This window comes from Podarcis muralis, chromosome 7, assembly GCF_964188315.1.
Source record: "Podarcis muralis chromosome 7, rPodMur119.hap1.1, whole genome shotgun sequence".
Lineage (NCBI taxonomy): Eukaryota > Metazoa > Chordata > Lepidosauria > Squamata > Lacertidae > Podarcis > Podarcis muralis.
The window spans coordinates 72,301,434-72,419,389 of record NC_135661.1 but is presented as its reverse complement, the minus strand read 5'-3'; the positions used below and the strand labels follow the sequence as shown (position 1 = coordinate 72,419,389).

Here is a 117,956-nt window from a genome sequence, read left to right as displayed (position 1 = left end):
AGCCAACTAAGATGCCAGAATGCACTGCACCACTTGGGCTGCAAGTCAGGCTGCTCTTTAAAAATTGCTATTTTGTTTAAAAACAAAACATGACGTACAAGTGATTCTTTAAGGGGGGGACCATGGCAAAAGCTTCTAGCACACCTTGCTCCCTGATATGCTATGATACCAGGTAAAAAGGTAAAGGTAAAGGTACCCCTGCCCGTACAGGCCAGTCTTGACAGACTCTGGGGTTGTGCGCCCATCTCACTCAAGAGGCCGGGGGCCAGCGCTGTCCAGAGACACTTCCGGGTCACGTGGCCAGCGTGACGAAGCTGCATCTGGCGAGCCAGCGCAGCACACGGAAACGCCGTTTACCTTCCCGCTAGTAAGCGGTCCCTATTTATCTACTTGCACCCGGGGGTGCTTTCGAACTGCTAGGTTGGCAGGCGCTGGGACCGAGCAACGGGAGCGCACCCCGCCGCGGGGATTCGAACCGCCGACCTTTCGATCGGCAAGCCCTAGGCGCTGAGGCTTTTACCCACAGCGCCACCCGCGTCCCCCATGATACCAGGTATAGGGTGCTTAAAAACACAAAACCCAAGGAAGCATTACAAAACAAAAACCAGCCACCACCAGCCGTCTGAAGTCATACATTTCTTTCTGACACCCTAGGATGCTAACACATATTCTCCATCTCCACCAGCTGTCTGCGTAAACCAGATCCAGTGGTACAACCCTAGAGGATTACTCCCAGGCAAGCTTGTATATGGGATTGCAGCCCCAACTAGGGTTGTGTGCCTAACATACATTTAAAACACATGACCTCCCCCCCCCCACAAAAAAGTAATAATCCTGAGAACTGTAGATTTCCCCTCACAGAGCTACCATTCCCAGCACCCTTAATAAACTACAGTTCCTAGGATACTTTGGTGGAAGGCATGTGCTTTAAGTATATGAAGCAGATGCAGACTAGCTAGTTTACGGTTTCAGCAGAATCACAGAATCAGACTGCACAGTTACCAGTCCAACACACTGTCAAACTGAAGGAGGGCAGGTAGCATTTAAGTGTTTTGTTAATTTTTCTACCTGAGCAGAAAGTCTCCCACAATGTTTAAGGACATGTTTGCCAGAATTTGTTTGGCTTCCTTTGTGTCATCTTTCTTTCTTTTTTTAACCTGGCTTTTTCTGATAGACCCAAGGTTGCTACATAATGTGCCAGTTACATTTTAATCCTCCTCTTGGAAATCACATTGTTACTCCTAAGTCTTAATAGACACATAGAATTACTCTTTGAACTTCCCCTCCAAAACACCTTATTTTGTTTCTTATTTAAAATACTAATCAGTCTTTAGTTCTTTTCTAAATGGGATCAGAGCAGCTATCGGTCCATTACAATGCCGCTAAGCAAAACACTTGTTGTTGTTGTTTAGTCGTGTCCGACTCTTCGTGACCCCATGGCCCAGAGCACGCCAGGCACTCCTGTCTTCCACTGCCTCCCACAGTTTGGTCAAACTCATGCTGGTAGCTTCGAGAACACTGTCCAGCCATCTCGTCCTCTGTCGCCCTCTTCTCCTTGTGCCCTCCATCTTTCCCAACATCAGGGTCTTTTCCAGGGAGTCTTCTCTTCTCATGAGGTGGCCAAAGTACTGGAGTCTCAGCTTCAGGATCTGTCCTTCCAGTGAGCACTCAGGGCTGATTTCCTTCAGAATGGAGAGGTTTGATCTTCTTCCAGGCCATGGGACTCTCAAGAGTCTCCTCCAGCACCATAATTCAAAAGCATCAATTCTTCGGCCATCAGCCTTCTTTATGGTCCAGCTCTCACTTCCATACATCACTAAAGCAAAACACTACAAGTAATAAACAGATGCAACAATTTGGAAGTAAGAGAGATAAAAACCCACAAATCTTTTCCCACCAGGGGGAAGAAAGACATTCCTTTAAAATACTGATACTGTATTCTGCTTTTTCATCTCAAGGCAACTCCTTGATGGGGGTTGCAGTCCAAAACATCTGAAGGAAACTACATCAGTTTCCCCAGCTTAGTAAACATCTAGACTACCTTTTAGCATGAGACTTTGTGGGAGTTGCACACACTAAAAACAACAGACAGTAAAAACACTATAAATTGTTGAGGAGGCTCTCTCAATTAACTGGAGAAGTTCACACAGGAGAAGGCAGTTTGTAACACTGTATACTGCTTCTCGACCATCATGGTTCTCAAAGTAGTTTGCAAGAAGGAAAATGAAATATAGTAACTACTGAAACAATATAAAGCTTTGATAGGCATGAAACCAGCAAGCAAAGCAAGCAAAAAGAAAACAAAGCCTGTGTCTGGAAATGGTGCAATGAAATAAATGTATTTAATTGCCTACAAAAGGATGGTTGGGGTTTATTAATAGGTATCAAGGAGGGGAATGTCAGAGATGAATGGTGTTCTTGAACTGCTACGTTCACCTGGTTGTAGCCTACTGGGTGACAGTGACATCCATTGCCCCGCCCACTCTTGCATCTGGCCACATCCTCCACTGGCATGTGGCCCCCAGAGGGTTACCCATGAGGCAATGTGGCCCTTGGGCTGGGGGGGGGAAAATCCCAGCACTGTGTGAGTCAGAGGACAGAGAGGAAAGACAGAGATTGTGGTATAAGTCACCTTATACAATCTAATCTAAATATTTGCAAAATGTCTTTCCTTGGAAGTCAATGCCACTGAGTTCAATGGGAGCCATTCTGATTGTGTAAGGCCATTCTTCAGATTCGTTTTCCTTCCCCTTTCTTGTTGTTAAAAGACGCCTTATTGTAAACTGTTCAAAGAGCTTTATTGTAGAACAGTACATAAATGTAGTAACTGAAGAAAAATAAGTGTGGATCTCTAAAGGAGAGGTGTCAGGGCTTATTATGTGTCTGCAAACCACCATCAAACCAATGTGAGCGTGTGCATATGTGGGATGGGGCAGAGTAGCTGTGGTCACTCTTCTGCGAGGGAAGACCACTCTGCACATGCCCATGGACACTTTGAAATCACTCCACATGTTTTGAGGAAGACCCCTGGATTTTTATTTTTTACAAAATTTTTAATTTTTAAAATCTTTATTTATACAATAACAAAAACACACACAAAAAACACAAATACAAAATTACACACAAATTACAAAAATAACCATAGACACATAATTTTCTTGGCAAACAATAAAACATCTATTGGTCTTAACACTAAAGACCCAACTTCCCGTCTATTCCATATTTCAAATTCATATTACTTATTGCCAATACACATTTTCATAATTAAACTTATTCTCAATAAATCTAATTTCTTCAATCTACCTAGCAACTATTACTGAAGTTCCTCGAATGCTGCAACAGAATTTAAACTACTATATTTATTTTTCAGATATTCTTTAAAAACCTCCCATTTAGAAACAAATTCCTGTTTTGATTTATTCTTTATCTTTTCTGATAAGCCATCTAATTCGGCATATTCTGTCAGCTTTTGGATCCAATCTTGTATAGAGGGGATTTCATTACTCTTCCATTTTGCTGCGATCAAAACTCTTGCTGCCGCCGTCGCATATAAAAAGATACCCTTCCTCTTTTGTGGAATATCCAAATCTGTTATTCCCAGGAGGTAGGCCTCTGGTTTTTTATTGAAAGAGATCTTTAGCATTTTTTGCAGTTCTGCATGTATACTCTCCCAGAAGACCCCTGGATTAAGAAGAAGGTTCAGGGCTGAGCTCAGATATAGGCCCCTATCTGCACTGTACAGCGAAAGTGGTATCAGACCACTTTTAAGTGGTTGTGGCTTCCCCCAAATATTCCTGGGAAATGTAAAGGGTGATGAGAGTTGTTAGGAGACCCCTTTCCCCCCAGAGCTACACTTAGCATAATTCCCTTGGAAGAGGAATTGACTGTTAAACTACTCTGAGCATTGTAGTTCTGTGAGGAGTTGATAAACAACAACAACAGGGGTCTAGTAACAACTTTTAGCACCCTTAATGTTACGGCTAAATCTGGGTGCGGGGCTACTCTGCCACCCAGCTCGTCGGACTAAGTAAGTCCGCGGGTCCCTGCGGAAGAAAATGAGCTCAGCCAGACAGGAGCAAACTGCAGAAGATCCAAGTTTATTGCGCAACAGGTTCAAGACCAGATTGAACAGCGAAAAAGGGGTGACATGAACTTTTGAAACTCTCTCCATGTCCCAGAATACAGTGCAAAATACATCCCAGTTACATCATGAATACATTAAGGAAAGGTTGGGTTACACAGATTACATCATGAATACATTAAGGAGAGGTTGGGTTACACTGGATTAACATATGGAGGAGGGAGGGGGGAATATGCAGAGAGCTGGAGATATGGAGGAGGGAGGGGGGAATATGCAGAGCTGGAGATATGCGCGGATAAGCACATCCTGAGAAGACAATGGTCCATGTATGCGTAGTCTGTCACCTGGCATTGCCAGGAGGAAAGGTTTGGCAGAGTGATTTTGACAGGATTAGGGTCTTGACACCTTACTTGAGAGATTATGGAGGACAGGGGAGGGGTGATGGAGTCCTAGAGAAATTGAGCAGGGGTGATGGAGTCCTAGAGAAATTGAGCAAATATTTGTAGTGAAGAAGACATGCCCCCCCCCTTCCGTAACACTTAACAATCTACAGTTCTCTGGATTCTTTGCGGAGGGAGCCACGACTGTTTACAGTTTGATACTGTTTTAAATGGATGGTGTCGACGAGGCCAAATATTGGGCCCGAGTGTGGGAGAAGAACCATGTTTAGGACCTGGTAGGTGTTGCATCCTGCAGAGCTGGAGAGTTCACAGGAGTTCGGATTTTGCAGAAGAACCCAGGAATAAGTTTGAAACACCAGAGTGATCCGTTCTAGTGCTTCATTAAAGAGAAAGAAAGAATTGACCCTTATAACCAGCACCTGTGGGATGGACTCCACAGCAAGGAGATGACTTGTCTGATGATGGACTGTTCGCATCCAAACAAAGATACTCCCGTTCTTTGTCCAATAGAACAGCATATACTTCACATGGGAAAACAGGTGGCCGATACCTCAAACATTACCGATGTTTCCCTTTTCTGGGCTCTGCGCCCAATTTCTGAGGCCCACAGATAAGGGTGCCATCCCAACAGGCCAATTAGTGGATATCAAAGCAAGATGTGTATGAGCTCAGTGTTACAGCCACTACCAATTAAGGATGGGGTCATTTTGACTATCAACACGGCAGAAGCAGAGCTTCCGGAACAGTCCACCTTTGGGTGAACACAGTAGGCCTCAGTGCATAGGAGCCAACTCCAAGGGGCCAAAGTCCCTTTGCCCCCCCCTTAAATATTTGAGAGGGCCACCCCCACCACAAGGTTGATGGGCATTGCCATTCAAATGGTGTCCATGCACAGTGTCATGTGATGGATTATGCGGGGTAGTGCTTTCTCTCTCCCCCCCCAATAATTTATTCAAGTTTACACCCTTGCATCAGCTTAGAAAGGAGATCCTATATCAATTGCTCAGTGACAAGGGCACAAGATTTCCATACAGAAGATGCCAAATTTGATTGCAGGCATCTCCAGAAGGAAGGAATTAATAAGAAAGACTTCAGAGGAGATGTTGAAGTCAGGATGCTTGGCTTGATGGATAAATAGCCTGACTGGAGCCAAGGCACCTTCCTATGTTCCTGTAGCAGGGATGGACGCCATTGGATTACAGCCCCCATCATGCCTGACCATTGGCAACAATGGGTGGGGCTGATGAGAGTTGGAGTCCAGCAACATGTGGAGGTTCGCAACTATCCCGTACCCCTGGCCCTGAATTGTAGACCATCGAGGAGATGCCTCTTTCATTTTTGGGCAGGAATGCACCTTCGGAAAGGCAGAAATCCCACAGGTAGCAAAGCTTGCTGCACCTGTTGGATTTCTTTCCTTTCTTTGGAAAATGATTTTTATTTGATTTTACAAATTAATTCACACACAAAATTACAAATACAGTGGTACCTCGGGTTAAGTACTTAATTCATTCCAGAGGTCCGTTCTTAACCTGAAACTGTTCTTAACCTGAAGCACCGCTTTAGCTAATGGGGCCTCCTGCTGCTGCCGCTCCACCAGAGCACGATTTGTGTTCTCATCCTGAAGCAAAGTTCTTAACCTGAAGCACTATTTATGGGTTAGCAGAGTCTGTAACCTGAAGCGTATGTAACCCGAGGTACCACTGTAATAAAAATTACACAAGATTCTTTCAAATCTTCAGACTTCCCTCCTGCCCTTCAACTGCATACTATAAGTCCTCCTAATTTTTCAGTCCTCCGTTATATCCAAAGTCTATGTACCATAACAAGTTATTTAAGACCTGCCAAAGGATTCAAGTGTTTACAGTGCTCTGTCAAGTATAATACTGTATAAATTTCTCCCATTCTTTGCTGAAGTTTTGATCCTCCTAGTTTCTGATTTCCCCAGTCATTCTTGCCATCTCTGCACAATCCTTTCATTTAGTCTGCCAGTTCACTCTGGCAGGGACCTTGTCGTCTTTCCAACTTTGGGCAAGCAGCAGCACCTGTTGGATTTCTACCGCGCGGTTGCAAAAAAACCCAAAACCAACACGAGGAAGGAAGCGCGGAAAGCGAGCCAGCCGGCAGCAGAGAACCGCCGCCCCGCTGTAGCACCAGGGAAGTCAAGCCGGCCATAGAACAGCTTCTCCCATCCGGCAGCTTCGCTCCACGTCGGGCGCAAAAGCAGCTCTCCAGCAGAGATTAAGATGGCAACCTGGGGCGGGCGGGCGCGCGGGGCTCGCCCCGAGGAGGCGGGCTGGGGCAGCCGCGCCCCTCCCCTGGGGCGGCCGGGACTGAGCGTCGGGCCGAGCCCAGCCTGGAGCGAGTGAGTCAGGTAGGAGGCTGGCGAGCTGTGAACGCCCCTTTTTGCTCCGCTCCTCCCCTCTTGGTGGAAGAGAGAGAGAGAGAGAGAGAGAGAAAGTAACTGAGCCACCTCTTCGCCGCCTCTCCTTTCACGCACAGAAAATGTCCGGGCTGCAGATCAACTTGGGACCCGTGAAGGAGCCGCTGGGCTTCATCAAAGTCCTCGAGTGGGTGAGTCCTCGACGGCAAGGGGATCGGAGAGCGGGGCTGGGCCAGTGGCCACAGAGGGGTAACGGGGTTTTTTTTGGGGGGTGGGGGAGGTTGATCACCGCGTTTCCTGGCAGGATCTACCCTACCCACCCCCAACCCCCCCGGGCAGGTATTGGCTGCGAGCCCTGCTTGGCTCTCCCGCTGGAATTCCTTCCTGCCTTCCTCCCTTCATAAACACAGGCGTGGCCTCCGGCCTGTACTTTTCGAAGCTCGCTTAGATTTGCAGGGGACTCGTGTGTATTTCCAGCCCACCCCGCTCCAGGGATCTATTCTGGGCCGCTTCTAAACACATACACACACACACACCCTTGCATAGTTGGTGCAGGGCGGGGACGTCTGTTGTGTTCTATTTCCAAACAAACCATGTGCTTCAGAGTGGGGATCTGGTCATGGGAGGGCTGGAGGGAGTTGGGAGAACGAGAGATCACGCAGGCAGGTTAATGGAGCCTTCCGGGTCCCAGCCGCTTGTGCAAAACCTGGACTTGTCCTTCCGTGCGTCACGTTGGAAAGAGCAGCACGTGTGCCAAAAGTGACTTGTAGTTTTATGCCCTGCAACGTAATAAACTTTTAGCCGGATTGCAGCGGGTGAACTTCATGGTGTGGAGGAGATCCAGTCTCTTTAGGTCAGTGGACCGTGGAGTAGGAACTGGCCCACTCTCATAATGAGGAATATTTTTGCTCAAAGGAGTTTTTACTCTGGGGGCAAAAGGGACCCCAATGTCTGTACTTGAGGCCGGACTCTGTCAAGTCACTTCAAGGGAGTGCAATGCAGGACTTTAGCATATCCTTGTTGGGAATCCTGGAGATGTGCTGTCAATCAGAGGAGACCACCCTGAACTATCAGTTAAAAGGCAGTTTTCTATGTTCCTATAAGTAGGAAGGAACAGGTTGTGGCCTGAGATGTTTTGGCGCCTGAGGCTCCCCACGCTGGGGAGCTGCAGCATGTGGAACTCTGTAAGCAGTGTTAGAAACTACGATATGAAAGCTAGGAGCTAAATGGCACCTTAAACCTAGGTTATGGGCACGACAACGGAACGTCTAGGTGCGCTTTTTAAATAACGAAGAATACAAAGCTGAAAATGAATGAACTGCACCTAAAATAATTATGTTCATTTTTCACATGGTCTAGTCCAGGGGTCTGCAACCTTTAAGACAAAAAGAGCCACTTGGACCCGTTTCCGAAGAAAAAACAACAACTGGGAGCCGCAAAACCATTGCGACATTTAAAACAAATATATCTCCGGAGCCGCGATCTGACAGCGGGCGGGAAGGTGACGTCGGGACGGTGCGTGACTAACGCACGCACCGCCCCCATGCGACGTCACAGCCAGTACAGCGCCCGCCACAGTGAGGAGTGTCGGGGCGCACAATGCGTCTCCTCCCCTCGCTAGTATCCGCCCCGGAGCCGTGGCAAAGATGTAAAAGAGCCACATGCGGCTCCGGAGCCGCGGGTTGCAGACCCCTGGTCTAGTCCTTCCCCTGCCCACCCCCCTAATATTCTCAAGGGGGTCTCTTCTCCAGTCTTCAGTGAGTAGCTGGAAGTGGGGAGGCAGAAAAGGTCCTCTTTTCCTTCCACTCAGCAGTTTTAATCTGAAAATTTAGGCGCAGAACTGCGCCCAGAGCTCAGAAACGGTTTACACTAATGAAATTCCATGTTGCGAAATGCACCTAGAACAGCGGGAGCTATGCAGAACTACGGTAGATAAATTAACAGGAAGGATTCGAAATCTGCAGAATTATTGGAACTATTGCAAAAATGGATAAAGGGGAGGATGGTTAGTTAAGATAATTAAAGGCAATATGAATTTAAGAAATGCATAAGAAGTGGTTAAAACGGTGGATCATCAGAGGTGCTGATGGAAGTCCCCCCCCCCCAAAAAAAAAGATCGTATAAGTGGTGAAGCTTTGTGGTATGTATTATGTTAAAATTAATAAAAATTATATTTTTTTTTAAAAAAAAGAACAATAGGAGCGTCAAGCACTGCTTCCCCTTACGAGCGGGGATGGGGGGCAAACTCCACAAGGGTTTCTGGAATACAGTGTTACCTTGGTTGTTGAATTTAATCCGTTCCGGGATTCTGTTTGACTCCCAAAACAGTTCGAAAAACCAAGGCGTGGCTTCCGATTGGTTGCAGGAGCTTACTGCACTCAATCGGAAGTCGCGTTGGACGTTCGGCTTCCAAAAAACGTTCGCAAACTGGAACACCCACTTCCGGGTTTGCGGCGTTTGGGAGCTGACTTGTTCGGGAGCCAAGCCGTTCGAGAACCAAGGTTACCACTGTACCTCCTTCTCACCAAGACTGGGAGAGAAGTCATCTACACATTAAGGAAAGTACACACGATACTGTATCTATATAGGGTTCTTGGATCACGAGAAGCACTCCACCACAGTTATTTCACCTGTATTCTGACAGGTACAGACTTGCAGATTGTAGGTGTGGAGGGCACGCTTGAATGCTTCTCCATGTGAAAACCAATTCTCATTTGTGCATAGGAAACAATCGTGTCGGTAACAAGGCTGGTCTGCAACTCGTCTTCCTGACACACCATGGCTTTTCATGGTTGAAGTTTTGTTTTGTTTTTAGACCCAAGGCGGTATGCAATCGTTCAATTTCTCCTCCTTGCATTTTGAGTGGTGCAGGCTTGCATAAATGGTGCCGCTGGCTATTTTGAGCATTTATTTTCAAAATATGAAAAGCACTCCTGGTTGGGCACATGAAAGTGTGCATAAATATCCATTAAAGCAGTGTTCCCCAACCTTGGGCCTCCAGCTGTTTTTGGACTACAATTCCCATCATCCTTGACCACTGGTCTTGCTAGCGAGGGATGATGGGAGTTGTAGTCCAAAAACAGCTGGACGCCCAAGGTTGGGGAACACTGCATTAAAGTAAATTGAGAGTGAGAGAGAGAGGAACCCACAAATCACAAAGCAGCCCCCAAACCTCTTAGCCATCTTGTAGTCCCTTGGCAAACCCAACATCTGGAATTTGCACAATGGCTCTATCCTTTGCTTTTTATTTGGAGATGCGGGAGTTGGAATAACTTTGGACACTAATGGGGAGGAGGGGGTTAAATAGTTTTTCATAGGAGTTTTTTCAGCAGGAACTCACAGGAACTCAGTTCTGGCACCTCTCAGGTGGGCGCCATTGCCATTAAAAGACAACAAGGGAGGCGTTCATGGTGAGTTCCGGCACCTCTTTTTCTAGAAAAATAGTACTGATTTTTCATGACATTGATTACAGTGGTACCTCGGGTTACATACGCTTCAGGTTACAGACGCTTCAGGTTACAGACTTCGCTAACCCAGAAATATTACCTTGGGTTAAAGAAGAAGAAGAAGAAGAAGAAGAGTTTGGATTTGATATCCCGCCTTTCACTCCCCTTCAGGAGTCTCAAAGCGGCTAACAATCTCCTTTCCCTTCCTCCCCCACAACAAACACTCTGTGAGGTGAGTGGGGCTGAGAGACTTCAAAGAAGTGTGACTGGCCCAAGGTCACCCAGCAGCTAAACTTTGCTTCAAGATGAGAATGGAAATCGTGCAGCGGCGGTGCGGTGGCAGCAGGAAGCCCCATTAGCTAAAGTGGTGTTTCAGGTTAAGAACAGTTTCAAGTTAAGAACAGACCTCTGGAACAAATTAAGTTCTTAACCCGATGTACCACTGTATAGGCATTTCCAGGGATTCCCAAAGTTGTTAGATAGATTGTGGTCACTTTGGGGTTGCAGTACAAAGAAGGAGAGAAAGGTTATGAGTCTCTAGCTAATGTGGGCAGTTGCTTAAGCCTGGCAACAGTGGGCATTTTTATATCTGAGGTTTAAATTAGTAGGTGCTTAAACATGCATGCCTTGTTTACCTGTGGTCTTAAGCCAAACCATGGCTTAAGCATGAATGAGTGAGTGGACAGGTCAAGAGGAAAAATGACAGCCACTTTGCTCCTTCCCCAGTCCATCTGAGCCTCATGGCTCATGGTTTGTCTCACTCCAAACAAAGTACAGTGGAACCTCGTGTTACGGACGGGATTCATTCCGGAGGCCTGTTCGTAACACAGAACTGATGTAAACTGAAGCACTGCGCCTGTGCGTGGCGCGATTTAGCGCTTCTGCACGAGTGGTGAAACCCGGAAGTAACCCGTTCCGGTACTTCCTGGTTGCCGTGGGACGCAAGATGAAAAAACGCAACCTGAAGCGAACACAACATGAGGTATGACTGTATGAGCTGTAGCCAAGGTTCGTTCTTGGGTTACTGCTCATGGTTTGTCTGGGACAGACAAGTCACAAACCAGGGTTTGGATGTAACACTATGCCAAACCATGGCTTAGCTCTGAGTAAGCGCAGCTGCAGCAGCCAACGGGATTGGAGGAGGAGAAAAGTGGTTGTGATTTTTCTCTTGGCTCGCTCATTCATGCTCAGCCATGGTTTGGGTTGAGTGTTGCCTGCAAAGTGCGGCAAACACACAAAAATACAAACCTTAAGGCATTAGGGCTGCTGTGATATGCTCAGCCTGGGAGTGAACTCAAGTGAACTCAATGGGATATTCTTCTAAGTAAATATGTATAGGATTGTGTTGTAAGACGTGTAGTTAAGCTTACAAAATTCATAAATATTCTCCTACCTTCACTTATTATTTGATCTAGTAAATCCACTTTTAAAAAATAAATAAATCACATTATCCCTTTAAATTTTACTTGAATTCAGCATCCAATCTATATCCCATTCATTTCTAATATAGTGAATCATGGTGCCGAATATTGATGTGCTCTGCAACAGTGTAAGCTTAACTCTCAAATGTATGTTTATGTACCAATTCATTAAAAGTAATTTAAAAAAAATACTTTGCATAAAAATGACCCGGGGGGGGGGGGGGGGAATAATATTAAAGAGGGAAGAAAGTTTGAGTTTCAAATAGGGCTATAATGAGAGTATCAAGTATACCGTTGCTAGAAAGTACTTTCAGTTTCAGTCTCCTGAATGAGGTTGAATTTTTCATGTCCTATGGAAACGCACAAGAGTGTTTGCATAGTGAGGTGGTGGGGGAGGCAGATCTAGATCTACTCACAGATCTGAGTGATTTTGCAATAGTTTAGTCTAGATTGCTGACTCCCAGTTGTTTAAGGACAGCAACACGGAAGATTTTCCCTCTTACCAGTTAGCGGCCTGTTAGAAACCCTGATCTTTTTATAGGTAGGGATGGCGGATAAATTTGATTCAGTTTGCATTTAAAGGCAAACATACCTAAATCACACCTTTATGAAACAGTACGAGAACTGAAATTCTCCAAGCGTTGCAGTGCAGTTCTCTAGCCAAGTAATGGGTACAAAATGTATAGACTGAGATAAAGTGTACATGGAAATGCATATATTAGCAAAATTAACATGCAAAAACCCATCACATTAGCAGAAATTGCTTTGCAAAAATGCGTGTGTTAAGCAAAATTTCATACAAATGTGTGTATATTGCTGCATTTTCACGAGGACTTTTTTTTTTTTAAAAAAAAGCACAAGCTGGAAATGCGAAGAATTGAAGACTGGAAAAAAAGAGAAACTGGGAGAACCTGAAATTGACAGATTTATCCATCCCTAGTTGCAAATTGGATATAGATTTGTCCTTGCATATGCAAGCTATTCTGGTTCAGCAGGCAGTTGGCTTTGCCCTGAGCCACCATTTTGCATCTGCCTCCACCCACCCTTGGTAGTATTTTGCACCTGACTCCAGCTGGCAGACCTGAGGGACCTAGCACAAAAACAACATAGCTCCCGTGAGCCTAAAGCCCGTCCACCCACCCATCTTGTGGATAATTGGAGCTGAAGTCAGATGCTGGGAAGTGAAGTGTATTATATTCTGCAATCCAGTTGCTTTTAATTTGGTTTGACCGCAGGCACCTTACTCCTCTTGTGAGCCCTTAACAGAGGGTTGCGAGGCAGGGGACGGGGAGAAGCCAGAGGGTATTTGAAACTCTTTACGGAGATGCATTGTGCAGCCGATTGATGAAGTCTGGACATTTATTTCTGGCACAGATGTGGCCCAATGGCCTATCAGCTGTGACAGCCTGTCTGGAGTAGCCAAGGATGCCTTCCCAGTCCAGAAGGCAGGGCCACCCCTACCGTTAGGTAGAGTGAGGCAGTTGCCTCAGGCAACAGATGTGGAGAGCACTGGCAGGTTTTTGAGATGGCTGCATACCCTCCAAACGTCCTGATTTTCCAGGAACAGTCCTGGAATTACGAAAGCCATCCCAAGTTCTGATTTATTCTGGAATGTCCCTATTTCCCCTGCCAGTGCTGCCACTGCCGAGCTGAGGGAGGAGGATGAGGCGGCGTTTGTCCTGAGTGACGGTGGCCGCGAGGGAGCATCCTGTGGCCTCTCCATGGCTGCTGCTGTCCTCCTTCCTTGGGCAGTTCGTAGCGGTTGCTGGAGAGCAGGCCAGGAGGAGGTCAAGGAGGGTTGGGAGGGGAGTAAGAAATGACCCTATTTTCATCTGAGGAATGTTGGAGGGCATGCATTTGTGCGTTCCACGTGGCCTGCCCTAGACCTCCTAATCTAGCCTGTCTCCTTGCAAGTGCTGAACTAAGATTCAGCTGCCAGCCCAGTCAGCTTCTGTTCATGAAATGAAGGGAGCGTGCCGTCTTAGCCTTTGCCACAGACAGCAAATTGTCTTGCGCCAGCTCTGGTGCAAAAATATCCCAAGTACCCTGAGCTAGTAGCGATCAGAAAGGAGGAGGCAACGACATTTTTCAAGCTGCAACATGTTTGTTTTAATAGTACGAATTCTTCGATACATGCTTAGGTAGGCAGAACGAAATGTTGAATTAATGGGTTTTCCCTCCTTCCTTTTTGATGAAAGTCACCCACCTCACAGCCTGTTTTCCCTCTCTGGTTGCTGGAGCAATTCCGGCGGCAGGTTTATTCCAAAATCCTCGTCTTTCCTTTTCAAAGACTTATGGGGTATGCCGGAACATTAGAGCATGCAAGATGTTTTAAGTGCCTGGAAATGTAACATACGAACAAATTAATTCTTCCAGATGTGCAGATGGGGGTGTTCGAGGTCAACATCTGGTAAAACCGGCAAGAACTTTATTAAGAAGAGGACAGCATAAATAGAAAGGAATAAGACTGTTACTAGGTTAGAGGACTATTGGGGTGTTTCTGGTTGAATCATTGGCATGCATGGAAGGGCCAACACTCCCTCAGTTTAAATTACGAGTTCCCAAGCTCCTCCGGCCCCACAGTGACCGTTTGAAAATTGCTGCGGGCCTTGGTTGAACAGCTTAATAATGTTCCTCCTATTATAACAATTGTAAAGGGCTGTGCCTAGATGCTGAATGACTTTTTAATTGTATTTTTATTGTTTCTCTTATTTCTCATGTGGTATTACAATTTGAATTCCATAGAATTAATTGTATAAAACATTCCTCTTCGACCAGGCCTTTGGCTGAGTAATATTCTGATTAATATTCTACAACCTTTTAAATGTGTCTGGGAAGGGTGTGTGTGTTATTGTTTTGCTGTTTTGTTTTAGCTTTTGTGTGTGTTGAAAGAAACGGAATGGTTGCGTCTAAGCAGCTTGTCTTTTTTAAAAAAGCCTGACGTGTACTTTCTACGTTTGGTGGTGTAACTTCGCAAGCAATTTTAACAGCTGGAAAATGGACTCTTAACACATCTCCTGAGACTCTCCTCTTGATCGTTCTGAAGATGCCACACCCAGGAAAGTAAAGAGAATCAGGGCATCTCATCTGCCAGCTTTCATTTGCTGTTTGTGTGGTCCGAACTTCAGGACAGAAGGTAGCATGGATACCTGCATGTTCTCCCTCCCCTAGGAATTACACTGCTGGGGAATTAAAAGTCTCATTTCTGCAGCACAGTAGCATTTCGTGCTCAACTTTTCTGGAAGAGCTGGAGCCAAGGGAGCTCCCTATTGCCAAAAGCATCTAAAACAGCCTTCGCCAACCTGGTGCCCTCTGGATAATTTGACATGTAATTCCCATCAGCCTCAGCTAGCACAGCCGTGTTGCCTGTGGCTGATGGAGAGAGGCAGGGCTCTTCCAGGCAACTTACTTATTGAGCGTTCTTCCGAATCTTGCTTGCACAGAGCTTACATGGCGGTTACAAAACATCTGGTATTGACTGAGTATTTGCTCCGATTTGTTTGCCAGGCAGTGAGAATTCCTTGTATTTTGTTTGCAGGGTGTTTACATAGAGCATGGGTAGGCAAACTAAGGCCCGGGGGCCGGATCTGGCCCAATTGCCTTCTAAATCCGGCCCGCGAACGATCCAGGAATCAGCGTGTTTTTACATGAGTAGAATGTGTCCTTTTATTTAAAATGCATCTCTGGGTTATTTGTGGGGCCTGCCTGGTGTTTTTACATGAAAAGGAATTCGTTTTCCCCCCCAAAAATATAGTCAGCCCCACCCCAAGGTCTGAGGGACAGTGGACCGCCCCCCTGCTAAAAAAGTTTGCTTACCCCTGACAGTGATCATCTAGTCCAACCTGAATTTGCAGCTGTCCTGTACTGGGATCAAACCTGCAACCCTGGCGTTATCAGCACCCTGCTCTAACATGCCTCCCTATTAATCATTTATCCCACACTTCTCAGTGCATTCCACCCTTACTTTCTAAACTGGAAAAAGTACAGGTTGTTGTTGTTGTTGATGATGATTTGTTGCACAAGGCACCAGCACGTTAATCCACTTTGGAATCCTAAAGTTCTGGTATACGCTATAATCTGACAGTCTGGAGGTGCCCATATTCCTAAACATCTGGAGGGCACCAGGTTGATGAAGGCTGGTCAGAAATAATGTAAACCTCTGAGAAATTCAGCGTGTTTCCCATAGCTATAAAGGTGTAGGCGGAAATATTTATACTGGTGTTTTAAAAAGGGGATTCTTGACTATAGGAATCTGAAGTGCTTCCTGCCCCTGTCCCCCATTCTGACTGAGACTCCTGTTTCTCCACAAGTAGCCATTTTGAGGCTTAAGCTTCATGATGAGGTAACTATTTTGTTAGAACAGGAGGTGGCCGCGAGAGAGGAACCGGAAACTGGATATTCTCCGTTAAGAACAATTTCCTGCAGGATAGGAAATGTACCGTTTAATGCTTTGTGTTGGAAACTGTATGATCTTGGTGTTTTAATTTGTTTTACGGGGTCTTTGACCATACAGTAAGAATTGCAAGGATATGTACACACCATGCGTTCAAAACACATTACCAAAGAATGCTGGGAACTCTAGCTTGTTAAGTGTGCTGGGAATTGTAGCTCCACGAGAGGTAAACTACACTTTGCACAATTTTTGTGGGGCGTATGCTTTAAATATATCGTGTGTACACAGCTTTGGAGACACGGTGAATAAGATGGTTGCAAGAGTTCCTTCCAGGTGTCATTGGAGAACGGTTAACAGATAGAGCAGACAGATTCCTCAAGGCTTCTCTCTCGCAAATGAAAGCTGACATTCTTGGGATTCCACGTAGAATTTCGAGCATACCAAAAAGAGGAATGGAAACAGTCCCAATTATATCATAATCAGTGTTGGGACTGAATCAGCTTTGAGTTCTGAATGAAGGGTTTCAGGCACCAGAGTAAGAGTCACACCATTGGTGGAGGTACCATTTGGTAGCAGGGACGTGGGCTCTTTGGGACTGAGGGGTCTTGTCTCCCCCAATATTCTCTTGGGGGGGGGCCTGGACCCCTTCAGTGCATGGATGTAGCCAGGGTTTTTGTTAGTGGGGGACAGGCTTTTTGTTGGGGGGGGGGCAGAACCTCCGCTACCGTATTTTTCACTCTATAAGACACACTTTTCCCCTCCTAAAAAGTAAGGGGGGATGTGTGTGTGTCTTATGGAGCAAATGCAGGCGGGAGGCTCTGTTCAGTGCTCCCTTTAAAGAGCCACGTGGAGCGTGTGTGTGGTTCTTGGGGGAGCCTTTATCCCGCTGCCTGGGAGAGGCTGCGCACGGCTATCCCATAAGCCAGGAAAGCAAGAGGGATCGCTCAATCCTGCTTGCTGTCCTGGCTTATGGCTTAGCACACGGCTCTTGCGGAAGGTGGCGGAAGGGACAGAGCATGCGGCTCTGTCCCTTTCTCTACCTCCCAGAAAAGCCCCCAAGAGCCACGCTCCCTTTAAAGAGCCGCGCGGAGTGTGTGTGCGGCTCTTGGGCCCTTCTCCCTCCTCGGGGAAATCCTGCAAGCGCCGCACATGCGCTCCACGCGGCTCATGAAAGGGAGCTCTGAGCAGAGCCTGGGATGCATACAGGCTCTGCTCAGCGCTCCCTTTAAAGAATATTTTTCCCTCTAAAAACTAGGTGCGTCTTATGGTCAGGTGCGTCTTATGGAGCGAAAAATATGGCAGCTATTGCTTTTTAATGATTATGTGGGGGCAGCTGCCCCTTCTTGCCTCAGTATTGTGAGGGCAAGGAGGCTGAGCGCAGAGCCAAGTATGGCACGGCCTGAATGACTGGCTCCTCCTGAGTGCGAGAGAGGAGGAGCTGCCGGCCCTTGAAGCCTTGCTAGGCCTCCTCATGACAATGCTCAGCCGTTAAAATTCTTGAGGATTTAAACAAATTCTTAAGCTGATCGGATGATGTGGAGGTACGCAAAAAACCGCACTTAGTCCCAAGATAAAAGCACTAATAGGAATAAATGTACAGATGGGGGATAGGGTAACATTTGCAAGATCAGAACTAAATTTACCAGGTGAGGCCCACAGTAAATTGCGAAGTGTTCCTGTCCAGGATACTGTATTGCATTCTCATCCCCCCTTGTTTTCTGTCATCATCCTCGTCCAACATTAGCCTGTGTTCTGTGCCCACTGAAAAAGCTCAGTCATCACGATGTTGCTTTGGGGTTTACTTTCCCCTGTTAGGTTTCCAACCTGCCTGGAAATATTTTTATGTCAACAAACCTGGGGTTTCTCCCAGGCCTGTTGGATGTTTCTCTCTTGTGTATGTATGAATGGTACAGTCAAACCTTGGTTGTCGAACGTACCGTATTTTTTGCTCTATAAGACTCACTTTTTCCCTCCTAAAAAGTAAGGGGAAATGTGTGTGCGTCTTATGGAGCGAATGCAGGCTGCACAGCTATCCCAGAAGCCAGAACAGCAAGAGGGATTGCTGCTTTCACTGCGTAGTGATCCCTCTTGCTGATCTGGCTTCTGAGATTCAGAATTTTTTTTTCTTGTTTTCCTCCTCCAAAAACTAGGTGCGTCTTGTGGTCTGGTGCGTCTTATAGAGCGAAAAATACGGTAATCCGTTCTGGAAGACCGTTTGACTTCCAAAATGTTGGACAACCGAGGTGTGGCTTCCAGTCGGTTGCAAGAACTCCTTGCACTCAAGCAGAAGCCGTGTCAGACTTTTGGGTTCCGAAAAACGTTCAAAAAACAGAGCATTTACTTCCGGGTTTTAAGCGTTCAGGAGCCAAAACATACAATAATGGAGGCATTCGGGAACCAAGGTTTGACTGTACCATTTTGGCTGCAAGGATGAGCAGTGGGAGGGTTGAATTCACTATGGGTACATCAGGGCTGGGGAATCTGTGACTCTGTAGATGTTGCTTGACACCCAAGTCCCATCATCCTTGTCCATATAGGTCATGCTGACGGGGGCTAGTGGGTGTTGGAGTCTAATAACATCCTGGAGGGCCACAGGTTGAAAAACCCCTGGTATATGTGATGGGAGTACCAAAAATATCCTGCTTATTGGCATGCTGAACATAAAGGCAACATGTAAGCAGCAACATTTGGGGCACCAAATATGAAATAAGCAAGGCAGCACAGATCTGGCCAATTTAATTTGCTGCCTGTGTTGCTGGATCTGGGCTCTGCAAACATAGGCTATCATTTTTGTGTCTCTGCTGTTTTTGATATAGGCTAGGCTGGTGGTGTTCTTCATAAATGCCATTTCCATGCTTCTAGTAATACTACTGACATTGGGTAATAAATCTATTGCGTTGAGGAGGAAGTACATGGAGACATGGGGAAATGAATTGACTCTTTCACTGCTGCCTGCATAAAAAGTGAGATATGGGGCAATATATCACCCCAAGGCCGGAAATGGTTGCAAGGCAGTTCCATTGAACCTGGTCTGTTGAATCCACAGTTTCCCCAGGGCATTAAGTGCATTCTGATGACTGCCAGTTAAGATTTCAAAACAGAAACCCTCCTTTTTTGCGAAAGATTTATACAATGAATTCAACCTTTTACAACAAAACCCCTCCCCCAATTTGTTAAACTGGAAATAGCTTATTTTCAAACTAGCATGTGGATGATAGCAATCAGCCAATCTGGGGCCATCACTTCCTATCCCAAGTGACACTGAATATTTACACAAATCACGATGCATGGGAAAATGTGTTTTTTGCCATTGCTTGCTATTGTGATTTGTCGCCACATGCAGAAGGCAGGAGAGAGCTGAGCCTACAGAGTTAACAGCTGGTGATATATCAGGATGTTGAAAACCAGATATAGCCCAGCCTTAATCTCAAGGGTTTCAGGAAGGAGTCTTTGCCTCGACATGCCAGGGACTGTCCAATAAAAATGGCATTGGACAGGTCAAGTAGAGATGGGCATTGCAGATAAGACACAACTTTATATCCAATATTAGTCATAACTCTAAGTCAGACCTATTGAAATTAATGGGCACTACGAACACAGGGACATTATTTTCATTAGGTCTGTTCTGTGACTAGAACTCGGTTGAATACAAGCCACCATCTTTAGATAAAACATCTTCAGATAAAAGCCAGATGGAATGAAGTGATCTTTCCTGAATGACAACTCAGGAGGGGTTGCTTGAACCTCATGTTCCACAGTTTGGGTGCCACCACTGAGAAGGCCCTGATGACCATGCTTTCAGTGTATATGGGATACAGAGAAGGTCCCTTCACTAGCGCGTAGGGAGTTGGTAGACTGATGCAGGAGAAGGTGGTCCATTTGGTGTGGACCCAAGCCACTTAGGGCTTAAAAGGTATTTCCTAACATTTTTAAATTGTGCCCAGAAGCTGATAGCCAGAGGAGCTACTGCAAGATCAGTGTAATATGAGTGGGTGCCTGCTTACATACTTGCTGCTGCATTCTGGGATCAATGGAAGTTCCCAAAGGAACTTCATAGTTAGTCCCATGCAGATTGTATTGCTATAAGGTAGTCTAGACCAGCCTTTCTTAACCTTGGTTCCCCAGTTGTTGTTGGACTACAACTCCCATTATCCCTGACCACTGGTCCTGCTAGGTAGGGATGATGGGAGTTGTAGTTCAACAACAGGTGGAGGAGACCCAAGGTTGGGAAAAGCTCGTCTTAGGCTACTGTAAGTTGTATGTTAAATAAACTGGTGGAGGACAGTTTACCTTCACCAAAGCAAGTCAGTGTGTATGCTGAGATTATGCTGAAGCACAGAAAGGCTAATCCTAGGACTATAAAATTTGCGGTTTATACAACAAGAGCTGGCATTTCTAGGAGGCTAATTACCACACTTCTGTGGTACATCTGCCCACGGTTGCTTTCCAGGATATTCTCTGCTTGCTCACCTAGCAGGCCACAGACTGTGGGTCAACCCAGTTGGCGCAGTTTATGTGAAACTTGTGTGGCACAAAAATATATATGTGTCTTTCTGCAAGCAGGATCATGGCAGGCTCAGGGCCTCTTGAATGAGAAAGGAAGCTTGATTTCTGCAAGGTTAGACCTTTCTTTCAAACTGGTGGGTTATAGAGGCAAAGAGAGATTCCCTGGCTGTCCCATCCCCAAAGCCTGGGAGCTGTTGTTTGTGAATGGTGAGGTGTAAACTACAGTTCCCAGGATTCTTTGGGAGAAGCCCTGACTGTTAAAGTGGTATCCATGTGCTTGGAATGTAGGGTACGGATATGACCCCAAACTCTTTCACTGTTAGCCATCAGATTCTCGAATCAGTGAATCTGGTGTGGCAGACCCAGAAGATTAGCCTCTATTCTTTTCTTTTTTTAAACAAGCTGTCAAGACCTTTCTCTTCTCAGAAGCCCTTTTATGAGTAAGATATTGTCTTAACGCCAGCTGCTTTTCCATCGGCCCCATTAACAATGTTTCATTGTTTCATTGCTGTTGTTTTATTGGTCCTTTCTGGACTTTATCTTTCAACCAGCAATTGAGAACACTTTATTTGCTATAAATTTGTCAAATAAAAGTGTTAAGATTCTTGAAACGGTAGAATGCGTTGTACAGTGGTACCTCGGGTTACATACGCTTCAGGTTACATACGCTTCAGGTTACAGACTCTGCTAACCCATAAATAGTGCTTCAGGTTAAGAACTTTGCTTCAGGATGAGAACAGAAATCGTGCTCCGGTGGCACGGCAGCAGCAGGAGGCCACTTTAGCTAAAGTGGTGCTTCAGGTTAACAACCGTTTCAGGTTAAGTACGGACCTCTGGAACGAATTAAGTACTTAACCCGAGGTACCACTGTACCATTTCAGACTGCAAGTGGGGAATCATCTTTCTGAATTCTTAAAAAAATTAAACTTTTTTTAAAAAAAAAATTCCTCTCTTCAGGTCAATAGCGTGAATATTAGAGTCTGGAGTGGGCTGGTGCCTTTCTTTCTGATCAGCCAGAAGAATCTATTGTCGTTTTTAAGATAAAATAAATCTGAGGAGTATTAAGAATTATCTCCCCCTGCTTGGAGTACACAGTATTGCCCCAAGAGTCTATCTACCTTCGTTGGGTAATCTGCGGCCCTGCAGATGTTGCTGGACTCCAACTCCCATCAGCCCCAGCAGATTTAGAATGACCTGCAACTTTAGGTGCCTTATAAATTAACAGTCACAACAATTATAATTGCAGTGATAATCAGGCAGAAGGGTGGCAAAGCTTCTTGAGCCCAGTGGCATCACAGAGAGGCAGTGGCTCCAAATTGTATGGAGGGGAACAAACAGGCTCCCAGAATATCCACAATTCAAGATCACCCATTACTGATCACCCTGTCAGAGCATAGGAACTTTTTATGATGTAAAAGGGCCCCCCAAAAGCATGCATTCCCTCCTCCATGATGTACGTGCCTATGCGCCCGAAAACTGCACTAACGTGTACATTTGCTTTTGTCTTGGTTCTTTGCAGATTTTTGCCATCTTTGCATTTGCCACCTGTGGAGGTTACAGTGGAAAAACCTCTCTTATCCTCAACTGCTACAATGGCACAAACGCTTCTCTTCAAGCCAACTTTGCGTATCCTTTCAGGTAAGAGCATCTATCCCTTTGAGGAACGCTGCCACTTGTGGCACAAAGAGAGAGGCCCTTCTAATTGTCCACGCAACAAACATGTCTCTCTCCAAAGAGCTGCCCTAGACTTGGGGACTGTCGTGTGTGTGGACAGGAATGGCTGGTTCCAGGTTTGAGGAGGCTGTGGGCAAGGTGCCTTTCGAAGCTGGGGCCTGTCGTTGAGTCCTTCAGGGCTTACCTCGCCGTGAGAGGCAATGCCAGCCTTGTTGCTGAGCAGAATGAGGTGGCTTGTGGGGTTTTCTGCCTCAGGCGCCAAAATAACTTGACTGGCTTTGGGCAATGGGGCAGGGAAGGTGGCACCATTTGATGCTCTGCCTTGGGCAGCAAAATGCCTTTCGCTGACCTTGATGGGAGACCACAGCGGTTCTTACAGCAGCGCAGCAACGACAGCTGGGTCTGGCTGCCATTTCAGTTTCCCACAAACTTCAGTTGCATCATGGAGGGCCATCTTGGGAAAGTAAAATGGCAGTGATTATTCTGGTGTCTGACGTTGCTTGGAGCCCTGGGTCAGAAAGTAGGGGTCCCAATCCAGCAGCAAGGTGGGCCCTGAGGACGAGGGAGGTCGAGTAATCACCATACAACATTTTAGACCACATAACATCATTCCTGAGCACCCGCATCTCTGGTTAATATGTGGTGTTAAAAGGTGTTTAGTAATTTATTGGCCTGCAGCCTTGCGTTTGTTGCTTTGAAGTGTATGGTATTGTTTTGACAGCTGTAATCCTTTTCCTCTTTACGTGTTTTAACATTATTACATTAATTTTAAAAACCCAACATTAGCTACTACAGATGCTCTTATATTTTTTCTTTCTTTTTTTTTTTTTTGCAACTAAGGCTACAATCCTATGGCAGAGCCCTATGCTGAATTGGTGCCTCCCTCCCACCCCTGTTTACCTTAATATTAGTTTGGCCACCTACCCACCAAGTGAAGCAAGGCTGTTTGCTACCTATTCAACGTCCTCCTTCCTCTGAGAAATGCCAGGGGGATCTTCTGCAGAGTGAGAGCTTCTGGGCAAGATGGTTTTAAACTTAAAAGAGTTGGCGCTGTGGGTTAAAGCCTCAGCGCCTAGGACTTGCCAATCGAAAGGTCGGCGGTTCGAATCCCCGCAGCGGGGTGCGCTCCTGTCGCTCGGTCCCAGCGCCTGCCAACCTAGCAGTTCGAAAGCACCCCCGGGTGCAAGTAGATAAATAGGGACCGCTTACTAGCGGGAAGGTAAACGGCGTTCCGTGTGCTGCGCTGGCTTGCCAGATGCAGCTTGTCACGCTGGCCACGTGAACCGGAAGTGTCTGCGGACAGCGCTGGCCCCCGGCCTATAGAGTGAGATGGGCGCACAACCCCAGAGTCTGTCAAGACTGGCCCGTACAGGCAGGGGTACCTTTACCTTTACCTTTATGGTTTTCAAAGTTGAAGGAAAGAACAATTGTCAGCTACGAAGCGCAGGCTGAAATGTTGCATGGGGATTTATTTTGCATTTCCCCCGTTTGGTTGGGAATCTTGCGAATGGAAAATTGAGCTTCAGCATTCTCTCTCTCTCTCTCTCTCTCTCTCTCTCTCCGGAACTCAAGGTTGCACCAGTCTTCGTTTGACATTCCTTCAAGCAAGCAGTGTCACAGCATCTGGAACAGTACTTACTACCTGGTGGGAGACTTCGCCTCTCCCGCTCAATTTTTTGTCACTTTTGCAGTCTTCGTGTTCCTGTACTGCATGGCTGCCTTGGTGCTCTACGTGGGTTACTTGCACTTGTATCGGGGCACTGGTAAACTCCCCATGATTGTAAGTTGGCAACGCCTTGCTTCCCCATAATTTATAGGACTCAATAAGGATATGTGTGCTGCCTATCAGTTGGGCATCGAGTCTACTTGATTTGTGTGTTCCATGCTCCAAGAGAGAGCTGTAAATGGGCTGCTATATCTGGAACCAGTGCTTTAAAAAAAAATTGTTTAGGGGTGCTCTCATTTTGACTCAAGAAAATCACAATTTTATTGTTCAAATTGGGGGAAATAAATACAGTAAATGGACAAAAGTACAAAGATTCACAAAATGTTTAGGGGTATGGGTACCCCTGCGTCCCTCCAGAAAAAAGCACTGTCTGGAACAATACAACCACCACAAAAAAAATAAATAATTAAATCGGTGATTCCTATTCTTAATATTATTACATTCAGATTGTCACTTGTTTATGGACCATTTTTGTTAGTAGTAGATGGTGGTGGAACCGGCGACCCTCAAAGGTTGTTGGACTCCATCTCCCATCAGCCCAGTCAACATAGCTGGTTCTGCACAGCTTTAGAGATTGTTCTGTGTACTTCTTGGTTACTAACCGTGGATATTTTACCAAACGAAACACTTTTAAATCCTTATTTTAAAAAGTGTTAGGAAGTGGATTGTTTTGGAAGATAGGAGTTCTCTTTAAAACCCTAGAGATCTCTCAAAAGTTAACTTCTGATTAAATTAAAGCTATTTTAATACACAACATATGGGATGCAGGTGGCGTTGCGGGTTAAACCACAGAGCCTAGGACTTGCCGATCAGAAGGTCGGTGGTTCGAATCCCCGTGACAGGGTGAGCTCCCGTTGCTCGGTCCCTGCTCCTGCCAACCTAGCAGTTTGAAAGCATGTCAAAGTGCAAGTAGATAAATAGGTACCGCTCCGGCGGGAAGGTAAACGGCGTTTCCGTGCGCTGCTCTGGTTCGCCAGAAGCGGCTTAGTCAAGCGAGATGAGCGCCGCAACCCCAGAGTCGGCCACGACTGGACCTAATGGTCAGGGGTGCCTTTACCTTTACCTTAATACACAACATATGGGCATTTTGTACTATTTAATATGCCTTTCCTGGGTGTGAAGCATCCAGGGCCCATACCTGACCTCTGGATGTATTCGAGAGGTTACCCTTGAAGCTGGTCAGGTGTGGTGCACTCCAGATGTTCTAACTATGATGCAATGATTCTTTCTTCCTATTCTCCTTGCCGCTGGGATTGCAGGAGCTCTGGTGAGTGTGGCATTCCTTTCGCATGTTGAGTTGCATTCTGAACACCAAGACAGGGCCCACTCCAGCTTACCAACCTTTTTCTTTACGGGGTTTCTTAAGCACAGAAACATTAAGGCCTATCCCTCAGTGGCAGGGCAGGTGCTCAACATGTACAAGGTCCGAGGTGCAGTCTTAAGACCCTCTCCAGTTAAAGGGAGCAATGGGGAAGGGCCTTAGTGCATTGGTAGAGCATCGGCCTCGCATGCAGAAGGCCCCAAATTCCATCCTTGGCATCTCCACGTAGGGCTGCAAGCAATCCACATGTTCAGCTGCTGTGTCACTGAGCAATAATAAAGGTGTATGTGTGGGGGACGCGGGTGGCGCTGTGGGTTAAAGCCTCAGCACCTAGGACTTGCCGATCGAAAGGTCGGTGGTTCGAATCCCCGCGACGGGGTGCGCTCCCGCTGCTCGGTCCCAGCGCCTGCCAACCTAGCAGTTCGAAAGCACCCCCGGTTGTAAGTAGATAAATAGGGACCGCTTACTAGCGGGAAGGTAAACGGCGTTCCGTGTGCTGCGCTGGCTCGCCAGATGCAGCTTGTCACGCTGGCCACGTGACCCGGAAGTGTCTGCGGACAGCGCTGGCCCCCGGCCTCTTGAGTGAGATGGGCGCACAACCCTAGAGTCTGTCAAGACTGGCCCGTACGGGCAGGGGTACCTTTACCTTTACCTTTATGTGTGGATCAGCCCTGGGTAGCCCTTAGCAGTGACCTGGTTTGGTGACCAGTTGTCTGCATCTTCCACCAGAACAGACAGCTAACAACTTTTGTAAAAAAAACACCAAAACCCAGAAGCTTTTCTTTTGGGAATTATAGGGACAGAACTATCTAAATTGTATAGAAATTTATGTATGCTGCTATAGCAGCAAGAATTGTACTTTCCCCAAAGTGGAAAGAAGCAGGTGTCCCAGTAAAGGAAGAATGGATACAAAAACTTATGGAATATGTAGAAATGGCGAAACTTACCGGAAGAACTAAGAAATCAAGATAACAAACTTTTAATATAAGAGAATGGAAATGGTTTATTGAATATTTACAGATAAATTGCAAACAGATAAAAACATTAGCAGGATTATTGTAATAACCTGCAGTTTCATAAGAGTATATATCTAAAGTAGATGATTAAATGAATCCAAATTAAATGAATTTGGATATGCAGAAGATATTTTTAAAAAATAAATTTAAGGAACCGCAGAAAGAGGGAGAAGGAAGTCGAACTTTGAAATCCTAAATTGACTGTAAACCTAATGAAATGTATAAACTTGAAAAGTATAAATAAAAACTTTTAAAGAAAAGAACAGACCGCTAAGGGTGCCTGTCTTTTCTCCTGATGCAGGACTTTGTTATCACAGTAGTCGTCTCTTTCCTGTGGTTGGTGAGCACATCAGCCTGGGCTAAGGCCCTCACAGACATCAAAACATCCACCGGACACAGCATAACTGAACTTCAACCTTGCGTGAGCCAAACCAATCGATGTCAATTCAATGACATCAGAAGCTTGGGTTCCTTGAATGTCTCTGTGGTATGTATGCATTACTAGATGCTGGGGCTACAAGCAACCAGAAATAGCCACCATCCTCATGTTTTCTTTCTTTGAGAGTTGTCCCAGGAGACACAATACTGGTCTAGTTTGGGGATAGCTAACATGGCGGCCTCCTGATGTTACTGGGCTACGGCTTCCATCACCCTTGACTGTTGGCCATGCTGGCTGGGACCAGTGAACGTTGTGGTCCCACGAGCATCTTTAGGGCACCACATAAGCTGTCCCTGGTCTTGAGGAACCAGCAAGGCAATTGTGCTTCACATAATTTATTCAGAGCATGTAGAAGGACCATAGCTCAGTGGTAGAGCATCTGCTTTAGGTGCGGAAGGTCGCAGGTTCAATCCTTGGCATCTCAACCTTTTGGCTAAGACAGGAGTGTAGGCTGGCTATTCTCCGAATTCAACATTCACTAACTGGGTTTTGACCTTGACCTCCTACCACTCGTCCATCCTGGAAGGATTTGCATGACTTATTATATTCTTCTTCCTGTTGCCCCTGCTGAAAACACTTCTGTGCACACCCAAATCCTTCAGGGGTGATATATGCTGCCGTACTTCCTGTAGATTGATTTGGAATCAAACATCCCCTAATAAAAAAATATTAATCCCAGTGCATCAGTTTGGATTCATACACAGCTCTTCAGAGCAAGATGCATTGGGACCGGTCAATTTTCATATTCTGAACTTCCATGACTCTGTTTTTTTAGGGTTTTGAGGTCTTGGTGACAATAGCTTTGAAGTTGGAGGAGGTTCTTGTTTAATACGATACAGTAAAATGCTTTTCCTGGACACTCTGGGTTAAATGGCATAGTCTGCTCAGTCACAGAAATATTTTCCCCTGAAGGTAAAAAAAGAAAAAGAAAACAGCTGCAGGAAGCTGCAGTTTCAATCGGAAGTATCTGGGTAGATTAGGTGCTCCCCCCTTGTTTCTGTGAATCGTACAGTTTTTCTTATCAAGAGTACCTTTACCTCTTCCGCTGCAGGACAAAAAGCTCAAGGGAGACTTAATTTTTTAAAATAAGAAAACTGGCCCAAAAGGAAAGAGATAATTGCGTCCTGCCCTGAGGCAAACACCCAGTCCGGATAGCAACTTCCTGCAGCTCTTTGGGGTTAAAACAACATTCCTTGGGGGAAATGTTTTCTTCTGACCTTGAGTGGTTAACAGCTAAAACAGGGACAGCTAATATGGAGCCCTCCATAGGTTGTTGGACTACAGCTCCCATGATCCCCAGCTAGTTGTAGTCCTCATGGGAGTGATGGGGAGGAAGGGACTGGAGCAGGTCCGTTCCATGATTGTTCTGGGAGTCTAACACTGCATTATTTTCTCCCCGGAATTCATGTCGGAAATGCAAATTGTGGGATGCAGCTGGTAGGACCAGGCAGGTGCACTAGTTGCCTGAAAGTTCCTTCTTAGGCCAAAACCTCTTTTCTCCTTTTCTTGCTCCTAGGTCATTGGTTTCCTCAACCTGATCCTCTGGGCAGGGAACGCTTGGTTTGTCTACAAGGAAACCAACTTGCATAACCCTCCGGCTGCCGCTCCTCCGACCCCTGGCAACCCCCCACCTCATTCGGGGATGTAAGGAGCATGGAGAGCCATCCGCTATGGGGCGCAATCTCTTGCTGGCAGGATGGTCGTGGCAGCAGGTTGTTGTTGTTTTGTAAACCCCCCCCCCCCCGATAATGCAATTGATGTGTGAAAAATGGATGGGTTTATTTTTTTTTTGTTGTTCTAAAATTTCTGTCTAAGAGGAAAGAATGGAGATCTCTGCTCAGCCCCGTGTGCATCCAAACAGATCATGCTACTGTACTGAAGCTTATTCTGTGCATTGAAAATAAGGACACAAGTTTCTTGATTTAAAGCCTAGGAGAGTTTAGCTGTACAGCTTTCCAAGGGCTGCGCAGGTCAACACACGCTGTGTGCACTGAGTTGTGCTGCTCACTGTAAGCTGCAGCCTGATCCTGTCTATGTTTACTCAGGAGGCAGTCCTGTTGAGATCAGTGGGGCTTACTTCTAGGCAAGTATGCTTAGGATTGCAGCCTTGGCCTCACCCAAGCACACACACACACACATATATATATATGCTTGGGTGAGACCAAGGCTCACATATATATATGTATATATGCCTTTGGCTGCCTTGCAGATAGGAATTGTACATAACACTCAAGAGATGTACATTGTTCTTAGGTTAAACTGATGTCCTTCTGTAGCAGGAAGAGTCTAGGTGACTGTCTGGGACAGTGTCTGTATGTGAAACTCCTGTCACCAAACTTTAGATCTGTAACTCTAGGAATGGAAGAAAGCAGGGCTGGGGAACCTGTGGACCTTGATCTATTGCTTGATCACAACCCCCTTTCAACCTTAACCATTGACCATGCTGGCTGGGACTGCTGGAAGTTGGTGTTCAACAGAATCTGGAAAGCCACAGGTTTCCCAAACGTGTAGAGAGACAAAAAGCATTTCTCTGCACATAGTCTATATAGACCAGAATATGCAAGAGTTGTTGATAGGAGCTCTGCACAAAATAATGGCATCTGAAGCAAGCTCCAGAAACTTGAACAGAACCCTAACCTTCAAATCAGTGTTGAATTTCTAGCCCTTGCAGGTGGCAAGAAAATGTGAGGCTTCATTTAAGATAACAATCAGCCTCTCTCCCTGACTCCACACCTCTTTTGCCTTAATCCAGGCTTCATCGAGTGCTTCGCAAACCAACTGAACTCGAAATTTCGAATTTCTTTTAAAAACAACCAAAGAAACCATGCTTGCTACAAATTATTACACAGTGGCATGTAAAATCAAAACAACTGCTAATAGAGATTGCAAATTTTCATTATCTGGTTAATTCCCCTACGCCCTCAATTTAGGTTTTGTGATTACAGAGCTCAGAAGCTATCATGCGTTTAGCATAGCATTCTGGAACTCCTGGCCAAACTCAGCTAAAAAGCTGCAAATAGTTTGTCTTTCTGTGCCAGTAGAATTCTGCACAGTTTGGATTCCTAGGGATCTTAGTTTTTATTACTTCAAATTACTTTAAAAATGCAAGGTTCTAGCTGTCATGGTTACAGATGCCAAAAATGAGGCTGCAGAGCTTGGAGAATGGATGGATGTCTTTCATGATTTCTGATAAACCTCCCCATTGCCAAATGTTCCTCCACTGCCCGCTTCATAGACGATCTCCCATTTCTAAGCTGCTAGTTTGCCACAACATTCTGGAAAAGTTGCAGAATTTAACAGGAATGCAGAAGGAAGCATGCATATGGAGCACATTTATGGAAAATAGCTGCTTATATTTTAATGGTGCTCAGAATTCGCCGTCATAATTCATCTAATTACTTTGGGAGATTTCTGCTATGATCTCTATTCATGGCATATGATTACTACCACCCCCCTGTTCTGATGGATGTATTTACAAAAGCTTTGCATGAACTCCCAGCAGTGTTTCCCCCCCATCATATTGTTGATTCAGTAGGATTTTCATCGTAAGATGTCTTGGGAGTAGGGATGGGGAACTGGGACCCCCAGAAATTGTTAGATTAGATTACAGTTCCCAGGATTTTTGATCAGTGATCATAGTGGCTGCTGGAGCTGGTAGGAGACTTGAGTCCCAGCAAGATGCTAAGAGTAAGGATGGGGAAATTTGACAGTTCTGGTTCCTCTCACTTTTTTCCAGTCTTCGGTTCAGTTTTCCACATTTCCACTTCAGTGTGTGATTTTTTTTCTTTTTTAATCATCAGCATTTTAGTGTGAATTTCTCTTAATATGCATAAAATTGCATGCAATTTCCCCTAAAACACAGTTTTGCAGAGCAATTTCCCCTAATATAGTGCATAATATCATACACTTTACCCCAGTATATATATATATATATTTGTACACATTGCTTGGCTGGAGAACTGCGTTATGAAATTCGGAGAGTTTTTTCATGTTCACTTTTCACTGAGTGACAAGCATCCAAAAAAACCAAAAAAATCAACAACAACCCTGGCTTCTTCCAGACGGCTGTTTGAAAACCAGTGATTTGAAACAATGAAAAAGTGTTAGCAGATTGTGGTTTTTTGATATGACAGGCAGGCTGTGCAAAGAACAACTGTCTCATTTTGCTAACAGAAAATGTGTTTCCCAAAGCAGCGTGATCTGCTTTTATGTTTTTTGGGAAACTACAGCAGTCCTGAATAGATAACTGAAAATTAAAATGAAATAGCTAGTAACTTGCTTTTTTTGCTCCCAACCATTCTATATGCATTTCTTTTTCTGATGAATTGCACTGGTGATTGCTTCTCCCTTTCTTGTCAGTGAAATCATTATCCAAACTGATGACACAAAATAAAACTGCTTATGGGTGCCTCTGGCTATAGAATTCTTGTATCCGAACTTGTGGGGAGAAATCTGGAGAAGCAGCCATGGCACATGAGTCTGGATTGCTTCCCCTCTCACTTAAATGCTCAGCATGCCAACAGGCGTGACTTGCAGCCTTCCAAGTCTTATCATCACACCCATAAGGGCTAGAAACTTGTGAACATGGTTTAAAACTGAAAAGCTGAGATTCCCAGGAATCTGGATTTGTGCGCATTGTTACATCAGATGCTCCCATAAAACTGCGAGTTAGATTCACAGCCCTGCTTGGCAGATCTTGAAATGAACTGACCATCCTGAGAACAAGCGAATTCAAATTACCGTATTTTCACTCTATAAGACGCACCAGACCACAAGACGCACCTAGTTTTTGGAGGAGGAAAACAAGAAGAAAAAAAATTCTGAATCTCAGAAGCCGGAACAGCAAGAGGGATTGCTGCGCAGTGAAAGCAGCAATCCCTCTTGCTGTTCTGGCTTCTGTGATAGCTGCGCAGCCTGCATTCGTTCCATAAGACGCACACACATTTCCCCATACTTTTTAGGAGGGAAAAAGTAAGTCTTATAGAGCAAAAAATACGGTATTTATTATGTATCTGTCTGACTCGCGCAGCAGATTTCCATTTGTGAAGCAGAACTCCTCCTCTCTCCTACAGACCTTACCCTCAAAATCTGCTTCAGAGGGTCCGGTGACCCTCTTCCTGAGGGTAGAGGAAGGGGCAATTGCATTGCGCGAGTGGAATGCTTCTCACATAGCAATGGATACATGTTTCACATGGCTAAAACAAGCCGATCTAACTAAGACCCAGTAACACCTAGCTTCTTATGCAGCAATGCTCTTCATCACGTGAAGCAATAATGTTCTTCATCACGCACATATGCTGAAGCCTTAATCTGCACTCAGGGTGTTTGGAAATCTGCACGGTGCTCAGTGCTGAAGAGGGGAGAATTGTCACTTTGAAGGCAGAATCCTAAGTTTCAGTGCCTATATATATCTATATATTTTTCTACGTCTCTTTGTTTATGCTGCTTCTCCCTCCCTAACAATCGTTTCCTGCTTGCTCCAGGCGTGTGAGCAAAATGCATGAAGAAATAAAATGCCTTGCCAAGTTACCACAGGGAGACGCCTCATACGTTTATGAAGCTGCTGTGTGTATATTCTGCTGCTTGTTTTGAATGGTGGTTCTCTGCACTTCTCAGGGCTGAAGTCGTGTCCCTTTGGGGGCCTTTATTATTATTATTATTACTCATTATGGCCCCCTCCCTCCGCCATTGCTTGGCATGAATGTGCAGGTATCAGACCTTATTTTCTGCTAGAACGGGAGCAGGGGCTTAGGGACGGGCCATAGCTCAGTGACTGAGCTATGCAAGCAGGTTGGTCCCAGGTTCAATCCCCTGGGTAGGGCTGGGAAAAGACTCCCGGAGAGATGCTGCCGGTCAGTGTAGACAGTATAGAGATAGATGAACCAAAGGGTTTTCCCAAAGCAACTGAAGATTCCTCCTACCCCTAAGCTCAGACAAGCAGATAACCCTGACCTGCAAACTTTGATAGGAATTGGGCCTCATCACACGACCTGTTTGTGGCCTATCACCTTGCTGTTTCTTTCTTTGGCCTGGTTCTGGGTTCAGGGCCTGCCGTGTGGGGCAATACTGTTGGTTGAAACTGACCCCAGCCGCACAGATTGCTCGCCTCCAACCAGCCGGTTGGATTTTCCCATCAAACACCTGGCCTAAGAACCATTCAGGTGTATCAATGGAAGCCTTTTCTAGGTTGGCCTACAAGATCTCAAAAGAGAACTTTGGGCTTGAATTGGGAGCAGGAGGTTGAGGGCACGACAATAGAGGGTGCACAAAACCGCATGCCCTTTCATGGGGAGGAACAAATTGGGAAGCCCTTTATACAAAAGTCACCGGTGCTTCTCTGGCTCTCGTGCTGTGGGATACCAACATGAGCTCCCTGCCCCCCCCCAATGGCATTGCGCTGACATGGCATCTTTCAGGGCCATTGTGGGAAATTCAAAATGGCAGCCGGCAGCACAGGAAGCAGAAGGAGCGCCAGTGAGTTGGGCACCCCTTGAACCTTTCCCAATAACCAAAACGCACACACCCCACACACTTCTGCTACCATCAAATAGGGTGATGAAAACGGTGGGGTTGGTACAGTAAAATTATTCCTCTAATCAGTTTGCCGCTAGTCTACTCAACCTGTGGTGGCACCCCCCACAACAGCTGTATGAAAGGAGAGAAATTCATAAAGTGATTGTGTTAGATAGCCCCTCACACTGTCTCGAATGCTTATAAAACTGTTAAAACACTGGATGTACTTCGCTATGCAAATGTATGCAAATAATGCTTGCTGCTTTCTAGTAATGCTGTAAACAAGCACATTTGGGGAGGGAAGAATGCTGGAATGAAATATAGCTAACAACACCCCCCACACACTTTAACTTGGGGACACGTTAGATAGCATAACACCCCACAATTTTTTACCCCTTGATACTAGATCTTTCCTAAATCACCCCAGATGTAGATAGCACAAATAAATTCACATTATTTTATCTTGTAAAGAAATCTGGCTGTGCCTTTTAAAAAAAAATCCACTAGCAGTGAGCTGTGTGTGTTTGTTACATGACTATGGAAGTGCAGTGTGACTATTCCTGATCAATTGAGCTCATGTGGAATTGCAGTTGATTCCATCATTTGCTTTTTATATGCATGTTTCCCCCCCCTGCGATGGCAGAATATGGAGGCTAAATGCATTTATTATTTAAACACACACCTTTTTACTTTATATAGATTTTTTTTTGCCTGTCTCTCACAAGAATTGTTTTGAGATCCCTGTATGTGTTCTGCACACACAACAAATGTAATAAAACAAATTGCTCAGTGACTGTATTAAAGTTGCAAATGCTCTCTTTCTTCCAGAGTGTGTCAAGTGTCCGGCTGGGCTTGAGTTTGTGTATTGTTCTGAGCTTTTGTGATGTCCTGATAAATCTCAGGTTTTATTTGAAAGGGGTGGGAGGTGGGAAGCATGTTTCTAGCTCTCATTCTGGTAAACACAATCTTAGAAATCAGGGCAGTAGTTAGCTGAAGGTGGAAAGGAGGCAGCTGTCATAATCTTTAGGAGTATAGAGCAGGTTAAACTTGAAAGCAGATTGCTCTGCTGATTGCCAGTAAACTGGCACTATCATAAGTCAGTCAAATGAATTTACACTGATTAAAAAGAAGTAAATTTCACTGACTGGCTGCAGCAGTGCATCTTCTGTGTTGGGGGGGGGGGTAATGGGGAATTGGCCTGGGTCTAGTTTGTGATGTTTTTGGTGCTTAATAAGGGTTTTGCCCTAATGGATTTAGGAATGTTTCTTGTGGGCCAACACAACATCCTTTACATTTGAGGTGACTTTGGGTGTGTGTGACTTTTTGTCTGACTTTTTTGGGGGTGATCTAAAGACTTAACAGATTTATTAAGCTTTATAAACTAGAATGCACATTGTTAGATGCATCTGACAAAGTAGGCTGTACTTGGCACACACAAACTTACATATTATACACACTTCTTAGCCATGCAGGCACTCTTTCTCCCACCTACTCACCCACCACAACAAAACTAATCGCAGTTGCCACCCCTCAGGAGTGTGCAATTTGTTTGCATCAGCTTTCTCTGTTCAAGGACAGTCGTGGAGAAAGGGAGAACACCAGTTGGCTCACTGGTCTTCCCAGTTGCAAAGTGGGCCCCAAAGCCTTGTCATCATATGGGGCTAGCAGTGCGTGTTTTGTGTGGTAAGTCTAAAAGGTAAAGGTAAAAGGACCCCGCACCGTTAGGTCCAGTCGCGAACGACTCTGGGGTTGCGGCGCTCATCTCGCTTTACTGGCCAAGGGAGCCAGCGTACAGGTTCCGGGTCATGTGGCCAGCATGACTAAGCCGCTTCTGGCGAACCAGAGCAGCGCACGGAAACGCCGTTTATCTTCCCACCGGAGCGGTACCTATTTATCTACTTGCACTTTGACATGCTTTCGAACTGCTAGGTTGGCAGGAGCAGGGACCGAGCAACGGGAGCTCACCCCGTCATGGGGATTAGAACTGCCGACCTGATCGGCAAGCCCTAGGCTCTGTGGTTTAGACCAGTGTTTCCCAACCTTTTTTGGGCAAAGGCACACGGAGGTAAGCTGGTGTGCTGTGGGAGGGAGGCGGGCGGCGAGAGGCGGGGCGGCGGCGGCGAGCACACGCGGGGCGGCGAGCGAGCTCCCTCCCACATCCCATCGCCGCTCGCTTCGGCCGGCCTACTGGGCTGTCGCAGGCGGAAGGCCTGCGCATGCGCGAGGTTTTCGCGCCTTCCTCCAGTAGGCCGGCCGAAGCGAGCGGCGATGGGATGTGGGAGGGAGCTCGCTCGCCGCCCCGCGTGTGCTCGCCGCCGCCGCCCCGCCTCTCGCCGCCCGAGTCGCCCGCCTCCCTCCCACGGAACACAAGGCAACGTTCCGCGGCACACTAGTGTGCCGCGGAACACCGGTTGGGAAACACTGGTTTAGACCACAGCGCCACCCGCGTAACTCTGGAACCCAGAAAATGGAGTAGCACACTGGGAGGAATTCTGAGGTTGAACAAGCTTCTTTGTGCACCACAATCTGCCTACTACTGGTGACAATTGATAGAACGCCAAGAAAAAAACGACCCCTTGGGAGTTTGAATTAAATAATGGTTGCTTCTTCTTCCTAGTGGCAGCCACCCAAGGCAACCACACGATATTTCTGGTACGAGATATTTCTGGGAGACAACTGTCTAAAAGAGGAGTTGTCTAATATTCCAAAAATATTCTGAAATGTGTTCTAAGCCAGGGTCGTCAATGGTGCCCTTGAGGTCTTCTGGCACCTTTGTGAAGCCTCTTGAGTTACCACCTCTCACTGCCTCCTTGTCCATGAGATGGTGCCGACCTTTTCCTCCCTTGAAAAGTACATAGAGCTGAAAGCAGGAAGTTGGAATAGTGGCACTCTTTCTCATTTCCTCTTCCAGCTCTGTGTGCTTTTCGTGGCTCAGATTAATTACAGCTTTTACCCATGAAGTTGGTGCACCTTTTTTTTTTTTTTGGTCCCTGTTGGGAAGGTGGTACCCACAACACTTGCACAAAAATACATATATACGCCCACAAGCCTAAAAAACAAAACGAAAATGAAAATCTTGGTGAACCTAAGCACTAGTGTAGGAAGGGCTATTAATTGAGATTTTAAAAGGAAATGAACTGCTGGTATTGTATGAAGTGATGGTTTAAACACAAGAGTGTGTTTAGGCAAATATACAGGACCAACATGTCTACGTCACCCTCATAAGCTGAGGGATGAATGATTCCTCCTTGTTCTGGAAATGCAGGTGGACTTACGACTTGTCCTATATCTGTGGATTTATAAAAGAGAATTCCAGGGAAATCCTTTTTTAAAAATTCACACGTCTAAACAGTCATAAACACACACATGCAAATAAGGAGTATTAAGAAAGTGAACCAAGGCTACTGTTCTAATGAGGGCAGCCATTTTGTTGTATGTACAATAGACCTTTGTGTATAGAATTACACAGGAAGTGCAGTTTCTTCCCACAGCATCTTAAAAAGTATTTTTACCCTGCACTGCAGAGGTACCGCACTTTGAAGCTGCTCCAAGCAGCTTTGCACTGTTTAAAACACCGGGGGTGGGGTGGGGTGACAATTAACCTTGTTAAGTTCAATGGACTAGATGGCAGATTTTTGGTTCATTCTGAGGACGGCAGTTGGGAGTGGCATTGTTTTGTTTTTGTTCTTATTATGTATTTTGTGCTTTTGTTTGTATTTTTATGCTGTGAATCACCCGGAGCTGTTTGGATGAATCACGGAATACAAATTTAATATTTTTTTAATATATGAATGGTGAGTTGGGGGAGTCACAGCAAATCTAGCCTGGGTCAAAATCCTCTGACACCCGTACGTAAGAGTCACCTTTTCTCTGTTGGTCCCTTAACCCACTGGTTCAGCTGATGGGTGGGAGCCACTTGTGCAGAGCTTTCCAAACTTTGTGTTGTGACACAATAGTGTGTCGGCTGCAGTGTGTAGATGTGTCGCGCAAACGCTCCCTGCGCTCCTCCCGTGGTTTGGTAAAAAAGTTAAGTTTAACCTTCGGTTTGCTAGTGAATTACTGTGTCGTGGAATGGTTCCTGTCTAAAAAGGTGCATCACCAACATGCAAAGTTTGGAAAGCTCTGCACTTGTGGGTCACAGCCTGATCCGAGGTGGGTCCCCACAGGAGCCCTACCACCATGCAAAAGGTTGGGAAATGGGTTCCCTAATGCATCCTTGGACTAAAAGTGGGTCCTGGGTTTGGAAACGTTGGAGACACTTGCTTTAACCAGTATGTTCTTCACAGCACAGTAAAATGATACCTCCCACTGGTGATAGCTTTTGAAAGAGCACCCTACATTCTCATGCATTTGTAACACACTTCCAACCAGCCATGGAGGTCTCTTGAGTATTCTGCAATTAGTTCCAGAAGTTGCTGGTGGGGGGCTTTAAAAGCATTGCACTGGAGAGGAGAGAAACAAGCAGAGCCAATATATACATTTATTTCAAAGAGGGGAAGCTATCCTGTTTACCACCACTGGCTGTAATACTTGCAGAATATATATATTTGCAGAATTCACGGAAAGAGAGACTTTAAACCCCCGCACCAAAAAAGGTAATTGTTTATTATTGCCGGAACACCAATGTGGATAAGACGAGCTCTTTCCTCGGGATCAGTTGTTCCACATGATTTGTTGGATCCAGTTGACATACTTGCATACTCTGCTGTAAACCCCTGGCCGGTTGGGCTGGGCACATTTCTCCAAGCCCCAGGAGACGATCCCCTCCAGCTGCTGGTTGCAGACGAGAGGCCCTCCAGAGTCGCCCTGTGAAAGGCAGCACAGTTCCTGACATTGCATTGCGGCCATCCGGCCTACAGGGGGCAGCATTGCAGCAGAGCAGGGCACTTGGTTACAACAGTGGTATTGCTATGGCAGGCTGGCAAATGAAGCATCACCCACCAACACCAGGGTACCCTTACTTTGCAGCCAGTTGGGGTATGTGTGTGTGGTGGTCCTGCCAGTTATTGACTCTGGCTCCACCTACTGCTGGTCTGCCCCACAAGTCCCACTGGGTGCCAGCAAACTACTGGTACTAAATATAAGCATAGTCTATGAGTGGCCAGCATGCTGCCCTTCAGATGTGAGCCCAGGTGTTTGCCCCAAAGTCCTGCCCTGGTTGGCATCATTGACAAGACATGAAAGCATGCACAGCGAATAAAATGCAGGGGAAAGCAAGCCGGATAGATAATTGCACAACAATGGATGGGAGAGAGAGAGAGAGAGAAAAAGGATGGCGTCAGCAGGAGGGCCAGGGTGGGGGGACAATGTAAAAAGGTAAAAGGTAAAGGACTCCTGGATGGTTAAGTCCAGTCATAGGCGACTATAGGGTTGCGGCGCTCATCTTGCTTTCAGACCGAGGGAGCCAGTGTTCGTCCACAGACAGCTTTCTGGGTCATGTGGCCAGCATGACTAAACCACTTCTGGTGCAACGGAACATCGTGACGGAAACCAGAGTGCACGCAAATGCCGTTTACCTTCCCGCCGGAGCGGTACCTATTTATTAACTTGCACTGTTGTGCTTTCGAACTGCTAGGTTGGCAGGAGCTGGGACAGAGCAATGGGAGCTCACCCTGTCGTGGGGATTCGAACTGCCAACCTTCCGATCAGCAAGCCCAAGAGGCAAGCATTGCCAAGAGGCAAGGACAAGGCATGGCACAGAAGAATGGGCACTGAGGATGAGAACACGCAAGAATGGAAGGTGGGAGAAAATTCTCTTTAGACGGCCTTTGGTAGCAATGCCATGTCTCCATCCTACCTGACAGGAGTCCACTCCACCTTCTGGTACACCAGCACAAACCATCCCATTTGTGATGCTGTTAGGATAAGAAGCTGAACATCTCTCTGAGCTGATAATCCTGACGTTTCCACATTGCAGGATGTTTGGGAAAGTGGCTGTAGAAAAGACAACACCACCCGCTCCCCATTTAATAGCTGCTCAATTTCCAAATTATCTGCAACGCTTAATGACGGAGTGATTTTCTGATTGTGCACAAAGGGTGCCTGTGGACCGTCACTATTTTGCAGTACTAGTTCAAGCGCATGCCCAAAATTTAGGTCTGCACGGTGAAAGTGGATCAAAGCTTTCTGTTGCTTTAGCACACACAAATCCGCTTATCTTTAAAAAGCCATGCTTTTCGCATTTAGGAAAGTGACAAGCAATGTACTGAAAAGCGCAGGGTGGACAAATGGTTAATGGGAAGACGTGTAAACACCTGGCCAGCAAACTGGGGTGAATGCTTGTTGACGCATAACCCACCCTGTAAACAAACCAGAATGAATTCTCAAGAATGAGGAGATCTTACCAATTGGGAAACACTATGCAAGAAAATTGGGATGTATAAGCAGATGGTCTGGAGGAGCTCTAAGGGGTCTCCAACCTTTACAGGCCCATGGAAACTTTTGCAAATGGGAGAATCTGCCATGGGGCACCCCATATACTACATGCATGCACATTACACCCCTTCTCTTCGTCCTGCCAATAATTAGGCTGGAGAAAAGTGTGTGTGGTTTTTTGTGGTTTTGTGTGGTTAATGAAGGGCCATCTTCCTGCAAAATGAATCTTCTCTCCCCAGCTGCATTTTCCAGGACCTCCAACACAGAGACACAACAATTAGGCTTGGGGCCTTTTTCAAAATTAATTTCAGCAGGGAGACAGGACCCTGGGCAAGATTCAGCTAATGAGTCTCACCAGTCGAAGCCCACACAAGGAAGACCACTTGCTCAATGTGCCCCTGGGAATTGGCTCTAGGTTTTTTGGGGGGTGGGGGGAGAACCCACAGAACAGGATGTAGAGGGAGTGGAGATTTTTCCATGAGATGCTTGCAATGATTGAATGATCAGCATAGTGCAACATTTAACCCCCCCCCACTTTGGGCCCCAGGGAAGGCCTCTGCAGTTGCATATGTGCCTGTGAGCAGCGCATTGGCAACCTGCGCATTAAGGCAGGGCTGAGGAACCTTAGTCCCTCCAGATGTTGCTGGATCCCAGTTCCCATCAGCTAGGGTTGCCATATTTTGAAGAGCAAAAAAGAGGACGACTATGATGACTCTCATTTTAAATACCCCTACTATATGTAGGCTATAGAAGCTGTGATATATTGCCGAGCGGAGCAGGAGAAGAGAAGAGGAAAGCACCAGTTATGTGTCTTATGTCTCATCCAGAAAGTATAGCCAGACATATTTTGGAAAATTTAAAGAATCCACCTGGACTGAAATTTTACACCTGAAAAAGAGGACGTGTCCTAGAAAAAGAGGACAAATGGCAACCTTACATTAGCCCAGAATAGCCAATGGTTAGGGATGATGGGGAGCTGTACTCCAGCTACATCTGGTGGCCCAGCGGTTCCCCAGCTGTGCAATAAAGGTGAGCAAAAAGAGTTGGTTCTTTTGCGCCCGTGCGTGTACCTTGTGGCGTAGTGAGGGTGCCCCAGCCAGAAACAAGGCACTCCGTCCCAGGGGCAGAGCAGCCTCTGGGTAACTCCAGAGGATGTAGATTCTGTGTAAAGGGGACTGGCCTCTCCAGCTTCAGCATCATGACGTCATTGTTGAGGGTACGGGGGTCAAAACGCGGGTGGCGGAAGTACCTGACCACCCTCCGGGTCTGCTCCCCTTCTTCCCGGACCGCCAGGTTGTGTTTCCCCAGCCGCACGATTATGTTGCTAGGTAACAAGGAGAGAAGAGAAGCTGGTTTGTACAGAGAGCACCACTGCACATGCTGTCCCTGGCTCAAAACCAGAATATGCCATCAGTAAATCATTCAATGCATTGCTCTCCCTGCTTTTCTGCTCGCAGCATAAAGCTCCCAGAGTAGCTTCACAATATGATCAATATGTTTTAAAGTGCGTTGTGGGGGGTGGGGTGGGACAGGGTGTAGTCTGCGCATTGTCTGAGGCATCCCTTAAAGGTAAAGGGACCCCTGACCATTAGGTCCAGTTGTGACCGACTTTAGGGTTGCGGCGCTCATCTCACTTTATTGGCTGAGGGAGCCGGCGTACAGCTTCCGGGTCATGTGGCCAGCATGACTAAGCTGCTTCTGGTGAACCAGAGCAGTGCACAGAAACGCCGTTTACCTTCCTGCCGGAGCGGTACCTATTTATCTACTTGCACTTTGATGTGCTTTCGAACTGCTAGGTTGGCAGGAGCAGGGACCGAGCAACGGGAGCTCACCCCGTCACAGGGATTCGAACCGCCGACCTTCTGATCGGCAAGTCCTAGGGTCTGTTGTTTAACCCACAGCGCCACCTGCACATTAATTCCCCCCAAAGAATTCTGGGAACTGTAGTTTACCCCTTGCAGAGCTACAGCTGCCAGCACCCTTAACAAACTGCAGTTCCCAGGATTTGTGGGAATGGGGAGTTCTTTAAATGTGCTTTAAATATATGGCATGTGTACCTTAATGGCTGTAGCAAAGTGGCCTGCTGAGGATATGAATGGGCTCTTCTGGAAGGAGAAAGCCGTTTCCACATATGGATTTTGTTTCTACGTATGGTCACTAAGGTGTGTGGATGTGAAGCAACCTGGCAGTCTTGTCCTGGAACTGGGCTAGAAGGAGACTAAGAAGCCAGATTTGCTTTCTGTGAGAATCCAGTGCACTCCCCCAATACCTAAAATGGGAGCAGGATCTGATGGAGTGCTAATGCTGGGAACCTTCCATCTTGCCCCCATCCTTCATATATGTGTAAATAACCCTTATTAATGCCACCCACCTCCAGTGACCTTCCTTCCAAGGAAACCAAACCCAGAGATTTATTACTGTTCAGAGACGGAGGTTGCATGTAACAATTAAAAATAAAATAAAATTGCAAAGATTAAATGAAAAGCAGAAGTCTGAAACACTGCAAGCCAGATTGCACTACAATTGAGCATGAAAAGCCTGTTGGTAAGAAGATTTTAAATGATGGCAAGAATTCTGTTGGCAGGTTATTCCAGAATTATGGTGCCACCACTGAAGAGGCCCCGTGTTTCATGCTCACTCTCCAGGTGGCTCAGGATGATGCCAGGGCCCAAGACTCTTTGCTGCCTGACACAAAGGACAAAGGGGCACCCACACACTCCAGTCCACCTACAGAAGTGGAAGGACTGCCATTCAAATCTAGTGCCAGGACAGTGTCTTCCATTGCACCTAGTTGCAGTATTTAAGACAGGGAGCTGCTACTGCATAACGGCGCAACTGAGTGCACCTGAGGGCAGCATGCTTGCTTAGGAAATGCAGCCTTTCCCACATCTCACAACTGCTCAGTGCTCCAAGCATCTGCTGTCTAAGGCAGCCATCTCACTCAGTAGGGCTGGTCCTAACCTCTGAGGCTGTTCGTAAAGCCAAGGCAGACTGATACAGGAGATAGTTCGCTACAGTGTAAGAATGCAGGTGGAATTTCAAATGTGCATTGCAGCCAATGCAAATTCGACAGCTTCACCCACAAAAATTAGATCTGCGCCTGCAAAGCAACTGTGGCTTTATTTCCTGTTCAAAACTGGCTTTGAGAGACTTCTTTTCCACCATCAACTGCTTCCTGTCCCAGTGAAAATTGCAAAAAGAGGGAAGGAAAAGTCACCACCCTAAAACCTGAAGCCAAATCATAAAGTATAGGAACTTAAAAAAATTGCTGCTTTTGAACATCTCTGTGGGGAAATGGTTTCTTTCTGAAAATCACTCAAATATGTAGCAAACTGCAGTACAGAATGTTTCTATGAAATATTCCAAACCCAGCGGATTGCAAGCCTTTTGATAATAATGTAACGATTTGTGATGTAAAAATCATTCCACCAGATGGCACTGCTCGTCTGTGTATAATACAACCCTCTGCCTGACCTATTTGCAAAAGCTTTGCATTTGCTCTCAGCAATGTCTTTTTCATCACATGGTTGATTCAGCAGGATTTGAATGGTAAGAAGCCTTGCGGCAGGGATGGGGAACCTGTGGCCTTCCAGATGTTGCTGGACCACAACTCCCATCATCCCTGACCACTGACCAGGGCAGCAGCATTATTTCCTTCCTTCCTTCCTTCCTTCCTTCCTTCCTTCCTTCCTTCCTTCCTTCCTTCCTTCCTTCCTTCCTTTTGCAAATTGCTGCATAAAGGTGGAGGACTGAATTTAAGATGGGAGGGGGGGGGGAGAAACAGAAAGAACCGAAACGGACAGAGCTACCCATCCCTATCTGACAGCCATTCAAATTGAGGGTTGTCCTCTTATCAAGCTGAGCACATGATTGCCCTTTCCTCTTCTCACTTTGAGTGGGATTAAAGCTCGGTGACAGAGCACATACTACTTGTCATACAGGAGATCTAGGTTCAATCCCCCAGCATCTTCCATTAAAGAGATTTCAGGGTTGTGGCAAGGCAGGGTAAGACATCTGCCCTGAGTTCCTGGAGATCTGCACCCAGTGGTTTCACAATGGGGGTGCGGGGGGGGTGCGCCCTGGGTGCCATGTCTGGGAGGGTGACAAGAAGGCACCCAGCGGGAGCTCACAGCAGTGTGAGCAGCCATTACGCTGCAGCAGCTGCATGTGGAGGATCCTCTGTTCGCGGCTGCAGCCGCAAGAAGAGAATCCCGGTGCTGGCGGCAAACCGCTATGTACAGCGTATGTGCAGTGTTGCACGTATGTGCTATACATAACAACAGCGCACATGCGCTGTACATAGTGGTTTGGCACCGGCGCCGCTCAAGCGCCGTACAGATGGTGGTGGGATCCCTCTGTTTGCGGCTGTAGCATCAATGGAGGGATCCCAGCACCGTCCGTACTGTGCTGCAGTACTGCCACTGGCAAACCACCATGTACAGCGCATGTGTGGCATCGCTATGTATGGCGCATGCGTCGTACGTAGCGAGGCTGCACATGGGCCCTATGTAGCGATGCCCCACCCCGGGCGTCACAACGCCTTTGTTCATCCCTGTCTGCACCCAGTCATCTGGGCAGGTCTCGATGGGCCAGTTGGACTCAGTAGAAGACGATTTCCAGTGCATGGTCAGACTCACCCACCATAGCAGTGCGCAGCAGTGACTACCCAGGAGTCAGCGATCAAAGTCCCCCCGCAAGTGTATGTGCCAGTCAGGTATGCTTGCCAGGGCTGAGAATGGGGGAGGCAGGGATAGCCTCCAATGATCCTTCCCTCGTCATCTTGGGTGCACACTGCAGAAACACATCAACATTATTATTGCATTATATCCTACTTTCCCTCCACGGAGCTCCAAGGGGCACACATGGTTCTCTGCATCTCCGTATTCTCTGCACAACAACAACCCTGCGAGGTAGGTTAGGTTGAGACTTGACTTGCCCAAGCTCATCTAGTGAGCTTCTGGGCTGAGTGGGGATTTGAAGCCTGATCTCCCATGTCCTAGGCCCAACGCCCTAACCACTATGTCACACTGTCCCTCTATTCCAGCCAGTAAATTATTTAAAGTAGGGTTGGAGAATCTGAGGAAGGAGGGAACCATCAGGCTTCAGGCCCTTCCTGCTTTTTAGCCATTTTTATGGAATCTTTACTGGATCAGATGGCTCCAGGATGCTTTTTGTTGTAGGGCAGGCACGTCAAACAGGAAGATTGTGATCTACCAGTAGATCAGTGGACGTTTGTGGTAGATCACTGGCAGATCAGTTGCTCCCCCCAAAGAACCTCAACAACTTTGGCTTCCCTAAAAAAAGCTCAAGATCTTTGACCTGAACCCCCCCAAATGGGGTAGATCCCTGCCAGTTTTTAACTCTGTGAGTAGATCGCAGTCTCTTGGGAGTTGGCCACCCCTGCTGTAGGGGATCGAGAGAGAAAGAGCTGGAGAACAGATGGGACTCAGATGTACGTTAGTCATAATGTGTTATAACACTTTGACACCAGATGGCGATGCAGAGCTGAAATCGCAACTCAATGATATTTTCAATTGTGAGCTTTACAACTGCTTTTTTTGCAGAGCATTTTCAGAACTTAGATAGACAGATATCTAGCCAGGGTTTTGCTCCTCAATCCCTACACCTCGCGGAGAGATGGGGGTGGGACTCCTTATCTGCTCCAATCCATCACTTCCTGCTGGAATTTCTTGTCTGGGTATTTTAAAAAGCCGGAAAAGTGAGCAAGGTGCTCCTTTTAAACGGACAAGATTGTCCCCCACCTGCACTATACATTTAAAATAATAATCCTGGGGACTGTAGTTGGTTAACGGTGCTGAGAGTTGCTAGGATGCCCCTACCACCCTCACAGAGCAATAGTTCTCAGAGTCCCCTGGGAAGAGGGATTGAATGTTAAACCCAGCCAGATGGGTGGGGTACAATTATTATTATTATTATTATTATTATTATTATTATTATTATTAACCACTCTGGAAATTGTAGCTTTGGGTGGAGAACAGGGTGAGGAACCTGTAACCCTCCAGATGTTGCTGGGCCACAACCCCATCCTAGAATCGTAGAGTTAGAAGGGACCTCAAGGGTCATCTAGTCCAGCCCCTGAAATGCAGGAATCTCAGCTAAAGCATCCATGACAGATGGCCATCCAACCCCTGCTTAGAAACCTCCATCATTCCTGATCACTGGCCAGGCTGATGAGAGCTGGAATCCAACACCATCCCGAGGCCACTGGTTCCACCCCACCCCACCCCTTGCCGTGCCTACACTTTGCACTTACCAGCAGAGACAAGGAGCAATGCAACGGCCAGCTGCCTCACGCCTGCCATTGTCGTAAGCAGAGTGGAGAGTGGCTGGAGACTTTTTGAGGATCCGTCCTGCAGAGGGAGGAGAGCCAAACATTTGTTATCCAGAATAATCAGGAGGACTCCCTTGACTTGCATTGGACTGGATAGCTCAGGCGGCTCCACACATTTTGCCTTCTTGAGCCACATGGTCTAAGGCAGCGGTTCTCAAAGGGTGTGGCAGGGGAGGGCGGCAAGTGTGGCAGGAAGATTCAAGGGCAATCAAATAAGCATTTGAACATTTCAGTGTGGCACAGTATCATATCAGAATAATTGTTTCTGGATGCCCTGTGATCATGTTATAAAGTAGTTGTGCTCTGTGTTGTGCCTGACCCCCTCCTTCACAGAACTCTAGCCCAATGGTTGCCATCAATTTGAGTTGAATTGATTTTATAATGAATTGATTTTAGAATTCTGTATTATTTTACTGTTGTTAGCTGCTCTGAGCCCGGCTTTGGCTGGGGAGGGTGGGATATAAATTTTTATTACTACTACTACTACTACTACTACTACTACTACTACTACTACAAATCAAACACTCCTAGGAGTCTTTCTCCCCCCCCCCAAAAAAAAAACCACCAACAAAAACTTTGGCATAGATTGGGCACCAAGTCAAGGGAGGGCTTTGAAAACTGGCCGTAGAGAGCGCCGCTTGTGGCAGCTTTGTGGGAGTTTGTAAGGCAGCAGTTCCTAAGATTGGGAGGCACCGTGACTCAGTGGAAAAGCATGCGGGAAGGGCTGAAGCTCAGAGGCAGAGCAAATGTGTTGCCAAATTTGCTCTCCATCCTGCTCCTGCACACCTTGAAACAGCATCCTGATGTGCAGAAGCTGAGCGAGAGAAATTTTTTCCCTGGCACAATGATATGCAGGGGGAAGAGCTGTAGCTCAGTGCTAGAGAACCAACTTTGCGTTCAGAAAGTCCCAGGTTCAGTTCCCAGCATCTCTAGTTAGGGATTCCTTGCCTAAATCCCTGGAGAAAAACTGCCAATCCGTGTCATCTCTCTCTCTCTCTCTCTCTCTCTCTCTCTCTCTCTCTCTCTCTCTCTCTCTTCCTCTCCCTCATATGTTTTTAATGAAAGGTTTTTCATAAGTAACAAAGGTACAGTACATTCATTGTCTCTGTTTCAAACCGTAGAGTCCTTCATACAAGCCAATTGCAGTCAGTTTGAAACATTTTTGTTCTTGTAGGTAATACAGTGGTACCTCGGGTTACATACGCTTCAGGTTACAGACTCCGCTAACCCAGAAATAGTACCTCAGGTTAAGAACTTTGCTTCAGGATGAGAACAGAAATCGTGCTCCAGCGGCACAGCAGCAGCAGGAGGCCCCATTAGCTAAAGTGGTGCTTCAGGTTAAGAACAGTTTCAGGTTAAGAACGGACCTCTTAAGAACGAATTAAGTTCTTAACCTGAGGTACCACTGTATGGGGTTGAGGGGGAAAGAGAGGTGGGGAGAGAAGGAGAGACAGAGACAGGAGAAAATGGAGAAATAGAAAAACAGGTACAGAAAAAGTGGGGTGAGGGAGACATTAAAGTTTCATTCCTGACATAGTATACAAATGGAACTTTTTAAAAAATCATCATTGTGTGGATAGGTGTCTTATTTTTGCTGGCAGAGCAAGAGACCAGAGGGCCCAAGGCATGGTTGGTTCGTGTTTGGGGTGGGTGGGTGGCGTTGTTGGGTTAAGTCCGCCATATTGATTCATATGTTGTCGGTTGTGAGGGATTGGTCATTATCTTGTTGGCCTGTGTATGTGACAAAGGGGAGCTACCCAAGGGTGAAGGGGTCCGTCTTTGTTTGTCCCCTTGATAGTTTCAGTTTGTTGGTTAGTTTTTCTAGTAGAGCAGTTTGGTACCAGTGGTCCATTTTCGCTCCGTACAGGTCCCTCCAGCTTCTGGTTATGACACTCTTAGCTGCTGAGAGTGACTTATAAGCTCTTATGTGTGTAGCGTGTGTCTTGGAAGATATTTCGTAGGGCCAGTTCTGGAGCTGCTTCTGTTAACTGTGAGCTAAATGGACCAAGGATATGACTCAGAATAAAACTGTTTCCAAGGTCAGTGAATGATCTCAGATAACATGACCAGGTAAGACGCTTCAAGAGTCTTGAAGAGCTGCTGCTATCAGTCAAAGCAGTCCCTGCTGCAAGAGGTGAACCAAGGCATGGTTGGCTCTGTCTTCGAGGAAACATGGGGATTTAGGAAACTGACTTATAGTGAGTCCATCTAGCTCAGTAATGTCTACATTGGCTAGCAGTTCTCCAGGGTTTCAGGCAATGAGCTTTGGTGGGCTTTTCTGGAAGCAGTGGCAGCACTTCAGGCGCCATGACCCAGAGTGACACTAGGCTTAGTGGTGCTGTGAGAAACTAAAAGGGGGACTGCATCCAGGCACTGCACAAAATGCTGGTTTGGGGATACCGTGCCCCCCGGCAACTGCCCAAAGATTAAGATTTTTCTGCATTGCCAAAAAAAGGAGGACATGCACTGGGGGTTGAAATAAGACACCAATTTGCATAAAATGTCCTTGTGCCAATTTAGCAAGGTTTACTATAAAGGATCAAGGGCAGTGTTTCCCAGACTTGGGTCTCCAACTGTATTTGGACTATAGTTCCCATAATCCCTGACTACTTGTCCTCCTAGCTAGGACTAATGGGAGTTGTAGTCCAACAACTGAAGACCTAAGTTTGGGAAACACTGATCTAAGGTATTCATGTCCATTATTTTTAAGGAAACTACTTTTGAATAGGATTAACATTGGAGATAACCCATTGTTATAAAGACTGACCAGGGGGAGTTGCCTGCCTGCTCAGTCTGTTGCCCAGGTGCTTTTAACTGTTGGTGGCAAGCTTCAAGCTTCTTCCTTCTTATGGGTCACTATCTTTAAACTGGACTTGGACCAAACAGACTTTCAAATTGAGGATTGTCTAAAAATAGGGCACTGCCCCGGTGCTCATGCCATTCATTTAACAAATTAAGGCCTCTGGCGCATAAGAGGTGAGTGGATCTGGAAATTTTCATTTCTCTCAATTTCTCATTCTTCAAATCTTAAATTCAGTTTTCTGCATTTCCACAGAAAATTGTTGTTGTTGTTGTTACAGTGGTACCTCGGGTTAAGAACTTAATTCGTTCTGGAGGTCCGTTCTTAACCTGAAACTGTTCTTAAAGGTACCACTTTAGCTAATGGGGCCTCCCGCTGCAGCTGCACAATTTCTCTTCTCATCCTGAAGCAAAGTTCTTAACCCGAGGTACTATTTCTGGGTTAGCGGGGTCTGTAACCCGAGGTACCACTGTATTATTATCCGCCAGGAAAACTGTCAGCATTTTAGTGGGAATTACTCCATATAAAGCACATTTTTGCAAGCATCCCCCCCCCAATATAATGCATTTTGGTAAGTTATTTTCATTAGCATGTGCAATTGTACACACGTTCTTTGGTTCCAGAGCCATGTGGCAGAATTTGGAGAAGTGCAAATTTCAAAGGTTTTGGTTTGCATATTGGTTCTGGAAGTTCAAATTAGGTTGCTTCTCACCGAAATGCAAACATAGCTGAATTTCTCCCCTGTCCCTAGTAACACCTCCCCTTGCGCTTACCAGCTTAAAAGCAGAATCCCCGGGATGCAACCCTCTGTTGGCAGGACCTCCCAGCAGCTTGTCTCCTTGCCGATGGCCAAGCTCCTATAGCCTCTGACTCACGACTGGCCTTTCCCTATGCCACATGCTTTTAACCTGCCCTGGGCCCTGCAGCAGGTGCCCTCAGGTGGCAGGTGGCATTTACTGGCTGGGGGGACGCCTCCTGATCTGTCATTATCATTTGTGCCATCTCTCAGGCTGGAACCTTCCCATCCCAGTTGGAAATGAAATAGCCTCATGGGCAGATGCACCCAATAGCAGAGGAATGGGCCGGTGTGCAGGATTCTTGGCACACCGCGGCCCTCTAGCATCACAAAGCACACTACTGTATAATTGACACTTATTTTCCTGTGCATCATCGCTGTGCGGAATTGCCTCTGCGTGCTCTAATTTAAGATTGAAATGGTCCAGCCATTAAGCCTACAGGGAACCTATGGAACAGCAGCATTCTTGAGACATCAGTCGACTCATCGTGACTCAGCAGACGCCACGTTAAATGTGCGATTTGGCTCTTTAATAAGGTTGCAAGCAATTGGAGCAGTCTATAAATAATTTAAAAGTCGTTAAATAATTTTAAAGTCAGCAGAAGCAATGGGTCAAAATCAGAGGTAATAAAGCTGCAATCTTGCACATTTGTTGTTGTGTTTAGTCGTTTAGTCGTGTCCGACTCTTCGTGACCCCATGGACCAGAGCACGCCAGGCACTCCTGTCTTCCACTGCCTCCTGCAGTTTGGTCAAACTCATGCTGGTAGCTTCGAGAACACTATCCAACCATCTCGTCTTCTGTCGTCCCCTTCTCCTTGTGCCCTCCATCTTTCCCAACATCAGGGTCTTTCCCAGGGAGTCTTCTCTTCTCCTGAGGTGGCCAAAGTATTGGAGTCTCAGCTTCAGGATCTGTCCTTCCAGTGAGCACTCAGGGCTGATTTCCTTAAGAATGGATAGGTTTGATCTTCTTGCAAGAGTCTCCTCCAGCACCATAATTCAAAAGCATCAATTCTTTGGCGATCGGCCTTCTTTATGGTCCAGCTTTCACTTCCATACATCACTACTGGGAAAACCATAGCTTTAACTATACGGGCCTTTGTTGGCAAGGTGATGTCTCTGCTTTTTATGATGCTGTCTAGGTTTGTCATTGCTTTTCTCCCAAGAATCAGGCGTCTTTTAATTTTGTGGCTGCTGTCACCATCTGCAGTGATCATGGAGCCCAAGAAAGTAAAATCTCTCACTGCCTCCATTTCTTCCCCTTCTATTTGCCAGGACATTTGCCTGCACATTTACCTGGGACTAAATCCCACTGAACTCAGGAGGACTTACTTCTGAGCAGGAGAACATCCAAAATATAAGGGCATCCCATTTGCAGCGTTTGAGAGCTTTTAATTTAGGGGAAAGGTGCGTAAGTGGGGACACGATCGAATTTTATAAAATAGAGAAAGTAGATAGATGAAGCTTTTCTCCCTCTCTCATAACACTTCGAACTTCCTTAGACAGCCAAGGAAGCTGAATGTTGGAAGATTCAAGACAGAGGAAAGAAAGTACTTTGGCTAATTAAACGATCTATGGCCTTTTAAGCTGTATGTGTGTAGGGGGGAGGGTATTGTTATTGTTTGTGCTATGTTATGTATTTTTGTGTTTTTACATTGTATGAATGAATGGATGAATTTTAATAATAATTTTAATTTTAAAAATTTAATTTTAAATTAAATATTAAAATTTATTTTAATAATAATGATAATGATAATGATAATGATAATAATTCATGCAGCACAAACTTAAACTCTGGCATTTTCTCCCCCAGGGGGCAGTGAGGGTCACTAAACCAGGTGGCTTATAAGGTGATTGGACAAATTTATTTATCTGTTGTTCAGCTGAGCTTTGCTGGTACTGAAGGCAAATGAGCATCATGGTCACAAATCCAATACATTCAGGATTGACACAGTCCATCAAAAATCCAGTTGCTGCGCTTACAATAAAACTTTCAATGACTTATAATAAGACTTAACCTTAGCACTATAGCATACAGAACACCACACTAGAACAGAGAGACAGAAAGAGAAAAGTGTGTGAGATCCAGGCTCCTCCTGGTCTTACTATTATAGTCAGCATGCCTTTGACAGGAAGATAACAGAACCAGTTTAAACCAGCTGTACTCAGCTTCCCGGAAGAAATAACCCAAACAAGAACCTTCTGCCTGTTTCTTTCACATATAAAGAAAACTTTCCAGAACCCTCTTCAACTAAGCAGAACAGGAAAGATGTCTACACATCAGATCAATACTTTCTGTACTAAGAAATGCAGACTGACACTATCTAATGGCTGCTAGCCAAGATAGCTATTCTTTGCCTCCATGGTCAGTCAGAGGCACAAATGCTTCTGAATACCAGTTGTTGGAACCCACAGAACGGGAGCGTGTTCTTGTGCTCAGATCCTGCTTGGTCACTGTGCGGGGAGAAAAGAATGCCATGGGCCTGATACAACAGATCTGGACTAGAAAGAATGATTTCACTCCTGTGATTTCTCTCACTTTTTTTGCGCTGACACACAGGCCACATTTTCTCTCATTTTGGGGACTTTGGGACTCCAAAAAAGAGAGAGCAAGAATATGATCCAAGGATCAGGATCCGCCCCCACAAATGAGCAAAAGTGTGACACACAGATCAGGAGCAAAAACAAAGAGACTTTGATCAGGCTTTGGCTGGGCAGCTCCGCAAATAGGGGACTCATTCAAATGTAGAACCATCCTTTAACATGTTAAGGGATACATGATGTGCCACAAGACACATGGAAGGATTCTATTCACATATAGGGGTCTCCATTTGAGGGGAAATCTGTCAAGGGAGAGCTTATGTGTGTGCTTCACATTTATCAAAGTGTATCTAGTGTATCTGGGACGCGGGTGGCGCTGTGGGTTAAACCACAGAGCCTAGGACTTGCTGATCAGAAGGTTGGCGATTCAAATCCCTGCGACGGGGTGAGCTCCCGTTGCTCGGTCCCTGCTCCTGCCAACCTAGCAGTTCAAAAGCACGTCAAAGTGCAAGTAGATAAATAGGTACCTCTCTGGTGGGAAGGTAAACGGCGTTTCTGTGTGCTGCTCTGGTTCGCCAGAAGCGGCTTAGTCATGCTGGCCACATGACCCGGAAGCTGTCTGCGGACAAACGCCGGCTCCCTTGGCCTATAGAGCAAGATGAGCGCGCAACCCCAGAGTCGGTCACGACTGGACCTAATGGTCAGGGGTCCCTTTACCTTTACTATCTAGTGTATCTAGTGACAAATCAGTCACTAGATCAGTTTTGGTTTCTCTGTTTCTTATCTTTCCAATCTTAAGGTCAATTCTCCTCATTAATTAGCATTTGGATATCTTTTTTTTTTAAAAAAAAACCTTGTGAAAATTCATTAGCATTTTAGAGTGAATTTCTCCTAATTTTTGTATGCCTTTTTGCCTAACATGCACAATAGCCAAAGCATATAATATTTATATTTCCTCTAATATAATGCATTTGTGTACATTACTTTCACTGATCTATGCATTGCTATGCACACTTCACAGAAGTACTGTAGGCCCAAAACTTATGTGAGGTTTATGTTCCAGGGACCACGCATAAAGCCCAAATCAAAGTTCTTTGGGTGCAATGGCGGGTGAGATTGCCAAAGTTTACTTTCCTGGATGCTTGGACCCCTTTCTGCCCCCTTATTGAATATTATTATTATTATTATTATTATTATTATTATTATTATTATTATTATTATTATTATTATTATTCTGCTAAGCTCATAAAGCTGAATGTGCACAACTTAAATGCGCATTAGTTGCAGGCTTACTGAAACGCAATTTCCTAGCCATTACTTGGCTGCTTTACAAAATTCAAAGAAATTTGAATTTTGCTTTCTTGTACAAATTAGGGAGGGCTACCTTCAAAGTCAGATTTCTCCCCTCTCCCTAAATGTAGCCCCTTCACACGGCTACCAAAGACACGGCTGGTGGGGGAGGGAAGTACATGATGGGGGCAAGCAAGATGGCAGGATTGGGCAACCTCTCAGCCTCCTTGTGTGTTGAAAGAGTACACGGCAGGGTTTGACTGAACCCCTCCTTCATCATCCACTGTTCTAGTGTCAAAGGGACAGCACTGAATTTCATGAAGGTTAGGGAGGGGCTCCGTTGGTCCCTACGCAGAGAACAAAAGGAGCAAAGGGAGAGGAAGAGACAGGAATGTCTCAAACTGAACGTCAACAAGTGAGAGAAAGGGAAGGGAACAGTCTGACCCACAAACACAGATGTAACATTTAAGGGAGTGGAGGTGGCTTTTATAGGGTTGTTGCTGCACTCCAAACTGACATACATTTCCCTTGCTGTGCAGCAATCTTTGGGGAAACCAGTTCTGCCAGATTTTTGGTCGGCTTCTGTTGGAACTGGAGGAAAGCCAGTTGTGGTGGGCACGTATTGGCTAGCACCCGTGCAGTCACCAGTACATAAACACACACCAATCCTTAGAGTGGTTTTTGCAGCTTAACAAAACAGGAAGGCCTAGGAGGATATTGAGTTATTTGTTGAATTTATATCCCGCCCTTCCTTCCCAGGGCTTCAAACACCAAGTGTTTCTTTTTTTAAAAAAATTGCAATTAAAAGCAAAATAAAAACATGTAAAAACAGAATGACAGAAACCAAACCACAGATCCTGAGAGCTATTAGTCATCTTAGGTTTGTGCAGATACAGGATGTACCTCTAATGGCGGTATCCCTGGAAGAGCAGTGCACACCCCATAATGGTTTGTAGCTTGATCTTAGACCTTACCCATCCTTATTCAGAAGTAAGTCCCACTGATTTCAATTCTAATTACACTAAACTAACAGAGCAATCCTATGCTCTTAGACAGCTTCCAGACAAGGGCTCAATGCTGTCAAGGGGTTTCTGAGACATCGCAAATGTGCTACTGGTGGCAACAGGTTTCTTATTTAACTTATTATATTTCCTCCCAGGAAGGGTAAATGTGGATTAAATGGCAAAAAACACGAATAAAGCTTGCATGCATGAGGCTTGCTGATCTCATAATAATCACCCACAGCTCTGGTGGGGTGGGTGGCTGCAGTCGTGCCTCAGGTGTTCCAGGTGAGTTTCATCAACATACCTGTCGCTACCAGCACAGCTCTATCACCGCTGGCATAGTAGCAGTTACACCACTTCCTACAGCCCCATAGCTGCCATAGCATAGAAAACAGGAGTCCAGGATTGTGCCCAAAGGGTCTCTAGGATAAGGCTACTGATGACTAGCTAGTAACCCTGACATTCTACCTCCACTCTCAGAGGCAGTAATGTTTCTGAATCCCAGCTGCAGAGGGAAGTATTTGGTTGCACTCAAGTCACATTTGGCTACTGAAAGTAAAGGGAAAGAGAAAGAGAAAGAGAAAGAGAAAGAGAAAGAGAAAGGGAAAGGACCCCTGGACAGTTAAGTCCAGTCAAAGGCGACTATGGGGTTGTGGTGCTCATCTTGCTTTCAGACTGAGGGAGCCAGCGTTTGTCTACAGACAGCTTTCTGGGTCATGTGGCCAGCAGGACTAAACTGCTTCCGGCGCAACTGAACACCGTGATGGAAACCAGAGCGCACGGAAATGCCATTTACCTTCCCGCTGCAGTGGTACCTATTTATCTACTTGCACTGGTGTGCTTTCGAACTGCTAGGTTGGCAGGAGCAGGGACCGAGCAACGGGAGATCACCCCGTCACAGGGATTCAAACTGCCGACCTTCTGATTGGCAAGCCCAAGAGGCTCAGTGGTTTAGACCACAGTGCCACCCGCGTCCCTGAGAGTAGAGGATGCTAGACTATATGGTCCATTGTCCTGACCCAGCAGGACTCTTCTGATATTCTTAAGAGAGCCAATTTAGGCAGAAGGAAAAGTAAAAAGCTCAGGGGTTCAGTCCTGGTGTCTCACTCCAGGCCCAGCCCTACCATTGGACAGAGGGAGGCAATCACTTCAGGCAGAAGATGTTGGCATGTAGGAGGGACAGCATGGGTAACTCAGTAGCAAGCAGCTTCCAATGTTCCTATGAAAAATCAGGAAAGCAGTTGCCCCCTTCAGATGTCCTTTTAATTGCGAGTTGGTGAGGATTCCTTCCCATTATGGTACATGGGCAGTTATACACGACCCCAGCCTCAAGTTTCAGGGGACACATCCTGCTTCATTTCTTACCGTCGTAGGGCCCATAACTTGCTGCTGAAATCCTGTAACTGTTTAAGCCACAAACACTCCTTTCTGTTTTTTGTGTGTCTCACTCTCATTGTGCTATAGCAGAAGAATGTCCTTCTAGGTGGCAATAATGGATGAACATTGGGGAAGCGTTGCAGAGCAACTAATAAAACAGAATGGTGTGTGGCTGGTCCAGTATAAATTCACCCCGAATGCGCTATTATTGCATCAGTGACATGCTGCAGAATTGCACCCAAACAACAACAGCAACAACAACAACAACACAACAGCCTGGAAGGGCCCAGCAATTATCATAGCAGCTGTATGTCACGACCCTTTCCCACCCATCCCTGAACTTAAGCCACAAGGGAATGAAAAACATGGGAATGGAGTTCTTTGAAGAAATGTCCCTGTAGGCAATTCATACTTCATGGAAGGGAAATTAGGGATAAACTAGGTGAAGGGCCAAATGTTTGTACCTCGTTCATCCCTTATATAAGAACATGAATTTCTGTCATTTCCCCCTGATCCATTAGGGGGAGCTAACTGCATATGGAACTTGACGCTACAAACACCTCCGTAAATTCCTGAGGTGATTTCTCCTCCTTTGAACTGGTCCAAGTGCCAGTCATTGGTCTGAAGGTGCACTTGGATGCAGTCGTCTAGAGGCAGACTGCCGTACACTTTTGCACTTTGGGGTGTGTGTGTGTCCAGATCTCAAAATATAAGCAAAATGCACCCAGAGCCTGTTGGTTTCTGCTTTCCTTCACTGTGCAGCGAAAGGGCTTGTCACGAGACAGGTGTTTACATTCCACAGTCTGTACCGTTCCGTGCCCAGCGGAAGGATGAGGAGTACGTACTACATACTCTATATTGCATGCAGAATGTATTCATGATTTTCATCGAAAATTTGGTCATTTGCATTTTGAGGCAGTATCTAAAATGCCTGCCTTGGTTGAAGGTATGACTATTAAACCCTGCAGGTACCACATGACGTGCAAAGCATGCGCAGCAAACAAGGTGAAAATGGCTGCGAAAGGTAAGGTGTCTAGTAGGCAAGCTACGGAACCATACCAGGTTGTTCATGCTGATTTGGTTGGACCACTATCGCCCTCTTTGGGTGGAAATAGGTACTTCATGGTTCTCATTGACGCATTTTCTAGGTATATTTTTGTGTACAATCTAAAGCAGAAATCAGAGGCTTTTCCTAGGTTCAAGGAATTCTGTGCTTGGTTGGAAAATGTGCATGGTAAGAAGATAAAGACTCTTTTCAGTGATCGTGGGGGAGAATTCACTTCTCAGCAGTTTGAAGCTTTTCTGACTGAGAAAGGAATTCAACACGATTTGTCTAGTCCTCGCTCGCCATGGCAGAATGGACTTGCGGAACGGGCAAATCAGACATTGCTTCAAGGATTAAAAACCTTGCTGCATGATGCCAATCTTCCAGAGAGTTATTGGGCCGAATCTCTCTCGTGTTTTGTTTACAGTTACAATCGCAGGTTATCTTCAGCGATTGGTTGTACCCCCTATGAGAAGATGTTTGGCAAGAAGCCATACATCAAACACATGAAAATTTTTGGTTCTGACATGTGGATTCACTCACCACAAAACTCCAAGTTAGACAAGCGTGGATTGCATGGTATCTTTCTAGGTTATCAGAAAGGGTCTTACAGAATAATGATGACTGACTCTAAGACAATTAAGCTCACGAGAAGTGTTGAGTACAATGCAAAGTGGGGGGAGAATGTGGGAATTTTCCAATGTTATCCTGATGACGGTGATGAGACTGAGGATAGTCAAAAGCAACCACAACAACCCACTGATGAAGGTTCTGAGTCTGAATCTGAAACTGAATCGGGTGATTCAGAGGATTTCAAGAGTGCGAAAGCCTCTATGCGACCCTCTGAATGCTCTGATCAAGAATTGGAAGAACCATTGTTCACAATAGGACGTTTTTCTCCTAAGAAGGAAGAGGAGAGTGTTGAAGACTTAAGGCTAATTCGTAGGTCACAGAGAGCCACAAAGGGCAAACCTCCAAAGAGATTTGCTGATGAATTTGCTACGATAGCAGTAACAGCTGTTAAAAGCTCCAAGAAGGTATTTGAACCTTCAAGTTTCCAAGAAATCCAGGTTTTGGATTCAAAGGAAGCTGAACCATGGTTAAATGCCATGAAGGCTGAGCTTGATTCCTTAGAAAGGAACAAAACATGGGAGCTAGTTCCAGTAGTTCCAGGAATGAAACTGCTTGGAAGCAAATGGGTCTTCAAAGCGAAGACAGATCAAAATGGCAAGATAGTCAGACACAAAGCCAGATTGGTAGCCAGAGGTTTTGCACAGGTACCAGGTGAAGACTATCACGAGACCTACTCACCCACAGTGAGGTATGAAAGCATTAGGCTTATGCTCAAGCTAGCTGCAGAGGAAAATCTACACATTAGTCACCATGATATTAATACAGCTTTTCTGTACGGATCTCTGGATGAATCACTTTATATGCTTCCACCTGATGGCGTACAGGTAAAACAGGGATTTGTTTGTGCTCTGAAGAAATCCCTTTATGGTCTCAAACAAAGTGCACGGTGTTGGCACACAAAACTCACTGAAGTATTGTTTTCTCTAGGTTATAAGCAAGGGAAAGCTGATCCATGTGTATTTGTCAAAGAGGAAGGGCAAAAGAAACTGTACTGTTTGTTTTATGTTGATGATTTATTATTCTTTTGGAAAGATGTCGCAATGTACAATAACGCCCTAGCTCAACTGAAAGAGCACTTTGACATGAAAGATCTTGGTGAGGTAAACAACTACCTATCTCTAGAAATAGAGAGAGATCAAGATGGTAACATTCTAGTACACCAGTCACGGAAAATTGCTGATGTGTTAAGCAAACTAAACCTGATGGATGCTAACCCTGTAGACACACCGATGACAACAGGTTATCAGGTAGATGACACTGAAGAAGCATTTTCTGACACTACACTGTACAGAAGTGTGCTAGGCAAGCTAAACTTCATTGCCAAATGTTCAAGACCAGACATTGCTGTTAGCTGTAATTTGCTAAGCAGACAAGTCAACAATCCTAGTGTCAAGGATTGGAAAGCTCTGAAACGCATAGCGCGGTATTTGAAAGGCACTATGCATTACAGACTGAGATTTAACAATCAGAAGTCTGGTGGTCTTGAGATATTTGCAGATGCAAGTTTTGGAAGTGACACTGCAGACAGGAAAAGTACGTCTGGAGTTTGCTACATGTACAATCAGGGTCTGTTTGATTGGTCATGCAAGAAGCAAACAACAGTTAGCTTAAGTACTTGTGAAGCTGAACTGAATGCACTGTCTTATTCACTTAAGGATTGTGAATGGTTAGTACAATTGTGCAAAGATATGAAAATTCCTGTCAAATGTCCAATCCAGGTTTACCAGGACAACAAAGCATGTTTGGCTTTGCTGAAGTCTGAAGGTTGTAAGCAAAGCACGAAGCACTTGCAATTAAAGTTGCAGCATGCTAGGGAATGTATTCAGAAGGGACTCGTAACGGTGTCCTATATGCCAGGTAATGAAATTCCTGCTGATGTATTGTCCAAGATTGTATCAAGGGATCAACACTGTACCTATGTGCAGAAGTTGGGTTTGTACTGATATTGTACGAACACGCTGCCCAGTGATGTTCACAGAAAGGGGGAGGATGTTGGTTTCTGCTTTCCTTCACTGTGCAGCGAAAGGGCTTGTCACGAGACAGGTGTTTACATTCCACAGTCTGTACTGTTGGAGTTTCTCACGGGAAAGGGAGACTGGATGTGACGTACACTGGTTTCCTGTTTTTCACTGTGTGATTCTCTCCAAGCTGTCGAGGAGAGAGGATGCATTTTCTGCTCCGGCAGAGGCAAGATGTCTTTCTGTAATATATCAGCTTTGAACTGTAAATAAAGCAATATAGAGTATGTAGTACGTACTCCTCATCCTTCCGCTGGGCACGGAACTCTGCTTTACACCAACAGAGCCTGCCCCCACCAAGTCTTGTTGACTTTTTAAAAGCTCATTAATTACGGTTACCATATGCCCAGAATTTCCTGGATGTAGCCGGAATATGGCAGTCAAAAACAGGGCAAAAATTGCTGAAATGTCTGGAAAAATCCTGACATATGGAAACCTATGTTGGAAGTCTGGATTTTGGCGAATTTCCTTATATATATTAAGATTTTTGCAAAAAAGCTCAACAACTTTTGTGTCTGGATTTTAACTTTTTGAAATATGGCAACCCTATATAGGGTGATGGGATCAGGGTGATGAGAAAAACCTACACCTAAGATCATGGAGAGCTCTGTCAATCAAAGTAGACAATTCTGGGACTTGTGAACAAGGAACTTCAACTGGTAAAAGGCTGCTTGGTAAAAAGGATGATAACTAATGTTTATTCCAGACAACTGACTGTGAAACTGGCTCTCTGGTGGTGCCTGGCTATGAGGTTTTTCAGGGATTTTAAAAAAATAAATCTAATGTATGTTCTCAACAGGATAATCCTCCCCCTTTACTGTATTGCGATCTTGAAAAGAATCATTCTTCCACAGGGTGAAACAAAATGATTAGGGGCACTTCCAGACTGTCTTTAATTCTGGGTCGGATTCAACCCCATACCAGCAAATTCAGGTTGCACAGATGGTTTTGTGCTCTGTCACAGCAAGCTTGCTTCCTCTCCCCCACAGTACGATACCCCACAACGTGATATGGCCCAAATCTGGGACACCATTTTCTGGGTCCAAAATCCCATGTGCGTCACGTTTGGGGCACTGCATGAGATTGCAGACCCGGAAAAAAAGCCTTTTCGGGGTGAAATTTTGGCCTGAAATCGAAAGAGAGCAAGGCGGCCAAAATGGCTGCTGTGCTCTCGTGGGGGGAAATCAGATGTCCCTTCCAACTGAAATCAGACAGGCCCCACCGCTTAAAACTTTTGGTGCTTCCTAAAGGCTATTTGTTCTATTTTCCCTTAGTAAGCTATTTAATTAAAGTCTGGTATTACAGTTTTAACTCACCCCTAGCTTTGTTTATTAGGTCTCCTATCCATGGCTTAGGAACAACTGTGACTAGAAGAGTTTGGATTTTATATCCCGCTTTATCACTACCCTAAGGAGTCTCAAAGCGGCTAACAATCTCCTTTCCCTTCCTCCCCCACAACAAACACTCTGTGAGGTGAGTGAGGCTGAGAGACTTCAAAGAAGTGTGACTAGCCCAAGGTCACCCAGCAGCTGTATGTGGAGGAGTGGGGAAGCGAACCTGGTTCACCAGATTATGAGTCCACCGCTCTTAACCACTACACCATACTGGCTCTCAACTAGGCAGTATACAACAAATTGTTGAAATAAATAGAATTCAGAGGTCAGCAAACTTTTTCAGTAGGGGCTGGTCCAATGTCCCTCAGACCTTGTGGGGGGCCGGACTATATTTTGGAAAAAAATAATGAATTAATTTCTATGCCCCACAAATAACCCAGAGATGCATTTTAAATCGAGAAGCCATATGCCAGTTGCTTTAAAGAAATAGTAATCTGTCCCATGACACATGGAGGTGATAGTTCTAGGGCCACAGCCACTGGGTCAACAGAAGATGTCACAGAGGGCAGAATTTGCACTCAGAGCTGACGGGCAATGGGAGGCACAGACTGGTAAATTGACACCTTTGTCACTATGGGTGAAACTAGCTTTCAGTTCCCAGAATGACTCTGTTGCTGGAGGCACATTTTCTACTTGTCTTTCAATTAATACCATATTTCCTGATTGCAACCACATCATCATTTTGGTGTTCAGGAAATGGCAAGTGGGATGACATGTCAGAATAAGGGATGACATGTCAGAATGAGAGAGGTGAGCAGGTCACTGGTTTTGCACAGTCTCCTCTCCTCCAGGTCAAGAGGTCAGACAGAGATTTGCTTTGAATTATTTCCTACAATTTCCCCCAACTGTTGAGAGGAGATGGAAGAGTGCAGATTGCAATTGTGGTCCATGGGCAGAGCAACAGCTGACTCTCAGATGATGGTCCATTCATTCCAGAAGGCCCATGGGCTGATGGGGGTTGTAGTCCAAAACATCTGGAGATCACCAGTGTGATGAAGACTGTCCTATGGCTAATATTTTAGGAAACTGGAATGGGAGCATCAGGGGCAGAGCATCTGTTTTGCAAACAGAAGGTCTCAGGTTCAATCCCCGGGTAGGGCTGAGAAGGATCTCTGTCCGAAGCCCTCGAGAGCTGCTACCCATCAATATAAAAATTAGGGATGGAAGAGAAATGCGATTCGGTTCACTTTTAAATGTGAATCTATGCAATTTGCGCTTTCTGAAATGCATGTGAACCGAAACATCCTTCAAAATTTGTGCTTCTCTGAATTTCGCAATGCCATTCTCCCACCAAGGAATGTGCAGGAGTGGCAAATAACTGCATGTGTGATTCTTCAAACAGGTAGGCAGCTGTGTGAAATCCCAAAAGAATGTGTGTGTTGACATCATCTCTGAAGCCATTCACTCTGGGTCATAGGCAACACCTGCAAATTTCACCCTGCCATTGCAATCCACTGCCGCCTGCAGAAAAGGAAATGGCAGGTCGCTTCTGCGACAAAAGCTAAATTGCCCTTGTGTTCCAGGAATGGGCAATGTGTTCACATCCAGCTTCCGGAAGTATGGTGCTGCACGATGCATGGAAGGACCTTTGTAACACTTAGTGGGGGCAATGGCATCCCACCCCAACAGCATGGGATGCAAAGGTCCTGGGCATGGACCAGGATGCAAAGGCAGTGGTTGGGATTGCATGCCCTGGTCCTGCCTGCCCCTCGTCACACCCAGCCCTTGTGAGTTTGAGAACTCATCTGTTTAGAGGCCTAGCCAATCTCTGCGCTTTGCAAATATGCAAGGTACGGATTACGTTGCAGAGCCATTGCATCTTTTGGAGGGGGGTTGCAAGTAAGGCCTTTGTGCAGATGGGACCCTAAGGTCAATCTGATTAATGGGGACAATTAATGCATTACTGGGATGGACTCCAGGACCAGCTCCGGGTGTTAGATCCCATCTCAGCAAAGAGCTCTCGTAAGTTCTCCCCGCAACATCAGCTCCCCCCAGGGGTGGGGGTTTATTGGGGGCATGAGGCAAGAGAACCATCTAAATCCAAAGGGAATGTCTTGCCCCTCAGTGCTGGATGAAGACCTTGCATTCTCAGTTCTGCTTTTGCCAAAGTCTTTCAAGAGTAAATCAGATGGGTACATAGGCAAGGCAGTGGTTGCAAAGTATAGCAGGTACAAAGAAGGTTTAGATGCATGGCTAGGTGCAAACAAAGATGTAGTTCCAACAAGCAATACCGTCGCTGCACCTTTCTTTTGAAGAGTGGAATGGGCACAACTCTTTGCATGGGAAACAGGGAGAATCCGTGGCAAACAGGCACTTCTGCAGGTGGGCTGGTCCGGAAGAGTACAGTATGCATTTTCATGCGCACTTCTTCTTTTTTAAATCTGGTAACCTTATCAATATATATATATATATATATATATATATATTTGCTTTCGTAGATTTTCACGGGTACAGGAATGCAGGTTTTGGTGTCCTCGGGTATCTTCCCGTGTAAAAGTTGGTATCTTCCAACTTTTACACGGGAAGATACCCGAGGACACCAAAACCTGCATATATATATATATATATATATATATATAAATTTTTTTTAACATTTTCAAATCTTTTCCACTTAATTTACATTTCTTACTTTCACTATTACTTTTAATTATCATAACTAATGTCTCTCTTCTTTATCTTCTTTGCAATATTTCATATATTCCTCCTTACAAAACTTCTTGTAGTCCTACTAGCGTAATTTGTTGATTACAATTGCTCTTCAAATAGTTCGCATATTTATTCCAATCTTCTGTGAATCTCTGGTCCCGCAGGTTTCGAATCCTTCCTGTCATCTTATCTAATTCTGCGAAGTCCATTATATAATAATAATAATAATAATAATAATAATAATAATAATAATAATAATTTATTATTTATACCCCACCCATCTGGCTTAGTTTCCCCAGCCACTCTGGGCGGTTCCCAATCGAGTGTTAAAAACAATACAGCATTAAATATTAAAAACTTCCCTAAACAGGGCTGCCTTCAGATGTCTTTTAAAGAGAAGATAGCTGCTTATTTCCTTCACATCTGAAGGGAGGGTGTTCCACAGGGCGGGCACCACTACCGAGAAGGCCCTCTGTCTGGTTCCCTGTAACCTCACTTCTCGCAATGAGGGAACCACCAGAAGGCCCTCGGTGCTGGATCTCAGTGTCCAGGCTGAATGATGGGAGTGGAGACGCTCCTTCAGGTATACAGGACTGAGGCCGTTTAGGGCTTTAAAGGTCAACACCAACACTTTGAATTGTGCTCGGAAACGTACTGGGAGCCAATGCAGATCTCTCAGGACCGGTGTTATGTGGTCCCGGCGGCATTAATTTTGTCTGCCATTCTTCTTTTATTGGTAGCATTTTCATGCGCACTTCACCCTTGTATAGATATTGCTGTACGCATTACTTGGCTGGAGAACTGCACTGCAAAATTCAAAGAAGCACAAATTTTGAGGGACGGCTATATTTCCATTTGCCTCTCATTTCTGGAAGTGGTAATTAGACCGATTCACCTTTCAGTGGGAGCTGAGCCATCTCTCTCTCTCGTTCCCACCTGCTCCCAGGAGTTTGCTTTCAGAACTGAACTGAGCTCAAGTGCAATAAATAGTTCTGTTCTGTAACTGGGAGTCAGAAACTCTTCCTGCTCCATAGCACATCAGCCAGATATTTCATAGAATCATAGAGTTGGGAGGGACCCCAGGGACATCTAGTTCAACCCCTTGCAATGCAGGAATCTCAGCTATGGTAGAGATCCCTGATCTACCTTGCATGAATCGGCAGGAGAGCATCTGCCTTGCATGCAAGCGGTCCCAGGTTCAATCTCCAGCATCTCCAGGAAAAGCTGGGAGAGAATCCCACCTGAAACTGTGGAAAGCTGCTGCAGACAATACTGAACTACATGGACCAATGGTATAATCAGGCATAAGGCAGCTTCCAATGTCCTCCTCACCCCTGCTTCAGATGTTGCTGGACGTCAACTCCCATCAGCCCCAGTCAGCATGGCTGGAATCAGGAATGATGGGAGTTGCAGTCCAGCAACATCTGTAAGGCCAGAAGTTCCTCATCTTTATCATAAGGTTTAAAGGTAAAGGGATCCCTGACCATTAGGTCCAGTCGTGGCCGACTCTGGGGTTGTGGCGCTCATCTCGTTTTATTGGCCAAGGGAGCCGGCGTACAGCTTCCGGGTCATGTGGCCAGCATGACTAAGCCACTTCTGGCTAACCAGAGCAGCACACAGAAATGCCGTTTACCTTCCTGCCAGAGCGGTACCTATTTATCTACTTGCACTTTGACGTGCTTTCGAACTGCTTGGTCGGCAGGAGCAGGGACCGAGCAATGGGAGCTCACCCCATCGCAGGGATTCAAACTGCTAACCTGCTGATCGGCAAGCCCTAGGCCCTGTGGTTTAACCCACAGCACCACCTGTCATCATAAGGGTTAGCCAGACAATAATACAGTAGTACCTCAGGTTAAGTACTTAATTCGTTCCGGAGGTCCATTCTTAACCTGAAACTGTTCTTAACCTGAAGCACCTCTTTAGCTAATGGGGCCTCCTGCTGCTGCCGCACCGCCGGAGCCTGATTTCTGTTCTTATCCTGAAGCAAAGTTCTTAACCTGAAGCACTATTTCTGGGTTAGCGGAGTGTGTAACCTGAAGCATATGTAACCTGAAGCGTATGTAACCTGAGGTACCACTGTAAAAGTGTTTCAAAAGCTCAACATCCCAAAGGGAATATATGGCTGAACCTCACATAACCAGACAACTTAATTTTGCAACAAAGTGCTGTACTCAATGCATTTGTTGTTGTTGTTGTTGGTTCCTTGTGGGTTATTTACTGTGAAAAATCCTGAGAACAGCCACCACCCTACGTCCAACAGAGTATTTATTCTGACACTTCCCTGTTGTGACTTTGCAGCATGAAGAGATTAAAATGTCTCTGAGTACAGCTAATTTTGGATTATGACACTTCTGCGTCAAATTGACAGAGTTAACAACCCAGTTTCTGAAAATTGCTTCCAGTTTTTCTTTAATTATGGTGTGGTGCACAGCGAAGGAGTTTACTCCTCATTAAGGTATGCATCAAACAAGAAGTTCTCAGAGAGGACTAGGAACTTGGGTTTGGCTTGGAAATATCTTTAAAAAAATGTAACCCATCTGCACAATTTTGTCTGCATGCTTTGGGTCAAAGCTTCACAAGTAAAAGGAAGAGAGGTCTTTAAAAGAAAGAAAGATGAAAACTGAAAATTATGGGGAAGAAACTCAAATATTCAAGAGGGGCCAAGTCCCCCACAAAACCCCCCTGTGCAGCCTTGGTCAGTCTGGTCTCTCCCCCCTCCCAATGTTTTTGTGTCCTGCACTTCAAAATTTACCCCTGTACCACTGGGAAGAATCAAAGAGCAGATGGCATGAGACTCCTGCTTGAAGCTCTGGACAATTATGGGCTGGAAGGAGAACCGTCTGACATGGTGAAAAGCAACTCTTTATGCTCCTAGAAGCATGTACGTATCATTAACTTTCAGAAGAGTTGAACTGATGGCACTGATAACCTAGTTGTGCAAATGTTTTCTTTAGGGTAGGTATGGTTCCGAAACACTACAACCCAATATACCCTAAACGTGTCCTTGTGACCTGCTTGTACTTTTCGAATGACAGATGGCATTGGCAGAAGAAAGCCCTGATTTCACCTGAAACTTCCAACATTCAGCGTCGTTGAGTGGCCCTGAGTTCGAATTTTACAAGAGTGGAAGAAAAATCTACCTTTACCAACCGTCTTCACAATCTTACACACCTGGTATGATCATGACCACCATATTACTCACCTTCCCCCTAAACTGAAAATCCTCAAATACTGCAGCCTTTCCTCATAGGGAGTTGTTCCACCCACTTGATCATTTAGGATGCCCTTATCTGAACCACTTGCAGCTCTGTAATATCCTTTTTGAGGGGCAGTATCCGGAACTATGCTCAGTATCCCAAGTGCGGCACCACTGTAGATTTACATAGCGACACTGTGGTTATTGGGAGTTGTATTTTTTATTCCTTTCCTAAAGATCCTTAGCAGGGAATTTCCTCCTTGCAATCTCTGCCATTTTCCAGGATATCAGCTAGGAAGAGGTCATTCTCACCGCCTACCAGCTGTTTCCTTTTAAGCTTGAAAAGTTGGGGCAGAAGGTGAGAACAGGGCCGTCTTACCCATAGGTGCCAGGGGTGTGGGGCACCCAGGTGCCGGGCTCTCTTTTTTTTTTTTTTTTATAATAAATTTTTATTAGTTTTCCATAAATAAAGAATAAACAAAACAAAAACATAGACATAAACAAACAAAAACATGACTTCCCCATACCACCCCTTTCCTGCATTCTTGTTTCAAGATTTTTTAGCAACCCTCTGATCATAACTTAAATATATTTCGTGTATTTAACTTCAGTTAATTATTAATACAGCTGTAGTTCTTTATCTCTTATAACTCTGAGCCCCTAATTTTCCAAATTACAACAGTTTTTAAGATAAACTTTGAATTTGTTCCAGTCTTCATCCACCGCCTCTTTCCCCCGGTCTCGAATTCTGCCAGTCATCTCTGCCAGTCCCATATAGTCGATCACCTTCGTCTGCCATTCTTCCAACGTGGGTAAATCTTGCGTCTTCCAATACTTTGCTAGAAGAATTCTTGCTGCTGTGGTGGCGTACATAAAAAATGTCCTATCCTTCTTTGGCACCATTTGGCCCACCATACCCAAGAGAAAGGCCTCTGGTTTTTTAACAAACGTTCTCTTCAGAACTTTTTTTATTTCATTATAGATCATTTCCCAGAAAGCCTTAATCTTCGGGCAGGTCCACCAAAGGTGATAGAAGGTTCCCTCCGTTTCACTGCACTTCCAACACTTGTTATTGGGCAAATGATAGATCTTTGCTAACTTAGCAGGAGTCATGTACCACCTGTAGATCATTTTCATAATGTTTTCTTTTAAGGCATTGCATGCCGTAAATTTAACACCAGTGGTCCATAACTGCTCCCAGTCCGCAAATTCAATGTCATGCCCAATGTCCTGTGCCCATTTAATCATATTAGATTTCACCATTTCATCTTGAGTATTCCATTTCAACAGCAAGTTATACATTCTTGACAAATTTTTAGTATTGGGTTCTAACAGTTCTGTTTCTAATTTTGACTTCTCCACCTGGAAGCCTTTCTTTCTGTCCTGTTTAAATACTTCATTTATCTGTCGATAATGTAACCAATCTCTCACCTTAAATTTCAGTTTCTCAAAACTCTGCAATTTTACATTTTCACCCTCTTGTTCTATAATTTCACAATATTTAGGCCAATTAGAACCCATATTCAATTTTTTCACCTCTTTTGCTTCCATTGGTGACAACCACCTGGGGGTTTTACTTTCAAACAGGTCTTTATACTTAATCCAAACATTATACAGAGCTTTCCTCACCATATGGTTCTTAAAACCTTTATGCAATTTTACCTTGTCATACCATATATATGCATGCCAACCAAATCTGTTGTCAAATCCTTCAAGGTCCAAAATGTCTGTATTCTCGAGGAGCAGCCAATCTTTCAACCAGCAAAACGCTGCTGATTCATAGTAGAGTCTTAAGTCCGGCAGGGCAAAACCCCCTCTATCTTTCGCATCTGTTAATGTCTTAAATTTTATTCTTGGCTTTTTGCCCTGCCAAACAAATTTCGATATGTCTTTCTGCCACCTCTTGAAACAGTCCATCTTGTCTATTATTTGTAATGTCTGAAACAGAAATAACATTCTAGGCAATACATTCATTTTGATAACAGCAATTCTGCCTAACAAGGAAAGTTTCAGCCTTGACCATATGTCTAAATCTTTCTTAACTTCTGTCCAACATTTATCATAATTGTCTTTAAAAAGATTCACATTTTTCGATGTCAAATTCACCCCCAGGTACTTCACTTTTTTTGCTATCTCCAAACCTGTTTCATTCTGGAATGTCTCTTTTTCTTCATTTGTTAGGTTTTTTTTCCAAAACTTTAGTTTTTTGTTTGTTCAGCTTAAATCCTGCAACTTGACCAAATATCTCAATCAGTTCTAAAACTCTTTTTGTGCTAGTGATTGGCTGTTGCAAAGTCAAAACTAGGTCATCTGCAAATGCCCTTAATTTATACTCTTTCACTCCGACCTGAATTCCTTTAACCAACTGGTCCTTTCTAATCATATTTAACAAAACCTCCAGAACCAGTATAAAAAGTAGGGGGGAAATAGGACATCCCTGTCGTGTTCCTTTCTCTATGGCTATCTCTTCCGTTACCACATTGTTCACAATTAGCTTTGCCTTCTGCTCAGAATAAATTGCACCTATACCATTTTCAAAACCTTGGCCTACCCCCATCCCTTGGAGATTCTTTTTCATAAAACTCCAACAAATATTGTCAAAGGCTTTCTCCGCGTCCACAAAAATCAAAGCCGCTTTTCTGTTAATGTTCATTTCCAACAGTTCCACAATGTCTATTATGTTCCTCACATTGTCAGACATGTGTCTACCCGGGAGAAAGCCAGATTGATCCTTATGAATCTCACCTGTCAATACTTTCTTCAGTCTTTTTGCTAAAATGTCTGCAAAAATTTTGTAATCCACATTTAATAATGATATCGGGCGGTAGTTCTTAACCTGGTTCTTTTCAGTCTCGGTCTTTGGTATAAGTGAGATAAAAGCCTCTTTCCACGTTTCAGGTGCCTTTTTCCCCTCCAATATTTCATTGCAAACTTCTTTTAGTGGTTGCACTAAACCTTCTCTCAAAGCTTTATAATATCTAGCCGTCAGTCCGTCTGGTCCTGGAGACTTTCCCAGTTGTGCCTTTTGAATGGCCTCCTCTATTTCCTGTTCTGTTATTTTCTCATTCAAAATCAACTTGCCCTGTTCTGGAATTTTTGGTAGTCCATAATTTTTAAGAAATTCTTCTATTTCTTGTTCATTTACTGGCCCTTGTGTGTATAATTTCCTAAAAAAACTTTGGAAACAGTTACTTATCTCATTTGGCTTATGAACATTCTTTCCCTCTATCTCCAAACAAGTAACTGTGTTCAATTTTTGTCTCTTTTTCAATTGCCATGCAAGGAGCTTCCCACACTTATCTGCAGACTCAAAAGTCCTTTGTCTCATTTGTTTAATTTTCCATTCTATCTCTTGATTTGTCAGTTCCATATATTGCGTCTGATAATATTTTATTTCTCTCAAAATTTCTTGAGACTTTGGTTTTGACCTCAGTTTCTTTTCTCCTTCCTTCATTTTTTCTAAAATTCTTTTTTTCCTTTCATTTTGCTTTTTCCTCTTGATTGAATTCTGTTGTATCAGGAAGCCTCTCATCACGGCTTTACTTGCGTCCCAAATTGTTCTTTTTTCCACATCTGTTCTCAAATTTATCTCGAAGTAATCTTTCAATGTCTTTAGGGCCTTTATACAGAATTGTTCATCTCTAAATAGGGAGTCATTCATTCTCCATCTAAAGGATCCAGTTGTTGTCATTTTCATTTCCATCTTTACAGCATTATGGTCGGAGCAGGTTTTTGGGCAGATTTCTACTTTTTTAATCTTTGTAGCCATCACACTAGATACCCAGATTTGGTCGATTCTCGTCCATGTCATTTTAGATTCCGAGAAAAAAGTTCCCTCTCTCTCGAGAGGATTCTTTGTTCTCCAGATATCAATCAAGTCCATATTTTCCGTCATCTCGAAGAAAGTCTTTGGTAATCTTCCTTCTTTAGATATTGTCTGTCTTTGTGCCTTGTCCATATTTGTAGAAACCACTCCATTCATGTCCCCCATCATTATTATTTTGCAGTCGAGATAATCTAGTAAGGTCTCATGCAACTTCTTAAAAAATTCTGCCTTCCCATCATTTGGTGCATATACTCCAATTATCAAATATTTTTCCCCCTGGATCTGTACTTCAATTGCCAGGTATCTTCCTTCTTCATCCTTAAATTTTAGCTTTGGGTCCAATTTTTCCTTTGCATAAATCACTACTCCTCTCTTTTTTACTTTATCGGAAGATATAAATTCTTGTCCCAGTCTTTTGTTCACCAACAATTTCCTGTGTGCTCTAGTTATGTGAGTTTCCTGTAGACATATCAGATCCAGTTGTTCCCTTTTCAAAATGTGGAAAACCTGTCGTTTTTTTCTGGGAAAAAGGAAACCAGCTGTTTCCTTTTAAGCTTGAAAAGTTGGGGCAGAAGGTGAGAACAGGGCCGTCTTACCCATAGGTGCCAGGGGTGTGGGGCACCCAGGTGCCGGGCTCTCAGGGGTGCCAGGCCGAGAGTTTGGGGCCCGAGAGTTGAGTCCGGGGAAGAGCCTGCCAGTCGGTTGGACTGCCGTGGAAGGGTCTTCTGCTGCAGGCGGCTTTGTGCCGCAAGTTTGGGGGTGACCGAGCCAGTGAGAGGCTGAGGCGGCCGACCAGCTCCTCCCTCCTGCGTGCCTGGGACTGGGAAACCTGGGGGGGGGGCACCAGGTGGATCTTTGCACCCTGGCACCACATATGCTTAAGACAGCCCTGGGTGAGAACTTCTGCACGCCAAGTATTTGCCCTGCCATTGAGCGACGGTCCCTCGTTTGCATGGTCATCATGCCATTTTTATTTTATATTTTGCCACCAATTGTCAATTGATGGCGATCTGAGCTTTGGCCCCACCCCGCATTTTAGGGCAATGAATACCCTCATCCCTACCAGAAGACTGAGAACCAGTATTAATCTCTCCCCCACTTGCCACTTATTATACAAATAAATAAAAACATATTAAACAGAAGTCACAATTTCCATTGTGGTGCATCAGAACAAACACAAGAGTCTTGTGGCACGTTCAGGACAAACCGATTGAGACTGCAATCCTATGCACATCTACCCAGGACCAAGCACAATTGCACTCTATGGGACTCACATCTGAATAGACATGCATAGGATAGCCACCCACAAGTGTTTCTGCCACTATACACCAGTTTTTTCAAAGGCACCGCAAGACTGTCTTTTTAGAAGTTACAGACTTTGGGGGACTTTTGCCATGGTGCTGCTGATGGGCAGATTAAAAGCCTCTGGTTACAGTTGATTTTGGATTATGACATTGCTAGGGCTGGGCGAGATGTCAATATATCAATATTTCGTGATGTTTAGCTGGTCATATACCGTGACGTTAAAAACCAGGCCTAGAGACTGCTGCATCTAATTGGCAAAGTTAAGGACCCTGTTTCTGAAACAGGGCATTGCCTTTTGGGTTACTTGAAATGGCAGGATCTCTTCTTAAATCAAAATTTCCATCTATCGTTCTCCGGGTGCCCACTCATCCAGCCACACACCACTCAGCCTCCTCAATGTCCAGCCAGGCCCCGGCACAACATTCCTTGGCAATAGAGGTTCATTTCATTTCTTTGCATAAATGCAGTGCTGTGTGGAATCAGCCCTGAGTGCTCACTGGAAGGACAGATCATGAAGCTGAGGCTCCAATACTTTGGCCACCTCATGAGAAGGCTCCCTGGAAAAGACCCTGATGTTGGGAAAGATGGAGGGCACAAGGAGAAGGGGACGACAGAGGACGAGATGGTTGGACAGTGTTCTCGAAGCTACCAGCATGAGTTTGACCAAACTGCGGGAGGCAGTGGAAGACAGGAGTGCCTGGTGTGCTCTGGTCCATGGGGTCATGAAGAGTCGGACATGACTAAATGACTAAACAACAACAGTGCTGTGTGGCAATTGGGTGGGGGAGACCGGGAAGGAAGAGGAAGCTTTGACTGTTGATTTCTGCATACCACGAAGACGTTATGCAAATGGGACCCCAGCGAAAAGGTCGCAGGCACCGTAATTATGGCTCTGAATGACGTTGCTTGCCTGGGTGAACAGCACGGCATTTTTGACAGTCAGGTTCAACAAGGACAGGCAAGGGTGCCATTGAGCTGGGTTTGCCACCTGCCACCGTGAGGTCGAGGCAGGTGTGGCCCTCGGAAGCGACAAGGGCAAAGCACCTGAGGAGCTGTTCTCTTCCATCATCCCTGCAAAAGCTCCCTTGAGTCACTGTGCATAAAAAAAAAAGTCAAAGCAGAAGGCACCTGCTAAATCTCTGTTGGCATAGTATTCCACAATACTGGGCTGATGACACTAAAGGCTCAATTTCTAGTTATTGTGCAATTTACCCTGACAACTCTTTTAAACATTTGCCAATATTTTGGATGGGGGTGCATGTGTGACAGGATGAGGCTCACGGATGATGATGAAAGCAAGGACATGAAGCATCCGTGGCTGGGATTACACCGCCCCCACCCCCAAACAGCGAAATGATGAAGAGACTTGGTGAACTGAGCTGGCTGACTTTTCCCTTAGTTATTTTGGGGTTGTGAAACTGACATAGCTTTCATACAGCAACGCATGAGGCTGTGACCCCGAGAAGCTCAGAGAACAATTACCGTATCTTTGTTAAAACGCTTTTGCTTATTTCTTTGTGAAGACGATACCACAATTAAAGGCTTTCCCACACCTTCCTCTTGTCCCGCTGGTTTCCCTCGGGAGATGGGGTGGGGTGGGAACCGCTCTTCGGCGCTCAATTGGAGAAAACAGCAATTTTAGGTTTTCTCTGGATTGATGTTTGCTCTGATTTAGCACTAAAGAGTAGGTTTTCCCTGGGAAAGGAGTGGGGAAAGGGGGAACTGCCCCAGAACCCATGTTTCCTAGGCATGGGACAAGCAGAAGTGTGGAAAATCCCTAAATGCTGCTAGCTTACTGCACAAGTGCTTCCCATAAGCATCTGGTTGGCCACGTGTGAGAATAGGGCTAGATGGGCCTCTGGCCTGGTTCAGCAGGCTTTTCTTATATTCTTACCTTAACCCCACACCCTGCGAAGAAACGCCATGATGCTCCTGTAGCAGCAAAACTGAACACCTTCATCTGCCCCACCTGCAATAAAACATGTCTCTCCTCTATCAGTCTACACAGCCAAAGCAGGCGATGTCTCTCTCCAATGGTCTGACTTTACCTCCAAAGGTGCACTCTGTCATTGTCTCTTGAGACAGACAGGTGTCAACAACAACAACCGCCCCAAAAAAGAACCCCATGTACTGGAGCACTATGTAAATAAGGAGACAGGATAAGAAAAATAATTATTGGTGAACGGTTGGTGAACAGTTGAGCTATTGGTGAACTATTATTGGTGAATTATATTGGTGAACTATTATTGGTGAATTATAATGAATGTTAAGGCCCTAAATGCCATCAACCCAGTATACCTGAGGGAGTATCTCCACCCCCATTACTCAGTCCGGACACTGAGGTCTTCTGGCAGTTCCCTCACTGCAAGAAGTGAATTTACAAGGAAACAGGCAGAGGGCCTTCTCTGTAGTGGCCCCCTCCTTGTGGAATGGCCTCCCTTCAGATGTCAAGGAGGTAAAGAACTACACAGCTTTTAGAAGTCATCTGCATCGGGAGGTTTTTAATGTTTGATGTTTCATTATGTTTTATGTGTACTGTATATCAGGAAACCCAGTCTGATGGCCAGGGTGTAAATAAAATTATTATTATTATTATTATTATTATTATTATTATTATTATTATTACCTCAGTGAAACTGAGTTCAATAGAATACACATTTCAGCACATGTGATCCAAAACAAATCACTCAGCCCATACATGGAAAGCGACTGAATTGCTGGCTTGGTGAATGAATGGACAGCTGCAGAGACCACATTAATGTGTGATGATTGTGAAATTCTCTCCCATCCCTCCTGTAGACAATATTGAGCTAGATGCACAAATAGCCTGAATAGGTGTAAGGAAATTTCATGTGCTCCTATCTGCCTACAGATAAAGATGACCACCAGATCACATACAGTAACCACCAGGGCCGCAGCGTTCAGAAGATGAATCAGTTCAATCAATTTTAACAATTCTGATCAACTAAAAATGTAGCTCCAGCTAATCACTAGGATGTTTTTAGTAGATGTAAGTACTTATAAAAGCCAACTAGAAGCACCATCTTGAAAGAAGGATCCCTTCTGTGTGGGAAGGGTGGGGGGGAATTCTCCTTTCTCAGGTGACAAGGCTATGACACATAGCATGATGCAATGCCTAAAATGAAAGAGCTTTTGCCTCCCGACTGTCATAGTTTTGTGGGAAGAATTCAAGCACCTATAAAAAAAACGTAGGGTTTGCTCAGTTAAAGTGGATTTGAGTTCTCTGTTGCTCTAGAACAGGCACCCCCAAACTGGGCCCTCCTGCTGTTTTGGGACTACAACTCCCATCATCATTTTGGGACTACAACTCCCATCATCCCTAGCTAACAGGACCAGTGGTCAGGGATGATGGGAATTGTAGTTCCAAAACATCTGGAGGGCCGAGTTTGGAGATGCCTGCTCTAGAACAACTAATCTATTTTTTAAAAAAGAATTGGACTTTCTGTGGTTTGGAAAATCAACAGAGAAGGACACTGAAAAGTATGGAACACATGAATGACTAACGGGAAGATGTGTTAACACCCCACAAGCAAATCAAGATGAATGCTTGTTGTCAGATAACCTCCCCACACAGGAATCAGAAAAGTGTGTTTAAACTGTGTTGTTGTCTGATTTCAGAACAGTTTTACTGTTTTCATTGTTTCCAATGATGCTTCAACTGAGGTTCTGAATTATTCTTCTTCTTTGTGGGACTCCTTGCTATGCATAAGTACCTCAGGGATACACAAACCAGAGCATGTTAAAAAAAACCAACAACCTACAAAATCAGAATGCAACACATCAGAGAATCAACAGTATATTTTTTGGAAAAAAATTCAGAATCTCCATAGCACATCACTGTTTAAAGAAGCTCTCCAACTCTCACTCACATGTTGCTGGGAAAATGCAGGAGGGTTGCAAATGGACGACAACGTCACGTGGACCCCTGCAAAATGTGATCAAAAGAGGCATGCCAGCTCCACACTAAATACCTAGTGCACAAGCAGCCTTAGGACAGGTGTTAGACTAAATAACCTGTTGCAGCTGTTCCAAATCTTTCCAATTACAAGTCATAAGAAGTTCTGATGAAGTATGCAGAGCTTCGCCACAGGCTCTCACACCCACATCAACCCCAGGTTCCTGTAAGGATAGGTGTCAAGTTGAAGATCAGCCATTAGACAGCCAACAGAAGACATCTTTTAAAAGTGGCTGTAATAATGTGGTCTGGCCAATTTATTTATGTCATCGGACACAGGGAGAGTTGTTTCGCCACTGTCTCCCAGCTTTGGGGGTTCCCTTTCACAGGAGGCGTCGAAACTGAATTAGTTGAGCAACCCTTAGATGTCATGGCCCTGGGAAGTAAATATATTGTAATTAAGTCAAAGAAACAGAGAAACCCAAAGCACTGCTGGGTAATTTGATGGTAACAAATTACCGCCCTTTTTGCTGGTTCCATGCATACGTCCTCCATGAATCATAACTAGTGGCGCTGTTTTGGTGTTCTGTTAGTCAAATCATCCTGAAAGTGAATGCCATTAAACAGGGGCTATTTCATACAATGACCCAGTTTATGGTTGTTCCTTGCCATCCTGGATACGAGTCCTGCTTGTGAGACTTTCCAATGGCGTTCTGCTTGGCCCATGTCAGAACAGACTGCTGGATCAGATGGGCCTTTGGTCTGGTCCAAAGGAAAACGAAGGAGCTTCACATGGCCTTTTCAGAGGATTCAAAACCTTGCCCCCAAACTCACACCAACATAGTAAGCTTCCGTATAGAAATAAATATAGAGCAAAGCCAGCTGAGTACACCAAACACACCTCAGAAGGACACAAGAACACAGGAACATGTTGTTGTTTAGTCGTGTCCGACTCTTTCCAGGGAGTCTTCTCTTCTCATGAGGTGGCCAAAGTATTGGAGCCTCAGCTTCACGATCTGTCCGTCCAGTGAGCACTCAGGGCTGATTTCCTTAAGAATGGATAGGTTTGATCTTCTTGCAGTCCATGGGACTCTCAAGAGTCTCCTCCAGCACCATAATTCAAAAGCATCAGTTCTTCGGCGATCAGCCTTCTTTATGGTCCAGCTCTCACTTCCATACATCACTACTGGGAAAACCATAGCTTTAACTATATGGACCTTTGTTGGCAAGGTGATGTCTCTGCTTTTTAAGATGCTGTCTAGGTTTGTCATTGTTTTTCTCCCAAAAAGCAGGCGTCTTTTAATTTTGTGACTGCTGTCACCATCTGCAGTGATCATGGAGCCCAAGAAAGTAAAATCTCTCACTGCCTCCATTTCTTCCCCTTCTATTTGCCAGGAGGTGATGAAACCAGGAGGTGATGGAACTTTATATGTGCTTCTATCATAAATCATCAGGGTCATCTCGTCCAACTCCCTGCAATGCAGGAATCTCAGGAATCTCAGCTAAAGCATCCATGACAGATGGCCATCCAACCTCTGCTTAAAACCCCCCAATGAAGGGTAGTCCACCAACTTCAGTTATAAAATACAATAGTCTATTAAACATTAAAAGCTTCCCTAAACAGGGCTGCCGTCAGATGTCTTCTAAAAGTCTGGTAGTTGTTTTTCTCTTTGACATCTGGTGGGAGGGCATTCCACAGGGCGGGTGCCACTACCGAGAAGGCCCTCTGCCTGGTTCCCTGTAACTTGGCTTCTCGCAGGGAGGGAACCGCCAGAAGGCCCTTGGCACTGGACCTCAGTGTCCGGTTCCACTGTCGAACAGCTCTTACCACCAGAAATTTATTCTTGATGTTTATTTGGAGTCTCCTTTCTTGTAACTTGGAGCCATTGGTTTGGGTCCTAGTCTTTGGAGCAGGGGAAAACAAGTTTGCTCCATCCTCCATGTAGATATTTGAAGATGGCTATCTTATTTCCTCTCAGTCTCCTCTTTTCCAGCCTTAACACACCCAACACCCTCAACTGTTCCTCATAAGGCTTGCTTTCCAAACCCTTGATCTTCTTGGTCACCCTCCTCCGCATATGTTCCAGCTTGCCAATATCCGGCATAAATTGTGGTGCCCAGAAATAGACACAGTACTCTAGGTGTGGTTTGACCAAGGTAGATTAGATTGATACTATGGCTTTCCTTGATCATGACACTATACTTTTGCTGATGCAGTCTAGAATAGCAGGACCCCTATTTGCTGCTGCGTCACACTGTTGACTTGTGTTAAGCTTGTGCTCTACTAAGACCTCTAGATCCTTTTCACATGTACTACTGACAATGTTCATGTTGTATGCATTCTGTTCTGTAAATGGACTTTAAAACTTCTGTCTTCCACATAGCATTTTATTGACTTTCTGTGTGAGTTGATATGTTAGTTGCTACTTTTGGGGTGGGTGTCAGACTGGTCCTACAATTCTATAGACCCTAGGAGGACATCCCAGGGGCCATGGGAAGCATTTTATCTCCTTTTAACTCAAAGAAAGCTCTGATCTTGCAGAGGGAGATCAAATCTTGGATGATCCACAGGAAGTTTGTATCTATTTTAATGATAGCATCCCACAAACTGATGGATCTGTGCAGTCCTTTCAAGTGTTTCCTGTGCAGAAATCTCATGAAGACACATCACAGCTCCTGAGAGGATGTGTCTCTTTGGCTCCACCTTTAGCATCCATGAGGTAGGCATGGACATATTGAGGAATGACCTATGCTTGTAGACTTCATCATGCATAGGTTTTTCATGCAAACCCAGAGCAATCAGGACCAGAAAGCCAACGCATGTAGAGATCTTCATCCATTAGCTTTCCCCTGCAGATGTCCAGCCATAATACACAGATATTGGGGATGAGAGTTGGGGAGCCATGTGGCCTCAAGGTCAGGGTTAGAGGTGCAGCCCCAAAGTCCCATCATGAAATTCACAGGTGAAGGAGGCTTGAATGTTACTGATGTTTGAATTATGGCTATTGATTGTCTTAAAATCATTCTTTAAGGCAGAGGAAGCCCATGTGGTGGCTTCCAAATGTTGGTGGACTCCAACTCCTATCATCCCAGACCCATCAATCATTTATTATGAAGTCACAGGCCCACTAAGCACCCCAGACCACTGGCCATGCTGCCTGGCAGTGATGGGAACTGGAGTTCAACAAGAGGGTTATAATTTGGAGATCACCCTGTTGGTTGTCTCTGCTTTCAAGATTTGGGAATGGTGTGTTTTAAAACTGAATATGTTTATTGTTTTATGGAGGCTGGCTATACACTGCTTTGAGGGTCAGAGAGGACATGGACAGTAGCCTAGAAAATAGATGTTGTGAATAAATGTGTAAAATGAATGAATGAATGAATGAATGTACACATAAATAACAGTGCCGACATAATATACTGCTCGAGGGCAACCACTCACCTTGTCTCATGGGAGGGCCGGCTCTGCTTCAGGTAGTGTGGGGCAAGCCCATCTTTGGCTGATGCTACAGGGCAAGTGATTCAGACAACTTGCTCAAGGGAGAACAGGTGTCCGGTGGTGAGCAGAGAGAGGCTGTGTGATTCAGCCCTCAACACAGGCGATTTCTGAGGGCATCTTCTTCTTCCTCCTCCTCTAACAATCACCTGTTATATCATCGGGAAGTCTGCATTAATCTGAACAATGGATTTGGTCCTAGTCACTCGGCTATGAAAGAGCAAGGCGGGGGTGTTAACAAACACTTCCTGAAAAGCCAAAGCCCAGTAAATCCAGGGCAGGACTAGTTGAAATAAAAGCCAAGAAGGGCCTGAGAGACAGTGTCTTGGATTCCGGCAGCCTTTGGGGGTAAGACATCTCTACGCTTCTATGGCTTTCTGTTCTCAAGGTCTGAAAACCACCTTAGGTGTATTATTTTCTGGGTAGCGCATTTTCTCTGGGACATCTATTCAGGTTCTCCTCTGGAGGCAGTGGGAGTTAGCTGACAGGAGATCTCCCTCTTGATAGCCAACACCCTGATTTATTTGTTTCCTTATCTGAAATATCTGCAACTTGGTGAATCTGAACAGATCTGGGCAGGCTGTACAAATTCCTCTGGATGCAGCCTGCAGTCAAGGAGCGTCTCCCCAGCATAACCTCTCAGCGAGGAGCTGCCTGCTGTTGACTCAAATTGATACGTCTTTCTGCTTTCTTGTTGGAGTCTGCAAACCATAGATATATCTCTAGGCTGTCTACTCAACAGCTTTCTGTGCAGGATTTGAAAAGGTTTGTTATGTTGCATGATAAGAATGGCACAGGTTGAGTCACTCCGGAGTGATTTATATTGTTTCTTTGTTCTGCTTGTTGCCCTGCAAGAACTATTGATTGATTAGATCTCGATCCTGGCATCTTTATTTGCTCACTTTCTAGAGGGCACCTGCATAATGCAGTAATCAGAACATCCTCCTCTCGTGTTTTCTCTGTTCAGTTTCTTTTCTTTTTAACCCCTGACCACAAAAAATCTGACAGCAGCAGAATTTGCTCAGGCGGAGATGATATACCCTCCAAGTGTCCCAATTTTCTAGGGGCAGTCCAAGAATTACAAAAGCCACCCCGGGTTCTGATTTGATCCTTGTTGTTGTTGTTTAGTCATTTAGTCTTGTCCGACTCTTCGTGACCCCAAGGACCAGAGCATGCCAGGCACTCCTGTCTTCCACTGGATTTGATCCTGGAATGTCCCTAATTCCTCTGACAGTGTTGCTGCCACCAACCTTGGGGAGGAGGGTGAGCTGATACTTGCCCTGAGTGGCGGCTGAGAGGAAACATCCTGTTGCCTCTCCATGGCCTCTTCATGGCGGCCGCTGGTGACTTCCTCCCTTGGTCAGCTCATAGTGCAGGGGACGGCAACCTGTGGCCCATGGGCCACAAGCGACCCACGGGGGTCGTTTAAATGGCCCACAAGCCGCCCCCAAACTGAGCTGCCCGCTCGGTGAGTCCCTGCGCGCTGCACTAAACTGGCGCAGTACAGAGCGGGGACTCGCTTCTGTGGTGCCAGGATTCGCACCTGTGCAGACGCAGATGCCAGAAATCATGTCTGCACATAGGTGATCCAGCCCATGGAGCGATTTCCATGGGATTGAACCGGCCCAGGTGAGGTAAACCTTGCCGATCCCTGTCGTAGTGGCTGAGGAGGAGGAGGAGGAGAGGCTGTGGCCACCAAGAACCAGCCCTGCATGATGTGCTGGTTCTGAGCGGCAAATCGTTTCCAGATCACATTGACATATATCTATATTCAGTCCCTAAATTGAAGTGTGTGTGCGCTTGCTTCCAGACAGGTTTATATTGTGGGATATATTGTGTCCCTTATGCATGCAAGTTGTTGTGGTGTGTGTGTTTTTGTAGGCTCCACATGCCATCTTTGACACCAGAATGCCAGAACTCCCTTTAATCTGGATGTACCCTTTTGGATTGGGGAACCCACCCACCCCCCTTTTTAAAAAACACCTCTTGCCAGCACCCTGTTTCAAAAATCTGAATGACCCATTTACAACATTAAGCCTGGAAGCACCTTGTGTGCTTACAGAGAGTGGGGCTCATGATCAGTAATGCAGTGATGGGGAAGAGCGTATTTAACCCTTTCCCCCTCCACGGTGTGATCCTAATGAAGATCCACCCTGACAACTAAAGCTGGGGAGAGGCGAACTGCCCTCTTGGTTACAACAGATTGTTATTTGGATTCCATAAGTGTGGAAGCAGAGTTGCTAATCCACAACCCTCTTATAGCAGAACGGCCATGATTGGGGACTGGCAAATCACTCATGTCTGGAAGCAATGTTGGAAAAGATCAGATTTAACCACCCAAGTGGCTGGAGATGGACTTAAGGCTAATTACTAACTCCACTGTCCTACACATTGTTCAGAATGAAGTGGTAAAATCTGAATGGTACCGTTTCAGACTGCAGGGGTCTCTCTGTGTGTGAGAGAGATACTTTTGAATGCTCCTCCGCATAAGAATTTTTCTACCTATAGTAATCTAGCACACCAGGGAGAAGTGGTGCACTTAACCTTTCTCTGTGATGTCCTAGTTTACCATGCAGGGAATATATGGAGCATTTATGTGCAGGAACAATTGAAAACAGGACCTCCTACCTGTGATATAAAACGGCAGAGTCTGTCATCCTTCCATGTCAGTCTACTGGTCCAAAATATAGCAGCCAGGTAACTGGCTGGGGTTCCATAGATCACACTAAACTTCTGTTTTATTTTAAAACACCTGCCTTGGTTGGCCAGTTTGTTTTCAGGCCCAATTTAAGTTGCTCACATTAGTGCTTAATGCTCTAAGTAAGCCAGGGCAGACGGAGCCCTCTGGGTTGTTCCACTGCTCTCAGAAGCTTATGGGGTGGGGTGGTCCGGGAGGTGGCCTTCTCTGTGGCAGCCCCTATGTTGTGGAATTCCCTCCCCACAGAGGTACGTCTGGCTTTTTCACTCTGCAGCTTTCAGTAAATGCTAAAGGTGCAGCTCTTTCCTCTAACCTTGGACACCTGAGATGTAAATTTTTATGACCCACCCTATTTTTTGTGGTTGCGCTTTTCAGAATTGTATGTTTTAAAAACTGTTTTTATGTTGCATTTCAAATTGTTGTAACCCATGCTGGGACCTTAGGGTGCAGGGCCAGTAATTAACAACAACAACAACACCTCATTCTGTGTAAAGGGCAGAATGGATCTCAATTATTTTGATTCCCATCTCACATTTGTGGAGTTGTGTTGAAAAGGAGCAGGTTTTTTTGAGGCTCTCTGCTATCTTCAACCGTCGTCCTTTCTCCCATTGCTTTCTCTGTGTCCCTGGAACTCCTAGAACAATGGAATGATTGCATTATTATCTCCTCTCTTACAGGACAGCTTATTCCTGGAAATAATTGCACCCCACTCCCAACCACCATGTCGTCTCATTTACTGGAATTGTTGGCTGCCATTTTGTTCCTGGTGTCTCCTGGTAAGATCTGTAGGGCAGGCAAAATAAGTGTGTGATGTTATTGTTGTTGTATTTTTAGGTGTGGTAAATATGTTTGAGAGTGTACGGCACAGGATGCATCTAGTGGGTGAAAAACATGTGGAAACATTTTAAAGCTGTTTGTTGGTGTTTTCTGGCCAACCACTGAGGTTAGATCAATAGATCCACGAGGGCAGGGAATAGTGACAGCAGCATTGAGGGCCAGGAAAGTAGCACTGATTTAGACATTCTTTTCCAGCAGAATGTGGTGCTGGAATCCTGAGGTAGGAGGGTGGCCTGTACCATTTTAGACTACAGGAGGGTGATATTAAGAACAAGCCCAACAGGGAGTGGACTTTTTTCTCCCCGAAAGTTTTACTTTTAATATTTTTGATGTGGTAATGTGAAGAACTGATCTTAAGACTGGACTAAAAATGAGACTGAGGGAAACCAAAATTGGCAGATTTCCCCATCTTTAACAGCAACATGGTTTCCCAGGATTGCTGTGGATGTGGCCTCTTCTTCCTTCAATTGCTATCACAAGGCTACCCAAGAACCATTATGTTTTGAGGAAAGGAGAGATCTAGCTTTCATAAAGGCTATCCCCAGTTGCTTGTCTTATTTGTTTTAATTCATGCTTTTTGTCTCAATATTTTTATGTAATCCGCCTTGTGAGGTTAGTCGGAAAAGCAGGATACAAATATCTTAAATATGTAGATAATAAATGTCTCTTTTAGAAGTTGAACATATCAGCCAAAATTCCCTCCGCCCCAGACTGAACTTTGCCTCCTCCATCAAACCCCAATATCTATGTTTCTTTTTCTAGTATTGCAACTGGTATCTCCTAAAAACATAACCTGTGAAACAGGCCTTGGTCGTGCATCTATTCCTCACAAAGTGTAACTTAGGGGGTGTTCACAAATTGCATTTGACTAGTGTACCGTCTGTGTGTGCATGTATACATCAATTTCCCAGACATAGCCAGCAGTCAGCCATTGGAAGCAGTGTCCGGGCAGAAATCACTGGAATGCCTGGGAAAATCTGGATGTTGTTTGGCAACCCATGTTGGCAGTGTTGTGGTGATTTTCCTAAAAAAAAGCTCAACAACTTTCGTCCCCCCCCCAAAAAAAATAAATTCTGTCCGGATTTTCTCTTTTTGAAATATGCCGATCCTAGCATACCCAAAAAGCGGAGATGTACATTTGCACAGTTATTCACATGTCATATTCAACATGTTTAGCAAGTGTACCGTCTGTGTGTCTGTGTGCATAATAGCTGAGCTGTACAAATCAGCTAGTGTACACTCTTTCACACAAATGCTTGTACGCGTGCAGAGACAGCTTGTGGCCGCATTCTGTGCACTGGGTGAACAGTCCTGTGATCACACAAAGTTGTTTGATTTGTCTAATTTATTTAAGAACATTCAGATTGCTGCTTGGTTGTAAGGAAACCTCTGAGCGGTTTACAAAAATATAAAACGAAACATTGAAATGATTGATAAAAACAGGTATTTGAAAATATTCGGAAGATGATTAAAATCAACAGTACTTAAAAAGAATAAATTGGGGACGTCTGTGGAAAATAGGGACACTTGGAGGTCTGTAGCAACATATTGAGCTTCGTTTATGTGGCAAGATGGTAATGATTTGTGGTTTTATGTTCTTCCAGCTGCCACAGCAGATGAAAACCGGATAATTGGCGGGGGGCCTTGTCCGATCAATTCCCAGCCCTGGCAGGCCGCACTTTTTTCAGGCTTCAGACTGCACTGTGGAGGGACCCTGATCACCAACAGATGGGTACTCACTGCTGCGCATTGTAAATTGGGAGTGTAAGTGTACACGGACAGGGAGAGGGCTGGGGGTTTGCGTGTGCATACGCACACATATGAATATCAATACTTGCACGTTTGTGGGCATGAGAGGCACCGTATTATTACACTCACCGTACATTTAAAGCACTATGCTACCTCTTCAAACAGTCGTGTGTCCCCCCCAAATAATTATGGGAGCTGTGGTTTGTTGAAGGCACTGAGAGTTGTTAAGTAAAGGTAAAGGTACCCCTGCCCGTACGGGCCAGTCTTGACAGACTCTAGGGTTGTGCGCCCATCTCACTCAAGAGGCCGGGGGCCAGCGCTGTCCGGAGACACTTCCGGGTCACGTGGCCAGCGTGACATCGCTGCTCTGGCGAGCCAGAGCCGCGCACGGAAACGCTGTTTACCTTCCCGCTAGTAAGCGGTCCCTATTTATCTACTTGCACCCGGGGGTGCTTTCGAACTGCTAGGTTGGCAGGCGCTGGAACCGAACAACGGGAGCGCACCCTGCCGCGGGGATTCGAACCACCGATATTTCGATCGGCAAGCCCTAGGCGCTGAGGCTTTTACCCACAGTGGCACCCGCGTCCCGTGAGAGTTGTTAGGAGAGCCCTAAATTCTCCTCACAGAACTTCAGTTTCCAGAGTGGTCTTAATAATCAATCTCTTTCCCCAGGGAATTTATCACATCTAATCTCAGGGGCATTGTTACAGTGTTACCCCTGCTTTTTTATTTAATGGGGGGGGGGATTCAAAAATTGTTTTACTTTAATTATAGGAAGGCTGGGCAGTGGTATTGTTGCATTTCCAGCCACCCACAGTCTTCATATTCCAGAGGCATCGATACAGACAAATTAGGATATGCAAATGTGTTGCAGTCTTGTGACACAAGCCTTTAAGTACCTAGCAAGGCCCCTGCAAATCATATGCAAACATGCATCGACCAAGCTGAAGGCCCCGCATTACGAAACTTCAGCATGGAAGGCATTCCCACACAGCATTAATGTAAATCTCACGTACAGTCATCATGAGTGATCTTACTTGGCAATGGAGTCTTGCTTCTGTTCTCAGTCCTGCATAAGTGGCGTCCAGCGTCTGCATCCAGAAGACCTAATAATAATGGGCATTTGCGCAGTGCTTTTGAATGTTCGATGAGCTTCGCCTGCAATGTCTCACTGCAATTTATACAAAGCATAGATAGGGGAGTTTGCGGCCATCCAGAATCTGTTCAACTCTAACTCCTATCAGCTTCAGGAAGGATGGCCAATGCTCAGGACTGATGGGAGTTGGAGTCTAGCAGTATCTGGAGGGTCACAGCTTCCCCATCCATCCTGTGAAAAAAGTGGATATACTTGACCATCTCTATGAACCGTCCTGAGACCTTTGGATATAGGGCAGTCTATAAATTTAATTCACCACCACCATCATCTCTTTTTTCACTGCCCGGTAGAGTTGCCAACTTTTCTAAAGGTGCTGCTCCTATTCTTTTAGCAACAGTCTGACATGCATGTTGGAAAATGTTGCATCTGCTGGACTTCTGCGATGCTGCTAAAAGTGCAGGATCAAGTCCAGTAAGAAAAACAAAGCAAAGCACTGTTGGCAGCACTCCTACCAGCCTAACTTGCCATTTATATTTATTTTCTCCTAGTCCTTTTCCTGTCCGTCTTGGGGAACATCACCTCAAACAACTGGACTGGTCTGAGCAGCTGAAACTAGCGTCAAAAGTCATTGTGCATCCGGGCTACAACTCTCGGACCAAGAACAACGATATCATGCTTGTCAAGTTGCTGACCCCGGTTTGCTTAAACAAAAAAGTCAACGTCATTGATTTGCCCACCAGCTGCCCTGTGCCCGAGACCCAATGCCTTGTTTCAGGATGGGGTACCACGACAAGCCCCCAAGGTATGTTGCCTTTTAAAGTGCATCCTTTCAACCTAACATTTATTTCTTATTTTATTTCATGACAATTTTAATCCTGCCCTTCCTCCCAAAGGAGCACAGGATGGCAAATTACAAAACAGTTAAAAACAAAGTAATAATACCCATTTTCCAAACAATCTTCACCACTAAATACTTCCAACCAGTGGCGTAGTGTGGGTTGCCAGCGTCCAGAGCCACGCAGAAGGAGGGTTGTAGGGAGGGAAACTAACGGAGTACGCATGCGCATTCAACTGCCTAATGGCGTCCGCATCACCCAGGTGATTGCAGCTGCAGAGATAGGAAAAGAAGGGTCTTTGGTAAAATGTGTATATTTGTGAAAGTTGCCTACAAAGTTGTGTACATTGCCAGAAATTTGTGCTAAAATGTTGATGAGTTTTCATGAGGACTTTTAAGAAAAGATTGAAAGCCTTTGTGGAAATGTGGAGAACTGAATTTAAGATTGAAAAAAATGAGAAACTGAGAGAAACCGAAATGAATAGATTGGTACTTCCCCACTTGTACCACAAAGGCTGCAATCCTTTACTCATTTCATTTGTTAGTCCCTATCCCTACCCCAAACCCACCATTTCTCTTATGGACTTCCTCTTCTAAATAAGAACAGGATAGACAACACTGGGTGAATGAGATGGCTGTGATGACGGTCTGCATGCTTGAGGAATTTGTGGATTCTGATACGAATTAATCTGAACTGCAATCTCCAGTAAAACCTGCAGACTGGAATGCAGATTTCATACTTCCCTGACTTTTGTGCTGCAGTTTCATCTTTAAAAAAAAAAGCAAAAAAAAAGCGTGTATGTATGTTAGCAGAAAGTGCATTTAGAAATGCATACTTTGAGAAAAAAGGTGTTCAGAAATGCATATGATGTCAGGTCGTGCATCTCCTTCCAGTCATCGGACCAAATGACCCCAAGTCCTAGTACAATGAGAAGGAGGGGGGGATACTGCTCTGTCCCCACCCATTCTGTAATGTTTGACGCTCTCTCCAAACACTCTGTTGTTTTTGTTTTACAGCAAGCTTCCCCAGTGTTTTGCATTGTGCAAACGTCACCATTGTTGGTCAAGAGGTCTGTCGGTCCATTTACCCTAATTATATCAATGAGAACATGGTTTGCGCTGGCTCTATGGAAGGAGGCACAGATGCTTGCCAGGTGAGTTGAATTGATTTCCACTAAGCCTGAGAATATTCCTGAGGACTAGGTGAATGCCAGTGGATAAAAGTGTTTTCTGGAATCTTGTAGATTAGCACTCTTTAACCTTTTAAGACAATCCACCTTTAGCCTAATCAAGCATTTGAGGACCCAGTTCTTCAGGTTTTTAGATCTTATTGTGATCTGTCTTAGGTTAAGATCCAGTGTTGGGTCACATCCTACCAGTTGAAGACCTGTACTAGTCAGGAAGCTAAACAAGAACTTTATTGTTCCTCTTGAAGAAGAACAGAACAGCAGATAGAACTAAGTCCAGTGCCACCTAGTGATGAAACTATATAATTACGCTTCCCATACAGCAGGAAACCAACTCTACAAGCCAAATTAGGCAGAGATGCAGTGAAACAAGAAATGAAACCACAGAGCAAATTGAATCAAGTGATAAAATTAACCACCAAAAGCAGTAAAACAAGAAACGGAACCATACGACAAACTGAATTAACCACCAGAATTAGCCACTAAAAGATAATTGCTTGGTGCTTCTGCGATTTCTCTCATTTATCTGGGCTTTTATCAGTGTCATGTTGGTGGTTAATTAAACCTGTGGTGTGATTTGGGTTTCCTGTTTCACTATAGCTCTGTTTGGTATGGTTGAGCCACGAAGCTGGCCTCCCCAAAGTGACATCATTCCTCCTCAGTGAGCATTAGGACCAGTGAGGGGCTTGCCTTAGTGAGAAGGGGCATAGCCTAGAGGGGTGTGTGCGTATGTCCCAGTGAGAGTCCCAAGGGCCAGACAGAGAGTCACATTCAGCCTATGGGATGGAAATTCCTCACTCCCAGCACAGTCTTCAAAACATCTTCTGTTCTAGATTCACCCTTGATGTTTCTAACAAGCTGCCTGAGACGAAAGACAGAATGGTGCCCTCACCACTTCACATACAGAAACTGAACAAAGTGGCAGCTGAATCTTACTTCAATACTGCTGATAGGGTTGTAGGTAAGACTAGTCCTACTCTGAGTAGACCCATTGAAATGAACAAACATGTCTAAGTTAGATCCATTCATTTTGATCAGGCATAGACAAACTCGGCCCTCCAGATGTTTTGGGACTACAACTCCCATCATCCATAGTTAACAGGACCAGTTGTCAGGGATGATGGGAATTGTAGTCTCAAAACATCTGAAGGGCCAAGTTTGCCTATGCCTGATTTTGATTGATCTACTCAGAGTAAAACTTAGTTGTATACAACCCATAGTCTTCCACTACGCATTAGGATGGCAAGCCATATAGTGCATGGAGTTTCTTCATCTGCTACACCTCAATACCACCCTCCAGCATTTGCCACCTGAGGTGGCTGTCCAAATCTGCCTAATAGTAGGACAGGCCCTGTCCCAACAATAAACACACACCACTAATTAGTTATAAGAAACTTTGAAGATCTGCCACAGGCCTTGTGCAAATCATTCTCCCTGAGCTTTATTTACCTCACAGGTGAACTGTCAGTGACGGATCTGGAGAAGTGATTGTGCTTTGTTTTGTTTTTTTCTGCAGGGTGATTCAGGCGGCCCCCTTGTCTGCAACGGGAAGCTGCAAGGGCTTGTATCTTGGGGCCCCCAGATTTGTGCACAACCTAGGAGGCCTGGCGTCTATGTGAATGTATGCAGATATGTGGACTGGATCCGAGAAACTATCCGCAATAACTGATGATCCTGTGGCAGTTGGAGCAAAGGAAGCTGCCTTATACCAAATTGGAGCACTGCTCCATTGAGTTCAGTACTGTTTACACTGACCAGAAGCAGCTCTCCATTGTTTTAAGGCAGAGGTCAATCCCACCCTTTCCTGGAGATCCCAGAGACTGAACCCACCACCAAGTGTTCTACCATTAAGCTACGGCTGCTCCTCCAGTCCTGAACAAACTCTGAAGTGAGGAGGGAACACGCTTGATGTTTTGTTATGGACTTCACTAGACTCCCCTAAGTTGGTTTGCGGTGTTTGTGACACTTCTGTGGCGCTGTGTAAAAATGTACAATAATAAAACCTGGTCTTGACCACCAAATTTTCTGTTGCCCTCTGAAACCACCTCAAGCTGATGAATGCTTTTCGCTAAAGGGCCAAATTAGACACACCACCTTTTGTGCAATTAACAACAAATGCCTTTTGAAAGGTAAATTGCAGGTGTAGGGCCCCTAGTCTGAACGGGACCCTAGCATGCAGGTTGGGGTTAGGGATGGAGGTGAAATCTGATTCCTGGCACATTTAAAAGCAAAGTTATCTAATCTGCACTTTCCAAAACAAGATCTGAACTGAAATACAGCCATCTTTCAAAATCCCAAACTTTACAATGCATCTCTCCAGTCACATGTTGTGTACAAAAACACATATACTAGTGTAAAGTGTGTGTATGTGTAAATGCATATATTAGTGAAAATAACGCGTAGAAATGCATCGTGTAAGGGGAAATTGTTTGAAAAAGAAGTGTATTCTAGTAGGGTTGCCATATTTCAATCCAGACACTTTTTTTTTGCCAAAGCTGTTGAACTATTTTTGCAAAATCTTGGAGAGAAAAATTGAAGTTTTTAACCTATTTTTAAAGGGGAAATTGCCAAAAAAAAAAAAAAAAAATCAACACCTCTGACTGGAAATTCCATCCAGATGCTATTTTCGATGGGCAGATCCTGGTTATGTCTGGGAAGTTCCAGGCGTATGGCAGTCCTAATTCAAGTCAAAACTGTCTGTGAAATTGTGTTTATTAAGAGAATTTCACACTAAAATGCTGATGAATTTTCATGCGTTTTTAAAATAAATCACAAATTGCTGCAGAAATGTGGAAAACTGACTTTAAGATGGGAAAGATAAGAAATGCAGGCACACATAACTGGCAGATTCATTCATACCAGGTTTGAACCTTTACCCCCACCAGCAATTTACTTTAAAAAACCCATTCACACAATTGCTAGGTTTTGGGCTTAGTTTGACCCTAACTCTCTCACAGTATCAGTTCTCAGTGATGTGTCTCTTATTGCCAGAAATCTGGAACATCTCATTTTTAACAACAGGAAGACCTTTGAGCGATCTATGCAAAAACTCCCACCTTTTTTGTCAGGGCACCCAAAATTCTGTTTGAAATCCCCAGCTCCTTCACAGAACTGTTCCCAGAACCTCTTGGGGGGGGGGGAATGACAGCTGGTCTATAGCTAGATTTATCTGTCTATAGCTAGATTTATCTATTATTACATGTGCACATGTAACAAACTCACAAGCCCTGTTCATGAGTTCATAATAGGAATTACCTCAGGAAAGGAGAACCATTTGGGCCCTGAGGGCCGTGTTCTCTTCTGGGTATTCTAAGGACCACATTATTGTGGTGAGCAGCGCCAGAAGCAAAAGGAAGTAGATTAATGAATGTAAATGTTGCCTTTGTATAGTAGTCTAGTTTCTACATGCTCAAAAACCACTCTCTATCAGCCATCCAGACAAGCAAGAGGCATTATCAGAGTTCAAGGACATATTCCAGTCAGGCAAGAACACTCAGGGTGGGAAGCAGAGCCAGTGGCCTGAGGAGAAGGGGCCTGAAGGGTGGCCTGAGGGCCAGATAAAGAGGCTCAAGGGCATAGCTGTCAAATTTCAGATTTGAAAATAAGGGATCAGCAGCCTCACCTGTCCCAGGGAGAGTTTACGGGATATCTAACAATCCGGGATAGCAGCGGGGAAGCAGCGGGAAACAGCACTGGAATAAGGGGATTTCCCACAAACAAAGGGAAGATTGACAGCTATGCTCAAGGGGTGGATGTGGCCCCCAGGTCTGAGGTGTCCCACCCCTAACTTAAATAAGCAGACAAGAAAGGGGGAGCATGCACAATCACCCCCTGTCCTCAGCACTCTCCACATTTTCAAGGGCAACTGTGTGCAGCAGGGGAAGTTTGTACTTATGGAGGCTCCTGTGTGTTTTGGAACATCATCATCATCATCATCATCATCATCATCATTATTATTATTACTTGTATCCCACCCATCTGATTGGATTGCCCCCGCCACTCTGGGCAGCTTCCAACAGAATATAAAAAACACAGGATACACCAGACGTTAAAAGCTTCCTGATACAGGCTGCCTTCAGATGTGTATGGAAAGTCGTATAAATGGTTTTCTGCTTGACATGTGATGGGAGGGCCTTCCACAGGGCGGGCGCCACTACCAAGAAGACTCTCTGCCTGGTTCTCTGAAACATCACTTCCCGCAGTGAGGAAACCGCCAGAAGGCCCTCGGACTGGACCTCAGTGTCCGGGTTGAATGATGGGAGTGGAGACACTCCCTCAGGTATCCAGGGCCGAGGCCATTTAGGGCTTTAAAGACCAACACCAACACTTTTGTGCTCAGAACCGTTTCCTCCCTGGCCCCATGGGCCCTGGAATCTTGCACCGCTCAGAGGTTGGGGAGGCGTGCAACAATATCTTGTCATTGTGCTTCTTCTACAGCACAGTAAATGATAAAACATGCATTAATGATCCCCTGAAACAATGCCCCGGGTTGGAACACCCTGAATGACAACCTGGAAGTGTGAGATCACCCATAGCCATAGGTGACCAACCACTCCTCTCCTCGCAAGAAGAAGGGAGTGACTGGGACAATTGTTCCATGCATAAAGAAACTGTCACACAGTGTCCCAACACCAAGGAATTTGAACTTTAGCACCCAAATCATGAGTTTACACAAGCTCCAGGGCGAATCCAAAGTGGATGAGTCCCACAATTATTTATCACATTAAGATCAGCCTTCACAGACCTGGTGTGCTCCAGTTCCCATTAGCCCCAACTAGCAAGCCTACAAAAGATAAGCTTGGAAATGTGTGGCTGCTAGTCCTGAGGCAGCATTGTTTTATTTATAACAATGCATGCAGAGAATAATGCAAGCAGAGACTCCTCCGGCAGGCAGCAAACACTCCTAGGTGGAATCTACACACATGTAAAAAAACGCTGTGAAATGCTTTATAAAAAAAGTTTTGAAAAATATATTGAATTTGCCATAGCTCGCTTTCACCATCTAGTGTCACATTTGTATACTGCACCTCACAACACACTTAAAACATTTTATTTGCAGCAGTATAGCTGAGTCCCTAAGCTGGATCAGATTCCTGGGATCTCAAAGAGCTTCCTCTTCAGTCAACTCTCAGCTCGCAACTCTGCAGGAGAATGTGTGCTCCTTTCCAACATTAACATCGGTTCATTAAAGTAACATTAAATGTTCATTAAATGAACATTAACAGCAGTTCATTAAATCCCTGGCTATTCATCACCTGGCCATTGATAGTAATCAAGATATTCAGATGTAACAAGATCTTCTGATCCTTCCCTATAATGGGCATGGGGAACCTCTGGCCCACAAGTCAAATGAGGACCACAAGACCATTTACCCCGCCACACCCACCTGTCACTCACCTGGTGCCATCTGATGTCAACGGTGTGTCTAGTGAAGCCACAGAGGCAAAGGAACCACTGGGAACCTTAGAGTGTGCACTGAGCAAATTTATGATGGAATGTCAGGTCTATGTGATGTCACATGATGCCATGTGACTGACCCCATCCTACATGTTTGGTAATCTCTGAGGGCCGTGTTGCACATACCTGCTTGCATTGCCCATACCTGCTTGCCAGCCTTTTTAAAACAAATAAGCAGACTGTATTAGAACGCAAAGAGAAATTAAACCATTATTAAGCACATTGATGCAAATACGCCTTCATCCTTTTGCCACTCCCTTCCTTCCTCACCCTCTGTAGCCTCACGCCCACTGTTGGAATTTATTTAAATAAATAATGTGGTTTAGATTGTAAGATCCTCAAGGCAGGGACCTCCTCTTTCTTTGCCTCTGTAAAATGCCACGAACATAGTAATTATTTGAATCCTGGCACCAGCAGGCTTGGGCAGCGCAGCAAGAGCCAAGCAGAGCCCTCTGTTTACACCTGCGCTCCTTTAAATAAGTGGCTGAGTCTGAGAGTTGCCAATTTAGTTACCGTCCATGTCTCCTGAATAGCAGGACTCCAGGATAACACGGGGAAATTCAGAAGGGCAAATCCCAGCTGCCTGGGGCTGATGCAGAGCATTTCTGTTGCCACTGCTCACAGACCTGTTTGCCCTCCACAACCCTGGCACTGTTTATTTATGCAAGGGGTTGGGGGAATTTTTCAGCCTGAGGTCCACCATTTCCCCTCTGGGAAACCTCCCAGGGGCCACATTCCAGTAGCTGGCAGGGTCAGAGGCAAAAGTGGGCATGGAGCAATGGATTTAAATTTTACCATAGTTCAGTATACTCCTGTCTACACATGCACATCCCTCTCTACCCTTCATCCAGGCAAGCATGAGTGATTATCACAGTTCCAGGTCGCATTCCGCTTTGCTAAATGAGCAAAGTCAGTGGAAGGTGTGTTCTGGGGGGGGGGGTACAGCTTGGGAGGGCCACGTTTGACCCCCATTGAGCCTGAGGTCTCCTACCCCTGATTCATGCTCACAACACTTGGTGCAGCCCTATTGTTCTCCATCACTTGGAATGCCATTGGTCAGAGTTGCCACCTGATCAGACAATAAAATAGCCAGACTCGCTCTTCTGCATTTAACTGCCATGCAATTTGAGGAGACCAGGAATGGAAGCTTCCAACCTTAATTTTCATTGTGGGTTGATGCCTGCCGCTCCATCCCTAGTCCCTGGTTCTCCCCAACACGCTTGGCAATTATTGGTTGTGCTAGACTTGAGGAAGAGGCAAATCAGCTGCTGCGTTTCCTCAACCGGTGCATGCTTGCAGCATGAGATCAGTGGCGTAATCCCACTTTGTAAGTTTGGCCAAGCAGCAGCGACACCCCAAATAAAAATGAGTCACCGTACAGAATTTTCGAAACGAGCACAAGAGTTTTAATGATGGAGGGGGAGGTATCCCAGAGGTTCCACCAGCTGCTTGATGCCCTTGACCTGCACAGCTTGTTAAAAATCTAAAGAGTGTGTAGTTATGGAAGGAGGGACAGGCTGGGCTTCCAAACAGTGCAATGGGCATTGGGCAGTGAAAGGGGCGGGGAGGAAAGTGAAGCTCTGCTCTGAATGGTTGCTTCTCTAACCCATTGCATGAGATCAGCCCAAGAGAACCTCTCTCCCCATCATCTGTTACCTGTGGATTCTGCTTCCGACCATCACAGCCTCCCTCAAAGCAAAATCCCAAATTGGGACCTCAGGTGACTTGACGGGTTTACATCTTCTTTGAGCTGCTGTTTCAGGGTGGTGGTGGGCATTTTGAGTGGCGTGCTGGATCATGGCTGGGTGATCATGATTATGGGTGTGGTATTCAACTAAGTTTTGTTAAGTGTAGACCCATTGAAATGAATGAAGCTAGGTCCCTTAATTTCAGTAATGGAACTATTCTGAGCAAAACCTAGTTGAATACCACCTTTTGAAGTTTGTGGGGGCCCATAACAAAATGTTGTGCGTTTGCCTGAGGGAAGCCTTCAAACCTCTTGGTTCTTAGGTAGGCGTGGGGTGACGAGAGAGTGAGGGGATGGGTGGACCTTACAAGCTACATTTCTCTCCTCCCATTCTCCTTTTCCGGCCACTCCATTTCGTCCCCCCTCCCCAACTATTAGTCAGCAGCCTGTGCCCACTGAGCATGCTCAGTCCTCATGCTCATTCCTCTCTAGGATTTCTTTAGTGTCTACCCTCTTAGATTTCTTCCTCCTAAAGTTTTTTTGTTGTACTTCTGCAAAAACTGGAGGTGTCCCCCCCAACCTACTAATCTCTTCTTCTGTGTGTGGTGGGTGGGGGTGGGTGGGCACTGGTCATGCTTGCTGGGGCTGTTGTAGTTCAGCAACATCTGGAAGGCCAAAGATTCCCCACAACCAGGGTACATTAAAAATGGCACCCACAGCCTGAACAATGGAAACAGGAGGAGTGCTATTCGTTGTGTGTGTGTACCGTTGAACGAATAACAATATATGATGGACTGCTTATGACATTCAATATATGAAGGACTGCTTATGACATTCAAGACATTCAATACAGGATCTCAAAGCAGCTGTCTTATTACAAAAGAATTTCAGAAATAGACTTGAAAGAGAAGTTGCTGAATTACAACTTATTACTAAACTGAAAACTATGGAGAGACCTGGTCTGAATAGAGATATTGGATTCTTGTCTCAGTACACATGCTAAAGCTATTTTTGGTCATCTGCATACTATCCCTTGCTTTTTCCTGTAGGACTAATTGCAGTTGTTAACAGTCGTCAACAGGTTTACTATACCCATTGAGTCAATCACCCATCTCCCACTACCCTTTTGAGAAAAACCCTACCCCACCCTCCCACTATATATAAGGGTCTGGTGACTTCTGTTTCAATGTATCTGAAGAAGTGTGCATGCACACGAAAGCTTATACCCAGAACAAACTTAGTTGGTCTCTAAGGTGCTACTGGACAATTTTTTTATTTTATTTATTTATTTTGTTTGCTTATGTATACTATGTGTTGTCGTTTAATGCAAGGCACTGGTGCGTTCAGCACAGCGAAAATGCACCAGTTGGGCTAATTTGGCATTCCCACTGGTGCCTTTGAACCATGCTGACCTCAACCCTCCCTGACCTGATGTGGAGCAGCAAAAATGGATGACCAGAGGTCAGGAGGAGGAGAAGGGCATCTAGAGGGCACTACATTGGCCACCCCTTTTGTACAGCCTTGTTCCCAAGCTGGCAATGACCGTTCTCCTTCAATCCTTCAGAAAATTTCCAGCGTCTGCTGACCCAACAGCCTACTCTTGCTGCCTGTTCTGATGACAGGCATGGAGCTTCCAGCAATGGCTGTGCTTCTGGTCGCAGCAGGTAAGATCATGCATATTATGGGAGTCAGACTTGAAGAGCAGATATGCTTGTTAATTTATTTTTGAAAACTATATACAGCCTTACTTCCAAAAGGAATTCAATATAAGCTTGTGCATTCAGAGAGGGCAGGTGAACAGGAAGGGGGAGCAAAGAGGAGACTGGCTATACCTTAGTGGTAGAGCATCAGCTTTGCAATCAGAAGGTCCCAAGTTCAATCCTCGGCATCTTCAGGTGGCATTGGGAGAGAACTTGGTTGGAAATCTTGGAGAACTGCTGTCAGTTAGTGTAGAGATGGTTCTGAGCTAGACGGACCAATGGTCTGTATAAGACAGCTTCCTGTGTCTCTACTCCTTTGGGGATGAGCCATAGCTCAACAGCAGAACATCTCCTTTGCATGCAGAAGGCCCCAGATTCATTCCCAAGCATAAGGCAGCTTCCTGTGTTCTTAAGCAACAGGGCCTAGGGACCTCTAAAGATGGGCAATGCTTGCTCTCTTCCTGGCGAGTTGCTCTTAGCAAGTGCCCAATAATGCCAAGCCACTGGTGCCGACCTGGACAAATGAGTACCATTTTTGATCAGTATCGCTGGTGGCTGGTGCCCTTTGGGACTGGTGGGACAGAAGGCAGGAAGACCAACAGCGCGTGGTGCCAGAGCCAATGACAAACAGAGCCAACTAATTCTAGTTTTGACTCCATCCTCCCCCAGCTGAGTTATACAGGGCAACACTGAAACGCAGGGGGCGAGGGAGGCAAGCCAGGCAGTGCTAGCCCCTGGATCTGGCGCAAATAAGAAGGCAGGCAGGCAGGGCTGGCTGAGGTTGGTGGAGCAGTGTTGTGTTTGCCCTCATCCGTATTCTCCGCTCAGCTGGGAGGGTGGGTGGGTGTGTAGATGTGACCATGCCTTGCTGCAGCAGAGCTAGAAGAACATTATTTGCTTTCCTCCGTTCCCAACCCTTTGCTGTGATATCGCTGTCCATTTTTTTATTATTATAGTGGCTGCACAGAATGGACCAGGATTGCTCAGGGGTTTCCACTGCAACAAAAACTCTCAGCCCTGGACAGCAGCACTGTTTGATGGCTGGAAGTTCCACTGCACAGGGACTCTGATTAACAGCCAGTGGCTGGTCACCGCTGCTCAGTGCTTCACAAATCGGTATGTGTGACTGGGGGGCAGGGGCTGCATTTGTTGCAAAGGACAAGCTGGAGGCCTGTTATTGTGGAACTATGGCTCTGTCTGTGCTATACAGTCAAAGCTGCATCTTATCACATTGCACCATCATAGCCAGGGCTGAACCAGGATGTTTTGTGCCTGAAGGGAAACAGAAAACAGCCTTCTCCTCCACCACCACCACCGCCATGTTCCCCTGCCACTGCCACTAATGACAATGCTTCCTGCACTCTGCTGCTACTGCCTCCGCCACCTGAGGTGGCCCAAGGAAGCCCCAGTATGCTGAAGGTGGCAAGGGAGAAAAAAGAGGGCCGAAAAGGAGGCAAGTTGCGGGGTGGGCAGTGGTGGAAGAAGAGGCAGGGATGGATTGTCGCTAGTGGTGGAGAATGAGGAGGAGTCAGTGGCAGCAGGTGACAAGCACAGGAGGCAGTGAGCACCATGGTCCTCGTGGGCCCGGATCTGCCATCCTTCTCAGCTGTCCCAATCCTGCTGCCTGAGGCAGCTGCCTCACCGAGCGTCATGGGGTGGACAGCCCTGGTCATAGCTCCCTCCAAAGAAACTGGGGAACTGTTCACCCACTCTGAGAATTGCAGCTCTCTAGGGGGAATAAGGGCCTCCTACCAGCTCTCAACACCATCAAGGAACAAGGCTTCCCAGGATTTTTTTGGCGGAAGCAATGGCTGTTTCAAGTGGTATCACTGAGCTTCAAATGTATAGTGCAGATGGGGGCTGTCAGTAAAGAAGGGGACCTTGGCAGGTCCTGGTCTCGAGAATTAAGGAGAGCCCGAGAAATTCTGCTATTCAGATATTCAGAACTGCCCAGGGCTTTTTACCCAGCCAAAGTTGTTGAGCTTTTTTGAGAAGAGCTCACCCTGGAGAGTAAATGACACTCTTGGGGATCCCCATGTGTGCCTTTCAGAGGTGAGGTGCTTGCCAGTCTTCAGTGGGTTTGCATTGGTGGCTGCTCTTGATAGAACCTTGTTTCCTCCTGAATACCCCAGGCATTGAGTCAGTCTGCTTTGCAGTCAGGCATTGAGTTAGCCCAGTAAAGAGTCACACCATTGGCCCACCTAGTTCACTATTGTCTACACTGACTGGCAGCAGCTCTCCAGGGTTCCAGCAGCAGACTTCTCTCATCCCAACCTGGAGATGCTGTGGATTGAACCTGGTACCATCTGCATGCGAAGCAAATGCTCTTCCATTGAGCTCTGGCCCTCCCCTTGTGCATCACTATGCTACAAAAATGCTTCTCCTGCTCAATGCCTTTATGTCAGACTGCTGTTCAAAGGTGTGCAGGAGCAGGATGGGGAGCAAATTTGGCCACCCTGCTTCAGAATGCCCTTTGAAGTGCCATGAAGCCCTTTGGGGGAAATTTTTATTGGCGTGCCAAGAAGTTGTTTGCCTTGACTTGTCATTAATCACAAACAACTTGGGAGATTCCAGCTCACTGTCCTCTGGCTCAACTTAGCTCTTACACAATTTTCCAATGGCAAACAGCCACGTTCTTCCAACGTCAGCTTTTCCCCAAAGTTGTGGTCTCCAGATGTTCCTGGACTACAACTCCCACCATCCCCTGACCCACTGGCCATGCTGATTGGGGCTATGGATGTAAAAAGGCATAATTGTTCATTCTTCCCTGTATTAGCCCTGTTTCTGTTTAAGGCAGTTTGTCTGTTATTCAGCTTGCTGTCCACAGTGGCAAAACTACGTAACTTGTGCAATTTATTACGTAAATCGTATTGCCATTGTATTATGCACCTATGAGGTGCAATGCAAATGTGGGGTGTGTATAATCAATTAAATAATTGTTTGTGGGCTCAAAGCAACAGCAAAAATGAATATTGGCAATTTCCCCCTCCCACTTCCGTTTTCGTCAGAATCCTCCGACATCCCTATCTGGGGTTGATGGAAGTTGTAGCCCAACAACATATGGAGGGCACCAGCTTGGAGAAGGCTGCCAAAGGCGAAATCCAGAGTGGCCACTTAGATGACCTTAAAAGGGGATTAGACCAATTCGTGGCGTGTTTAGAGACAGACTTTTATCCTGGGGAAAGGAATAGCTATATCTGAACCAAGTGTAGCGAGGGCAGCCTTGTGCTCTAAAACAAGGGCGAGGAGTAATTTTCAGTCTGAGCACCACATTCCTTTCTGGGCAATCATCTGAGGGCCACATGTCAGTGGTGGGTAAGACCCAGGAGCAGCACAGTCATTCAGTGGGGTGAGGCTGCCACCACCTCCACCAGCAGTGGAGAAGTGCTGGAATCAGCACTGATTTTAGAAGAGATCATGGCAATCTCTGGTGAGATCTTGGCCGAAATTGCCCAATATATTGTGGGGTGCTCAAGGCCTCTCGTGTGATATTCTCTAAGATCTCTCCCTGGAATCTCGCCCGAAATTGGCAGCGGTGCCTGTGCTGCTTCTCTGCTAATGGTGGAGGTGGCAGAATGTACAGCGAAGGTGGCAGCAGGAGCAGGCATGGTACTTTGGTGGTGGTGGCGGCAGCAGTGGCAGCAGCAGGGCAGGACTTCCTGTTTCGCCAAGCAGTGCAAGGGTATGTGCTGGCCCTGGTGAGACAAGAGGCAAAAGTGGTCAGAGAAATGGAGTTTTTATATATACTGACACTGAAGACAAAGTGTCCTTCATCCAGGTAAGCCAAAAGCCTTATCAGCATTCAGGACACATTCTAGCCATGCCAAAGCACTCAAGAGGGTACAAAGCAGGGCTGGTGAGGGGGAGTGGCCTGGGAAGATGGGCGTGTCTGGAGAGAGGGTGTGGTCTAGGGAGACTCCCAAGGGCCAAAGAGAGAGACCTGGAGGGCCATACCTGCTCCAATGCCTTTGGGTGCCTCTTTGTCCTTTACACCTGCTTCTTGTATCACAGTTTCTTCTATGTGGCTCTTGGAGAAAACAGCCTGCTGAGCTTTGAAGGGACAGAGCAGCTGAAGATTGGAATCAAGGCAATCCGCCACCCCTTTTACAACAGCTTCAACAAGGATAACGACATCATGTTGGTCAAACTCCTGACCCCCATCAGGTTGACTGACAGCGTCCAGCCACTTGCTTTGCCCAGCAGCTGTGTTGATCCTGGCAGCTACTGTGTCGTCGCTGGATGGGGCACCCCCATTCTGCAGAAAGGTAGTGGGGGTGGGGAGCTGGAAGGAACCTAGGATGTGAACAGGGATGGGGGAGAACTCTGACTCAATTTGCTTTTAAAGGCGGACCTACCTGATTCAGATTTTTTGAAACAGCACACAAACCAAAACACCACCATTTTTCGAAATTTGCAATTCTCTGAATTTTGCAATACGGTTCTTCAGCCAAGTAAATGGGCGCAAAAATGTGTATATTAGGAGAAATGAAAATGAAAATGCAGATATTAGGGGAAATAGCACACAAAAATGCATTGCATAATGGGAGTTTATTTTGTAAAAATGTGTACATTTGGCAAAATTGCATACAAAATGTGCTCATTAGGAAAAAATGTGTACAATCTGGTGGAATGCTCTGTCACAAGAGACTAGGGCCCTGCGGGACCTGACATCTTTCCGCAGGGCCTGCAAGACAGAGTTGTTCCACCAGGCCTTTGGTCAGGGCGCAGCCTGACTCCCTCCTCTGGCAACCTGCACAGAATTTTGCCTAATCGGTTGCCAACAATTTGATTTTAATTAATTTTTATAATGAAATGTTTTTAGAATGTTTTTAGAATTTGACTGTTTGACTATTTGACTGTTGTTAGACGCCCTGAGCCCGGCTTCGGCTGGGGAGGGCGGGATATAAATAAAATTTATTATTATTATTATTATTACTAAAATTGTGGTGGGGTTGAATCCCCATTGCTGATGAAGTGGGAGAAGCCTCTATCACTGCACTTTCTTATCTTCCAAGTTCCACTGATCACCCTTTTCCTGATGCACTATGTGGCAGAATTAACATCCTTCTTATTCATTTTTTATTTGAAAACTTAAGAAGGAACAGAAAAGGAGAAAAAGTCAAATAAAATTAAAGAAGAAAGAGAGATTATTATTATTATTATTATTATTATTATTATTATTATTATTATACAAATAATACTAGACCACGATCAGTTCACATTGTGGACACAGTGAGCATCAGTATAGGTATCTTAAATTAAACATATAATTTAATATAAGCCCTCCAGATGTCCTGATAGGTAGCCACACAACACTGATGCCCAGGGCTTTTTTTTCAGAGGGAACTTGCCGAAACTTGGTTTTGGCACCACTTGGGTGGGTTCTGGAACCTCTCAAGTGAGTTCTGGCACCTCTCAGGTGGGTGCTATTGCGATTATAAGAGAAAGAGGGAGGCGTTCATGGTGAGCTCCGGCACCTCTTTTTCTAGAAAAATAGCATTGCTGGTGCCTGTATGCAATATGGTCACATGCAGCCAGGACAGTGAGGGTGCTCAGACCGTTGTGCAATAGACAGTGGGCATGTATCCTTCCAGGTTTCAAATATAAGTTTATTAGTCACCATAAGGGCTCACGAAAACCCCACTTCTTGTACTACTATTAATCCCCATACTACAGGGATACAGTTTGAAAGTACACGAACACCCGCAAATATCGAGGATTTTGCCAATACTAAATTGATGTGACTAACAACTTCAGACCAAAAGGAATATATATCACTGTGCAAACCCACTCCATATGCATCAAATAGACCAGTGTTTCCCAACCTTGTGCCTCCAGCTGTTTTTGGCCTACAATTCCCATCATCCCTTGCCACTGGTCTTGCTAGTCAGGGATGATGGGAGTTGTAGGCCAAAAACATCTGGAGGCACAAGGTTGGGAAACACTGAAATAGACATTCCCAGCTTTACACCTCCTACATTAAACAGTGCCCTCTTATACTCGAAATATTCATTCTTGCCGCATCAATCTCAATTTTCAGGTCCAAGGAAATATTTCGTACAGATCCTATAGCAATTTCCCATTGTTTAGGCTGTATAATTCCCTGTTCCTCACTTCTCTAAATTCCTCAACTTCTACTTTGCCAAAATCCATTAAGCATCTAAAAACAGCAGTTATTGGTTAGGTTTTCTGTAAGGATTAACATCTTAACACTTCCTAGCTGGCTGAGAAAAAGGGTGCAGGAGTCTGACATTGGGCCCGGAGCAGAAGGTCATGAAAATGGGCAGTAGTGACAGTGACTGAAGGCATTTAGCTTGAGGTCTACAGATATCAGAGAATTCAAATGGAAATGGAAATGGGAGCAGAAATAGCCAATGTTTGCTGAGTCATCCCACATTCAGCCCAAAACTCAATCCAGCAAATAACTACAGCAGTGACACACAATTGATTACTTCCCCCTCACATTTGCATTGTGTTTCCTTTGCATTGAAATGAATGGTGTGGAATACCGTGATAAATACAGGATTAATTATGGATTGTCTCCAATGCTAGTCCTGCTCAGAGGAGACCCACTGAATTTAAGGGATATAATGAAGGACCATTGATTTCAAGGGGTCTACTCTGAGTGAAACTTAGTTGGATTCGCACCTGTGTAGTTTATTCCATGAAATTCTGCTGCAGTGAATACGGAGATGAATAACATTTTTGTTGTTGTTGAAAGCTGCATTGCAGTGGAATGGAAACAGCACTGCATGCAACTAGGCATGGGTTTGGAGTGGAAAATGATGCCTTCTTACACCTAGGAACCCGCCACAAACTCTGTGTGAATCAGCCCCATGAGAAAAGGCAAAAGTGTGTTGGCAGGGGTGGGGAATCCAGCAAATAATTAGAGAGTGAGCTTTTCTTGCAGCATGTTAAATACCTACTTCATCCATTCCTCTCTCCCTTACCCTTGCCCCATTAGAGTACCCACCAGACATCCTCTACTGTGGAAATATCACCACCCTGACTGACCAGGAATGTTTGGCTGTCTATCCTGCTGTCCGCTTGGGCCACATGCTATGTGCCACTGTCAAGATGGGTGGATCTGATTCCTGCCAGGTGAGCATGGCCATTCCTACCACCCTCTCCCAGCCATCAAACACCACTGTCACCCCAATGCCTGTGTCTCCTGATTTATTCCTAGAGTCTTTGATACTTACTTGCACATGGCTGATGACAGGAAGCATGGAGCCTAGGGCTGTTTACACAAAAATACTTTTAAAACACATGGCTTCTGCCAAAGAATCCTGGAAACTGTAGTTCCCCCCTCAAAAACCAACCCTTTCCAGCAATCTTAACAAACTACAGTTCCCAGGATTTCCCAGGATCATGGGTGAGGAGATTAAGATCTGGCCTCCACCCCTGAAATGAGAGGTGAGGTGATCCTTTAGTCCCAGGCTTTATATCCCAGTACTGGCACCTTGAATTGATGGATTTTTTTAACTCCGTAACAGCATTTCTTCGTTGCCTCCGCAGGGAGACCCTGGCTCACCCCTCGTCTGTCGTAACACACTGCAAGGCATCACATCCTGGGGCTTTGAAAAATGCTCTGAGGTAGAAAGCCCCAGCGTCTTTGTCAAGGTCTGCAACTACATTAATTGGCTGCGGGAGACCATGGCTTTGGCTTAACATCTCTGAGGAATGCAACTTAGTATCCCTCCCGTCCTCAGGTTGCAAAATAAAAGGCTCTTGAACGAAGTCTTGGGTATTGTCTCTTTGCCTTTTGTGTCCTTCCAGACGTTGGTTGTACCAGTGGCACCCCTGCTATAAATCAGTGGAGGCTGGTTCATTAGGGGGAGAGGGACACCACATCACTGACCTCAGGTTGCCCTCAGCCAGCTACCATCTGCTTGCCCTTCTACTTACCGTATTTTTCGCTCTATAAGACGCACCAGACCATAAGACACTCCTAGTTTTTGGAGGAGGAAAACAAGAAAAAAAATATTCTGAATCTCAGAAGCGAGAACAGCAAGAGGGATCGCTGCGCAGTGAAAGCAGCAATCCCTCTTGCTGTTCTAGCTTCTGGGATAGCTACACAGCCTGCATTCGCTCCATAAGACGCACACACATTTCCCCTTACTTTTTAGGAGGGAAAAAGTGAGTCTTATAGAGCAAAAAATATGGTACTTCCAGTCCAGGAGGTGGCATTGCCTGTCCTCCTCTTCTTCCTTCTTATTCTCAGCGTTGCCATTGTGGAATTCAGCAGAGAGCAGGATGGGGCAGTGTGTGGAGGTAACAGGATGTCCTGGGAGGTTTGCTGTGTTCCAGGTGCAAAGATTCATGATGTGATGGAGAGGTTGCTGGCTTTGCAGTTTTGCAGCTAAAATGAATTTACGTGCTCTCTGTCTATTGTGTAAAAAAATCAATTTTTAAAAACAACAGTCTTGTTCTCAGTTGGGAAAGTACACAGAAATTGCACAGAAAGGTGTGTGTTGAATGAATGATGAACAGGAAGGTGTATAATCATCTTGAAAACAAATCAGGATGAATGCCCATTCTTGTATAATCTCCCCTACAAAGAAATGCTGAATAAAAGCATAAAATACCGTATTTTTCGCTCTATAAGACGCACTTTTCCCCTCCTAAAAAGTAAGGGGAAATGTGTGTCTTATGGAGCGAATGCAGGTGGGAGGCTCTGCTCAGTGCTCCCTTTAAAGAGCCGTGTGGAGTGTGTGTGTGGCTCTTCGGGGCTTTTCCCCGAGGAGGAGGAAGGGGGAAAGCCCCCAAGAGCCGCACACACACTCCGCACGATCTTTAAAGGGCACGTGGCTCTTGGGGGAGCCTTAGCCGTGCACAGCCTCTCCCCTTGCCTGGGAGAGGCTGCGCGCCACTATCCCATAAGCCAAGACAGGCAGCAGGATCACTGTGCTGCGGTCCCGCTGGCTGTCCTGGCTTCTTGCTTGGCCGCGCGCAGCCTCTCCCGGGCAAGGGGAGCCTTCATCCCCTGCCCGGGACAGCCTGCACGCGGCTATTCCATAAGCCAGGACAGCCAGCGGGACCGCAGCACAGTGATCCTGCTGCCTCTCCTGGCTTCTGGGATTCAGAATATTTTTTTCCTTGTTTTCCTCTTCCAAAAACTAGGTGCGTCTTATGGTCTGGTGCATCTTATAGAGCGAAAAATACGGTAATCTAAGCTGTGTGCAGTGCCGGATTTACGTATAAGCTAAACAAGCTATAGCTTAGGGCCCCACTTTCTTGCCCCCCCCCAAAAAAAAAATGTAAGGGGGGAAAAACCTGGATGTTCATTTCCAAAATATAAGATAAAAAACAAATAAAATAAAACCTACATACAGCAACAGTGTTTTGTGTTGTGTAGGCTCCTATGAGGTAAGTAACGGGGCCTACCTGCTAGCTTGCTCTCTAAAATATCACTGGTTTGCTCCTTTCTATATATAGGGTGCCTACATTCTGCATGGACTGGTTTCATGGCAACATGTGCAAATGCTTTAGATACTTATTAGGTCCATAAATTACCATATAGCATATATTCAACACATTAAACAGCGACCATTTGTTGTTGACAAAGGACAACTGGACCTATAAAGGGCCCCATTCCTTTCAGTAGCTTAGGGCCTCATCAAACCTAAATCCAGCCCTGGCTGGGTGTAAACTTTGTGCAAGCAAATCAGGAAGAATATTCAATAAACAGCTCTTCTGGAAGAGCCTTGGGTGGTGAGTGGCAGTAGTGCCACCTATGGCTGGCTCCAATCTCACCCACTGCCAATATGCAGCCCCTGACCCTTGAGGGAATCCAGCCCTGGGCTGGAAAAAACACACACTTCGCCACCCTTGCCCTACTGTGAAGGAAATATTGTTAATGTTGCAGAAGCTTGTCTGTCATCGCTGACTTCATTGTGGAATCTCTGGCAAAGAAACAGCAAAGTTCCCAGGACACTGTTTTGAAAGCCAGCTTTTGAATAACACTAGGGTTGTCGTGTTTCCCAGCAGCACAACCCTGAAGAAATTTAGGATGTGACTTTTTGAATGACTTCATTTACAAGGGGAAAGCATCATCTACCATACAGTCCTCTGTCAAGCTGTTGTTGAAACACAGAAGTCAAGGTTAGACAAAAAGAAGAGTGGCAACTTTAAATGGCATACAGGGACAGGAGGGAATTTTATTCTGTTCGCACTTATAGGCGAACATATTTAATTCACACTTTCCGAAACAATACACGAGCCCAAACACAGCCATCCTCTGAAATTTGTAATTCTCTGAATTTTGCAAGCCAAGTTACGTGCACAAGAATGCCTATTGTAAGGTAAAGTGTGCATATAAATGCCTATATTAGTGCAATTAACATACAACATGCATTGTGTTAAGGGGAAAAAAACCTTTGCAAAAATGCATATACTGAGCAAAATTGCATTAAGCTGTGTATATTAGGAGAGAAAAGTACCAAAAGGCTGATGGATTTCCCTGAGAACTTTTTTTAAAAAATGCAAACGGATATGGCAATGAGTGGGACGCGGGTGATGCTTTGGGTTAAATCACAGAGCCTAGGACTTGCCGATCAGAAGGTTGGCGGTTCGAATCCCCACGATGGGGTGAGCTCCCGTTGTTCGGTCCCAGCTCCTGCCAACCTAGCAGTTCGAAAGCATGTCAAAGTGCAAGTAGATAAATAGGTACCGCTCTGGCAGGAAGGTAAACAGCGTTTCCGTGCGCTGCTCTGGTTCACCAGAAACGGCTTAGTCATGCTGGCCACATGACCCAGAAGCTGTACGCCGGCTCCCTCGGCCAATAAAGCGAGATGAGCGCTGCAACCCCAGAGTCGGCCACGACTGGACCTAAAGGTCAGAGGTCCCTTTACCTTTACCTTTTTATGGCAATGAGGAGAATCGAACCTAAGTGAGAAACTGTGAGTAACCAAAATTGACCTAGTCACCCATCCTAGTGGCACAGATTGTAACTGGAAAAAACTTGCCTGATGCAGATTGCATAGTGTGTGTGGTTTTGTTTGGAAGCTGCTTCTCGCCTCTATACATATATCAGGGGAGAAAGGATACATTTCGTAATGTTTGCACTCAGTCAAGTGATAGGAGGGAGCAGGTTTGGAAGCATGAACACAAACCAGGAGGCATTTAAACCAGCTAAATTTGAGGACGCGATCCAGCTGCCTGAGTCTCGGAGCAAAGGGATGCCAAGCCAAGGTGGAATCTTAATGATAGCTTTGGCACAGCGTCTGGCTTCCATCTTTCAAAGGTGCTTTAGTAAGAATGAGAGGATGTTCCAGCACAGGAAGTGTGGATTTGCTGAGTGAGCAGTTGTCGCCGGGTTGGCATAATTATTGCCTTGTTGACGCAGAGGCAGCACTGGAATTGCACACCCACCAGCAGAACAGAGGCGTTGCTTGCTGTGTTGCAGGCATTATAATTAACTCAGCTAATGCACACTAGGGTATTACTGAGGGGCACAGATACTTAATAGGATGCTTATCCCCATTGGACAATGCTCTTCATAGTCAGCTTTCCTAGCCCGCCCCAAACAGGAAAGGTCCAGCCTCGTGAAGAACTGCAGGTGAGGAATGGTCTCGCAGCTCATCATTGACCAATTATTTTGCAGCTCCATTCATTTAACCACCTGTCGAGACTTGCCAAGAACAACAGCCCTTGCCTGGAAGATTCCCTCTGCTCCTTGTTGCCATACACTTGGCCTGGGAGCTGCACATTTTCAGTGTCTCTAGTGACGTGATTGCCTTTTCCATTAGTTGGAGGGATGGGGGACCTCAGGCTCAGGGGTCAAATGTTGCCCTCCAGGCCTTTCTCTTTGGACCTTGGAACTCCCTGTCACCAGGCAACATCCCTCACTGGCCCTACTTCGCACCCCAAGCTTTCTGCTTGGCCCAAATGTGTCCTTGAAGGTTCATCACACCTCTTGCTTGCCTGGATGGAGGGTGGAGAGAGAGGTGTGAGTGCAGAAGCTAGTCTGCTGTCTAAGGGTAAAATTTGCATTCATTGCTCCGCCTGCTTTTGCCTCTAGTCCTGCCCACCACTTGCATGTGGCCCTCAGAAGGTTGCCCAAAAGGGAATGTGGCCCTTGGGGAGAAAAGGGCTCCCCACCCCTATCTTAGCAACCGCAGCTTGGGTGGCAACATATGCATCACCACAGAAAAGGAAATACATCACCAGAAATGAAGACACATACGCGCTAATTAATTTTTTTTGCATATGCTTATGTAAATGTAGCGATGAAAATGTAGACAGAATTACTACAATTTAGATGGAAATGCAAGACATCTCACAGTGGTTGAGAAAACTATGAGCGAGTGACCTGTGTGCCTGCTTCGTTTGTTTCTCATGTGCAAACTCTTGACAGGCAACTCCAAGGCCCTTCCTGCTCTCCCTTCTTTAGGGTTTCTTCTTCTTCTTAAAAAAGAGAGGATTATTTCGAAACCAGTCGTGTCCTATGAAAGCCTTTCAAAGCAGAGGACTGTAACGTAAGACACTTGGCCACCTCACACCTGCCCTGAGTCCTTTACTCCAGGTGGCTAGGTCTCTAAGCGGCCATTTTAAATTTCCCACAATGCTCCTAAGGGACATTAAGGGAAATATAAAATGGCAACCCGCAGCCACCTCACTGACACAGAAGGGGGCCTGTCAGAGAGTGGTTTCCTGAGGCAGCTGTCGCAGCTGGTAGATCACAGAGGCCTGTTGCAAGAAGAGAATAACATCACATACTCCGCAACATGTTGAGTCCCAGAACCAGGACACAAGTCTTCTCACATAACCCGTGTGAGATCATGGAGCCCCAAATACATGCTTTTGGGGGGCTGTGCCCTCATGACACCCCAAAACATGTGTTTTGGAGTGCTGCACAGCCCTCAAAAAATTTTTTTTCCAGGGTGAGATCTCATGTGATGGCCTTGGTGCTCTTGTGGGGGGAAACGGGTTGTTCTGGTTTTTCCAGGACAATTTCGAATTATGCTGTCAATTTAAAGAAGCAGGAGGGACAGAGTTGCAAAACTCACCCTTCAGCCTTGATACCCAATGGCCATTTTATTTTGGCCGGCTTTTCTTGCATGTGGCAGGTGTTTTTACACCTGGTTCATTCTTTCACATTGTGGTTCAAACTGCAATTTTAAATGTTGCAAGCAGCCGCAAGTGGTGCTTTCGCAGCCAAAGGGCGGGATTTAAATGTTTGCATAAATAAATAAGATTAAAAGCCTACATCCTTTTTTTGCTGTGACACCTGATCAAATAGTTTCATTTTGCTCTCCTCATGTTCACACACCCAGGACTACATCACCAGCTCCCGAATTATCAGATGGCTTCATTGTTATGCATGATGAGGATCAAGGGGAATCCATTCTGTTAGGAAAATGAACGCGTAAGGCAGGTGTGGGGAATATTTGGCCCTTCAGGTGTTGCCAGACTAAAACTCCCATCAGCCCCAGGAAGCATGCACAATGGCCAGGCATGATGGGAGCTATAGCCCAGCAAAATCTAAAGGGCCAACAGTTCCCTACTCTGGTGTAAGGGATGTGTTATTCTACACAGAACTGTTGAATTGATCAGAGACAGCAACCTTGTGGTTAAGCAATGGCTAATGCATGAACATCTGGACAGATTGTGTTTTATCTTGTATTTTATTCTGTGAACCGCCCTGACATCTCTTGATGAAGGGCGGCATATAAATTTAATAAATAAAAATAAAATAAATTCCAGAGAACAGCTGGAAGGCAGCACTACGCAATTCTCTTATGGCCCCACCCTACCGCAAAATGTGTACACAATTTACAGAATGGTTAGATGTCGATTTGGGACACATGGGCGTCCAAGTGGAGACCCCCCACCAGGATTCTATGTCTGTCTGTCTGTCTGTCTGTCTGTCTGTCTGTCTGTCTGCCTGCCTGCCTGTCTGTCTTTCTCTCCTCTACACCTCTGCCTTTATTTATTTAAAGACTTAGGGTTGTAGCTAATGATAGTCCAACTCAGCATAGGCCCATTGAAATTTATGGGCATGACACAGTTAGCCCCATTAATTGCAATGGATCTACTCTCAGTAGAATTCCGCTGCATACAGCCCTTTCTGAAGATAGATAGATATAGAGATAGATAGATGATAGATAGATACAGTGGTGCCCCGCAAGACGAATGCCTCGCAAGGTGAAAAATTCGCTAGATGAAAGGGTTTTCCGTTTTTTGAGTCGTTCCGCAAGACGAATTTCCCTATGGGCTTGCTTCGCAAGACGAAACGTCTTGCGAGTTCTTGCGAGTTTGTTTTCTTTTTCTTAAAGCCGCTAAGCTGTTAATAGCCGCTAAGCCGCTAAGCCACTAAGCCGTTAATAGCTGCTAAGCCGCTAAGCCGCTAATAGCCGCTAAGCCGCTAATAGCCGTGCTTCGCAAGACGAAAAAACGCAAGACGAAGAGACTCGCGGAACGGATTAATTTCGTCTTGCGAGGCACCACTGTAGATAGATGATAGATAGATAGATAGATGATAGATAGATGATAGATAGATAGATAGATAGATAGATAGATAGATAGATAGATAGATGATAGATAGATAGATAGATAGATGATAGGTAGATAGATAGATAGATAGATAGATAGATAGATAGATAGATGATAGATAGATGATAGATAGATAGATGATAGATGATAGATAGATAGATAGATAGATAGATAGATAGATAGATAGATAGATAGATAGATGATAGACAGACAAGCAGACCACGGATAGCAAAAATGAAATAAATATCTAACAATTTAGAGGTTGTATTCGGCTATGTCCAAATCAGAGTAGACCAGTTAAAAGTAACAAACCTAAGTTAGCTATGCCCACTAACTTCAGTGGGTCTACTCTGAGTAGCACTAGCGCTGAAGACCACCCCTCCAAAAAAACCACAGATCTTAAAAGAAGGGGTAGCCAATGTGATGCCATTCCAGATATTGTTGGACTACAGTTCCCATCATTCCTGCCCATTGCCCCTACTGCTTGAGGCTGGTGGGAGTTGTAGTTCAACAGCGCCTGGAGGGCACCCCCATCAGCTACCCCTGCCTTAGAACCACAAACCAGATGCATCGCTGCTCCAAAGCAGTTGGCATCATCACATAAGCAATTTTATTTGTGTTTCTACTGAAATGAGGCTGCATTTTAATGTTGTATTTTAATCTTGTTTTTAAGTTGTATTTAATCAATTTGTTTTTATACTTGGTGTTAGCCGCCCTGAGCCCGGTCTTGGCTGGGGAGGGCGGGGTATAAATAAAATTATTTCTTATTATTATTAGCCGTGTCAGAGCAATGCAACCGCATCATTTCCTGGAAGTACCTGTGAGTAGGTGCGTGGGGAGAAAGGACATGAGAGCAGCCAAGGAACACTCCCAGGTTGGCTTTCCCCTCACTGGGTAGTGATGAAGATGCCAAGAATAAGAGCTTTCTTCCACCACCACAGCTGCATCTCTTTTCCATCCTGCCTTCACAGTGTGTGCTGTTTGTCTGGGTGTACGTAAATGGTGGGGGAAGGATGTAGGACTGCGGTGGCGGCGGTGGCGGCAGCTGAGCCAGACTACAGCTCCATAGATTTCTGAGCGTAGGTGGATTGCCAATAGAGTTTGCAAGTCTAGACATCACTTTTGGCCCGGCATGCTTCTTTTGACATCCCTGGTATCACCTGTGAGCATTGAGCAGTGTATCTTCCAGCAGTGGTGGGGATGCTCAGTTTCTTACTCCCTCGCTCTCTGCTTGTGTGTCATGTGCAAAAACATCATGATGTTCTTACTAGGGGCTGATGCCACTGCTCAATCCACTCACTATATCCATCTTGTGTGCTTCTCAGAATCACTTGGTGGGCCTCAAAACGGAATTAATTCTGGATCACGTTTTCCCCCTTTATCAGATGGACTAGTTGAGTTCACATTAAGTTCAAGGTTCAATTCTGGTTCGCCCAAATGTTCCTCAGCAATCAATCAATCAATCAATCAATCAATAACTTGGGATGCTGCAAGCTGTTGTGCTAAAGTATAAAATAAGAAGAGCAATAAACCTTAAAAAAAAAAAAGCCACAGTAGGATATAAATTGCTTAATTTCTTCTCCCCAACTAATATGATCTTTAAGTTTAAAGGCCTAGGAGTAAGCCCAAAGAGTAAAATAACCTGTAAGAAAATGAACTTGGAAGAGGAACTAGAAACTGTTCAGAGTTCTACCCCAAAATGAACATAATTCACATTCCATTCACCCAGGAATTCTGGGAAGGACTTTCTGGTGCAGTTCAGAGGTTTCCTGTGATCATTCAGGCGTCCCTGGCAGTAATTGCTCCATTGCCAGAACACTCCGTCCTGCCTGCATACTTGCAATTGCTACTTTCCATATTCATGCTTCCCATTTTCCTGACATCTGTCGCCATCGTCAACACCTGTCACAACCACACCCAGAAATTATGTACTTTGCCCACACCCTCCCGGCCAAGTGTTTGCATTATTATCTCTGTACCTGCTCATGTGGCAACAGGGCCTTGAGGCTGGCAACAGTTAGAGACATCTACATCTTTCCTGCATTGTGAGAATTCTTGGACAAAACAGACAGGCGGATCCCCTATCCCTGACTGACCTTAGTCAACCTTGATGCTCTGCCCATTGTGCTGGTTGCCTTCCATGCCCCCATCCCCGTCTTTATCTTCCTAAAATCCTTCCTTAGATGCACTTAACAGATCATCTGATGAAACAAGTATCTTTAAGATAAGTTTGCAACAGCAGCACACTTCCTGCTCCCGTTTGATTCTTTCTCTAGCCTCCTCAACCGGTCGGAGGCGGGTGATGAAGATAATCCCATCCGCAAAAGACAAAACAAAAAACTTTTGCTGTATTCTCAATATCGACGTCGGAGGATTCCAAAGAAAATGGAAATTGATAGTGTCTGCTTATTCGTTCCACATCCTGAAGGGGAATCAATCCAGAAAATACTATCCATATTCACTGCTGTTGTGGTTTTCAGTCTACTAAACATTGTTGTTGTTTAGACATTTAGTTCGACTCTTTGTGACCCCATGGACCAGCGCACGCCAGGCACGCCTGTCTTCCACTGCCTCCTGCAGTTTGGTCAAACTCATGTTCGTAGCTTCGAGAACACTGTCCAACCATCTCGTCCTCTGTCGTCCCCTTCTCCTTGTGCCCTCAATCTTTCCCAACATCAGGGTCTTTTCCAGGGAGTCAATACAACAAGCCAATAGGGGTCACGAAGAGTCGGACACAACTAAATGACTAAACAACAACAACATTTCCTTCGTGGTGAGAGAGGTTGGGGGTGGCCTAGGGTTTGGTTGGTTGTCTTTGGTTGGCTGTAGTGAGATTTGTTGTGTGTGTGTGTTGTGCGTGCTTTTGGATCAGGTTAGCCAGATTGATTGGTATGCTGTTGGCGGATTCTTTTTATTGTCTTGTTGGGCTGTGTATGTGATAAAGGGGAACCATACTGGAGTGAAGGCATCTTCTTCTATTTCAGTTTCAGTTTACTGGTTAGTTTTTCTAATAAGGCTGTTTTCCATACTATTTGATACCATTGGTCCATGTTTATTCCTGACAGGTCTCTCCAGGGTCTGGCTATGATGCTTCTGGCTGCTGAGAGTAGGTGGCTTATGAGCTCTTTATGATGTGAATGGGCATTATTATCTTGGAAGATATTTAGTAGCGCCAGTTCTGGGGTGACTTCTAATACTTGCTTAGTTATTTTGCATATTTCTTGTATGATTGATGTCCAGAAGAGTTGGATTTGGGGACATTACCACCACATGTGAAGGTATGTGCCTGTGGAGGTGCATCCTCTCCAGGAATTTGGTGAGTTTCTTACTATTCCATCTTCATCTGCACCAAGGAACAGCCCAAAGAAACACCCCAATTAAGGCTGCTTCTCCATTCACAGAGATTCCCTGGAACACCTCAGCTGGGATTTCGAAGTATCAGTCTGGCCCCTGGGTGTGTTTCTGTAACCTATAACCCAGTCCCTCCCCTCGATTGCAACCATAGTTATTATCTGCACTGTTGTGCTATTACTGAAATAGTCACAGCAGTGACTAGCAACATGATTTCCGGTTGGCCGGAAGGGCACCACACAAGCCATGTTAAATGGCACAGCATATACTGTATTGAATATTGGTCCACGATGGGATGGACCAGTAAAATTGTAAATCAGTGCACCTACTAGGGAGGAAAGACAAATTAAATTCAGCTTGCATGTAAAGGCAAACTTACCACATGCACACTTTTAAAAATTCTTTATTAAACTTTCTGGAAGATACAAATTAAAAATGAAATGAACAAAACAGGTGCAACGGGTGAGTTATTACCACAACAGGCTTAAGATTGACCAATGACTATATATACTGATAATCTCGATACTTTCTTTCTTCTTCATATTTTCTTTACAGGATTTTTGTTTGCAGAGTTTTGGGGTGAAGAAATAACTCAAAAGCTCCGCATTTTCTTTATCTTTTGCCCCTTGGTTATTTTCTGTGTCAATTTCTCTAAAAGAGCACATTGTCATGCTTTTTGATACCTCTGGTTTATGTTCTCCAGTGACTTCCACTTCTGAGTTACCACTGCTTGTGCAGCCAAAAACTCAACAGCTCTTTATGATCCAGATCTAAATTTCTATCCAAAAGCATATTTAACAGAACCAAAGTCATTTGAACAGTAATCTCACTGATCTCCTGGCATAACCAGCTTCCAAAATTAATACAAATGCTTTGTTACTTTCTGTAACAACATGCAAACCGGATCACATCCATCCTTTGAAATTTGCAGTTTTCTGAATTTTGCAGTGCAGTTCTTCAGCTGAATAGAAGGCACAAAAATTCATATATTGGGACATAAAAAATTAGTGAAAATAACATACAAATGTGCATTACATTAGGGGAACTTGCTTTGCAGAGATGTGCTTATTAGGGGGAATTTGCTCTAAAATGAAATTGCAAACTGATGTGGAAATGTGGATAATTGAATTTAAGATTTGAAAAATGACAAATAGAGAGAAACTGAAATTGATATATTTGTCCACCCCTAAAATCTATATAGGATATCATTCTAGAGGAGGGCTTGAGAACCCATGACTTCCCAAATATTGCTAGACTCCAACTCCTGTTAGTGTAGCCAATGGTCAGGGATGATGAGAGTTGCAGTCCACCAACACCTTGAAAGCCACAGGTTCCCTCCCCTGATATGGATGATAAATCAATAATAAAAATAAATTAATATCATGAACAGTAAAAATCCACAAAGCCTGGATAAAAATGAGTTTTCAGAAACTATCTAAGGATAGGGAGTGAGGGCTTGGCAAAGCTCCCCAGGGAGGGAAATCTACAACAGCAGTACCACCACTGAAAAGGCCCTGTCCCTATCCCTAATCCAGAAAGCAGGGTCTCAGATGCTGATCATGGCTTGGGTATGTTCGAGGCTAGCTCACCCATTGGGCAAAGTGAGGCAACCACCTCAGGTGGCAGGATCCATTGGGAACACAGATCCTGATGTAGATCTTTATTCACCCCTGGGTTCCTGATGTAGGTCCTCACTTTCCACTTCTTCTCTCACAGGGAGGGGCCGCCATTTTATGGTTTGCCTCACGGGCCAGCATGTATTGTGCTGGGTATGTTCATCTAGTCCGTGGTTCCCAACGTAGGGCACACATCCCACAGGGGGGCAATTTGATTTTTAAGGGGGGCAATTTGAGAATGAGTTATTAACAGTGAATGGCCTTTTAGGCTTCCTCCACATGAACAGGAGTTCACTTTTTTAATAATAAGAATTATATGTCATGGGGGGCGCGTCAGGATTTTAGAGATGCTTAGGTGAGGCATGGCCAAAAAAGGTTGGGAACCACTTATCTAGATAGTGACTGGAACAATTGGTATTCATGATTTGCACAACGGTCATAATAATTTTCATAAAAGACAATTTTCTAATTAATGGTAAGTCATCAAGAGGGATTAGATTGATGTACCAGGAAAAGGGATGAGATAAACCTATAATCCTCAACCTTTCCTGACCTGGGAACCACCTTGAACTCAAACATGCATTGGCCCATTTCTTGATTTTTTTAAAAAAAACATATATTCATCTGGTAGTTGTGCATTGTAGCAATCACCTTAAGTCATGACCCATTAGTGGGTCCTAACCCACCATCTAAAGACCAGTGTGCTCAACCACATACTTGCTGTCACAGAACTGTTGATTCCTCATTATTAGAGACTACTGCCTCCTTTACCATATTGCATAAGAGAGGGTTCTCCCTCTTCACACATACAAACATATGCTGGCTGCACTATAACTGTCTCAAGGTGGTTATCACAGGGATTGTTCCTACATGAGCAATACGGTTTGATTATCAATCCTGGCTTGGCTGTCCTAACCACATTTCTCTAAGGTATTTTGAATGACGCTGCTCACCAAAGACAGCCACCAGCATTTTCTTCTCCATCTCTCATCCTGGCATGGATGTGTCAGCAGCTCCTGATTTTGCCCAGGGTTGTTGACTCAGCTCATCGCAACTTCCATTTCACCACTCAGCTGCTTCAGTTTCAAGGGCTTCTCATTAGACACTTACGAAAGAAGACCTTGGGACCATCCAATGAAACTGGCTGGCAAAAGACTCAGGATAGACGGTACTTCACACAATGTATCATTATTTTATGGGTTCAATGTTATGGAATTTGCTTCTGCAAGATGTGTTGATAGCATTCAAAGCGGATTAGGCAAAACCACAGCTTTCAAAGCGGATTAGGCAAAACCACAGAGGGTGAGTCTTAGAAATTGCAACAAGTCATGGTGGCAATACGCAATATACCTCTGAATGGGAACTGGATCACAGTTCTCTCCCATCCTTAGCCAGCATGGCTAGCGTTCACAGGTGATAAGCAAAACTGCGCAGGTCCCACCATGCCTGCTGTGAACAGAAGCTTGACATGCAGAAATCATCTTGTAAGTCTTAACCTGAAGGCATGATGCTCCAATAGATGGTCACCTGCTAATCACTGTTCACCCAACTGCACTAAGATTCTAGCTGGAACATTGATAAAAGCCCAGGTCTCTTCTGAAGCATTGCTCTGTGCAGAAAACGAAAAACAGACATGCGTAATAGAAACTTCTAACAAGGGTGGATTGTATACCTGACATCGATGGGCATGCAAGAGATCTAGATTTTCCTTTGGAGGTGAAGGAGAGCCTGCCTTTCAGGTTTCTCGAGTGCCAATCTTTTCAGGAGCGCAAAGGAAGGTTTTCATTTTTCCCTTTCCTCCGCCACCCTTCCCTGGAAAAAGGTACAGTGGAGGTGCCACTGTTCTCTTGGGTATGCATTGCATATAGTGCCATAAATATCCTGGGATGAGCCCTGCCTGCAAATGCCCCTTGGCAAGACTG

General features: G+C 45.3%; 4 protein-coding genes across 4 annotated transcripts; 3 read left to right on the top strand and 1 right to left on the bottom strand.

The window, feature by feature from the left end:
- Positions 1 to 6,894: 6,894 nt before the first annotated feature.
- On the top strand, positions 6,895 to 31,212 carry LOC114603573 (synaptophysin-like protein 1). The gene is made up of 5 exons (XM_028742692.2): positions 6,895 to 7,053; positions 22,148 to 22,266; positions 23,875 to 24,082; positions 26,667 to 26,852; positions 28,321 to 31,212. Exons 1-5 carry the CDS (start codon positions 6,985 to 6,987, stop codon positions 28,450 to 28,452), a joined length of 714 nt encoding a protein of 237 aa, XP_028598525.1. The 5' UTR covers positions 6,895 to 6,984; the 3' UTR covers positions 28,453 to 31,212.
- Positions 31,213 to 37,970: 6,758 nt separating this feature from the next.
- Positions 37,971 to 46,015, bottom strand: LOC114602893 (kallikrein-14-like). The gene is made up of 4 exons (XM_077932484.1): positions 45,967 to 46,015; positions 44,330 to 44,483; positions 40,763 to 41,016; positions 37,971 to 38,170 (listed from the first exon to the last, which is right to left on the bottom strand). Exons 1-4 carry the CDS (start codon positions 46,013 to 46,015, stop codon positions 37,971 to 37,973), a joined length of 657 nt encoding a protein of 218 aa, XP_077788610.1.
- A 36,624-nt stretch (positions 46,016 to 82,639) lies between these two features.
- LOC114603575 (trypsin-like) lies at positions 82,640 to 89,709 on the top strand. Its single transcript, XM_028742693.2, has 5 exons — positions 82,640 to 82,799; positions 84,465 to 84,624; positions 86,254 to 86,507; positions 87,558 to 87,694; positions 89,244 to 89,709. The coding sequence occupies exons 1-5, from the start codon at positions 82,745 to 82,747 to the stop codon at positions 89,394 to 89,396; spliced, it is 759 nt and encodes a 252-aa protein (XP_028598526.2). The 5' UTR covers positions 82,640 to 82,744; the 3' UTR covers positions 89,397 to 89,709.
- Positions 89,710 to 100,146: 10,437 nt separating this feature from the next.
- Positions 100,147 to 104,242, top strand: LOC114602894 (trypsin-like). Its single transcript, XM_077932483.1, has 4 exons — positions 100,147 to 100,253; positions 100,583 to 100,836; positions 103,536 to 103,672; positions 104,090 to 104,242. The coding sequence occupies exons 1-4, from the start codon at positions 100,147 to 100,149 to the stop codon at positions 104,240 to 104,242; spliced, it is 651 nt and encodes a 216-aa protein (XP_077788609.1).
- The last annotated feature ends 13,714 nt before the right edge of the window (positions 104,243 to 117,956 follow it).

What these genes read in the sequence shown, in the direction of transcription:
- LOC114603575 (XM_028742693.2), top strand. Translation starts at nt 82,745, where the DNA reads ATGTCGTCTCATTTACTGGAATTGTTGGCTGCCATTTTGTTCCTGGTG. An exon ending in TACCACGACAAGCCCCCAAG is followed by an intron (nt 86,508 to 87,557) that starts GTATGTTGCCTT and finishes TTTGTTTTACAG; the next exon opens with CAAGCTTCCCCAGTGTTTTG. An exon ending in GAGGCACAGATGCTTGCCAG is followed by an intron (nt 87,695 to 89,243) that starts GTGAGTTGAATT and finishes TTTTTTCTGCAG; the next exon opens with GGTGATTCAGGCGGCCCCCT.
- LOC114603573 (XM_028742692.2), top strand. Translation starts at nt 6,985, where the DNA reads ATGTCCGGGCTGCAGATCAACTTGGGACCCGTGAAGGAGCCGCTGGGC. An exon ending in TCATCAAAGTCCTCGAGTGG is followed by an intron (nt 7,054 to 22,147) that starts GTGAGTCCTCGA and finishes GGTTCTTTGCAG; the next exon opens with ATTTTTGCCATCTTTGCATT. An exon ending in AACTTTGCGTATCCTTTCAG is followed by an intron (nt 22,267 to 23,874) that starts GTAAGAGCATCT and finishes CCGGAACTCAAG; the next exon opens with GTTGCACCAGTCTTCGTTTG.
- LOC114602894 (XM_077932483.1), top strand. Translation starts at nt 100,147, where the DNA reads ATGTACAGCGAAGGTGGCAGCAGGAGCAGGCATGGTACTTTGGTGGTG. An exon ending in CACCCCCATTCTGCAGAAAG is followed by an intron (nt 100,837 to 103,535) that starts GTAGTGGGGGTG and finishes TTGCCCCATTAG; the next exon opens with AGTACCCACCAGACATCCTC. An exon ending in GTGGATCTGATTCCTGCCAG is followed by an intron (nt 103,673 to 104,089) that starts GTGAGCATGGCC and finishes TTGCCTCCGCAG; the next exon opens with GGAGACCCTGGCTCACCCCT.
- LOC114602893 (XM_077932484.1), bottom strand. Translation starts at nt 46,015, where the DNA reads ATGGCAGGCGTGAGGCAGCTGGCCGTTGCATTGCTCCTTGTCTCTGCT. An exon ending in GCTGCGCACTGCTATGGTGG is followed by an intron (nt 41,017 to 44,329) that starts GTGAGTCTGACC and finishes CTTGTTACCTAG; the next exon opens with CAACATAATCGTGCGGCTGG. An exon ending in CACCCTCACTACGCCACAAG is followed by an intron (nt 38,171 to 40,762) that starts GTACACGCACGG and finishes TGCCCCCTGTAG; the next exon opens with GCCGGATGGCCGCAATGCAA.